The sequence below is a fragment of the Hevea brasiliensis genome, chromosome 14 (assembly GCF_030052815.1).
Source record: "Hevea brasiliensis isolate MT/VB/25A 57/8 chromosome 14, ASM3005281v1, whole genome shotgun sequence".
In the NCBI taxonomy this organism is placed as follows: Eukaryota; Viridiplantae; Streptophyta; class Magnoliopsida; order Malpighiales; family Euphorbiaceae; genus Hevea; species Hevea brasiliensis.
Window position 1 is genome coordinate 6,157,129 of NC_079506.1, and position 134,197 is coordinate 6,291,325.

At 31.3% G+C, this 134,197-nt stretch overlaps 7 protein-coding genes, 1 long non-coding RNA gene, 2 other non-coding genes and 1 pseudogene across 21 annotated transcripts; 10 read left to right on the forward strand and 1 right to left on the reverse strand.

The window, feature by feature from the left end:
- The first annotated feature begins 27,157 nt into the window (after positions 1-27,157).
- On the forward strand, positions 27,158-27,264 carry LOC131173543 (small nucleolar RNA R71). The gene has a single exon (XR_009143859.1). It is a non-coding gene; the product is annotated as a small nucleolar RNA R71 (small nucleolar RNA).
- Positions 27,265-49,190: 21,926 nt separating this feature from the next.
- On the forward strand, positions 49,191-50,606 carry LOC131172541 (uncharacterized). The gene has a single exon (XM_058133524.1). The coding sequence runs from the start codon at positions 49,191-49,193 to the stop codon at positions 50,604-50,606; it is 1,416 nt and encodes a 471-aa protein (XP_057989507.1).
- Positions 50,607-64,808: 14,202 nt separating this feature from the next.
- On the forward strand, positions 64,809-69,799 carry LOC131172543 (putative disease resistance protein RGA3; annotated as a pseudogene).
- Positions 69,800-71,023: 1,224 nt separating this feature from the next.
- Positions 71,024-73,137, forward strand: LOC110672385 (uncharacterized). Of its 2 annotated transcripts, XR_009143429.1 has the most exons (4): positions 71,024-71,915; positions 72,112-72,247; positions 72,360-72,459; positions 72,569-73,137. It is a non-coding gene; the product is annotated as an uncharacterized LOC110672385 (long non-coding RNA). The 2 variants fall into 2 exon arrangements; XR_009143428.1 differs by lacking the exon at positions 71,024-71,915 and having other exon boundaries at positions 71,990-72,247.
- A 9,677-nt stretch (positions 73,138-82,814) lies between these two features.
- On the forward strand, positions 82,815-90,680 carry LOC131173106 (putative disease resistance protein RGA4). 8 transcript variants are annotated; one of them, XM_058134770.1, is made up of 9 exons: positions 82,815-86,311; positions 86,389-86,477; positions 86,653-86,806; positions 86,991-87,146; positions 87,928-88,032; positions 89,023-89,160; positions 89,259-89,397; positions 89,489-89,727; positions 89,822-89,930. In XM_058134770.1, the coding sequence occupies exons 1-2, from the start codon at positions 83,291-83,293 to the stop codon at positions 86,398-86,400; spliced, it is 3,033 nt and encodes a 1,010-aa protein (XP_057990753.1). In that variant the 5' UTR covers positions 82,815-83,290; the 3' UTR covers positions 86,401-86,477; positions 86,653-86,806; positions 86,991-87,146; positions 87,928-88,032; positions 89,023-89,160; positions 89,259-89,397; positions 89,489-89,727; positions 89,822-89,930. The 8 variants fall into 8 exon arrangements, 6 of the variants coding, with proteins under 6 accessions (XP_057990753.1, XP_057990757.1, XP_057990752.1 ...); XM_058134769.1 differs by having other exon boundaries at positions 82,816-86,311; positions 86,600-86,806; XM_058134771.1 differs by having other exon boundaries at positions 82,816-86,311; positions 86,600-86,806; positions 89,494-89,727.
- Positions 90,681-92,623: 1,943 nt separating this feature from the next.
- On the forward strand, positions 92,624-94,551 carry LOC110672406 (uncharacterized). Its single transcript, XR_009143395.1, has 3 exons — positions 92,624-93,395; positions 93,567-93,975; positions 94,344-94,551. It is a non-coding gene; the product is annotated as an uncharacterized LOC110672406 (transcript).
- A 2,163-nt stretch (positions 94,552-96,714) lies between these two features.
- On the forward strand, positions 96,715-101,770 carry LOC131173294 (disease resistance protein RGA2-like). Its single transcript, XM_058135410.1, has 2 exons — positions 96,715-97,099; positions 101,169-101,770. The coding sequence occupies exons 1-2, from the start codon at positions 96,846-96,848 to the stop codon at positions 101,332-101,334; spliced, it is 420 nt and encodes a 139-aa protein (XP_057991393.1). The 5' UTR covers positions 96,715-96,845; the 3' UTR covers positions 101,335-101,770.
- LOC110660022 (putative disease resistance protein RGA3) lies at positions 101,367-102,487 on the forward strand. The gene is made up of 3 exons (XM_058133527.1): positions 101,367-101,652; positions 101,717-101,788; positions 101,868-102,487. Exons 1-3 carry the CDS (start codon positions 101,367-101,369, stop codon positions 102,485-102,487), a joined length of 978 nt encoding a protein of 325 aa, XP_057989510.1.
- A 3,272-nt stretch (positions 102,488-105,759) lies between these two features.
- Positions 105,760-107,678, forward strand: LOC110672407 (protein DUF642 L-GALACTONO-1,4-LACTONE-RESPONSIVE GENE 2). The gene is made up of 3 exons (XM_021835192.2): positions 105,760-106,037; positions 106,227-106,724; positions 106,937-107,678. Exons 1-3 carry the CDS (start codon positions 105,959-105,961, stop codon positions 107,455-107,457), a joined length of 1,098 nt encoding a protein of 365 aa, XP_021690884.2. The 5' UTR covers positions 105,760-105,958; the 3' UTR covers positions 107,458-107,678.
- A 575-nt stretch (positions 107,679-108,253) lies between these two features.
- On the reverse strand, positions 108,254-111,791 carry LOC110672410 (cytochrome b5 domain-containing protein RLF). 4 transcript variants are annotated; one of them, XM_021835196.2, is made up of 6 exons: positions 111,621-111,791; positions 111,040-111,156; positions 110,479-110,866; positions 109,360-109,494; positions 108,996-109,046; positions 108,254-108,514 (listed from the first exon to the last, which is right to left on the reverse strand). In XM_021835196.2, exons 2-6 carry the CDS (start codon positions 111,070-111,072, stop codon positions 108,438-108,440), a joined length of 684 nt encoding a protein of 227 aa, XP_021690888.2. In that variant the 5' UTR covers positions 111,073-111,156; positions 111,621-111,791; the 3' UTR covers positions 108,254-108,437. The 4 variants fall into 4 exon arrangements, with proteins under 4 accessions (XP_021690888.2, XP_021690887.2, XP_021690889.2 ...); XM_021835195.2 differs by having other exon boundaries at positions 111,625-111,790; XM_021835197.2 differs by lacking the exon at positions 111,621-111,791 and adding an exon at positions 111,480-111,567.
- A 1,819-nt stretch (positions 111,792-113,610) lies between these two features.
- LOC110659984 (cycloartenol-C-24-methyltransferase) lies at positions 113,611-119,233 on the forward strand. The gene is made up of 14 exons (XM_021818114.2): positions 113,611-113,757; positions 113,919-114,025; positions 115,283-115,349; positions 116,117-116,190; positions 116,297-116,381; positions 116,486-116,541; positions 116,966-117,020; positions 117,129-117,176; positions 117,373-117,456; positions 117,543-117,659; positions 117,737-117,820; positions 118,001-118,126; positions 118,282-118,379; positions 118,850-119,233. The coding sequence occupies exons 2-14, from the start codon at positions 113,943-113,945 to the stop codon at positions 118,911-118,913; spliced, it is 1,041 nt and encodes a 346-aa protein (XP_021673806.2). The 5' UTR covers positions 113,611-113,757; positions 113,919-113,942; the 3' UTR covers positions 118,914-119,233.
- The last annotated feature ends 14,964 nt before the right edge of the window (positions 119,234-134,197 follow it).

Consider the following 134,197-nt stretch of genomic DNA (forward strand, 5'->3'; position numbering starts at 1 on the left):
TAGCCAAAAAGCCACCCAACTAGTCCTTTGGAGATTGGAATGCTTAGAGGGAGTTATTGGATATAAGGTAGTCAAATGATGTCTCACCAATCCTAGAACAAATTTTCTAAACCTTTCAAGGCGAAATACCAGCTTGTACTTGAAAAGAGAGATGATTAGGCATTCTTTGATTTAAACCTTCTTATTTTAAACCTTTGGCCCTTTTTCCTAATTAAAATTGACCTTTGAAAACCCCTTTGAGCCTTTTTATCCCTAGTTTTTCTTGAAATCCTTATTGTTACCTAGCCAATGAACCAAACACTCCAACCCTTTTCATGAGAATAATATTGAATATTAGGTACACTTTCTAAAAAAATAAAAATAAAAATAAAAAAAAGAAAAAAATATACAATAAAAGGGAGAAGAAGTGCTTGTCATCTTGTAAAAGTGCTAGTATATGTGCTTTTCACTATTGCCATTCAAATTGAAAGAAATCCACCCAAAGTATTAAAAGAAATGAGTTTGGGGGTGGCATTTTTAGGGACAATCATCAAAAGAAAATGCAAAATACAAGTTTAAAGTATCAAAATGTCCCTCCATTTTTATGTGTTTTGTAAACTATGCTAGCATTTGACAATTCTCATTGTGTACTTCTCTCTTCCATATATACAAAAAAAAAAAATTATAATAAAATAAGAAGTGTACCTTATGTTGTTAAGATTGGAAATATTCTCATGCTTTGAATCCTTTTTACCCATTCTTCTTCTTAGCCTCATTTTGAACCCCATGGCCCCATTACATCCCTAAAAAGACCTTTGATCTCTTGATAGTACTTGCTACATTAGTGGAGATAGGAGTAGGGAATTTGCCTATGGGATTGGAAAACTATTCATTCATTCATTCAATTCCATCATTCCATATAGAGACACTTCGACTATTGATTGTTCTAGAATTCCTTTTGAGCATGACCCTCTCTTTTGATTGGTTGGTTTGGGGATTTTGAATGATAATTGACTTGATGGCTAAGCGGTGAAAGCTTGGATAAGCATTAAATTCTTTGCATTTTGAAGGATGGGTATATGGATTGCTGGTATGGCTAAAGGGGTGTTAAGTTACTTTAATAGGTGATTTTCATAGCTCTTTGGATAAGGCACCCCTAAAAATTTTGCATTACATTTTAAAGTTTGCTTGAGGACAAGCAAAAGCTTGAGTTTGGGGGTATTTGATGCATACATTTTGCATAATCATTTAGGTTTAATTTCATAGCCATTTTATTTGATTATTAGTCACTTTTAGCTAATTTCATTAGTTATTTAGTTAGTTTTTCATAATTGTCAATTTTGGATTAATTTGTAATTTTTACTTTGTTTTGTAGGAAAAATGGTGTTTTTGAAGGACTGAAGAGAAATTTTGCCATTGAGGAGTGACTTCTACAGCCAAAGATGTCAAAAACAAGTTTTCAAGCTGAAATATGCATTGATCAAATTGTGCATAACTTGCCGCATAAGCTATGCAGATCTGCATAAGGAGAAAAATCACTGTTCCAGAACCAACCGAAATGTGCATAAGGAGACTGCATAGCTTATGCACATTCTCGCCTCCCTTATGCACCTTCACGGAACTTTGCATAGCCTATGCACCAAGTCATGCAGTTTCGCATAAGTGAACCAGAATCGTTAAAGCGCATAAGGGACTGCATAACTTATGCAGTCCACTTATGCAGTCCCATAAAGAGTTCATTAATGAGCTGGCAGAAGATTCCCTCAGAAAATCCCTCCTCAAACACACCATTTTAGGGCTCCATGTCAGAAAATGCTATAAATAGTCTCATTTCCCATTTTAGAATAGGAAAAAAAGAAGGAGACAAGGAGCAGAAAAGGAAAGGAAGAGGAGAGGCAGAATTTGAAGAGTCACTTTCACCTTCTACACCATTTTCAACCAAGATTTGCAGATTTCTTTCTTCCCTTATATTTTTCTACATTTCTAGTGTTTAATTTCTTATTCCTTAGCTTAGATTAAAGCTTTATTTCCATTTAAACTCAATATATCTTGTAAGCATTATGGATAGTGAGTAGTTTAATTTTGATTCTGGAGTAAGGGATGTAATATTTGAGATATTTTGTGGATTTTGATTGGGTAATCCATATTTTGTGGTCTTAATGAGTTTTATTCATTTCTTGTGTGCTAAATGACATGCTTAGTGTAGGATCCCATTAAGTGATGCTCTTAATCCATGGTTGAAGTACCGAAAGGAGAAGGCCTTGTGATAGATAATCAAGAAATTGGACTTAATTAACTTAGACCTAGAAATAGGCTAAGGATTAAGAGGATTCACAGATTAATTAAAGAACTTAATGGGTCTTAATTAACTCTAAGTCCACGAAAGTAGGATTAGATTGATTAAGGCACTCTTTGTCTCACTCGAAAGGGAATTCAAAGGATTTAAGAATTAATCTCCTTAAAACCCATGAGTTTCATAAAATTGGATAACCAATTTAAAATCCCAAAATAGCTCGAATATGAAATCCCGAACTCCGGAATCACCTTTTTATCATTGTTAATTTCTAATCAAATTTAATTGCTTGCCATTTTGAATATTGCCATATTTGAACTTGCTTATTTCAAATTGATGCAATTTTAGTTAAATCATTACATAGTTGAATAGATTATCAATTTTGCACATATAAATTTCATACTCCAATACCCACTCAATCTATTGTTTTAATTTCAAAATTACTTCAATTTAGTCAACTTTTTTATATCAAAAATTCAATCATTAACACAACTCCTCGTGGGAACGATATCTTTTATATATTACTTGTACGACCCGTGCACTTGCGGTTGGGCCACATCATTTACTGAATAATTATTTCTAATTTTGTGATATTTTCGATGGACACGGAAGAAAATAGCGATTCATTAATGGACCCTCTATTTAGAGGGGACTTTTTTCGGTACCAAGTCGAGCAGGGCACAAAATGCCAGAAAAGGGTCGGAGAAAAAACTATTTATGGATGGGGGGTCATTCTGGAGTCATTCCCTCAGTCATAGTGGCGAAATATAAAAATTCCGTCACTTAAAAATGCGAAAAACACTTTGGTCCTTACTAGCACGCCGTGCCATCTGTTTCCGCTACGACTGCAAGATATCAGCAATTTACAGATTGATTTTATAAACCGACTGATTCGGTTTGTAAAATACAAACTGTTTACTAACCTCTAAGTTAAATTAGTTTGTAAATTATATTTATGCTATCATATTTGCTAACTGATTTGTTTCCGTTTGTAATTTACTAACGAAAACACATTTCCGTAAGTAATTTTTTATCCCAACATTGAATTCCAATATATACACTAGCTAAAATTAAATCGGTTTCAAATTCGATTTGTGAAAATACTGATGTATTTAGCTTTCCGTTAGTAAAATTGTTATCTTAATATAACAATAAAATTTTTTTCACAGAAAATTTATAATTTCATTCCTAGTTTTGATCAATATTACACTTTAATCTCTTAATTTTTAAAAATTAACACTTTAGTTTCTCATTTTGATCAATATTATATTTTAATCTTTATATTTTCAAAAATTAACACTTTAATCCACTCATTTTTAATATATATAATAATTTAGTCATTCTAATATTAAAATTATAACACTTTAGTCTCTTGACGAAATGATTAAATTGTTTTGATTGTTAAAAACTCATAGACTAAATTGTTCTGGTTATTAAAAATTCAGGGACTAAATTATTTATATTTTTAAAAAGACTTCCATTTCTCACGTTTTCACAAAATTCAAGGACTAATATGTTACTTTTTAAAAATACAGAAATTAAATTGTAATATTAATCAAAATTGAGGGACTAGTGTAAATTTCCCATTTTTCATTATAATACAAACGGATTAATAATCCGTTAGTGAAATTTAGCTCCTTCAAATTGTAATTTCGTCTCCCCTAAACCGCGCGAGCGCGACCCCTTTCACAGTTTCACGTTATTTCCACACCCCCCTTTCCCGCCCTCTGTCCCTCCACTCTCTCTTTCTCGCTCTTCCTCTCTATCTATCTTCCTCGCTCTCTCGTCTCTCTTTGCATGTTCTCCGCTCATTCCACAAGCCGATGATGACGACATTGCTAGAGTGAAATAGCACCGTGGGCTAACTGACGAGTTCGTCTACTTTCCTCCATCTACGATTTCTTCAGTCTTTAGCTACACATTATAGGTAAATATGATTTTATTTGATTTCAAACTAAATTTTCCCCTTTCTTATGTGTGATGCCTCCCTTGGCATACATTAGGGTGATTTGTGATTTTTAAACATGATGCTATGAATTTTCTTAGTTATATGTCAATTTGGGTAAACTCTCAAATACACTTCCCACTGCAGCAATTAGGTTTTCCATCAAGAATAAATTATCACCATTAGGGTGTTGTTGTTCTCTGTTTTCATTTCTATTTTCTTTAATGGTTTTGGGTTAAGTTGCTATGCCTTTTGTGCGGTGTTATGTTCTTGTTTATTTGATAAAATTGGTCTACTGTTCTTGCCTTCTAGGTGCTTGATTTTTTTATCTTAATGAGATGGCTATCAGATTTATGTTAATGGCTTAAGACAGGTTATGGTTTCGCTTCATTTTTAATTTCTGGTTTTTAAGTGTTTCTTTGTGGTTTCAATTAGACTGTTACGCCAGAAAAGCTTGGCCCCTGGTTTGAGAGTTGGAAGTTTTGTACCTGTTTGTTCATTGTCTTTTAATTGTTTGTTTATTGGCCTGTCTGGTTTATTGGTTTTGCTCCCTACTGTTGTGGAGCTGGGTAGTTAGGCTTGGTGATTTATTTTGTTGGACTACATCTTTGATTAATCTTTCTTATAATAATGCTACTTCAATTTCTCTCTCTCCTTCATTCCAATTTCACGCCCTGCCTTTCTATATCTCAGCAGGTCTTTTACGTAACATCCCAGGAATTCAACTCCTTTTGCTTTGTTTTTTCACTCATTGGTAACTTATTAGCCCAATAACTCAACTCAACTAAGTCTTTATTCCAAAAATTTGGGTCGGCTACATGGATTCACTTTCTCCACATGTTGTACTACTCTCCTCCAAGTTAATTTAGATCTACTCCTTTTTTTTCTTTCTATCCTCTAACAAACATAATATGCTCAACTTGTCTAATTGGAGCCTTCGTATGTCTACGCTTCACATGATCAAACCACCTCAATCTCCCTTCTCTCAACTTATTCTCAATTGGCACCACTTCTACTTTTTCTGTAATACTCTCATTACGGACTTTATCTAGTCTAGTATGGCCACTCATCCACCTTAACATTCTCATCTCTGCTACTCTTATCTTAGATGCATACGACTCCTTCAGTGCCTAACACTCACTACCATATAACATAGCCGGTCGTATGGCTGTACGGTAAAATTTTCCTTTCAACTTAATGGAAATCTTGCGATCACATAAAACGGCACGTCTCCACTTCAATCATCCGGCTTTAATCCTATGACTAACATCCTCCTCACATCCTCCATATACTTGAAGGACTGAGCCTAGATATTTAAAGTGATTACTTTGGGACAGTACCACTCCATCCAGACTAACTCCTTCCTTATCACCAGTTTGACCTTCACTGAAGTTGCAATGCATGTATTCTGTCTTCGTTCTATTTAACTTAAAGCCCTTTGACTCTAAAGTACTTCTCCAAAGCTCTAGCTTTCTATTGACTCCTTCTCGCGTCTAATCTATCAGAACAATATCATCCGCAAACATCATGCACCAAAGAATACTCTCTTGTATATGTTTCGTCAATTCATTTAAAACTAATGTAAAAAGATAAGGGCTTATAGCTGATACTTGGTGTAATCCAATTGAGATCGGAAAATCTCTTGTGTCCCCTCTCACTGTGCGCACAATAGTAGTTACTCCTTCATACATATCTTTCAACACTTGTACATACTTAATAGATACCCTCTTTTGTTCTAACATATTCCATAAGACATCTCTTGAAATACTATTATAAGTCTTCTCCAAATCAATAAAAACGATGTGTAGATCTTTCTTCACATCTCTATATTTTTCCATCAAACTTCTAATTAGAAAGATCGCTTCCATAGTTGAACGACCGGGCATAAAGTCAAATTGATTGAGAGAGATAGAAGTATCATGATGTAGTCGATGCTCCACAACTCTCTCCCACAACTTCATAGTATGGCTCATGAGTTTAATTCCCGTATAGTTTGAGTAACTCTATATGTCTCCCTTATTTTTAAAAATAGGTACATTAGTCCAATAAGTATTAAATTATTTATTTAAGGTTGTATTTCTGGAAGTTTGTTGGACTAAGCATCACTGAGCATTGTAGTGATTCTCTTTATAAAGTCAATTAATTGATTCTTTAGTTTTCAATTGCTCAGACAGGTTGAGCTTTAGAAGCTTCCAGTGGGGAATTTCTATGGTGTTGCTACCCATGTGGTAAGTATATATGCACTTGAAAGACAATTGTTTGTAAGTTTGAGTCTTGCCCTTGTTCCTTTGCTAATTTTGATTATTTCATTTTCGATGATGTTGCTTTTCCATGAATTTCTTTTTCTTTACATAAATCTGTGTCTATGTAGTTTTTAAAATGCCTCATTTACTAGCTTTTCAAAATTTCATAAACACGTAGATAAGTTGAAACATGAAGAGTTAGTTGAGAATATGGAAAAATAGGAGCCTATGAATACTAAAATGTCAATTTGTGCGACACTTTCTTTGTATCATAGCTTTACTTAGGTTTTGTAAAAAAATAGTGAACCTAAGTAGTATTGGTGTCGAGTGTCATTTGTCATTCCACTCATAAGAGAGGGTTCATCTAATATTTCAATTTTTATTTTATTTTAGAAATGTATGTTTGTCAGGAAGGAATTATTGAACTCTCTTGTTACGTGCGGTAGCTAGCACATAGCTACTATAATGAACAAAATTAAGGCTACATTTTTTTCTTTTGGCTTATTACTTACTCTTGAGTTATGAGATGATTAATTTAGTTACATGATTAGGTTTCTGGAATTGATTAAAAAAACTATATTGATCTTTCCATTTAATATTATATATATATATACACTCCCAAGTAGAATATAATGTATAATATCTAATTATACAAACAAGTTCAAGACTTCTTTGTCTTTATCCTTTCTTTGATAAATTTTAGAATTTTCCATTTATTTTCTTTTCTTCTTTAAATTATGTTCAGCCATAATTTTATTATTAGTTTTTCCTTATATTCATTTCATGACTTTATCATATTTCAAATGAATTTTTTTACTATTCTTTTCTTCTTCAAAATGAATGGAAATCTAAGCTAGTATTGAGTCTTTTCTACGCTATAAGATTCAAGAAAATAAATTGTTAATATAGATATAATTAATCTATTCTACGTTGTCTTAAGGTTTGTATTTGGTAGGTACCCTGCATTTAAGGGAATATAAAGCTTTTTTTTTTCTACCAAATAATATCCTTGTGGGCATTTAAAATCTTGTCTAGTATATGTGTTTGTGTGTGTGTGTATATATATATATATATATATATATATATTTATTTATTTATTTAGTCATTAGGTAGGTGAGATTGACCGACTTAAACCTCTACCCTGGTAGGTCAAGTGATATGTCTTTGCTGGCTGGATAAAGTCAAGATAAACAATGAATAAGTTGTTACATCTAAGAATTACTTTTATTTTTTTTAACATATGTATTATAGGTTAAACTCCGCCTAAGTAGTTTGCGCTTAGCCGGTCCCAAGCTCGGATAAAGGAGGAGGGTTGCGGTAGGTGACAACCAGCGTAAAAATTTCGTCACACCCTATGATATGGATTCAAATGATATAAACGTTGGGGCGTCCTCTACTAACGACGCGCTACATCGGAGCCCGGGTGTAGTGATAAATATGCAAGGGTGTAGGGCGTTCACCGAAAGTGACGCGCCATGCCGGCGCCCGGGTGTGGTGTTAAGTGAGCAAGGGTTCCCACATCATGGACGGGTGTGGGTAAAGAAGTTAGTCCATAAGACAGATAATAGAACAAATAGTGGAACAGAACACAAGATAGACATAGAAAATAATAGAAGATATCATAGAAGGAGACCAATTAGGAAGGAGCAGGATAGGAGGAGGATCAGGGTTGGTACTTGGAATGTTGGATCACTTACAGGAAAATTAATGGAGCTTGTGGATACCTTGGAAAGGAGAAGGGTGAATATTGCTTGCATTCAGGAGACTAAATGGGTAGGAGAGAAAAGCAAGGAAGTGGGTAATTCAGGGTACAAGCTGTGGTTTGCCAGAAAGGAGAGTAACAAGAACGGAGTGGGCATAATCATAGACAAGACATTGAAAGACGTTATAATAGCTAAGAAAAGAGTAGAAGATAGAATTATACTAGTAAAGCTAGTACTATAATGAGAAACAATAAATGTAGTTAGTGCTTATGCCCCACAAATAGGACTAGATAGTGAGAGTAAACAAAGGTTTTGGGAAGATATGGATGATTTAATGCAAAGCATACCGAATGAAGAGAATGTTTTCATTGGTGGAGATTTGAATGGACATGTAGGAAGTGATAGGCAAGGTTATGAGAATGTTCATGGAGGTTTTGGTTTTGGCAGTCGAAATGAGGAGGGAAAAAACATCCTGGATTTTGCTATGGCATACGACCTAATACTAGCAAATACCTACTTTATAAAAAGAGAGTCACATTTAGTGACTTTCAAAAGTGGGCAACATAGAAGCCAAATCGACTTCCTCTTAACCAGAAAGACAAATAAAGCTCTATGCAAGGTCATTCCAAGAGAGGCTTTAACAAGTCAACATCGATTGGTGGTCTTGGATGTCAAGTTTAGGAACAATTCAAGTAAGGTCAGAAGAAATAGTGTAGCTCGAACAAAGTGGTGGGAGTTCAAAGGAGTAAAGCAAGTGAAGTTCAAAAATGAGCTTCTTGAGTCCGAAGTATGGAAGCTAGATATGGAGGCCAATGATATGTGGATACAGATGGCATCAAAGATTAGAGAAGTAGCTAGAAAAGTACTTGGGGAGTCTAAAGGACATGGACCACCCTCAAAAGAGAGATGGTGGTGGAATGAGGAAGTACAAAAGGCAGTGAAGAGAAAAAGGGAATGGTATAAGAAATTACCTAAATGTGATAATAATGAGGCATATGAACAGTACAAGATAGCAAAGAAAGAGGCAAAAAAGGCAGTTAGCCAAGCAAGAGCACAGGCCTTTAAAAAGTTATATGAGAAACTTGGAACTAAAGAAGGGGAGAAAGATATTTATAGATTAGCAAGGAGTAGAGAAAGGAAATGTCAAGATCTCAATCAAGTTAGGTGCATTAAGGATAAAAAGGAAAAGTGTTGGTGAAAGATGAGGACATTAAAGAAAGATGGAGAAATTATTTTAATGATCTCTTTAATAATAGTCAAAATGAAAATAGCGTGAATATAGATTATAGAACAATAGAAAAGAATGTAAATTATACTAGAAGGATTAGATCTTTAGAAGTAAAGGAAGCACTTAAGAGAATGAAAGTAGGTAAAGCACATGGACAGATGAAATACCAATTGAAGTGTGGAAGTATTTGGGAGATGGGAGTGGCATGGTTAACTAAATTATTTAATAAGATTCTAAACTCAAAGAAAATGCCTGATGAATGGAGGAAGAGTATTTTAGTACCTATTTTTAAAAATAAGGGAGACATACAGAGTTGCTCAAACTATAGGGGAATTAAACTCATGAGCCATACTATGAAGTTGTGGGAGAGAGTTGTGGAGCATCGACTACGTCATGATACTTCTATCTCTCTCAATCAATTTGGTTTCATGCCTGGTCGTTCAACTATGGAAGCGATCTTTCTCATTAGAAGCTTGATGGAGAAATATAGAGATGGGAAGAAAGATCTACACATGGTTTTTATTGATTTGGAGAAGGCTTATGATAGTGTTCCAAGAGAGGTCTTATGGAATGCGTTAGAACAAAAGAGGGTATCTATTAGGTATATACAAGTATTGAAAGATATGTATGAAGGAGCAACTACTATTGTGCGCACAATGGGAGGGGACACAAGAGATTTTCCGATCTCAATTGGATTACACCAAGGATCACCATAAGCCCTTACCTTTTACATTAGTTTTAGATGAACTGACTAAACATATACAAGAGAGTATTCCTTGGTGCATGATGTTTATGGATGATATTGTTACGATAGATGAGACACGAGAAGGAGTCAATAGGAAGCTAGAACTTTGGAGAAGTACTCTAGAGTCAAAGGGTTTTAAGTTAAGTAGAACGAAGATGTAATACATGCATTGCAAGTTCGGTGAAGGCCAAGCGGTGATAGGGAAGGAGTTAGTTTGAATGGAGTGGCACTTGTCCCAAAGTAATCACTTTAAATATCTAGGCTCGATCCTTCAAGTAGATGGGGATGTGAGGAGGATGTTAGTCATAGGATTAAAGCCGGATGGTTGAAGTGGACGTGCCACGGAGTTTTATGTGATCGTAAGATTCCCAATAAATTAAAAGGAAAATTTTACCGTCTGACCATACGACCGGCTATGCTATATGGTAGTGAGTGTTGGGCACTGAAAGAGTCGTATGCATCTAAGATAAGAGTTGCAGAGATGAGAATGTTAAGGTGGATGAGTGGCCATACTAGACTAGATAAAGTCCGTAATGAAAGTATTAGAGAAAAGGTAGGAGTGGTGCCAATTGAAGATAAGTTGAGAGAAGGGAGATTGAGGTGGTTTGGTCATGTGAAGCGTAGACATACGGAGTCTCCAGTTAGACAAGTAGAGCACATTAGGCTAGAGGATAGAAAGAAAAAAAGGGGTAGACCTAAATTGACTTGGAGGAGAGTAGTACAGCATGACTTAGAAGCATTACACATTTCTGAGGATTTAACCCAAAATCGTTCAGAGTGGAAAAAGCGAATCCATATAGCCGACCCCAAATTTTTGGGATAAAGGCTTAGTTGAGTTGAGTTGAGTTGAGTATGTATTATAGGTTAATGTATGTGAAATCTCTCAATTCACTTTATGACCAGTACTCCAGTAGTGGCCCAGTAGCACAAGTATTACTGCTGATATACCTTTTGTTTTCTGCTTAGCTTTAGTTAATGATATTGCTATATCTGCCCATAGTTCAAGGGCATCCATTGGATATAAGCATGTATGATTAAAATGCCAAAAAGTGTTTGCTTCCAAGAGCATAGTGGATGGTCACCTAAAACTTTTCCAACAAGTCTTGCATGTAAAGATTAGCTGTCCACATTCAAGTTTGTAAAAAATTGCTAAACTATGGGAGTTGTGTATATTGAGTAATTATTTTAATTAGAATTAGTTATGTAATAGCAGTAGCATGTCTTGTAGGTGCATGTTGTCTTAACTCGTCAATATTGCCAATTTGTCCCTTAATAAATTTGGCATTTTTTTTAATAAGAATAATAAGATAAGTATAATATAATATTTTTATAAAAGAAAAAATATAAATATAAATAATTAAAATATTCTATTATATATGATCTAGATAGAGTAGAATAGCTTTTCGAATAATAACAAGTCCTTTTTGATTTTGAATAAACAAAGAAAACACCAACCGTCAATAGGAGGAACAAGCTGCATTACCCGTACCTGAGTCTCAAACCAAAAGAAATCAATGATTCATGTTATATTTTGAATTGCTAAATAACTCATTCAAATGTTGAAAAAAAAAAAAAAAACAAATCTCACTGAGAGGAGAAAAATAAAACCATAATAATGAGGAGAAATAGGATCATAATATTGGGGAGAACTTCAAATCTATTCCTAAAAGACAAATCTAAAGAGAAAAATTCAGATCTACTTTAAATAGATACATATTTGATCCAAACGATATAGATTTGAGTGACTGTTAAAAAAAAATACTAACAATAAACAATAAAAGAAAAAGGAAATTGATATAGAGGTAGCCACGGGTGAAAAATTCACTGGTAGCTGTCAAAAAAAGGGATATGGAAGAGAAAAGAAAAAAAAAAAAAAAAAGAAAAGAGAGGAGTTGATTTTAGCCTTTTTGCTGATTACTTCTTTACGCATGGTATTTACACTCAATAATATTAATATTAAAAAATTATAATTTAATCTTACAAAATAAAATGAATTTCTTAAAATGCCGCTTAAGATCCTTTTCGCAAGACTCCTAAATTGTTTTGTTATCTCATCAGTTTCTTTTTGAGTAGTTCCCTTAATTACAAGCGTTATAGTCTTTTAAAAGATCATATTTAAAATTGATTAACAGTAATCCTAAATAAATAGATAAATTTTTGTAGAAATATAAAGACAACTCCCACAAAGAGAAAGATGGCAATTACATAGGGAAATCAACAATATCAGTACCCACAAAGCAAGATGAATAAAATTGTAAAATTGAGTACTGACCTAGAGTTACATACGACAATTCTTTTTTCATTTTCAAAGTTTTCATATTTTGTTTCGACCTAAAATCAGATAAAAACAGAGAATTAAAAATTTAATGTTTAATTAAGATAGAATCAATGTACTCTTTATATAATATTTAATAAATATTAAATTTATATTATATAAGTAATAATATTTTATGTATTAATATTAGAATATTAAATTTCTTTTACTAATATTAATATATTACTTTAATACAATATTTATATACTATTGAATAAATACTAAATTTATATTCTATAAATTTAATGCATGTCGAGGGGTGAGTCAACGTGCTTGTGTTGTGTATGGATTCAGTGACAAGTGAGCTAATCTTTTGAGATTCCATATCAATTATAAATGTGTGTGTGGATAGAGATGGTAACGAATTGAATATTTGCCGGTGTTCAACCCAACCAAGTTTTAATAGGACGAATTTGGATAGTATATAATCGGGTTTGTGATGAATTTGGATTTGAGAAATAATACTCATGTCAGAGTTGAGTTTTGTATGTTGTATATCTGTTATCAGAAGCTATTTTTTATATAAATAAATAATAATTTTTATAATAATATTTATAAATTTTAATATATTATATTTTAAATAAATAGAGTTTAATGATTTATAGAATTATTAATTTTTTAAAATATAACTTATTAATAAAAAATATTTTTTATATAGATTAATAATTAAAATATGTAAAATTAAATGGTTTGAATTTTTTGAATAATAATAATCAGGTTTGAGACAGGTTCAGGTATTGAAATTATTAATTGGATTCAAGTTCAAGTAGGGTAATATTTATTTGTAGTATACTATTCATTGTCATCTCTATGTGTGAAGGGCTTATATAATGTAGTGCATCTTGATAATGTTGTCATAGTTTTAATATGGAACGGTTTTTATCTCTAAGCCTGTTTGTGTAATTATCTCACAATTAAAAAATTATATTATGTAATCAATAATTTTTTGTAAGTTAATTAATATCAGTATATTATATTAATAAATATAATTTTTATAAATTAAATTTAGTATATTAGCTTGCAAAGTGAAATGTTTCATATAAGTATTAAGGTTTTAAGAAACGTTGACATTTTTTGGAAGGAAATATTAATGCTATATAAGATAACAATTCATTCTACAATATGCTTTTTTTAGTTATTTTCTAAACCTTCCCTCACACATATTTATAGTTAAAATTATTTTCGGATCAATTTTTCTCATTAAGATTAAGTTTTTTTTTCTCATATTAACATCAGTTTATATGGTTCATTCGAAAATATTATTTGTGTTCTCTAGTGAGTTGAGTTTATTTAATAAACAAGAAAAGTTTTTATTTTTATTAATTAGATTAATTTTATTAATTTTTTTATATTTATCATTAAATATTAAAAATTTACATAAAAATTATAAGTTATATTTGTCGATGATAATCAATTAATGTCAATTGCCACTTTAATACTATTATAAAATGCTATTATAAATAATTAGCTGCTCAATAATTTTTCCACTCTATTTCTTCTGAAACAGGTAGCACATTACATTGAGTAAGTATCTTTTTGTCATATTCTTTTCAATCAACCAATCAACCATGCAGAGTGCCCATTTTCATCTTTTTTCTTTTTTAATAATTGAGAATTTATTTGCTTAAGATAAAATTTTGTTGGAAATTTCTGTGGGGCTTGTGTTCTTGACGAATGACATAATAATGGATGTGAATTCTGAATGATTTTGACTGGTCTTTCACTTTCTTCATTTATACAATGGCTCATCAAGAATGAAGAATCACAGGGTTACAGTGTTTACATCCCTGAAATTCTGATAAATTGGGAAGTGGTGAACAAATGCAAAGGTTGTCAAATCCACTGGCAGGTCATTCTTTTGTCTATCTCTCTCTCTCTCTTCTTTTTTTTTTTTTTATTTTGTATAATGGATAATTTTTTTTTTCTTTTGTATAAAAATGTTAAATTTTTATTTTCTTCTATATATTATCTTGCAATTTAAAAATCTAAAATTTAATAAAATTAAATATTTACAATGTTAAAAATATTTTAATATCATTAAATTAAAATTAATTAATTAATTAATTTTATTATTTTTATACATTAACGCGTGAAAGGAGACGAAGACTTTTGAACTCGGCTCACATAACCTTGTCAATTAATTATTTCATACTAAGAAGACCAAAACTCAATTTATTTGTCATATAGGAACAAAACAATAAATTTTATCTTAGTTGCATTGAAATCATCGTCGAGATTGTAATTAATAAGAAAATAATATTAAGAAATGTGAATTGAAACTGCCAAATTTTATATTTCTTTAAAAATGTTTAATGAAGATGGTAAGGGAAACCTGGCCTATCAAGAAAATTAACATCTTGTGTTAACTAATAACTCTAAAGTTTACTTTGATTTTTCTTTGCCATTGAAAACCTATGTTAATAACTACCAAATAAATGTTTCGAGTGTAGTAACACTTAATTTTTCAAGCAAAATTCATATGTCTTATGTATTTAAATTTAAGGAAAAAAGAGATTCAGTTGATTATAAAAATCAATATCTCTATGCAATAATTTCAAGTCTATAATGAGTACTCTAAAATCATTATATCTTGTCAAAGTTTCTATCATACCATTTAATTTTATAACTTTCTCCCTCGAGTAATTCAGAATGTATTGAATGTTTTTCCATGAATCCAAACACGTGGTACCCTACAAATGTATGGGGTCATAAATTTATTATTTTTATACTTTCACATGTGGACAGGAGACCAACGTGATGTGGCCCAACCGCAAGTGCACGGGTCGTATAAGTAATATAGAAAAGATTCCCACGAGGAGTTGTGTTAATGATTGAATTTTTGATATAAAAGTTGACTAAATTGAGCTATTTTAAAATTAAAGTAATGAATTGATGGGTAATGGAGTATGAAATCTATGTGTGCAAAATTAATAATCTATTCAACAATGTATTAATTAAACTAAAGTTGCATCGAATTGAAATAAGCAAGTTCAAGTATGGCAAAATTTAAAATGGCAAGCAATTAAATTTGATTGAAAATTAACAATGATAAAAAGGCGATTCCGGAGTTTGGGATTTCATATTCGAGCCATTTTGGGATTTTAAATTGGTTATCCAATCTTGTGGAACTTACGGTTTTAAGGAGATTAATTCTTAAATCCTTTGAATACCCTTTCGAGTGAGACAAAGAGTGCCTTAATTAATCTAATCCTACTTTCGTGGACTTAGAGTTAATTAAGACCCATTAAGTTCTTTAATTAATCTGTGAATCCTCTTAATCCTTAGTCTATTTCTAGATCTAAGTTAATTAAGTCCAATTTCTTGATTATCTATCACAAGGCCTTCTCCTTTCGGTGCCTCGACCATGGATTAAGAACATTACTTAATGGGATCCTACACTAAGCATGTCATTAAGCACACAAGAAATGAATAAAACTCATTAAGACCACAAAATATGGATTACCCAATCAAAATTCACAAAATATCTCAAATATTACAACCCTTACTCCAGAATCAAAATAAAACTACTCACTATCCATAATGCTTATAAGATATATTGAGTTTAAATGGAAATAAAGCTTTAATCTAAGCTAAGGAACAAGAAACTAAACACTAGAAATGTAGGAAAAATGTAAGGAAAGAAAGAAATCTGCAAATCTTGGTTGAAAATGGTGTGGAAGGTGAAAGTGACTCTTCAGCTGCTGCCTACACCTCTTCCTTGTCTTCCTCTCCTTTTCTTCCTCTTGTCTCCCCTTCTAAAATGGGAAATGGGACTATTTATAGCATTTTCTGACATAGAGCCCTAAAATGGTGTGTTTGAGGAGGGATTTTCTGAGGGAATCTTCTGCCAGCTCATTAATGAACTCTTTATGGGACTGCATAAGTCATGCAGTCCCTTATGCAGTTTTCGGCTGGTTTCTGGTTCACTTATGCGAAACTGCATGACTTGGTGCATAGGTTATGCACAATTCCGTGAAAGTGCATAAGGGAGGCGTGAATGTGCATAAGCTGTGCAGTCCCCTTATGCACATTTCGGCAGGTATTGGAACAGTGATTTTTCTCCTTATGCAGATCCGCATAGCTTATGCGGCAAGTTATGCACAATTTGGTCAATGCATATTTCAGCTTGAAAACTTGTTTTTGACATCTTTGGCTGTAGAAGTCACTCCTCAATGGCAAAATTTCTTTTCAGTCCTTCACAAACACCATTTTTCCTACAAAACAAAGTAAAAATTACAAATTAATCCAAAATTGACAATTATGAAAAACTAACTAAATAACTAATGAAATTAGCTAAAAATAACTAATAATAAAATAAAATGGCTATGAAATTAGACCTAAATGACTATGCAAAATGTATGCATCAAATACCCCCAAACTCAAGCTTTTGCTTGTCCTCAAGCAAACTTTAAAATGTGATGCAAAGTTTTTAGGGGTGCCTTATCCAAAGAGCTATGAAAATCACCTATTAAAGTAACTTAACACCCCTTTAGCCATACCAGCAATCCATATACCCATCCTTCAAAATGCAAAGAATTTAATGCTTATCCAAGCTTTCACCGCTTAGCCATCAAGTCAATTATCATTCAAAATCCCCAAACCAACCAATCTAAAGAGAGAGTCAAGTTCAAAAGAAATTCTAGGACAATCAATAGGCAAAGTGTCTCTATATAGAATGATGGAATTAATGAATGAATAGGTAATTTTTCCAATCCCATAGGAAAATCCCTACTCCTATCTCCACTAATGTAGCAAGTACTATCAAGAGATCAAAGGTCTTTTTAGGGATGTAATGGGGCCATGGGGTTCAAAATGAGGCTAAGAAGAAAGATGGGAAAAAAGGATTCAAAGCATGAGAATATTTTCAATTTTTGAAACATAAGGTACACTTCTTATTTTATTATATATATATATATATATATATATATATATATTTATATATATATATATATATATATATATATATTTATATATATATATATGGGGGAGAGAAATACACAATGAGGATTGTCAAGTGCTAGCATAGTTTACAAAACACATAAAAATGGAGGGACATTTTGATTCATTTTCTTTTGATGATTGTCCCTAAAATTTGCCACCCCCAAACTCATTTCTTTTAATACTTTGGGTGGATTTCTTTCATTTTGAATGACAATGGTGAAAAGCACATATACTAGCATTTTTACAAGATGACAAGCATTTCTTCTCCCTTTATTATATTTTTTTTTATTTTTTTTTATTTTATATATATATATATATGTACCTAATGTTGTAAATAATTATTCTCATAAAAAGGGTTGGAGTGTTTGGTTCATTGGCTAGGTAGTAATAAGGGTTTTAAGAAAAATTAGGGACAAAAAGCTCAAAGGGGTTTTCAAGGGTCAATTTAATTATGAAAAGGGCCAAAGGCTTAAAATGAGAAGGTTTAAATCAAAGAATGCCTAATCATCTCTCTTTTAAAGTACAAGCTGGTATTTCGCCTTGAAAGGTTTAGAAAATTTGTTCTAGGATTGGTGAGACATCATTTGACTACCTTATATCCAATAATTCCCTCTAAACATTTCCATCTCCAAATGACTAGTTGGGTGGCTTTTTGGCTAAGAAGATATAGGCAAGGGATAGACACTTCAAAACCTTGCACCTCTTAGGAAACTTTCAATCCACAAACCCAACTAAAGGGTGAGTCAAATCACTCTCATAGGCAACTTTTCAATATTCAAGGGATTTGGCAAAAGATTTTAATGCATGATGCATGATTCCTAAAAATGAGTAATGCATTAACTAAATGTAGGAAATCTATTTGTCTATTTGTCTGCAATGTGTACAATTTCTAAGTGATGTATAATGTGTGTGTAAATGTGTTATGTATATGTATGTGTGGATGTATATGTAAAATATTTACAATATATGTAAATGAAATGGGATGAGATGTTCTTATACTCAAAATGTGAAAAATGAAACAAAAATCAAAATGTGCACCCCCAAACTCAAAATTGGACATTGTCCTCAATGTCTCAAGCAATGCATTATCAAAACTCAAAGCAAATAGTAATTACCAGGAATTGTGAAATGTTAAGAGCAAAAAGAAAAGGTTACCTGGTATAGAGCAGATGAGAAGTCAAGAGATAATGGGAATGCATAAGAAGCTGCGCAGGTTATGCAGAATAAAGTGCTGTCCAGAACAGGTGCATAAGTAGGGTGTATAAGCCGTGCGGTTTTGCATGAGTGGCAATAAGGGCTGCACAGGCTATGCAGGACATTTGCATAAGGGGATTACAGCCTGTGCAGTTCTGCATAAGTGGCATAAAGGGCTGCACAGGCTATGCAAAATAATTGCATAAGGGAATTCACAGCCTGTGCAGTATATCCAAAAGCTGCTGCATGATGATTAGCAAGGAAAAATGTGCAACCACCAGTAGAAGCATGCAAAAATATACAATATATGGACAATTATGCACAAAAGGGCAGTAAAGGCAGTGAAAATCAATGGAAAACTAATGTAATGGCCATCCAATAGAACTTTAAGAAAAACAGAATTCAAAACAAACTAATTCAAAACAAACTAACAGAATTCAAAACAAACTATAATTGTTTGAACATATGTACAAAGAAAAAGTCCTACAAGTTTGAACAAAAGTAAAACAAAAACTAATCTAGTTCTATTGTTTTGCCCTTGTCCATAGATGTTGCTAAGAAATTTGGTTGCATCATTCTGTCGAAATGATGGTGCTGGAGGAGGTGATGGAGGTGGAGGTGGCATTCCCAGAAAAATCATGAGTTTCTTCATCATCTCCTTCAATTCTTTCTGCTTGTCCCTGGTTTCCATGACAAGGTCAAATAGGTGATCATGACGATCCTTGAGTGTATCAAGACCAGTGTCAAGCTTCCTATCCACAAAGTATATATCATCACTAAGCCTTTCAAGATAGGTGAATAAGGCTTTAGTGTTGAATGCAGGAGGGGCTGTGGATGTGGAGGGTTTGTAGGAGGTGTGGGTGGCGAGAAAGGCTGGGGTCTCTGTGCAGATTGAGGGGTGGGGTAGGTTGATGAAGTCTTGTGGGGTGATTGGACAGGTTGGGCTTACAGTTTGTGCGGTGGGTTCGATTCACTGCTGGTTGTGCAATGTCGAATGTGGCAAACTGAACCCTGTTTTGGATAGGTGTGCAGCATCAAAATATAAGGTGTCCACAAGTGCTGGTATTGGGTGCTCTTCAGGATTAAAACCAAAATGCTTGGCTATAACTGTTATGAGCCCACCCAAGACAATGTCACCTATGGATTTGGTGGCAATATGCAACACATGCTCACAAAAGAAATAACCAGGAGAAACCTTGACCTTGTGAAAAGCACACCATAACATGAATAATTCAGATTTCTCCACAGCACCAGAACTAGTCCCTCTGCCCAAAATAGTGCTAGCAATCAGTCTATGAATAAACCTAAGTGCAGGGTCAAGTATTTGAGAGGTTTTTGATCTGCCAGCAGAAAAAGTCTGAGGTTAGTTTGTGATAATTCTCCAAAATTGAGCAGCATTCCAAATACCCTTGTTCGCTACCTCTACCCCTGTATATGGCACTCTAAATAGCCCATCAATTGCAAAACCAAGAATGCTATGAAATTGATCCAATGATAACTCTCTATTTTGCCCCAAACATCTAAATTTCATAGTTGGCTTAAAATCTACATCATGCAATTTCAGGGTGGCAAAGAATGAGGAAATAAATTCCAAAACTAAAGCTGGGTAAACAATTTCTTGCTTGTGCACAAATTCCATCCAATCCATACCATCAAGATAGGCAACCACATTGTCAGATAAACCAAGTGACTGGAGAGAGTCCACAGAAATATACCTAGTGGGTTGCACCTTCCTTTCCTTAAGTCATTTAAATGTTGCTTTGTGAGTGGCATCAGGAAGGGACCAAGGTAGTTTGGAGACCTGTGAGGTTGCTGACAATTGCTTTTTGCTGGAAGAGGGTGTGGAGGTTGAAGTTTTTGGCTTTTTGGGTGGAGGCTCTGACCTTGGGGTGGTGGGTGGTTCTTTGCGCTTTGAGAGAGGAGGTGCAGAGGCCATGGGTCGGGTGGATTTCGACCTGATTTTTCGTTTATACGTGGCTGTGGAGGGTGGTGGAGGTGTTTCTTGTTGAGGGGAATCGGGGTTGGGGGGCCGCATTGATAATGGCGAAACCTGGAGAGGGGAAGTTTGAGGAGAATGAGGAGGCGACTCCATGGTTCCCGATGGTGAAGATGGAGGAGATGAGGGCGGAAATAAAAAATGTAGGGAGAAATTAGGGTTTATGCGGTGGAAATGTGAGTGGAGAAGAATAAGAGGGAAAATGCCGGGAGAAATGGAGGTGGAAGGACGGTCGTGAATAGAAGAGTCGGGAAGTGGAGGTGGGAAAATTGGTTGCCGAAAAGAAATTTGATTTGAACAGGGTTTGTGTAAAAACTGCATAAGTGAAAAGTGAGTTGTGCATAACTTATGCACTCTCTTATGCATGTTTAGGTGGGTGATAAAAAGGTGTGAAAAACTGATTATGCAGGAGTGCATAGCTTATGCACTAACTTATGCAAGTTTCGGCTTGTTTTGGACTTCAGAGAAATAGCTCATGCAAAAGTGCATAAGTCATGCACTGTCCTTATGCACTGTTCGACAAGTTTTGACTTTCAGGGAGAGTGGTCATGCAGTTGTGCATAAGCTATGCACTCTGCTTATGCACTTTTCAGTGGGTTTTGGAATTTTGGGTTGGTGGTCATGCAGAAGTGCATAAGTCATGCACCCTCCTTTTGCAGGTCTCGACAGATTTTGGATTTCAGAGTTTCTGGTTATGCGGAAGTGCATAAGTCATACACCCTCCTTTTGCAGACTTCGGCAGAGAGAGAAAATGCAGGATTTGAAGTCATGCAAATGTACATAAGTCATGCACACACTTATGCAAGTCTCGGTAGGTATGAAATTTGACAAAATTGTGGCTATGCAGAGTTGCATAAGCTATGCACTACCTTATGCAGTTTACAACAGAGATGAAAATGGCAAGAATTGTGGTTATGCAGGATTGCATAAGCTATGCAGTTGCTTATGCACAGTTCAACAAGATTGAGATTGCAATGGAAAATGATTTGCAAGTGTGAAAAATACCCTAGAATGAAGAAATATAATTCTATTAAGCATAAATCATGAAAAATTATCACCAAAATCATATCAATATATACAAAATCCATCAAAATTACATCACACATGCTTGTAAAAGTGAATGCTGCATAAAAGGCATTTGTGACCCATGCCATTTTGACTCAAATTCTGCAAATCAACATTTAGCACATTAAAACTCAATAAAATCTACATAAAGTTGCATCTATTCACAAATGATGAACTCCCCAAGTCATGCCAAGAAAATGCAGCATGTCCATCTTAAATCTCACACCCCAAATAAACTCATAACTGCAAAAATGGCTCACTTACCACCATATTAACATTAAAAGCACATATACTTAAAAGTTACGCACCCAACCTCACCAAGAACATAAGCCATCTGCTGCAGACACCCTCTTTGCTGCAGAATTTCTTCTTCCTCTCTGCATAAACTAGGTAGCAGACCTGCACAGGTTATGCAGCAAAAATCAATCAATTTTGGGAGTGTTGAAGAGTAAAATATCAGTTAAGGGTTATTCCCCAGCAGTTCACCAGCCTTTCTTCATTGAAATACATCTACAAGGGACAAAATTCAACAATGTCAAAAAATTGAATTTGGGGAGATTCAAGATAAAAACAAAAGTAATGAAAGTAAAAGTAAATCAGCAAAAGCAAAATAAAAGGACTTGGGATGCCTCCCAAGAGGGCTAATTTATAGTCCTTAGCTGGACTTTTCATGAATTTTACTGAAAAGAGGTGAGGGATCGAAGAGCTTGTAACAGCTTGCTCCCTTTATTGGGTCTCCAGTTATGTAATGTTTCAATCTATGCCCATTGACCTTAAAATTCCCAGATTTTTCACTCCAAATTTCAATTGCTCCATAAGGGAAAACCTTAGAAACTCTATATGGACCAGTCCACCTTGATTTAAGTTTTCCAGGGAACAATTTCAATCTTGAGTTGAATAATAAAACTAAATCACCCTCTTTGAATTCCTTTTTTCTAAGATGCTTATCATGCCAAACTTTAGTTCTTTCTTTGTAAATACGGGCACTTTCATAAGCATCCATCCTCAATTCTTCAAGCTCATTAAGTTGCAATAGTCTCTTTTCACCAGCTTACTTAAGATCAAAATTCAAGGTCTGAATGGCCCAATATGCTCTATGTTCTAGCTCCATAGGTAAATGACAAGACTTACCATATACCAACCTAAAGGGAGTAGTTCCAATAGGGGTTTTGTAGGCAATCCTATATGCCCATAAAGCATCATCTAGTTTGATAGACCAATCTTTTCGAGAATTGTTCACTGTTTTCTCCAAGATATGTTTGAGCTCTCTGTTAGAAATTTCAACTTGTCCTGAAGTTTGAGGGTGGTATGGGGTAGCTATCTTGTGCACTACACCATACTTCCTCATTAAGCTCTCAAATTGCTTATTGCAAAAATGTGAACCACCATCACTATTTATAGCCCTAGGAGCTCCAAATCTACTCAAGACAGATTTCTTCAAGAATTTCACTACCACTCTAGCATCATTAGTTGGAGTTGCAATAGTTTCCACCCACTTTGACACATAGTCAACTCCAACTAGGATGTATCTATTACCAAATGAAGGAGGAAATGGCCCCATAAAATCTATTCCCCAAACATCGAATAATTCCACTTCAAGAATATCATTTAGGGGCATTTGATCTCTTTTTAACAAATTTCCACTCCTTTGGCATTTATCACATTCCAACACAAATTTCCTCACATCCTTAAAAAGATTTGGCCAAAAGAAACCAGCTTGCAAAATTTTACTAGCTGTTTTAAAGATTCCAAAATGTCCTCCATAATCAAAAGCATGGCAATGATGCATAATACTCTGTGTCTCCTCATCAGGAATACATCTTCTTATTAAACCATCACAGCATCTCCTAAAGAGTAAAGGATCATCCCATCTATAAAACTTCACCTCATGCAAAAACTTTTTCTTTTGTTGCCATGTCATACCTAGAGGTAAAACTCCACAAGATAGATAATTCACAAAGTCTGCATACCAAGGTAGTTTAGCAACAAGAGAGAAAAGTTGTTCATCCAAGAAAAACTCATCAATAGGGATTTCATCCAATTCTTCATCATCCAATTTCAACCTACTAAGATTATCAGCAACTACATTTTCAGCTCCCTTCTTATCTCTAATCTCCAAGTCAAACTCTTGTAGCATCAGAATCCACCTAATGAGCCTAGGTTTAGCCTCCTTTTTATGGAGCAAATACCTGATGGCTGCATGATCTGAAAATATAACCACCTTTGAGTCAATAATGTAAGGTCTGAACTTTTCCAATGCAAAGACAATTGCTAAAAATTCCTTTTCAGTTGTTGCATAATTTGTTTGAGCCTCATCCAGTGTTCTACTAGCATAATGAATAGCATAAGCCTTTTTGTCCTTTCTTTGACCAAGAACAGCTCCAATTGCATAGTTGCTAGCATCACACATAATTTCAAAAGGTAGGCTCCAATCAGGTGGTTGCATGATTAGTGCAGTGATAAGAGCTTGCTTCAACCTGCAAAAGGCATCCAAACACTCTTGGTCAAATACAAATGGTATGTCATGACTTAACAAATTAGACAAAGGTTTAGCTATTTTAGAAAAATCCTTGATAAAGCGTCAGAGAACCCAAAGATATCCTAGAAAACTTCGAATTCCTTTGACATTGGTAGGAGGAGCCATCTTCTCTATCACTTCAACTTTGGCTTTATCAACCTCTATTCCTCTGTTAGACACCAAATGTCCAAGCACTATCCCTTCCTGAACCATGAAATGACACTTTTCCCAGTTTAACACAAGGTCGATTCGCACATCGCTGCAAAACTTTAGAAAGGTTAGCCAAGCATATGTCAAATGAAGATCCATAAACAGAAAAATCGTCCATAAAAAACTCCATTATGTCTTCAATGAAATCTGAGAAGATTGCCATCATGCACCTTTGAAAAGTGGCTGGTGCATTACACAACCCAAATGGCATCCTCCTATAAGCAAAGGTTCCATATGGACAACTAAAAGTCGTTTTCTCTTGATCATTTGGATGGATAGGGATTTGAAAAAAACCTGAATATCCATCTAAATAGCAAGAATAAGAATGCCTAGCCAGTCTTTCTAACATCTGATCAATGAAGGGAAGTGGAAAATGATCTTTTCTAGTGGCAACATTTAATTTTCTGTAATCTATGCACATTCGCCAACTAGTCACTGTTCTGGTGGGAATTAATTCATTATTTTCATTTTTTACCACTGTCATTCCACCCTTTTTTGAGACAACATGTACTGGGCTCACCCAAGTACTGTCTGAGATGGGATATATGATCCCTGCATCAAGCAGCTTCAAAATTTCTTTTTGAACAACTTCTTTCATATTTGGGTTCAACCTCCTCTGATGTTCAATAGATGGCTTACAATTTTCTTCCAAAATGATTCTGTGCATGCAAAAGTGTGGGCTTATTCCCTTAATGTCATCTATGGTGTATCCTAAAACTTTCCTAAATTGCCTCAACACTCTTAACAACTTATCAGCCTCTAAGGTACTCAAGTTTGCATTTACAATTACTGGATAAGTGTTATTGGTGCCAAGAAATTCATACCTGAGCTGAGAAGGAAGTTGCTTAAGTTCTACCTTAGGTGCATCTTCTTCCTTGAATGATGGTTGCTTAGATTCTGCTTTTTCCTTTTGTGTGAGTTGAAAAACTGGAGCAGAAATGAATGGTGGACTACCCTCTAAATGTTGAGCATATGCAGCCACATGAGGGTTATCATAGTCTATGCCTCCTCCATGAATCAAACAATTTTCAAGTGGATCTTCTGGATATTTCTTTCTGAAGTGTTCTTCAACCAGCTCATCAATAATATCAACTCTCAAGCAAGTATCAGCTTCAGAATGATGCTTCTTCATAGTGTTATTAATATTGAAAACCAATTGCTCTTCACCAACTCTAAGAGTCAATTTTTCTCCCTTAACATCAATCAATGCTCCTGCTGTAGCTAGAAAGGGTCTTCCCAAGATAATTGGAATATTAGAATCCTCTTCCATGTCCAAGATGACAAAGTCAACAGGTATATAGAACTTTTCAACCTTCAGAGGCACATTCTCCAAAATCCCTTCAGGATACTTAATTGATCTGTCAGCTAACTGGAGAGAAATGTGGGTTGGCTTTAGATCTCCCATATTGAGCTTCTCATAAATGGAGAGGGGCATGAGGCTAACACTAGCCCCTAAATCACATAAAGCTTTTGTAGAACATGATTCCCCAATGTGGCATGGAATTGAAAAACTCCCTGGATCCTTGAGCTTTGGAGGAAGTTTTCTTTGAAGGATAGCACTACATTCTTCTGTCAAAGCTACTGTTTCATGATCTTCAAGTTTCCTCTTGTTTGAGAGAATTTCTTTCAAGAATTTTGCATAAGAGGGCATTTGTGAAAGAGCATCAATAAAAGGCACATTTATGTAAAGCTTCTTCAAGACCTCTAAAAACTTCCCAAATTGCCTATCAAGCTTGGCTTTTTGAAATCTTTGTGGGAAGGGAAGTTGTGGCTTGTAGGGCTCAGGAGGTATATACTTCTCTTCCTTCTCTTCAATTTCCTCTTTACATTTTTCTGCACTCTCTTGTTTTTCACTCTCTTGTTTTTCACTCTCATCAGTTTCTTTTTCATTTTCTCTCTTCTCACTATTTTCACTCTTCTCATCATTTACAACTTTCCCACTTCTTAAAGTAATAGCTTGACACTGCTCTCTTGGGTTTTCTGGTTGACTTGGAAGTTTTCCAAAAGACTTGGTACCTGAGGAAGATGCTTGTTGTGCAATCTGATTTTCCAAAGATTCATTATGTGTTTGCATCTGTTCTAGCCTTGCTTTCATCTCTCTCATCTCCTCATCATGCTTATTTTGGTTAGCAAGAATCTGTTGCAATAAAGCTTCTATGGTGGAACTTTGTTCTTGCTGTTTTGGTGGAGGATTCATATTTTTCTGCTGAAAATTAGGCAATGGTTGCCTATTTTGCTGATATGGAATTCCTTGTTGCTGTTGTGGTTGAAAATTCTGATTTGGAACTTGACCTTGCTGATTTCCCCATGAAAAGTTAGGATGATTCCTCCAAGTTGGATTATAAGTTTGAGAGTAAGGATTCCCCATTTGCTTGTTTCCATAATTACCAACATATGCTGCTTGTTCTCCATAGTCTACTCCACAGCTAGTAGTTCCCTCTGCATAAGCAACTTGTTGTGAACTTCCAGATGATGATGATGAACTAACCAACATACTTAAGTCTTCCATCTTCTTAGCCAAAACATTTGTAAGTGCATCAAATTTTGCATTAATTATGTTGAATGGATCAAGGTCATACATTCCAGCAGCTTGCCTCTTTTGAGTTGGAGCTGGTCCTCTTGGACTACTCCAAAGATGAGTATTCTTTGCAATTTTCTCCAATAGCTCATAAGCTTCATCTTCATGCTTCATAATAAATTCTCCTCCTGTTTGAGCATCAATAATCCCTCTGATTGCAGGAGTGACATTGGTGTAAAAATTCTGGTTTATCATCCATTTTGGAATGGCATGATGTGGGCATTGTCTTTCTAATTCTTTCCATCTCATCCATGATTCATAAAGAGTTTCATCTTCTCTTGGTCTGAAAGCTGTCATTTGATTCCTCAATTCTTGAGTTTTTCCAGGTGGAAAATATTGTGCAAGAAATGCATCAGTGAGTTGCTCCCAATTTGTAATGGAGTTGTGAGGTAAAGAGTCAAGCCAATCCAATGCTCTATCTTTCAAAGAGAATGGGAATAGCTTCAATCTTGCTGCATCATCAGACACTCCAGGTTGTTTTTGCATATCACAAATCATAGCAAACTTCTTCAGATGTGTGTGTGGATTTTCAGAAGGATGTCCTCGAAATTGAGAATTCTGAATCATTTGAAAAACTCCAAAATCCATCTTGTAGCTATTTGCATCAATTCTTGGTCTTGCTATGCTCTCTCTCAAGTCATCAAAACGAGGAAAAGCATGATCCATCATACTTCCCCTAGGCACATTAGCATTTATAATCTCTTCACCTTGGGCTGCATTTTCATTGTTTCGATCAATTCTAGCATTACCACCAATTCTCATTCTTTCATTAGCCATGTCTGCTTCTAATTCAGTTTCTCTCAAAGCTACTTTTCTTTTTCTGGTTTCTTTCTTGTTGGCTTTACAAAATTTCTCTATTTCAGGATTAAACAATAAGGATGTGTCACTTGTGCTTCTAGCTCTTCTCATAAAAGATTAAAAGTACCTGAAAAAGAACAAACAAACACAAAATGAAAAGATAACAAAGATAAAACTATAAAAAACTAAAATAATCAAGAATTCAATCTTAAACAAACAACTCCCAGGCAATGGCGCCAAAAACTTGATGTGGCCCAACCGCAAGTGCACGGGTCGTACAAGTAATATAGAAAAGATATCGTTCCCACGAGGAGTTGTGTTAATGATTGAATTTTTGATATAAAAGTTGACTAAATTGAGCTATTTTAAAATTAAAGTAATGAATTGATGGGTAATGGAGTATGAAATCTATGTGTGCAAAATTAATAATCTATTCAACAATGTATTAATTAAACTAAAGTTGCATCGAATTGAAATAAGCAAGTTCAAGTATGGCAAAATTTAAAATGGCAAGCAATTAAATTTGATTGAAAATTAACAATGATAAAAAGGCGATTCCGGAGTTCGGGATTTCATATTCGAGCCATTTTGGGATTTTAAATTGGATATCCAATCTTGTAGAACTTACGGGTTTTAAGGAGATTAATTCTTAAATCCTTTGAATACCCTTTCGAGTGAGACAAAGAGTGCCTTAATCAATCTAATCCTACTTTCGTGGACTTAGAGTTAATTAAGACCCATTAAGTTCTTTAATTAATCTGTGAATCCTCTTAATCCTTAGTCTATTTCTAGATCTAAGTTAATTAAGTCCAATTTCTTGATTATCTATCACAAGGCCTTCTCCTTTCGGTGCCTCGACCATGGATTAAGAACATTACTTAATGGGATCCTACACTAAGCATGTCATTAAGCACACAAGAAATGAATAAAACTCATTAAGACCACAAAATATGGATTACCCAATCAAAATCCACAAAATATCTCAAATATTACAACCCTTACTCCAGAATCAAAATAAAACTACTCACTATCCATAATGCTTACAAGATATATTGAGTTTAAATGGAAATAAAGCTTTAATTTAAGCTAAGGAACAAGAAACTAAACACTAGAAATGTAGGAAAAATGTAAGGAAAGAAAGAAATCTGCAAATCTTGGTTGAAAATGGTGTGGAAGGTGAAAGTGACTCTTCAGCTGCTCCCTACACCTCTTCCTTGTCTTCCTCTCCTTTTCTTCCTCTTGTCTCCCCTTCTAAAATGGGAAATGGGACTATTTATAGCATTTTCTGACATAGAGCCCTAAAATGGTGTGTTTGATGAGGGATTTTCTGAGGGAATCTTCTGCCAGCTCATTAATGAACTCTTTATGGGACTGCATAAGTGGACTGCATAAGTCATGCGCCCTTATGCGATTTTCGGTTTCTGGTTCACTTATGCGAAACTGCATGACTTGGTGAATAGGTTATGCACAATTCCGTGAAAGTGCATAAGGGAGGCGTGAATGTGCATAAGCTATGCAGTCTCCTTATGCACATTTCGGCAGGTATTGGAACAGTGATTTTTCTCCTTATGCAGATCCGCATAGCTTATGCGGCAAGTTATGCACAATTTGGTCAATGCATATTTCAGCTTGAAAACTTGTTTTTGACATCTTTGGCTGTAGAAGTCACTCCTCAATGGCAAAATTTCTTTTCAGTCCTTCACAAACACCATTTTTCCTACAAAACAAAGTAAAAATTACAAATTAATCCAAAATTCACAATTATGAAAAACTAACTAAATAACTAATGAAATTAGCTAAAAATAACTAATAATAAAATAAAATGGCTATGAAATTAGACCTAAATGACTATGCAAAATGTATGCATCACAACGCTCAAAAACTGCAGACTTAAAATTAAAAAAAATAAATAAAATAACTCGATAGTTGACGGGGGAAGATTGTTTTAGGTTGGTGGTTCGCCGGCTAGGAAGATTTTTTTAATTTGCCACTGAATTGTTTTGATGTCTCAATCTGTTGTTTTTTGGTGGAGCTCTTAATTATACTCACTATAATTGTCTGAGAGATTTCATTTATTTAATAAAATTAATTAATAATAATTATAAATTAATTGATATATTTTCAATAAAATATAAAATAATATTAATAAAAAGAAAGATAAACTGTATAATAAAATCAACTCTATAAAAGAAAAAAAAAACTCCTCGAAAAGGGAAAACTAAAAGAACGAAAAGCAAATATATTTCTGAAAAAAAAGAACTAAATTTGTTAAAAGTAAATAATAATTATTTCTTTATTTTTTGTCTTTTCATAAAAAAATATCCACATGCCAGCTTACATATATCAAGAAAAACTCTAATTACTTTCTCTACTACAATTATTTGCCTGTCATATTGGACTTATATGCAAGTAAACAGAAAACTTAACTCAACTCGATTAAGCTTTTATCTCAAAGATTTGGGGTCGGTTATATGGATTCGTTTTCTCCACTCTAAACATTCCAAGTACCAACCCTGATCCTCCTCCTATCGTGGTCCTTCCTAATTGGTCTCCTTTTATGATATCTTCTATTGTTTTCTATGTCTATCTTGTGTTCTATTCCACCATCTGTTTTACTATTTGTCCTATGGACTAATTTCTTTACCCACACCCGTCCATGATGTGGGAACCCTTGCTCACTTAACACCACACCCGGGTGTCGGCATGGCGCGTCATTTTCGGTGAACGCCCTACACCCTTGCATATTTCTCACTACACCCGGGCTCCGATGTAGCGCGTCGTGAGTAGAGGACGCTCTAACGTTTATATCATTTGAATCCATATCATAAGGTGTGACGAAATTTTTACGCAGGTTGTCACCTACCGCAACCCTCCTCCTTTATCCGGGCTTGGGACCGGCTAAGTGCAAGCTACTTAGGCGGAGTTATGCAAGTAAACAGAAAATTTTAATTTAATTATGTTGTAGTCATCTCTAAAATGGCATATAATAAAATCTATATTGTATATAAATGTATGAAAAAGGAACATTAATTTTGCTAAAAATATCGATCTTTCATTTTTTAAATTATTTGTAATTATATTTTTATTATTTAAATTAATTTTAATGTTTGTATAAATTTAAAATTTTTAATTTTAGAGTTCATATAGATTTAATATAAAATTTTATAAGAAGAAATTAATTAAAATAAAAAATTAATAAGTAAAAAAATAAAAATATAATTAATCTATAATCTATCAATGGGAAAGGAGAGACATTAATTTTGTCAATGATATCCTTCATTATTTATATTATTTAAAATTATATTTTTTATTATTTAAATTAATTTTATAGTTTATGTAAATTTAAAATTCTTGTCACGACCCAACCTATGGGCCGGACCGGCACTAGGACCTGGGCCAGCCTAAAACCCCCGAGGTCCGTAGCAAGCCTAACTATTCCTTAACCCAACTCTAAGGCTCATTTGGGCCCAATTTCAAGAATTCAACCGGATAGAGTCCGGCTATAAAATGGACCTTTCAACGGGGAGTTTTTGACTCACCCGACCTGTAAACACAATATATAATCAATTGGGGAGCTCAGCTCACCCTCCACATACTCAAATGTCATAAAAATAAATGGGAGCTCAGCTCCCTCATCCAGTCCATCAAACATACATAAAATAATAAGTTTACAGGTCCAGAAAGACAATTTATATTACAGACCCAATTCAAATAAATATTTCTAACACATGCGGAAATTCTAAGATTTAACAGGTTTATACAAACATTAATAATCGACCTGTGAGGGAGAAAAGCAAGTTAACCACAATAAAATCCTCCTGTAGCCTGAAAAATAATAAACAGGAGTGAGCGTTCGACTCAGAGAGTAAAATATCAATTTTAACCATAATCTCTATAACTATCTAAAGCTAATGCACCCTGTAGAGTGAAATGTAACATCAGCAATATTTTCACATCATAACAGCAAAAAGGTAATTTGGAGCACTCACACACCCGATAATGTCAAACAATACATGTATGGCTCTCTTCATCCAACCTGTGTCAACGAAGAACTCAGCTCAGACTTCCACTTAAATAACCAAATCGGGGTCCCAGCGAAGAACTCAAGCCGTGTCTACCCCGAAGGACCAGGTCCCAGCGAAGATCTCAAGCCGTGTCTACCCGTCCTATCCATAGTCAACACCACATCACACACACGCCAACGCACGCACACTGCTCCAAATTACCACAACAACATCCATGGCACTTTAACAGTTGTGAATGCAACATAAAACATGCCTAGAGTTTAACTACATAGATACATACATATAAGTGATGCATGGGCATGCTTAAACATATAATAATATTGAAATTATAATTAAAATTAATATTTTACTCACAGACTTGACAGCAATCACTGTGGCGGCTGGGCGGAGGAAGAAGACTGTCCCGGCTTACCTGACAATTTTATTACAATCATTTAATAAATTTGACTCAATATAAACTAAAAAAAGACCAAATACGTCCTAAGTCGTGCCGAAAATCCAGCAGAGTCTCCCCTATACCTAGGACCTACCCAACCTGCAAAAGGGCTCAAAACGCACTTTTACATCCACAAATCATACACGCACAACTCAATCACATCACACAGCCCCTCCTGGGCCCATCCAAATAGTCATCAATCACAATATGTAAATTTACAGTTTAGTCCTTATAATTGATCCTTTTTGCAAAAAATGCCCAAATAAGCTCTAAAAATTCTAAAACTTTGCCCCGCGGTCCTTAGAAATATTACTAGGCTAATGCAAAAAGAATCATAATTTTTTGAGCTAACACGAATATTTTATGGATTTTTAATCCCATTTAAGCACTGGAAAATTACGAAAAAGTAAGGTTCGGGCTTACCTTTGTCGATTCCGACTCCGAGGACGCGCTCGGGACATCTGAAAATGGTAGGATAGCCAAAATCTCGATCCAATTTGGAGACTTTTTCAGTAGCTAGTCTGTCTGACCGGAAATTCACAGACCCGGACAATTGTCGAATTTCCGCGAATTGAAGATACCTACACGAAGCCCACAACACAGAGGTTAGTACATAAATTTTTACGGAATTTTCTAAACTCATTTAATGCTTAAAAAAACACTACGAAGTTCCGTGGGACCTACCAAAAAACATTGTCAAAAAATTTTGAAATTTATATTACCGCGAAGCTCTCGACGAGTGGAGCGCTCTGGTACTCTCGGTTTTCTCGTGGGGTTCACGGTTTGCGAGAAATCTAGCCCAAAATTCAAAATGGGCTAAAACTTCCCGGACAAAAATTGGACAAACCGCTCGATGAATTTTGGTGTTCTTGGTATCTATGGAAAGCTCTCGAGGTGTAGATGAGTTTAGACACAAGACCCGGCCAAATTGGTGGCCGGATTGGCCGAGAAGACAAAGCGGCCCGCTGCACGTCGCGTCTCTTCGCATGACGTTTCCCGGCGTTCAGAGGCGGCATGAAATGGTGGGGAGAGCGCCGGCCGTGGGGTGGCTGGGAAGGTGGCTGGCCGTAGAGGGAAGGTGAGAGAAGAGAGAAAACGGGAGAGGGAGAGGAGGAGAACGGACGCGGGAAGAGGAGAAGGAGCAGGCTCGATTCGGCCGGTCCGATTCGGTCCGGTTCGAGTCGATGGGTTCGATTCAGGATACAAAATTTTAAATTTTTTACTCTACTTTGGGACCGAAAACGAAGTCCAAAAATTCCGAAAAAAATTTTAGAAAACTCAGAAAAATTTGTAGACCCCAAATATATTTTTAGTTTTGTCACGTGGTCTTTAAATTAATTTTTAAAAATCATCAGAGTTTTTATTTTCTAAAAATCGAACCCAATTTCTAAAATCCGAAAAATCTCAAATAATTTCCTACAATTTAAATAAAACAAAATATTAATATTTATCCATAAAATGATAAAATTTAAAAATTAGGGGTGTTACAATTCTTACTTCTACTTATTTTGCATTGTAACAATGAATGACTTAGTTATTAAAAATTTATATATTTTAAATAAAATAAGAAAATTCTAAAATTAAAATAAAAAATAACAGATTCAAATTTTAGTGACTTTCTTTTCGAATCTGTCTCTGCCCTCTTCAGGAAAGTTGTAGCCCTATTTCTTAGCTTTCCAACGGGTACTCATTCGCCCAAATCTGAGGTCTACAGCCCAAGTTATGGCCTCAAAACCGAGACTGGTTTAGATAGACAGTCCAGCCCATTGTGACGACTTCATTACCATTTTTAACAATTAAAATGGCCTTATCTTGCTTCCAACCCTCCATAGAAGTTGTAGAGGTGGCTCTTAAGGTTCTATTGGGCTTGGGCTTGCTTTATTTGGACATCTAAAACTCCAGATACAAAATAAATACTGAAATTGATCGTGACACATCAAGTCTGAGCTTTTGCAATAGATCCATAGCTCATTTTGTCAATCTTGGAGACTGATTTGGGCTTTAGTCCCTCTTTATCATTTGTAGTGCTCTATCTTAGCTTTTCAATGGATTAAACAGCACTCAATTTGGAGACCCACAACTTTAGAAATACCTGAAAAATACAGCAAATGTCAAATGCTGAAAATTTCTCCATTTAACACAATTATTCCAACAACTATATAAAAATATGCCTAAATGATAAATATACTTTAATCAACTGAATTATGCATAAAAACACACTAGAAACACTAAATGTGATGGGAGTAAAATTAATAAATTATGCACTTATCAATATAAATCTTACATATTTATGTATTAAATTCATGACAAACTGAGTTTAAATAAAATTTCCTCATTGGATCAAATCTTTTTCTTTTTCTCTTCTCTTAAATTAAAAATTCATTGATTGCGCTGATAATATCAGTGCCTCACAAAGCAAAATTAATAACCTTTTATGTATATGTGCGTATATAAGATATTTGGATTTGAAACCTATAGCTTTAAATCTCTAATATTACCCTGAATTATCTGATTAAAAAAAAAATCTAGTTGTAAAACCTTCCTTCTTTTATTCTCATTTTCAAGGTTTTCCATAGTCTAATCTAGTCTAGTCCAATAGTCTAATCTAGTTTAGTCCAATAGCTAAAACCTAACAAATGTCTGGTTTAAGTTTTCACACCCTCAATCCCTCTATAAAAAAGGTGTCTAAAGTATTCTCAAAATATAATCACTTGTTTAAAAATTACAAAGCTTATATTTGACTATTGATTTTTCTTGTCTAAACTTGATCTATCATAAATTAAAACACATAATTTATGATTAGTCCACCTATTAAATATATGCATGGATCCCAATAATATAAGAACAATTATGCTAATATTGGGTTGGATGAGTAACAAGAAAAATAAAGAAAAAAAAGTGCAAGATATAAAAAGTATGATTAAATAAAGAAAATTTTAAATTCAAGACCTTAAATAAAATAAACAAATACGATTATATTAATTTATAAAATTATTTTAAAAATTGAAAAAAAAAACTATATGTATCGTACAAGCACTTGTTTTTTCACAATTAATTTATTAGATTACCTCTTTATTTAATTTCTTTTCAAGTTACCTCACTTGATCTTAATAATTTAATTGGTAAAGCATTTGTATTATTTATTTGTCATGTAGGAACTATGTAAATTTTGGATTAAAAAGTCAGTCTCTCTTCCTTCAGTCCTTTGAAACTATGTCATATGAACTGTCTCTATTAACTGATCACTAACGGTACACATGCTAGATGTGAGATTCAATACCACAAAAGCATAAGTAAACAATAAATTTTATTTTAATTGCATTGGAATCATTTTCAAGATTGTAATTAATAGAAAATTAATAACAAAATAATATTTAGAAATATGAATTGAAACTGCCAAATTTTATATTTCATTAAAAATGTTTAATGATGATGGTAAGGGAAACCTGGCCTATCAAGAAAATTAACACCTTGTGTTAATTAATAACTCTGAAGTTTACTTCGATTTTTCTTTGCCATTGAAAACTTATGTTAATAACTCTTAAAGTTATTTGTAATTGATGGCCAAATAAATGTTTGAAGTTTGGTAAAATTTAATTTTTCAAGGAAAGTTGATAGATTTTATCCATTCAAATTCAAAGAGAAAGGATTTTAGTCAATTATAGTATTTTCATACAATAATTCTAAGTTTAGGATAAGTAATTTAAAGTCATTAGGTCCTATCACGTGTCTATCATACCATTTAGATTTGTTTCTGTCTCCCTCAAATAATTCAGTATGCATTGAATTTTTCTTCACCCGTAATGCCTCATAAATACATGGGGCCATATGTTTTGTCCTTTCCTTCTCTTAATTTGAAAATTCATTAATTGCACCAAAAAAATCAGTGCCTCACAAAGCAAAATCAATTTATCATTAAATTAAAATTAATTAATTTTTATTATTTTATTTATACGTTCACATGTGCCAAGAATTCATTAATTGCACCAAAAACATCAGTGCCAAGAAATAGAAACAACAGATTGATCAGTAAACGTTGTACACAAAAATAATAATAAGATTATTATTATTTTGGTGACTTATCTACAACCACTCAAATTTTAGTGACTTATCTATTATAAATTTTCAAAAAATTATAATTGCTACTGATTGCTTTTTTTTTATATATATATATAGTTTTAGAGGCTACGTACTCTTATTTATTGACTCAAAGGGGCTAGTGGTGTTGATTTGGAAGAAAGAGAGGGCATGAGAAACATAACAATAGTGCTGCAGACAAACAAAAATAGAATAGATAGAGAAAGAGAGCGGAATTTGCCAAGAAATAGAAACAACAGATTGATCAGTAAACGTTGTACACAAAAATAATAATAAGATTATTATTATTTTGGTGACTTATCTACAACCACTCAAATTTTAGTGACTTATCTATTATAAATTTTCTGAAAAATTATGATTGCTACTTATTGCTTTTTTTTTTAAGAGGAGAAAATTTAACATTTTATTAATAAAAATAATAAGATAAATACAGTATAATATTTTCATAAAAAAATATAAATATAAATTATTAAAATATTCTGTTTACATATGATCTAGAATAGCTTTCCGAATAGTAATTAATCCTAAACTACCAACCGTCAATGGCGGAATATGCTACACTACTAGGCTCTACTGATAGAAGAGTATTATCTATACCTGAGTCTCCAACTAAAAGAAATCAATAATCTATATTGCATTTTGAATTGCTTAATAACCCATTTAAATATTGAAAAAAAAAATCTCACCGGAAGGAGAAAAATAAAATCACAATAATAAGAAGAAACAAGATCCAATATTAGAGAAAAAATCTCATATTTGTTCTTAAAGAGCACAAATCTAAAGAGACGGGTAAGGGGCGTCACACAAGGTATCCACAAGCTCCATTAATTTTCCTGTAAGTGATTCAACATTCCAAGTACCAACCCTAATTCTCCTCCTATCCTGTTCTTTCCTAATTGATATCCTTCTATGATATCTTCTATTGTTCTTTATGTCTATCTTGTGTTCTCTTTCACTATTTGTTCAACTATCTGTCTTATGGACTAACTTCTTTACCCATAATCATCCATGATGTGGGAACCCTTGCTCATTTAACACCACACCTGGGCGCCATATTATAAGGTGTGACGAAATTTTTACGCTGGTTGTCACCTACCGTAACCCTCCTCCTTTATTCGGGCTTGGGACCGGCTAAGCGCAAACTACTTAGGCAGAGTTGTTAAACAAATAATAAAATGAATTTAAATAGAACAATTCTTATTGAGTCTTTGCAAAATTTAATTTCAAGACCTTAAATAAAATAAACAAATAATTATTTTATGTTTACAATTATATTAATTTATAAAATTATTTTAAAATTAAAAAAAAAAACTATTTATGCATCATACAAGCACTTTTTTTTTGACAATTAATTTATTAAATTATCTCTTTATTTAATTTCTTTTCAAGTTACCTCACTTAATCCTAATAATTTAATTGGTAAAGCATTCGTATTATTTATTTTTCATGCAGGAACTATACATATAAGTAAACAATAAATTTTATTTTACTTGTATTGAAATCATCTTAAATTAATAGAAAATTAATAAGAAAATAATATTAAGAAATGTGAATTGAAACTGCCAAATTCTATATTTCATAAAAATGTTTAATGAAGATGGTAAGGGAAACCTGGCCTATCAAGAAAATTAACATCTTGTTTTATTTAATAACTCTAAAGTTTACTTTGATTTTCTTTTCCATTGAAAACCTATGTTAATAACTCTAAAGTTGTTTGCAATTAATGGCCTAAATAAATATTTGGAGTGTGGTAAAACTTAATTTTTAAAGCAAAGTTCATAGATTTTATGTATTTAAACATAAGGAGAAGACGATTTGAGTTGGTTGCAAAAACAGTAACTCCATACAATAATTTTAAGTCTAGAACATGAGTGCTCTAATCTTGTCAAGTGTTTATCATACCATTTAGATTTGTTTCTTTCTCCCTCAAATAATTCAGTGTGTATTGAATTTTTCTTCACGCATAGTACCTTACAAATATATAGGGTCATATGTTTTGTCATTTCCTTTTCTTAAATTGAAAATTCATTGATTGCATTAAAAATATCAGTACCTCACAATGCAAAATCAATTTATCATTAAATTAAAATTAATTAATTTTTATTATTTTTATTTATACATTCACATGTGGAAAGGAGACGAAGACTTTTCAAATCATCTCACCTGACCTTATCAATCTATTCTTTCATACTAAGGACTAAGGAGGTCAAGACTCAAAAATTGCCGATCTATTTTTATAGATAATTGAAGGGATGATATTTACCAAAGTTTCATTTTACGACCCCTTAGAGACTACGTACCCCCATTTATTGACCCAAAGGGGCTAGTGGTGTTGATTTGGAAGACAGAGAGGGCATGAGAAACAGAACAATAGTGCTACAGACAAATAAAAATAGAATAGATGGAGAAAGAGAGAGGAATTTGCTAAGAAATAGAAACAACAGATTGATCAGTATACGTTGTACACAAAAATAATACTATTCACCTTGACTTACCTGCAACCACTCAAATTTTTGTGACTTAACTAATACAAATTTTTGTAAAAATTATTAGTACAACTGATTGCTTCTTTACCCACTGACTACAAGCGTTATAATCTTTTGATATCTCATCAGTTTTTTTTTTAGTAGTTCTCTCAATTACAAGCGTTATAGTCTTTTAAAAATTGCTGACCTATTTTTATAGATAATTGAAAGGATGATAAATTGATAACTATTTTTATATTTCTCATTAAATATAAAAAAAATATATATATATATATATATATATATATATATATATATATATATATATATATATATATTTATATTTTCCCCTTACCAAGTAATTAAATTGTAAAACAAAGAATAAATTAAAATGAATTCAAATAGAAAAATTCTCAAGTAAACTTAGTTTGGTTAGGATATGTCATAGTGTTTTTATTTTATTATTTTTTTTAATTGAGCCTTTAGTAGAGTTTCATTTTAGGACTTTATAGCTTTAGAGACTTTTTTTTTTTTTTCGGTCAAGGAATAGGAGGAAAGGGGGAGGGGGAACCTCAAATCCTGATCTGACCAGATTCGAAAAGTGTCTTATGCCATTAAGTTACGCGGGACTATACACAGAGCTTTAGAGACTACGTACCCCTATTTATTGACTCAAAGGAGCTAGTAGTGTTAATTTGGAAGAGAGAGAGGGCATGAGAAACAAAACAACAGTGCTGCAGACAAACAAAAATAGAATAGATGGAGAAAGAGAGAGGAATTTGCCGAGAAATAGAAACAACAGATTGATCAGTAAAGGTTGTACACAAAAATAATAATATTGACCTTGACTTATTTACAGCCACTCAAATTTTGGTGACTTATCTATTACAAATTTTTGGAAAAATTATGATTGCTGCCAATTACTTCTTTACCTATGGTATCTACACTCAATAATATTAATATTAAAAAAAATTATGATTTAATCTTACAAAATAAAATAAATTTCTTAAAATGCCACATACGATCCCTTTTCGCAAGACTCCTAAATTGTTTTGATATCTCATCAGTTTTTTTTATGTAGTTTTGTCAATTACAAGCGTTATAGTCTTTTAGAAGATCGTATTTAAAATTGATTAATAGTAATCCTAAATAAATAGATAAATTTTTGTAGAAAATATAAAAACAACACCCACAAAGAGAAAGATAACAACTACATAGGGAAATCAAGCAAGGTAATTTTTGTATTACACTATCCATTGTTATCTCTATGTGTAGAGAACTTACATAAGTTAACGCGTCTTGATAAAATTGACATAATTTTAATATGAAATGTATCTTGTCTCTAACTCTATGTGTTTATCTCACAATTAAAAAAAATATATATTATAATTAATAAATTTGTATAAGTTAAATAATATTAGTATATTATATTAATAAACATAATTTTTATAAATCAAATTTAGTATATTAGCTTGTATACCAAAAATATATTCTTTTAATATTTAATCAATTTATCCAATTTACCAGTGAGTTTTGTTAACATTTTTTTTTAATTTGTAGTGGACAATTTTTGAATACCAATAAAAAATTTGCACATCTAAAACATAGGTTTATATTTATCTTTTGGAGAAACTGATATTGGCATTATGTCCATCACTTTCAAGAAACGTAAAATGGAGTCATCTTGTATTTTTTTACCTTGAGTTTATTAAAAGCAAATGATAATAATTATTTTTTATTTTTATTTTTTCTTTTCATGAAGAATATCCATAGATCAGCTTACCTATTAAATTATTCAAATATTTACCAGTTAAATCAATTTTTTTTTCCTTTACAAAAAAGGAGTTTTCAATGCTATCAATTCGATTAATTCAGTAGAGGACTTCCAGTGGAGGTGATTCATTCACATGAAAGGAAACTGAGAGAGAGAGAGAGAGAGAGAGAGAGAGAGAGAAAAGAATATCCATAGATCAGCTTACCTATTAAATTATTTAAATATTTACCAGTTAGATCAATTTTTTTTTTCTTTACAAAAAAGAGAGTTTTCAATGCTATCAATTCGATTAATTCAGTAGAGGACTTCTAGTGGAGCTGATTCATTCACATGAAAGGAAACTGAGAGAGAGAGAAAGAGAGAGAGTTTCTCCATGCAATAATTCTAAGTTTAGGGCATGAGTGCTCCAAAGTCATTAGTTCTTGTCAAGTGTCTGTCATATCATTTAATTTTTTTTTTCTCCCTCCAATAATTCAATATGTATTGAACTTTTCTTCATGCGCAGTACCTTATAAATGTATGGGGCCATATATTTTGTCCTTTCTCTCTTTTAAATTGAAAATTCTTTAAAATTCATTGGTTACACTGGAATATCAGTAACTCACAATGCAACATCAAATTATCATTAAATTAAAATTAGTTCATTTTTATTATTTTTATACATTTACATTCACATGTGGAAAGGAGACCAAGACTTTTCAAGTCATCTCATCTAACCTTATAAATTTATTATCAAGGAGGCCAACGCTCAAAAATTGCCCACCTAAAATTAAATAAATTAAATAAAACAAATAAAATAACTTGATAGTTGTCGGGGGGAAGATTTTTATAATTTGCTACTGAATTGTTTTGATGTTTCAAACTTTTTTTTTTTTTATGGAACACTTAATCTTAATCGCTATTGTGGTTTGAGAGATTACATTTATTAATTAATAATAATTTGAAATTAATTGATATATTTTCAAAAAAAAATAAAATAATATTAATAAAAAGAAAGATAAACTGTGTAAAAAATAAATTCTATTAAAAAAAACTCCACGAAAATGGAAAAAATGGAGTTTTCAATGTTATTAATTGGATTAGTCCGGTTGAGGCACTTCACATGGAAAGAAACTCTGAGAGAGAGTTTCTATTCTAAATCAAGTTTATTATTTACACCTAACCTATTAGAAATTCAGAATACATAATATATAGTAGAATATACTTATTAAATATATATGATGATTGTCGAATCCACCAGAAATTAAATTAACTGAAATCACCAATTATGAAATATTTTCTGCAGTAAGTGGTAAATCCAGGTCGAACCATAGAGACTGAATTATTAAATTTCATACACTTGTGTACTGGAAAAAAGAAACAAAGGTTGGGGGGGGGGGGGGTAATTCGCAATCCAAAGAAGAAATCAAAAATCCAAAATTAAGATCTAAAATTAAATAAGAAACTCTCAAATTAAACAAATTTCAGTCCAAGGTAATTTGCATTCCAATACATTGATTCGATCATAGACAAAAGAAATACAATTATCTTTTATTGAATACTTAACGTAGATTTACCAAACAGCGAGGTAAAATCCCTAACTTCCCTATACTGATCAATTCGAGCCTAACACTCTTATTGACTCTAATTATTAACTGAATTGGTATTAAGCAATCCTCATCAAATTAATAACTGCTTTAAGAATAGGAAGTAGTTAAGCTGAACAACAATTTATAAAGCATAAATTATTTAATTCACCCTATTGTTTCCTTAGGTTATTATCGAAAACTAGGATCATAATCAATAAAACCTAATTACTACTCATGTTCAATCTTACACAACAATTACGGATTATGAAGATGAACTAGCAATTGATCTCAATTAACTAATAGGCCTTTTTAGCAAATCATTCAATAGATCAAAGACAAAGAAATCAGAAAACAATAGATATTCAAAAAGACATAAATTAAATTAAGAACCTGATCTCACAAATCATGCAAAAGAACTTGAATCCCTTGAACTGAATTAAAAACTTAGCCACTCATGTTCATGGCTTATAGAAAAATAAAGAAAGATAAAGAATAAATCTAAAAAGAGAATGGAGAACGAAGGTCTTCTATGGAGAACGAAGGTTTAAATTGGATGTGTTTTAGTTGCTGCCCAAAGACGCATTTATAATAAAAAACCTAATCCCAAAGATAGGAACCAAACTAGGAAAAATTTTGAAATTCAAAAGACAGATTTTCAGCCTGCATTCACGTCTCTAAAATTAAGGCCGATTTTTAGTGACTTCCTTTTCGAATCTGTCTCTGCCCTCTTCAGGAAAGTTGCAGCCCTATTTCTTAGCTTTCCAATGGGTACTCATTCGCCCAAATCTGAGGTCTACAACCCAAGTTATGGCCCAAAAATCAGGACTGGTTCAGATAAACGGTCCAGGCCATAGTGACGACTTCATTGCCATTTTTGACAATTAAAATGGCCTTATCTTGCTTCTAGCCCTTCATAGAAGTTGTAGAGGTAGCTCTTAAGGTTCAATTGGGCTTGGGCTTGGGCTTGCTTCATTTGGACGTCTAAAACTCCAGATACAAAATAAATACTGAAACTGATCATGACATATCAAGTCTGTGCTTTTGTAATAGATCCATAGCTTATTTTGTCAACCTTGGAGACTGATTTGGGCTTTGGTCTCTCTTTATCATTTGTAGTGCTCTATCTTAGCTTTTCAATGGATTAAACAGCACTCAATTTGGAGACTCACAACTTTAGAAACACCTAAAAAATACAGCAAATGTCAAATGCTGAAAATATCTCCATTTAACACAATTATTACAACAACTATCTAAAAATATGCCTAAATGATAAATATACTTTAATCAACTGAATTATTCATAAAAACACACTAGAAACACTAAATGTAATGGGAGTAAAATTAATAAATTATGCACTTATCAATATAAATCTTACATATTTATGTATTAAATTCATGATAAACTGAGTTTAAATAAAATTTCCTCATTGGATCAAATACTTTTTCTTTTTCTCTTCTCTTAAATTGAAAATTCATTGATTGCGCTGATAATATCAGTGCCTCACAAAGCAAAATTAATAACCTTTTATGTATATGTGCGTATATAAGATATTTGGATTTGAAACCTATAGCTTTAAATCTCTACTATTACCCTGAATTATGTGATTAAAAAAAATCTAGTTGTAAAACCTTCCTTCTTTTATTCTCATTTTCAAGGTTTTCCATAGTCTAATCTAGTCTAGTCCAATAGTCTAATCTAGTTTAGTCCAATAGCTAAAACCTAACAAATGTCTGGTTTAAGTTTTCACACCCTCAATCCCTCTATAAAAAAGGTGTCTAAAGTATTCTCAATATATAATCACTTGTTTAAAAATTACAAAGCTTATATTTGACTATTGATTTTTCTTGTCTATACTTGATCTATCATAAATTAAAACACATAATTTATGATTAGTCCACTTATTAAATATATGCATGGATCCCAATAATATAAGAACAATTATGCTAATATTGGGTTGGATGAGTAACAGGAAAAATAAAGAAAAAAAAGTGCAAGATAAAAAAAGTATGATTAAATAAAGAAAAATTTAAATTCAAGACCTTAAATAAAATAAACAAATACGATTATATTAATTTATAAAATTATTTTAAAAATTAAAAAAAAAACTATATGTATCGTACAAGCAGTTGTTTTTTCATAATTAATTTATTAGATTATATAAAAAAGGTGTCTATAGTATTCTCAAAATATAATCACTTGTTTAAAAATTACAAAGCTTATATTTGACTATTGATTTTTCTTGTCTAAACTTGATCTATCATAAATTAAAACACATAATTTATGATTAGTCCACCTATTAAATATATGCATGGATCCCAATAATATAAGAACAATTATGCTAATATTGGGTTGGATGAGTAACAAGAAAAATAAAGAAAAAAAAGTGCAAGATATAAAAAGTATGATTAAATAAAGAAAATTTTAAATTCAAGACCTTAAATAAAATAAACAAATACGATTATATTAATTTATAAAATTATTTTAAAAATTGAAAAAAAAAACTATATGTATCGTACAAGCACTTGTTTTTTCACAATTAATTCATTAGATTACCTCTTTATTTAATTTCTTTTCAAGTTACCTCACTTGATCTTAATAATTTAATTGGTAAAGCATTTGTATTATTTATTTGTCATGTAGGAACTATGTAAATTTTGGATTAAAAAGTCAGTCTCTCTTCCTTCAGTCCTTTGAAACTATGTCATATGAACTGTCTCTATTAACTGATCACTAACGGTACACATGCTAGATGTGAGATTCAATACCACAAAAGCATAAGTAAACAATAAATTTTATTTTAATTGCATTGGAATCATTTTCAAGATTGTAATTAATAGAAAATTAATAACAAAATAATATTTAGAAATATGAATTGAAACTGCCAAATTTTATATTTCATTAAAAATGTTTAATGATGATGGTAAGGGAAACCTGGCCTATCAAGAAAATTAACACCTTGTGTTAATTAATAACTCTGAAGTTTACTTCGATTTTTCTTTGCCATTGAAAACTTATGTTAATAACTCTTAAAGTTATTTGTAATTGATGGCCAAATAAATGTTTGAAGTTTGGTAAAATTTAAATTTTCAAGGAAAGTTGATTGATTTTATCTTATTCAAATTTAAAGAGAAAGGATTTTAGTCAATTATAGTATTTTCATACAATAATTCTAAGTTTAGGATAAGTAATTTAAAGTCATTAGGTCCTATCACGTGTCTATCATACCATTTAGATTTGTTTCTGTCTCCCTCAAATAATTCAGTATGTATTGAATTTTTCTTCACCCGTAATGCCTCATAAATACATGGGGCCATATGTTTTGTCCTTTCCTTCTCTTAATTTGAAAATTCATTAATTGCACCAAAAACATCAGTGCCTCACAAAGCAAAATCAATTTATCATTAAATTAAAATTAATTAATTTTTATTATTTTATTTATACATTCACATGTGCCAATAATTCATTAATTGCACCAAAAACATCAGTGCCAAGAAATAGAAACAACAGATTGATCAGCAAACGTTGTACACAAAAATAATAATAAGATTATTATTATTTTGGTGACTTATCTACAAACACTCAAATTTTAGTGACTTATCTATTATAAATTTTTAAAAAATTATAATTGCTACTGATTGCTTTTTTTTTATATATAGTTTTAGAGGCTACGTACTCTTATTTATTGACTCAAAGGGGCTAGTGATGTTGATTTGGAAGAAAGAGAGGGCATGAGAAAATAACAATAGTGCTGCAGACAAACAAAAATAGAATAGATAGAGAAAGAGAGCGGAATTTGTCAAGAAATAGAAACAACAGATTTATCAGTAAACGTTGTACACAAAAATAATAGTAAGATTATTATTATTTTGGAAACTTATCTACAACCACTCAAATTTTAGTGACTTATCTATTATAAATTTTCTGAAAAATTATGATTGCTACTTATTGCTTTTTTTTTTAAGAGGAGAAAATTTAACATTTTATTAATAAAAATAATAAGATAAATACAGTATAATATTTTCATAAAAAAATATAAATATTAAAGGAAACTGAGAGTTTTCAATGCTATCAATTCGATTAATTCAGTAGAGGACTTCCAGTGGAGGTAATTCATTCACATTAAAGGAAACAGAGAGAGAGAGAGAGAGAGAGAGAGAGAGAGAGAGAGAGAGAGAGAAGAATATCCATAGATCAGCTTACCTATTAAATTATTTAAATATTTACCAGTTAAATCAATTTTTTTTTCTTTACAAAAAAGGAGTTTTCAATGCTATCAATTCGATTAATTCAGTAGAGGACTTCCAGTGGAGGTGATTCATTCACATGAAAGGAAACTGAGAGAGAGAGAGAGAGAGAGAGAGAGAGAGAGAGAGAGAGAGAGAGAGAGAGAGAGAGAGAGAGAGAGAGAGAGAGAGAGAGAGAGAGTTTCTCCATGCAATAATTTATAATAACAATAATGTCGTGCCTGATAGACATATACTGGACAGACATATGGCTGTCTAACCAGTATACACCCGTGCATCCAGCTTTTATAATTTGTTATAGGTTTCTTGGGCATTGATAAAAATTAATTAAGACTTAAAATACAATAAATAATCATAAAAGATCCCGATAATATTAATTGCTTTCAAAGAGCAATAAAAATGTAAAAGACCCGGAAATTATGATTTGCAGATATTATTTCAATTGTTAAATTATTATTATTATAAATTATGCACCAGTAAGCGTTATGCTTAGCGCGCCTTTTTTTTTTTAAGAGGAGAAAATTTAACATTTTATTAATAAAAATAATAAAATAAATACAGTATAATATTTTCATAAAAAATATAAATATAAATTATTAAAATATTCTGTTTATATATGATCTAGATAGAGTAGAATAGCTTTCCGAATAGTAATTAATCCTAAACCGCCAACAGTCAATGGAGGAATAGGCCACACTATCATACTCTATTCATAGAAGAGCTTTACCCATACATGAGTCTCCAACTAAAAGAAATCAATAATCTATACTGCATTTCGAATTGTCAAATAATCCATTTGAATATTGAAAAAAATAAATAAATAAATCTCACCGAAAGAAGAAAAATAAAATCACAATAATAAGGAGAAACAAAATCCAATATTAGAGAGAAAATCTCATATTTGTTTTTAAAGAACACAAATCTAAAGAGAAAAATTCAAATCTAGTCCAAACGGATATAAATTTATAAGATTATTAAAAAAAAAAAGATAAAAGAAAAAGAAATTGATAAAGGTAGCTATTTCAAAAAAAGAGATAAAAGAGAGAGAGAGAAAAAAGAGGACAAGAGAAGGGTTGATTTTAGCTTTTTTTTCTCTGATTACTTCTTTACCCATGGTATCTACACTCGATAATATTAATATTAAAAAAATTATGATTTAATCTTACAAAATAAAATAAATTTCTTAAAATGCCACATAAGAACCCTTTTCGCAATACTCCTAAATTGTTTTGATATCTCATCAGTTTCTTTTTTAGTAATTCTCTCAATTACAAGCGTTATAGTCTTTTAAAAGATCATATTTAAAATTGATTAACAATAATCCTGAATAAATAGATAAATTTTTGTAGAAAATATAAAAACAATACCCACAAAGAGAAAGTTGACAACTACATAGGGAAATCAACAATATCAGTACCTACAAAGCAAGATGCAAAAACTTGTAAAATTGAATACTGACCTAGAATTGCATACAACTGCACAATTCTTTTTTTATTTTCAAGGTTTTCATATTTTGTTTCGATCTAAAACTAGATAAAGACAGAGAATTAAAAATTAATGTTTAAATAAGATTGAAGTTTATTTTATAATATAATTCTATTGTAATTTGAAAGTAATATAAATATATTCTAAAACATGAAATTAAACAAAAGGCTAAAAGTTTTGATAAACAGATAAATATTTTTTTTCTTGAAATAGAAAATTTTATTATTTTTTTTTATGAATAATGAAATATTTACAAATTTTTATTTGAATAGAAGTCTAAGTCTAAAATAAAATTTCCTAAAAAAAGTGAAATAAATTAAAAAAAAAAGAGTTAGAAAATAAAATGAAAATAGAATTTTTTTTTTTTTTTAACTTTCCTACCTTACTGAGGAAATTTTTTGAACTTATATTCATCTAAAAAAAAATTACTTAAAATAAGTATTCAAAATTTTATTTTGAAAAGCTGTTTACCGTATTATTCAACAAAAATAACTTAAATTTTGTTGTTAAAATGATTTTTATTAATTTTTTTTATCATCATAGTTAATATAAAAAGGGAAAAAAAATTATTCCTACAAGTCTACATTCTCATCTTAATATTTAAAAATAATTATAAAAAAAATTGTCTTTTTTAGTAAAAGATTGTCTACTATATTATACTATTATTATTTAATATTAAAAATAAATTCTTGTTATGTAATAATAATATTATTAAAAATTAATAAAGAATTTAACTTAATAGATTGAAAATTAATATATCTTAAATAAAATAAAAATATCATAAAATTAAAAAAAAAAACTCTATATATGGTATTTGGAGTTTAATAAAATTCTCATATAGTGGTGTTTAAAAGGGATTATAAGTGTTTGATATTGGGTTTGTATAAAATTGTGGCCAATAGAATTACACAAATATAATGAAGATAAACATTATCTGATGGATTAAAAAATAAATTATCTAATGGTTAATTATAAAGAAAAAAGTGTAATCTTGATAAATGTTACTAAAACTCAAAATTAGATATGTAAATAGAGTCAGGTATTTTATTTTATTATTATTATTATTAATGACAATGTTTTATTTGTTTTATTATAAATAAAACAAAAAGGTTTTTTTTTTTTTTTTTTTTTTTTTTTTATTGCGTTCTAAAACGAGTTTCCTGTTTGTTTTCTGAACTCCATTGCAACCTTATCCCAAAACCATTTCCTATTCCAGCCACTATAAATGAATCAATAAGCATTGCAGTACTTAATAGGGAAGCATACATACTTCTTTCTCATCAAAGAACCTTTAATATTAACAAAGGTGTTTTCCTTTTTTGAAAGCGAACAGTGACAATTCAATATGGCACTTGAGCTTCCACAGTTCGCGGTGATTACTACAAAATCTCTTAAAGGACGCTACGCACATTACATGACTGAAAACGAGGAGCCGCGTGGTTATGTGAACTGTAGGGAAGAGGATATCTTTAGCCCATTCGTCAAGATTGAGCTTGAGAGAAAAAACATCGACAGAAAGTATGTGCACTTACGATTTTGTTGCGGCAATAAATACTGGGCGCGGCGTGGGCAAGGATCAAGCACAAATGATATGCGGATTTTTGCCAGCTCCAACCAACCGGAGGCAGATACATCCAAATGGTCATGTACGTTGTTTGAGCCAATTTCGCATAGTGATGGCTACTTCCACTTGATTCACGTTCACAGCGGAAAGCGGCTGCGAATAAGTGCATCGACTCCTGCACGCCTTTATGTAGATGATAATGATAGAGGTACCTCAGATGCTTTCTATGATTTCAGTTTTATCAATTGGGATACATTAGTGATATTGCCCAAGCATGTAGCATTTAAAGGCGACAATGGCAAGTATCTCAAAGCTATCAGGTTCGGGAGCCATGAGTACCTGCAATTCTCATCCGATGATGGCAATGAGGAGGCAACGGCCTACGAGGTCACCAATAATCCGGACGGACATATTCGCATCTCGTCTAAAGTTTATGGCAAGTTTTGGAGACTAAGTCCTAGTTGGATATGGGTAGATTCTACTGACACTAGTGGCTCAAACGTTGACACTTTGTTTTGGCCGCTCAAAGTTAACGATAATACCATCGCTCTTCGCAATGCAGGTAATGAGAGATTATGTAAACGTCTTACAACCGAGGGAAAGACAGATTGTCTTAATGCTGCGGTTTCCACCATTACCACAGAAGCAAGATTGCAAGTGCAAGAACTTGTTCTTGAAAGACACCTCTATGATGTTGTATACCGCATGGAGGATGCTCGGATATTTGATGAGAGACCTATCGTAGCAGGCACTGGCACTGCTAGTAATAATACAAAACAAGCATCAGAGTATACTATCACGGTTTTGTATGAAGATACTAGCTCTTACACTTTTAGCAACAGTCTCTCCATAATGACAGGCGTCAGAACCACCATCCAAACTGGTCTTCCATGCATATTTGAAGGAAAGATTGGAGTCACTGCTGAGGTAACCAACTCGTTGGAGTGGAATAGAACGACCAAGGAAACAAAAAAAGCAGAGGCTGCATATAAAGTTGTTGTGCCATCAATGAGCAGTGTTAGAGTTGATTATGTGGCAACACGGGGCACATGTAATGTTCCTTTCTCCTACACTCAGCGAGACAGGCGTTCTACTGATGGGAGTTTTGATATTAGGCAACATGTTGATGGTGTTTATTCTGGCGTCAATTGTTACAGCTTCCACTTCGAGCAAACTAATCCTACACGTCTGGCTTGAAGTAACGCATGATAAGTGTTCAATAAATATGTATGTACTAAACTTTTTCCTTGCTTATTGGGTAGTTCTGTCTTGGTTTGTTTTAGGTTGTATCTTTAGCTTATCTTAGTTTGCAAGTTCTCTTTTGAGGGGTTTTTTCATCACCTCTTGTAGTTACCTTTACTTGGTGCTGCAATTGGTGGTTTTTCCCCTCCTTATTTTAATAAAATTCAGTTGCTCGTCAATATATATATATATATATATATATATATATATATATATATACTAAATGGGGATATCAATTTTTCTTTTTGGGGTGTTTTGGGTATTGTGATTGCTTTTGACTGTTAGATAAGGAAGAGTGACTATGTTGCCTCTAGGGAGCTGTTATTGTCATGTTTGTTTTCTTGAGTTGGGTGGGTTTCGTACCTCTTTCTTTGTTGTTGTGTTCGTGTTTCTAATTCATGTTTTTCCGTCAGGTACAATGTTAATAAAATTAATTAGTTATTATTGAAAAAAGAAGTATCTTATATACTTTGTGGTAGATGGAAATTAGTGTTAAATCGAGCAGGGCACCAAATGCCAGAAAAGGGTCGGAGAAAAAACTATTTATGGATGGGGGGTCATTCTGGAGTCATTCCCTCAGTCACAGTGGCGAAATATAAAAATTCCGTCACTTAAAAATGCGAAAAACACTTTGGTCCTTACCAGCACGCCGTGCCATCTGTTTCCGCCACGACTACAAGATATCAGCAATTTACAGACTGATTTTATAAACCGACTGATTCGGTTTGTAAAATACTAACTGATTTGTTTCCGTTCGTAATTTACTAACGAAAACACATTTCCGTAAGTAATTTTTTATCCCAACATTGAATTCCAATATATACACTAGCTAAAATTAAATCGGTTTGAAATTCGATTTGTGAAAATACTGATGTATTTAGCTTTCCGTTAGTAAAATTGTTATCTTAATATAACAATACAATTTTTTTCACAGAAAATTTATAATGTCATTCCTAGTTTTGGTCAATATTACACTTTAATCTCTCAATTTTTAAAAATTAACACTTTAGTTCCTCAGTTTTGACTAATATTATATTTTAGTCTTCATATTTTCAAAAATTAACACTTTAATCCACTCATTTTTAATATATATAATAATTTAGTCATTGTAATATTAAAATTATAACACTTTAGTCTCTTGACGGAAGGATTAAATTGTTTTGATTGTTAAAAACTCAGGGACTAAATTATTCTGATTATTAAAAATTCAGGGACTAAATTATTTATATTTTTAAAAGGACTTCCATTTCTCACGTTTTTACAAAACTCAAGGACTAATATGTTAATTTTTAAAAATACAGAGATTAAAGTGTAATATTAATCAAAATTGAGGGACTAGTGTAAATTTCCCATTTTTCATTATAATACAAACGGATTAATAATCCGTTAGAGAAATTTAGCTCCTTCAAATTGTAATTTCGTCTCCCCTAAACAGCGCGAGCGCCACCCCTTTCACAGTTTCACGTTATTTCCCTCTCTCCACCACCCCCCCCTTTTCCCGCCCTCTGTCCCTCCACTCTCTCTTTCTCGCTCTTCCTCTCTATCTATCTTCCTCGCTCTCTCGTTTCTCTTTGCATGTTCTCCGCTCATTCCACAAGCCGATGATGACGACATTGCTAGAGTGAAATAGCACCGTGGGCTAACTGACGAGTTCGTCTACTTTCATCCATCTACGATTTCTTCAGTCTTTAGCTACACATTATAGGTAAATATGATTTTATTTGATTTCAAATTACATTTTCCCCTTTCTTGTGTGTGATGCCTCCCTTGGCATACATTAGGGTGATTTGTGATTTTTAAACATGATGCTATGAATTTTCTTAGTTATATGTCAATTTGGGTAAACTCTCAAATACACTTCCTACTGCAGCAATTAGGTTTTCTATCAAGAATAAATTATCACCATTAGGGTGTTGTTGTTCTCTGTTTTCATTTCTATTTTCTTTAATGGTTTTGGGTTAAGTTGCTATGCCTTTTGTGTGGTTTTATGTTCTTGTTTATTTGATAAAATTGGTCTACTGTTCTTGCCTTCTAGGTGCTTGATTTTTTATCTTAATGAGATGGCTATCAGATCTATGTTAATGGCTTAAGACAGGTTATGGTTTTGCTTCATTTTTAATTTCTGGTTTTTAAGTGTTTCTTTGTGGTTTCAATTAGACTGTTACGCCAGAAAATCTTGGCCCCTGGTTTGAGAGTTGGAAGTTTTGTACCTGTTTGTTCATTGTCTTTTAATTGTTTGTTTATTGGCCTGTCTGGTTTATTGGTTTTGCTCCCTACTGTTGTGGAGCTGGGTAGTTAGGCTTGGTGATTTATTTTGTTGGACTACATCTTTGATTAATCTTTCTTATAATAATGCTACTTCAATTTCTCTCTCTTCTTCATTCCAATTTCACGCCCTGCCTTTCTATATCTCAGCAGGTCTTTCACGCAACATCCCAGGAATTCAACTCCTTGTGCTTTGTTTTTTCACTCATTGGTAACTTATTAGCCCAATAACTCAACTCAACTCAACTAAGTATTTATCAAAAAATTTGAAGTGGGCTACATGGATTCACTTTCTCCACTCTAAACGATTTTAGGTTAAAGTCTCAGAAACGTGAAATGCTTCTAGGTCATATTGTACTACTCTCCTCCAAGTTAATTTAGATCTAGTCCTTTTTCTTCTTTCTATCCTCTAACAAACATAATGGGCTCAATTTGTCTAATTAGAGTCTTCGTATGTCTACGCTTTACATGATCAAACCACCTCAATCTCACTTCTCTCAACTTATTCTCAATTGGTACCACTTTTACCTTTTCAACCTTTTCTGTAATACTCTCATTATGGACTTTATCTAGTCTAGTATGGCCACTCATCCACTTTAACATTCTCATCTTTGCTACTCTTATCTTAGACGCATACGACTTCTTCAGTGCCTAACACTCACTACCATATAATATAGCCGGTCGTATGGCTGTACGGTAAAATTTTCCTTTCAACTTAATGGAAATCTTGCGATCACATAAAACTCCCATGGCACGTCTCCACTTCAACCATCCGGCTTTAATCCTATGACTAACATCCTCCTCACATCCCCATATACTTGAAGGACTGAGCCGAGATATTTAAAGTGATTACTTTGGGACAGTACCACTCCATCCAGACTAACTCCTTCCCTATCACTAGTTTGGCCTTCACTGAATTTGCAATGCATGTATTCTGTCTTCGTTCTACTTAACTTAAAGCCCTTTAACTCTAGAGTATTTCTCCAAAGCTCTAGCTTTCTATTGACTCCTTCTCGCGTCTAATTTATCAGAACAATATCATTTGCAAACATCATGCACCAATGAATACTCTCTTGTATATGTTTCGTCAATTCATCTAAAACTAATATAAAAAGGTAAGGGCTTATAGCTGATCATTGGTGTAATCCTATTGAGATCGGAAAATCTCGTGTCCCCTCCCACTGTGCGCACAATAGTAGTTGCTCCTTCATATATATCTTTCAACACTTGTATGTACCTAATAGATACCATTTTTTGTTCAAACACATTCCATAAGACATCTCTTGGAACACTATCATAAGCCTTCTCCAAATCAATAAAAACGATGTGTAGATCTTTCTTCACATCTCTATATTTCTCTATCAAACTTCTAATGATAAAGATCGCTTCCATAGTTGAATGACCAGGCATAAAGCCAAATTGATTGAGAGAGATAGAAGTATCATGACGTAGTCGATGCTCCACAATTCTCTCCCACAACTTCATAGTATGGCTCATGAGTTTAATTCCCGTATAGTTTGAGCAACTCTGTATGTCTCTCTTATTTTTAAAAATAGGTATATTAGCCCAATAAGTATTAAATTATTTATTGAAGGTTGTATTTCTGGAAGTTTGTTGGACTAAGCATTACTGAGCATTGTAGTGATTCTCTTTATAAAGTCAATTAATTGATTCTTTAGTTTTCAATTGCTCAGACAGGTTGAGCTTTAGAAGCTTCCAGTGGGGAATTTCTATAGTGTTGCTACCCATGTGGTAAGTATACATGCACTTGAAAGACAATTGTTTGTAAGTTTGAGTCTTGCCCTTGTTGCTTTGCTAATTTTGATTATTTCATTTTCGATGATGTTGCTTTTCCATGAATTTCTTTTTCTTTACATAAAATGTAGTTTTTAAAATGCCTCATTTACTAGCTTTTCAAAATTTTCATAAACACGTAGATAAGTTGAAACATGAAGAGTTAGTTGAGAATATGGAAAAATAGGAGCCTATGAATACTAAAATGTCAATTTGTGCGACACTTTCTTTGTATCATAGCTTTACTTAGGTTTTGTAAAAAAATAGTCAACCTAAGTAGTATTGGTGTAGAGTGTCATTTGTCATTCCACTCATAAGAGAGGGGTCATCTAATAGTTCAATTTTATTTTATTTTAGAAATGTATGTTTGTCAGGAAGGAATTATTGAACTCTCTTGTTACATGCGGTAGCTAGCACATAGCTACTATAATGAACAAAATTAAGGCTACATTTTTTTTCTTTTGGCTTATTACTTACTCTTGAGTTATGAGATGATTAATTTAGTTACATGATTAGGTTTCTGGAATTAATAAAAAAACTCTATTGATCTGTCCATTTAATATTATATATATATATATATACACTCCCCAATAGAATATAATGTATAATATCAAATTATACAAATAAGTTCAAGACTTCTTTGTCTTTATCCTTTCTTTGATAAATTTTAGAATTTTCCATTTATTTTCTTTTCTTCTTTAAATTATGCTCAGCCATAATTTTATTATTAGTTTTTCCTTATATTCATTTCATGACTTTATCATATTTCAAATGAATTTTTTTACTATTCTTTTCTTCTTCAAAATGAATGGAAAATCTAAGCTAGTATTGAGTCTTTTCTACGCTATAAGATTCAAGAAAATAAATTGTTAATATAGATATAATTAATCTATTCTACGTTGTCTTAAGGTTTGTAATAGGTAGGTACGAGAGGTCCTGCATTTAAGGGAATATAAAGCTTTTTTTTTTCTACCAAATAATATCCTTGTGGGCATTTAAAATCTTGTCTAGTATATGTGTTTGTGTGTGTGTGTATATATATATATATTTATATTTATATATTTATTTATTTATTTAAAGTCATTAGGTAGGTGAGACTGACCGACTTAAACCTCTACCCTGGTAGGTCAAGTGATATGTCTTTGCTGGCTGGATAAAATCAAGATAAACAATGAATAAGTTGTTACATCTAAGAATTACTTTTATTTTTTTTAACATATGTATTATAGGTTAATGTATGTGAAATCTCTCAATTCACTTTATGACCAGTACTCCAGTAGTGGCCCAGTAGTACAAGTATTACTGCTGATATACCTTTTGTTTTCTGCTTAGCTTTAGTTTCCTTGGAAACTGTTACAGATATAAGGAATAATTGTACACAGTCATATAATGATATTGCTATATCTGCCCATAGTTCAAGGGCATCCATTGGATATAAGCATGTATGATTAAAATGCCAAAAAGTGTTTGCTTCCAAGAGCATAGTGGATGGTCACCTAAAACTTTTCCAACAAGTCTTGCATGTAAAGATTAGCTGTCCACATTCAAGTTTGTAAAAAATTGCTAAACTATGGGAGTTGTGTATATTGAGTAATTATTTTAATTAGAATTAGTTATGTAATAGCAGTAGCATGTCTTGTAGGTGCATGTTGTCTTAACTCGTCAATATTGCCAATTTGTCCCTTAATAAATTTGGCATTTTTTTAATAAGAATAATAAGATAAGTATAATATAATATTTTTATAAAAGAAAAAATATAAATATAAATAATTAAAATATTCTATTTATATATGATCTGGATAGAGTAGAATAACTTTCCAGATAGTAACAAGTCCTTTTTGATTTTGAATGAACAAAGAAAACACCAACCGTCAATAGAGGAACAAGCTGCATTACTCATACCTGAGTCTCAAATCAAAAGAAATCAATGATTCATGCTGTATTTTGAATTGCTAAATAACTCATTCAAATGTTGAAAAAAATAAATAAATAAACAAATCTCACTGAGAGGAGAAAAATAAAATCATAATAATGAGGAGAAATAGGATCATAATAATGAGGAGAACTTCAAATCTATTTTTAAAAGACAAATCTGAAGAGAAAAATTCAGATCTACTTTAAATAGATACATATTTGATCCAAAACGATATAGATTTGAGCGATTGTTAAAAAAAAAATACTAACATAAAATAATAAAAGAAAAAGGAAATTGATATAGAGGTAGCCATAGCTGTCAAAAAGAAGAGATATGAAAGAGAAAAGAAAAAGGAAAAAGAAAAAGAGAGGAGAGGAGTTGATTTTAGTTTTTTTTGCTGATTACTTTTTTACGCATGGTATGTACACTCAATAATATTAACATTAAAAAAATTATAATTTAATCTTACAAAATAAAATAAATTTCTTAAAATCTCACATAAGATCCCTTTTCACAAGACTCCTAAATTGTTTTGTTATCTCATCAGTTTCTTTTTGAGTAGTTCCCTCAATTACAAGCGTTATAGTCTTTTAAAAGATCACATTAAAAATTGATTAACAGTAATCCTAAATAAATAGATAAATTTTTGTAGAAATATAAAGACAACACCCACAAAGAGAAAGATGGCAATTACATAGGGAAATCAACAATATCAGTAGCCACAAAGCAAGATGAATAAAATTGTAAAATTGAGTACTGACCTAGAGTTACATACGACACAATTCTTTTTTCATTTTCAAGGTTTTCGTATTTTGTTTCGATCTAAAATCAGATAAAAACAGAGAATTAAAAATTTAACGTGTAAATAAGATCGAATCAATGTACTGTTTATGTGATATTTAATAAATATTAAATTTATATTATATAAGTAATAATATTTTATGTATTAATATTAGAATATTAAATTTCTTTTACTAATATTAATATATTACGTTAATACAATATTTATATACTATTGAATAAATACTAAATTTATATTCTATAAATTTAATGCATGACGAGGGGTGAGTCAATGTGCTTGAGTTGTGTACGGATTCAGTGACAAGTGAGCTAATCCTTTGAGATTTCATATCAATTATAAATGTGTGTGTGGATAGGGATGGTAACGAATTGAATATTTGCCGGTGTTCAACCCAACCAAGTTTTAATAGGACGAATTTGGATAATATGTAATCGGGTTTGTGATGGGTTTAGATTTGAGAAATAATACCCATGTCAGAGTTGAGTTTTGTATGTTGTATATCTGTTATCCGAAGCTATTTATTATATAAATAAATAATAATTTTTATAATAATATTTATAAATTTTAATATATTATATTTTAAATAAATAGAGTTTAATGATTTATAGAATTATTAATTTTTTAAAATATAACTTATTAATAAAAAATATTTTTTATATAGATTAATAAATAAAATATGTAAAATTAAATGGTTCGAATTTTTTGAATAATAATAATCAAGTTTGAGACAGGTTCAGGTATTGAAATTATTAATTGGATTCAAGTTCAAGTAGGGTGATATTCATTCGTAGTATACTATTCATTGTCATCTCTATGTGTGAAGGACTTATATAATTTAGTGCATCTTGATAATGTTGTCATAGTTTTAATATGGAACGTGTCTTATCTCTAAGCCTGTTTGTGTAATTATCTCACAATTAAAAAAATATATTATGTAATCAATAATTTTTTGTAAGTTAATTAATATCAGTATATTATATTAATAAATATAATTTTTATAAATTAAATTTAGTATATTAGCTTGCAAAGTGAAATGTTTCATATAAGTATTAAGGCTGTAAGAAACGTTGACATTTTTTGGAAGGAGATATTAATGCTATATAAGATAACAATTCATTCTACTATATGCTTTTTTTAATTATTTTCTAAACCTTCCCTCACACATATATATAGTTAAAATTATTTTCGGATCAATTTTTCTCATTAAGATTAAGTTTTTTTTCTCATATTAACATCAGTTTATATGGTTCATTCGAAAGTATTATTTGTGTTCTCTAGTGAGTTGAGTTTATTAAATAAACAAGAAAAGTTTTTATTTTTATTAATTAGATTAATTTTATTAATTTTTTTATATTTATCACTAATATTAAAAATTTACATAAAAATTAAAAGTTATATTTGTCGATGATAATCAATCAACCAATCAACCATGCAGAGTGCCCATTTTCATCTTTTTTCTTTTTTAATAATTGAGAAATTATTTGCTTAAGATAAAATTTTGTTGGAAATTTCTGTGGGGCTTGTGTTCTTGACGAATGACATGATAATGGATGTGAATTCTGAATGATTTTGACTGGTCTTTCACTTTCTTCATTTATACAATGGCTCATCAAGAATGAAGAATCACTGGGTAACAGTGTTTACATCCCTGAAATTCTGATAAATTGGGAAGTGGTGAACAAATGCAAAGGTTGTCAAATCCACTGGCAGGTCATTCTTTTGTCTATCTCTCTCTCTCTCTTCTTTTTTTTTTTTATTTTGTATAATGGATATTTTTTTTTCTTTTGTATAAAAATGTTAAAATTTTATTTTCTTCTATATATTATCTTGCAATTTAAAAATCTAAAATTTAATAAAATTAAATATTTACAATGTTAAAAATATTTTAATATCATTAAATTAAAATTAATTAATTAATTCATTTTATTATTTTTATACATTAACGCGTGAAAGGAGACGAAGACTTTTGAACTCGGCTCACATAACCTTATCAATTAATTATTTCATGCTAAGAAGACCAAAACTCAATTTATTTGTCATATAGGAACAAAACAATAAATTTTATCTTAGTTGCATTGAAATCATCGTCGAGATTGTAATTAATAAGAAAATAATATTAAGAAATGTGAATTGAAACTGCCAAATTTTATATTTCTTTAAAAATGTTTAATGAAGATGGTAAGGGAAGCCTGGCCTATCAAGAAAATTAACATCTTGTGTTAACTAATAACTCTAAAGATTACTTTGATTTTTCTTTGCCATTGAAAACCTATGTTAATAACTACCAAATAAATGTTTCGAGTGTAGTAACACTTAATTTTTCAAGCAAAATTCATATGTCTTATGTATTTAAATTTAAGGAAAAAGAGATTCAGTTGATTATAAAAATCAATATCTCTATGCAATAATTTCAAGTCTGTAATGAGTACTCTAAAATCAATTATATCTTGTCAAGGTGTCTATCATACATTTAATTTTATAACTTTCTCCCTCGAGTAATTCAGAACGTATTGAATGTTTTTCCATGAATCCAAACACGTGGTACCCTACAAATGTATGGGGTCATAAATTTATTATTTTTATACTTTCACATGTGGACAGGAGACCAACGCTCAAAAACTGCAGACTTAAAATTAAAAAAAATAAATAAAATAACTCGATAGTTGACGGGGGAAGATTGTTTTAGGTTGGTGGTTCGCCGGCCAGGAAGATTTTTTTAATTTGCCACTGAATTGTTTTGATGTCTCAATCTGTTGTTTTTTGGTGGAGCTCTTAATTATACACAATATAATTGTCTGAGAGATTTCATTTATTTAATAAAATTAATTAATAATAATTATAAATTAATTGATATATTTTCAATAAAATATAAAATAATATTGATAAAAAGAAAGATAAACTGTATAATAAAATCAACTCTATAAAAGAAAAAAAAACTCCTCGAAAAGGAAAAACTAAAAGAACGAAAAGCAAATATATTTCTGAAAAAAAGAACTAAATTTGTTAAAAGTAAATAATAATTATTTCTTTATTTTTTGTCTTTTCATAAAAAAATATCCACATGCCAGCTTACATATATCAAGAAAAACCTCTACTACAATTATTTGCCTGTCATATTGGACTTATATGCAAGTAAACAGAAAACTTAACCCAACTCGATTAAGCTTTTATCTCAAAGATTTGGGGTCGATTATATGGATTCGTTTTCTCCACTCTAAACATTTCAAGTACCAATCCTGATCCTCTTCCTATCGTGGTCCTTCCTAATTGATCTCCTTTTATGATATCTTCTATTGTTTTCTATGTCTATCTTGTGTTTTGTTCCACCATCTGTTTTACTATTTGTCCTATGGACTAATTTCTTTACTCACACCCGTCCATGATGTGGGAACCCTTGCTCACTTAACACCACACCCGGGCGTCGGCATGGCGCGTCATTTTCGGTGAACGCCCAACACCCTTGCATATTTCTCACTACACCCGGGCTCCGATATAGCGCGTCGTGAGTAGAGGACGCTCTAACGTTTATATCATTTGAATCCATATCATAAGGTGTGACGAAATTTTTACGCAGGTTGTCACCTACCGCAACCCTCCTCCTTTATCCGGGCTTGGGACCGGCTAAGTGCAAGCTACTTAGGCGGAGTTATGCAAGTAAACAGAACATTTTAATTTAATTATGTTGTAGTCATCTCTAAAATGGCATATAATAAAATCTATATTGTATATAAATGTATGAAAAAGGAACATTAATTTTGCTAAAAATATCTTTCATTTTTTAAATTATTTGTAATTATATTTTTATTATTTAAATTAATTTTAATGTTTGTATAAATTTAAAATTTTTAATTTTAGAGTTCATATAGATTTAATATAAAATTTTATAAGAAGTAATTAATTAAAATAAAAAATTAATAAGTAAAAAAATAAAAATATAATTAATCTATAATCTATCAATGGGAAAAGAGAGACATTAATTTTGTCAATGATATCCTTCATTATTTATATTATTTAAAATTATATTTTTTATTATTTAAATTAATTTTATAGTTTATGTAAATTTAAAATTCTTGTCACGACCCAACCTATGGGCCGGACCGGCACTAGGACCTGGGCCAGCCTAAAGCCCCCGAGGTCCGTAGCAAGCCTAACTATTCCTTAACCCAACTCTAAGGCTCATTTGGCCCCAATTTCAAGAATTCAACCGGACAGAGTCCGGCCATAAAATGGACTTTTCAACGGGGAGTTTTTGACTCACCCGACCTGTAAACACAATATATAATCAATTGGGGAGCTTAGCTCACCCTCCACATACTCAAATGTCATAAAAATAATTGGAAGCTCAACTCCCTCATCCAGTCCATCAAACATACATAAAATAATAAGTTTACAGGTCCAGAATGACAATTTATATTATAGACCTAATTCAAATAAATATTTCTAGCACATACGGAAATTCTAAGATTTAACAGGTTTATACAAACATTAATAATCGACCTGTGAGGGAGAAAAGCAAGTTAACCACAATAAAATCCACCTGTAGCCTGAAAAATAATGAACAGGAGTGAGCGTTCGACTCAGAGAGTAAAATATCAATTTTAACCATAATCTCTATAACTATCTAAAGCTAATGCACCCTGTAGAGTGAAATGTAACATCAGTAATATTTTCATATCATAACAGCAAAAAGGTAATTTGGAGCACTCACACACCCGATAATGTCAAACAATACATGTATGGCTCTCTTAATCCAACCTGTGCCAACGAAGAACTCAGCTCGGACTTCCACTTAAATAACCAAATCGGGGTCCCAGCGAAGAACTCAAGCCGTGTCTACCCCGAAGGACCGGGTCCTAGCGAAGATCTCAAGCCGTGTCTACCCGTCCTATCCATAGTCAACACCACATCACACGCACGCCAACGCACGCACACTGCTCCAAATTACCACAACAACATCCATGGCACTTTAACAGTTGTGAATGCAACATAAAACATGCCTAGAGTTTAACTACATAGATACATACATATAAGTAATGCATGGGCATGCTTAAACATATAATAATATTGAAATTACAATTAAAATTAATATTTTACTCACAGACTTGACAGCAATCACTGTGGCGACTGGGCGGAGGAAGAAGGCTGTCCCGGCTTACCTGACAATTTTATTACAATCATTTAATAAATTTGACTCAATATAAACTAAAAAAAGACCAAATACGTCCTAAGTCGTGCCAAAAATCTGGCAGAGTCTCCCCTATACCTAGGACCTACCCAACCTGCAAAAGGGCTCAAAACGCACTTTATATCCACAAATCATACACGCACAACTCAATCACATCACACAGCCCCCCCTGGGCCCATCCAAATAGTCATCAATCACAATATGTAAATTTACAGTTTAGTCCTTATAATTGATCCTTTTTGCAAAAACTACCCAAATAAGCTCTAAAAATTCTAAAACTTTGCCTCGCGGTCCTTAGCAATATTACTAGGCTAATGCAAAAAGAATCATAATTTTCTGAGCTAACACGAATATTTTATGGATTTTTAATCCCATTTAAGCACTAGAAAATTACGAAAAAGCAAGGTTTGGGCTTACCTTTGCCGATTCCGACTTCGGGGACGCGCTCGGGACGTCTGACAATAGTAGGATAGCCAAAATCTCGATCCAATTCGGAGACTTTTTTGGTAGCTAGTCTGTCTGGCCGGAAATTCACAGACCCGGACAATTGTCGAATTTCCGTGAATTGAAGATACCTACACGAAGCCCACAACACGGGGGTTAGTACATAAATTTTTACAAAATTTTCTAAGCTCATTTAATGCTTGGAAAAATACTACGAAGTTCCGTGGGACCCACCAAAAAATGGTGTCGAAAAATTTTGAAATTTATATTACCGCGAAGCTCTAGACGAGTGGAGCGCTCTGGTACTCTCGGTTTTCTCGTGGGGTTCACGGTTTGCGAGAAATCTAGCCCAAAATTCAAAATGGGCTAAAACTTTCCGGACAAAAATTGGACAAACCGCTCGATGAATTTTGGTGTTCTTGGTGTCTATGGAAAGCTCTCGAGGTGTAGATGGGTTTAGACACAAGACCCGGCCCAATTGGTGGCTGAATCGGCCAGGAAGATGAAGCGGCGCGCTGCACGTCGCATCCTTCGCATGACGTTTCCGGCGCAGGTGAGGTCGCCCGCGAAATGGGGTGGTCAGAGCGCCGGCCGGGTCGTGGCTGGGAAGGAGAGGGAAGGTGAGAGAAGAGAGAAAACGGGAGAGAGAGAGAAGGAGGAGAACGCGCGCGGGAAGAGGAGAAGGAGCAGGCCCGATTCAGCCGGCCCGATTCGGTCTGGTTCGAGTCGGTGGGTTCGATTCAGGATACAAAATTTTAAATTTTTTACTCTACTTTGGGACCGAAAACGAAGTCTAAAAATTCCGAAAAAAATTTTAGAAAACTCAGAAAAATTTGTAGACCCCAAATATATTTTTAGTTTTGCCATGTGGTCTTTAAATTAATTTTTAAAAATCATCAGAGTTTTTATTTTCGGAAAATCGAACCCAATTTCTAAAATCCGAAAAATCTCAAATAATTTCCTACAATTTAAATAAAACAAAATATTAATATTTATCCATAAAATGATAAAATTTAAAAATTAGGGGTGTTACAATTCTTACTTCTACTTATTTTGCATTGTAACAATGAATGACTTAGTTATTAAAAATTTATATATTTTAAATAAAATAAGAAAATTCTAAAATTAAAATAAAAAATAACAGATTCAAATTTTATAACATAATTCTATTATAATTTGAAAGTAATATAAATATATTCTAAAATATTAAATTAAAGAAAAGGCTAAAAGTTTTGATAAACAGATAATTTTTTTTTCTTGAAATAGAAAAAAAAATTATTGTTTTTTATAAATATTAAATATTTAAAAATTTCTATTTGAATGGAAGTCTACGTCTAAAATAAATTTCCTAAAAAAGTCTACAATAAATTAGAAAAAAGAGTTAGAAAACAATATGAAATATTAACCATTTTTTCATTTATCTTTTTTTTAACAAAATATTAAGCATTTTAAAGAATAGTTTAGGATACATTTTAATGAAAATTAATTTTTTATCTTTTAAATGATAAAATATTAAATCATATGATATAAAATTAATTTTTTGTATTTATTAAAAAATTATTGTTCCATTAAAATATTAATTATATAATTTGTAAATATAATTATAATAATTATTCCCACTTAACGTAATAATGGGCTAGTTAATATTGTTGGTCCTAATGACAAGTAGCCCCACTGCGAGTCCGTTTTATAAAATATTGAGCATTGCTTGCCATCATCTTCACAACAACATTCCATACTTTTGCACTCAAAACCACCGAACCAAAAAACCAAAAATGGCAGATGGAATTCTCTTTGATATTGCTGGGGAGATCATTAATAAGATGGGTTCTCGAGCCCTTGACGAGATTGGATTCTGGTGGGGTGTCAAAGATGAGCTTAGGAAACTTGAGGCCACAGTTTCTAGTATCCATGATGTGCTTCTGGATGCTGAGGAGCAGCAAAAACAAAACCATCAAGTGAAAGGCTGGCTTGAGAAGCTACAAGAAGTTGTTTATGATGCTGATGACTTGCTAGATGACTTCGCCACTGAAGCTCTCTGGCGCCAAGTGATGACTGGAAATAGAATGGCAAAGGAGGTAAGCCTTTTCTTTTCGTCTTTGAATCGGCTTGTTTATGGTTTTAACACGTGTCATAAAATTAAGGTAATTAGGAAGAGATTGCATGAGATAGTTGCTGATAAACAATCATTCAAATTAAAGGTTCACAAGAAGGAGAGGGCTTATACAACTAAGGTTAGGGATGTTACACTCATTTCATATAGGCATTTTAGGATAGTTTTGTATCAATTTTGCCCTTATATTTTAGTATATTTTATGTTTTTAGCTTTATTTTAACTTATTTGTTAACTTTAGATACTTTATATTTGATTTTTGTAATTTTGTTATTTTTTATAGGATTTTGTGGCAAATCGAAGATCAATGAGTGCATTAGGAAGTGATTTGAAGAAATTTGGAATTCTTTAAGCATGAAGGAAAGTTGAAGAAATCAAGCTTTAAAAGAGCAAGTTAGCCGAAATTTGCTTAAGACTTTGCTTATTATGTTGCTTAGAGTATGTCATATAAGCTTAACCTTAAGCCTGTTCAAGCTGAAATTCAAGCACGGCTTAAATCTTACATATTCAAGCTTTTGCTCCACAACCTGCCGATAATTGCTTAAGATCCTGCTTAGGGTAAAGCGACAGTGCTTAAAATGCAGCACAAGTCAAGCTGGAAGTCAAGTATGAGCAGAAAAGTCCATTTTACTCCAAACCTGCCGAGATTTGCTGAAGGTCTGCTTAACTTTAAGCAGACAATGCAACTAGAGGCTGAAATTTACTGAAGAAGTCGCTAGGTTAAGCCGCACCCTGCTGCATCGCCGTAACGTGAATAATGCTGCTGACTTGGATAATTTTATACCTCATTTCCTATCCACTCCTTGGCTCCTATTTACTTTTAGGACAACTTTTTGGGACCATATAAATTTATCATTTCCTAGTTTTTGCCACAAGAGAAAAGGGGAGAAACAAACAAAGGAAAGAAAATATACGTAGAGAGAGGAGACGCCATTTTCTGTGGAGGAGCTGCTGCAACCATCTTTTGGAGATCCAAAAACCAGAGTTTTGGGTTCTTCTACCTGGGTTTTTCTATTTTAGTCCTCTTATCATGTTTTTTTTTTACTTTTCCATCAATCTTTCTTGTAAATACTATTATGAGTGAGTAAACTTTTTGGATTTCAGAGTTGGAAAATATGTTTTAGATTAATTTGTGGATTTGGACTGGGTATTTCCTTATTTTACATAAATACGAGTTTGGATTCCTTTCTTGTGTGCTTGATTTACTTACCTAATGTTGGTACCCATTGGGTATTGTGTTAATCTTTGATTGAAGGACCGAACGGTGAAAGTCATTGATAGATAATCAAGGATTGGAACTTAAAATCACCTAGATTTAAAAATAAACTAGGATTTTAAGAGGAATTAATTATTGGTTATAAAACTTAATGGGTTTTAAAGTAATCAAATAACATACGAAAGTAGGTTCGGTTATTTTAGAACATACTTTGGTTTACTTGAAAAAGATATCAAAGGAATTTAGAATCAATTTCCTTCAAACTCTATTTTTCTCTTAAAATTGGAATGCCAAAGACAAATCCCAATTAATTTATGCATAAACCCCCAACTCTGGAATCACTTCTAACATAATTAGACTTTTATTTAAATTACCCATTATTAATTTAGTTTAATTGCAAACTAGATTTAGAATTTATTTGTTTGCTCTTTACCCATTCCTATTAGATTAATCAATTTACCTTGCTTATTTATATTTACCATTTATTCATCAATCATTAGCCCAAATAATCGATTCATTCATAGTTTGGTACTCAAACCGCAAATTCTCGTGAGAATGATACTTGACTCATCACTTATTACTTGAGACGACCCATATACTTGCAGATTCGTCCCATCAAGGGATCAAACTGAGTCCTCTGTGCCTGAAGTAGTTGTGGGGAGAGAAGGTGACAAAAGGGCAATCACAGAACTTCTATTAGCATCCAACAATGAAGAGAATGTTTCAATTCTCTTAATTGTTGGAATTGGGGGATTAGGGAAGACCACAATTGCTCAACTCATCTTCAATGATGAGCAGATTAAGAATTATTTTGAGTTAACAATATGGGTGTGTATTTCAGATCCTTTTGATGTGAAAATGATTGTTAGAAAAATCTTGGAGTCTACAACACGTACAAAGTCAGAAGATCTTGATCTAGAGCCATTGAAATCTCAATTAGGAAATATTGTGAATGGGAAAAGGTATCTATTAGTGCTGGATGATGTGTGGAATGAGCATCGTGAAAAATGGGATAATCTAAAGAAATTATTAGTGGGTGGTTTTTGTGGAAGTAAGATATTAGTAACTACTCGCTCTGAAAGAGTAGCACAGATATCTAGCTCATTAGAACCATATGTTTTGGGAGGCTTATCTCTAAATGAATCTTTGTCTTTGTTCCTTCGAGTAGCACTTGAGGGACAAGAACCAAACGATTCGAGGACAAAAAAAATTGCTGAGGAGGTTGTGAAGAAATGTGTTGGAGTTCCCCTTGCAATAAAGACAATTGCAAGTCTTTTATACTTCAGAGATCCAGAAAGAGATTGGCTGCCTTTTCTAAAAAATGATATTTCGAAAATAGCTCAAAATGAAAATCATATTTTAAATACACTTAAATTGAGCTATAATTATTTCCCATCACATTTGAAACACTGTTTTGTACACTGTGCATTGTTTCCCAAAGATCATAAAATTGATGTGAAAACATTGATTCTTCTTTGGGTTGCCCAATGGTTAATTAAGTCATCAAGTTCGACAGATTCTCTTGAAGATATTGGGCTTAAATACTTCAAGGAATTATGTTGGAGGTCATTTTTTCAAGAAGTGAAAATGGATGGTTTTGGGAACATCAAAAGTTGCAAAATGCATGATTTGATGCATGACCTTGCAACTTCAATTGCTCGAATAGGCATTGGCATATTAAATCCCGTTGCATTGGGTAATGCAAAGAAACTGAGGACATTTATTTTGCCACGTAAAAGATTTTTTTCGGAAACATCACATGAGATGTCAATTCATGAAGTTAATTTTTTAAACTTTAAGAAGTTAATTTTTTCAGATTCTAGAATTGAAAAAGTGCCTAATTCCATAAAAAGCTTAAAACATCTAGGATATCTTGATGTTTCTGGCAATAATGGAATTAGGACACTTCCAAATTCTATTACCGACTTGCAGAATTTGCAAGCGCTAAACGAGTCATGTTGTAAGAATCTGAAGGAACTGCCTAAAGATATTAAAAAACTGATCAATCTTAGGCATCTTGATGTTTCTCATAATGATGAAATTAGGACACTTCCAAATTCTGTTGCGGACCTGCAGAATTTGCAAGAGCTAAATGTCTCAAGGTGTGAGAATCTGAAGGAACTGCCTAAAGATATTAGAAAACTGATTAATCTTAGGCATTTGCATTGTGATGATTGTTGGTCTTTGACCCATATGCCACGTGGGCTGGGGCAATTGACTTCACTTCGAACGTTGACATGGTTTGTAGTGGCAAAAGATAATTCAGTCGCAATGAATGTTGGAGGATTAAATGAATTGAAGAGCCTCAACAATTTGGGAGGAAGTCTTGTGATTAGAAATTTGGGATATGTGGAAAATGGGATAATAAATCCTAATTTGAAAAACAAGTCGCTTCTTCAATCATTGATTTTATATTCGAATCGGTATCTAGATGATGATGCAAATGTTGATAAGGAAGAAACGGCATTCCAAAATCTCCAACCCCATCCTAATCTCAAAGAGTTAGTAGTGGAAGAGTACAGAGGAAAGAGGTTTCCAAGTTGGATTTCTTCCCTCACAAATCTTGTCAATAATGAGTTGTTGGGTTGCAGTTGTCAGCATCTCCCACCACTGCATCAAATCCGTTCTCTTCAAAAATTAGAGATTTTGCCATTTTATGATTTAGAATACATAGAAATTGAGGGACAAGAAACTAAATTCTTTCCATTCTAAAATATCTCAATCTCTATTTATGTCGTAAGCTGAAAGGATAGCGGAAGCCATGATGATGATAATAGTGACAAGTCAACAATCATATTAGAGCTACTCCAATTTCCTTGTCTTTCTAAATTCAATTGTAGTTTTTGCCCTAATTTGAGTTGGATCCCTCAGTTTCCATCTATGGATGAAAGTTTACAATTGGAGAATGTAAGCTTGCAACTTGTGCAGCAAATAATCACAACATCAGCTTCTTCTTCTTCTTCTTCTTCCTCAATCGTTCCTCCTCTCCCTGAATTGAAGCGGCTCGTTATATTGGACATTGAGGATCTTAAATTTCTACCTCGAGATGGAATGCAAAATCTCACTTCTCTTCAACAATTAGAGATTCTGGAGTGCCTAAGATTAACATCTCTGCCTCAAGAGATGCGTTCCCTCACCTCTTTACGACAATTGATAATTAGAAAATGTCCCCTGCTGAGCGAAAGATGTGCAAATAAAAGAGGGTGAGGATTGGCCTTCTATTTCTCACATCCCAAATATTGAAGTTGATTACAAGAGAATTCAATGGGAGGGCTGCTATCTACTATAGGACGAAGAAGAATCTTCTACCACATCTGTAAGTTGTGCTTTTATCTTCAATTGGCAACTTCTTTTTAATTTTTTATCTGAAATTTGACACTCTGATTCTTTACGCAATACGCACAGGAAAATTGAAATGATAAGGAAGATTAATTGCTGCCAGATGATTCATGCAAAGGTATTTCTCCTTGAAAAACGTGCATGAAGTTCTGGAGAGGAACTTCTAACTCACTGATTCTGTGTCTGTCTGCTGTGGACGGTAGTAAAAACACAAGCAATACAATTAAGTTGTAGGTACCAATTTCACTTGTTGACATTTCTGAAAATTCTAATTGATAAATTGATATCTGGCACTAATGCTAAGGGCACTTGGAAGATAGTTTCTTGATTCGATCATCTGATTTTTTTTTTCTTTTCAATATTTATTCTCTCTATTTTCTTCATGTAGAAGGAATGCTGGTTATAGAACAAGACAAGATATGGGAAGCTTTAGAGCTGCAATTACATCTTCGCTGCTATTCCAAATATGTTAGAAGTAGAAAATATTCAATGGTATGGCATATTTCTTTGTATTCTGTTTCTTGTCCTTTCCAACATTTTCCAGTACATGAATAAGTCGAACAATAAACTGATTTTCATACCATTTCATTATTATTTGAATTTTAGAATCTCGGTAGGAGTGTTTTGATGCATGACCTTGCAACTTTGGTTTCTGGGATACGCATTGGCAGGAGGTTCCCTGGTTAACTTTCTTCCCTCGCAAATCTTCAACAGTTAACCATTTTGGGAATAGAGTCTCTGCCTTGACAGATCTGTTCTCTCACCTCTTTACGAGAAATTTGAAATTAATGATTGTCCCCTGTTGAAGGAAAGACGTGGAATAAAAAGGGTGAGGGTTGGCCTCTCATTTCTCACATCCCAATTATTAAAGTTGATAGGAAAAGAATTCAATGAGAGAGCCCCTATCTAAAATAAGGCGAAGAAAAATCTTCTACTGCTTCTGAAAGTTGGTGCGTTTCTCTTCAATCGGAAAATCTTATTTAATTTCTTTTTGTCTGAAATTTTACACTCTTATTTTCTACGCACAGGAAATGATATTACAAGTTATGAAGATTAAATGCCTAATAATTTAGCCACCACATTCCTTAGCAAATCAGCAAAACTAAAATTTACTCTGTAAGATTTTATTTATTTATTTATTTGTTCATTATTTGACTTCAATCAACCAATCAACTATGCAGAGTACTCATTTTCGTTTTTATTTTTAATAATTGAGACTTTATTTGCTTTATGATGAAATTTTCAGGAAATTTTTGTGTTCTTGTGTTCTTGATAATTGACATGATAATGGATGAGAAACCAACACAAGATGTCCTGGAAGGAATTTTTGTGATTGGCTTGACATAATATGCATTGGAAGATCATATTCCACAGAAGAATTTTCACACATCCAATTACAACTTTGGCGTTTGCTGCCAGATGATCCAGGCCAAGATAATTTTGCTTCTTAAAAAACGAGTTTAAGTTCTGGTGAAGAACTTCTGAGTCATTGATTCTGCGTGCGGTGGACAGCTGTAAAAACATATTGTATGGACTCTACTTCAATTCCGTCTTCAAAACAAGTAATACAGTGAGTTGTAAATACCCATCTCACTTGTTGACAATTATTGGTATCTGGCACTAGTGCTAAGGACACTTGGAAGGTAGTTTCTTGATTTGTATCATCTCTTTTTTTTTTAATATTTATTCTCTCCATTTTCTTTCATGTAGAAGGACGTTGGTTATACAACAAAACAGGATATGAGGAGCTCCCGAGCTGCAACTGCAACCTCTCTGCTAGTCTAAATATGTTAGAAGTAGCAGTATTTAGTGTTTATGCCATATTTCTTGTGTTCTGTTTTTGTCCTTTTCAGCATTTTCCTATACATGAATAAGTTGAACAATAGACTGATCTTCATACCCTTTCATTATTATTTGAATTTTAGGATTTGATGGTATAGAATCTCCGCTGAGGCCAGGATATGAACTCTCTCTAGGAGTGTTTTACTGTTTTTATTATGAATAAGGTGGTGATCCTTCTCTTAAATTTTGTAAATTATTAATTTTTATCTCTACTTAGATGAGAAAATTTTAAAAATTTTCAGTAGCTAATTCTATGTGGGCAGGGCATGGAATGATGAGAGATAAAGTTTTAGCTGCTCAACAATTTTTCCACTCTATTTCTTCTGAAATGGGTAGTACATTACATTGAGTAAGTATCTTTTTGTCATATTCTTTTCAATCAACCAATCAACTATGCAGAGTACCTATCTTCATTTTTTTTTTTAATAATTGAGAATTTATTTGCTTAAGGAAAAATTTTGTTGGAAATTTCTGCGTGCCTTGTGTTCTTGACAAATGACATGATAATGGATATGAATTCTGAATGATTTTGACTGGTCTTTCAGTTTCTTCATTTATACAATGGCTCATCAAGAATAAAGAGTCACAGGGTTACGGTGTTTACATCCCTGAAATTCTGATAAGTTGGAAAGTGGTGAACAAATGCAAAGGGTGTCAAATCCATTGGCAGCTCATTATTTTGTCTATCTCTCTCTCTCTCTATCTCTCTCTCTCTCTCTTTTGTGGGTTATGTAATTTCTACGTTTATGTTCTTTTCATGGATATAAATGATTAATTTTGATTCCATCTGCAGAAGTTATTAGGGACTATCAGAAACCAAAACAAGATGTTGTGGCAGCAATTACTTGCAACCCTACTTCTTTTGATGTGCAAAAAGCTGTAACAAATTGGTGGTATGTCATGTTCTTAAATTTATGTTTCTTTGGTTTTCCTTCATGTGTGATCTTTTCATACACATAAGCTACTTAAATTTCTCATACAAACCCAGTTTATTTGATTCAGGAAATCAAGAAGTAAGCATGGGTCCCAAAGAAGTGACCATTTAATGTACTCCTGGATTTTTATTTCTATGTTTGGCTCGTAATATCTAATCTAGACTCTAGATACAATGCAACATCTTACCTCCCTTGAAAATTGAGAAGGTGGCGGTTTTGTGTCGAGTTATGCTATTGAATGATGAAGAAGGCTAGACTATGGAGATATGCAGCGATATGTTACTTTCCAACATGATTGAATGCTTTTGGCCCATTGCGAGATAAATGAACTTCACTTATCAGAAAAAAGTTAGGCATCTTATGATCCTCCCTTCATATTCAACAGAGTTTAGATGGTAGATTTTTGAAGTTATGTATAATCTGTATGTTTGTAATTGTAAAGTTTTTTAGTTTTGAAGTTTGTAATCGAGAGAAGCTACTACGGTGGCCCATTCTCTTACTAGGTAGCCATTGGGATGGAGCCCCCGGGCTCCTTGTAGTCTGTTCTTTTGGATGTTCACTTCCAAGCTTTTTTTACTTTAACATTTTAGATTCTGAGTTGGGTATGAAGGATAGATCTATTGGCCTTGAGTTTAGCTGGATCTAATTTGTTAAAATTTTCTAATTATATTAATAAAATTAAAATTAAAAAAGTTCATAATTGAGAGAAATGCGTCTCCAATTCATTTGGTTTTATTTTGATATTGTCGTTTCTGTATGTACTTTTAATTAATGGCTTTCAACTTAGGCGACTTAACTCATTATTATGCTTTTTAATTTATCATATTCTTTGCTTAATTATGATTATAAGCCTTGAACTTTTAGGTTTTTAAGGGTATATTATAAGCATATTAGCAATTATGATTTGTTATTTTAATGGGCTGAAATATTTATTTAATTATGAGATTGAACAATGAAATGAACCAAAATAAGTTTATGAAGAACAATTGAATTTATATATTAAAAAAGAGAAAATTTAGACTAGGATAAGAGCAACATTAATCCAGTTAGGGAGGCAGCATTAGTACACATAAATATAATTATAATATAGTCTTAGGAATTTTTTTTTTTTTTAGCTTCGGGGCAAGTGTTCCTGTTAGTGCTCTTGATTCTGCCATTGTTTGGAGCATGAAACACTTATGGAAGACCTAATATTAATTGAGGAGATTCTAATATCTTTTAAAGAAAATAAATCAGGCCTAACTCACCCACAAAAATTAATTCAAAAAGAAAGGACTGCTCAAAGTTTTATAGAATACATATTATTTTTATTCCAAATCAATATGGCATATTAACGATTTAAATTTGTGGCTTCACAATTCTAAAAATAATTTTTAGTCTTCATTATTATAAACGTTATTGGAAGAAAGTAACATTATTAACATTTTTCATTTGGAGATGATGAATTTTAGAGAAAACATAACTGCATGTATATTTTTTATGTGAGCACAAGTTGTAATTAATTTGTTGTGCAGTTAGCTAGTCATAAAATTACTAATAAATTTTACTATTTATATTATCACAATACGTCATTATAAATAAAAACCTAAATGATTAAAAAACAAGTGTAAAATTTTTACTCGCGCAATTATATTTTTTTATCAAAATTTTTATTTATTTTTTATGAAATTTAACAATTTATTAATAAAAATTAAGTATAAAATATTCTTTTCACTAAAGCAAAAAAAAATATATATATAGACAATTAAAATTATTTTGAATGATTAAAGAAACCTTTATGACCTACAAGAGCAACGGAGGGATAAGTCGTGTTATCATATTCTATTGATAAAAAATTATTATTCATGCTAGAATATTTAAAGTTTCCTACAATAAAGAGAAAGGGCAGAGAAAAAGAGGATTCTATTTATTTTTATCAAGTTAATTCTCAAATTCTAATGCTCGTTTCAAATATAATATATAAATTTAAACATTATATAAATCTATAAATGCTTGTATATAAAATCCAAAAATCTTTGATGATATATGTAAATTGAAATTACATAATTACATAATCTTCTAATTTTTGTGACTTTAATTTCTGATTTAAATTTAAATTTAATTGTAAATTTATCAAAATTTGTTAAAAAAGAAATAAAATACAATTTTCTTTTTTTATTCAGTTGGCAATAAAATATTATTTTCTGTGGTCATATAATTAAGGAAAGAAAGCTAATTAGATGGGTTATCTCAAGCATACAGATATATCAACCAGACAATATTTTTTAATATTATTATTGCTTTATAAGAAAATCAGGATTTATTAAATTCCTTTTAAAAAGTATGTAAAATTTAATAATAAAAAATTAAATTCAAATGGTACATTAAGTTGAGTATAAATTTCCGAGTTTAGTAGGAATCAACTTTTTTTTTTTTTTTCTGTTATATGAAGTTTTTATTTGTATTAAAATTTCAAGTTCAACCTCACCAATTAAGTGGTGTTGAGATTATCATTAAACTTTAGTATCGATTTTTTTAAATTAGTACTCGTGGTTTAATTTTTTTATATATAATTTTTTATTAATTTTTTAAACATATGATTATCATAATATGATGAAAGTTATATTTAATTATTTAAATTAAAATTTCATTTTATTATTATTTTAATTAATAATATAATTAATAATATAGATAAAAAAATTATTAATGTAAAATTATTATATTTTTATTAATTTGTGTTATATATAATAATAACATAATTATAAACTTAAATGTAATTTAACAAAATATATATAATAATAAGTTTTTTTTTTGAAATATAAATAGGTAAAGATGTTTAAAAATTAAAATCAATTAATAAAAAATATAAGTCAACTTATTGAATTAAATTTGTTCAAATTTTGTTATTTTATTTTTTCACAAAACAAAAGATATAATAATAAGTTAGTTCATTGATTTTCCCACGTTTTATTTTTTTTTTAATTTAAAATAATATTAATTTGAATAATTATTGATTTGCCCATGTTTTATTTTTTTTTAATTTAAAATAATATTAATTTACATAATTAAATTAATATGAAAGAAAATTATTTATGAAATTAAAAAATATGATAATTTTTACAATATATTTTGTAGTTTAGTGCAATATCATTATAAAATTTTCATTTTTATTTTGTTAGTATATTAATGTAACACCCCTAATTTTTAAATTTATTATTTTTGGGCAAATATTGATGTTTTAATTTTATTTAAATTTTAGGAAATTATTTGAGATTTTTTGGATTTTTGAAATCGGGTTTGATTTCCCGAAAATATAAAACTTTGATGATTTTTAAAAATTAATTTAAAGACCACGTGGCAAAACTAAAAATATATTTGGAGTCTACAAATTTTTCTGAGTTTTCTAGAATTTTTTTCGGAATTTTTGGGCCTCGTTTTCGGTCCCAAGGCAGAGTAAAAATTTAAAATTTTGTATTCTGAATCGAACCGGCTGAATAGAGCCGAACCGGATAGGACCGGCCTTTCTTCTTCCTTTTTCTTCTCCCCGCGCGCGTCCTGACCTTCCTCTCTCTCTCTCTCTCTCTCTCTCATTTTCTCTCTCATCCCACCCCAGCCCGCCAGCCAACTGGCTCTCCCACTCCCCACCGGGCGCACCTCCCGCCCACCCCACCACGGCCGCCACTGAGCGCCAGCAAGTGTCGCACGAAGCGACGCGACGCGATGCGCAAGCACGCCGCTTCGTCTTCCCGGTCGAAATCTGGCCGATCCGACCACCAATCGGGCCGGGTCTTGTGTCTAAACCAATCGACACTTCGAGAGCTTTCATAGACACCAAGAACACCAAAATCCATCTAGCGGTTTGTCCAATTTTTGTCTGGGAAGTTTTAGCCCATTTTGACTTTTAGGCTAGATTTCTCACAAACCGTAAACCCCACAAGAAAACTGAGAGTACCAGAGTGCTCCACTCGTCGAGAGCTTCGCAGGAATATAAATTTCAAAATTTTCCAACACCATTTTTCGATGGGTCCCACGGAACTTCGTAGTGTTTTTCCGAGCATTAAAGAAGCTTAGAAAATTTCGTAAAATTTATATACTAACCCCCGTGTTGTGGGCTTCATGTAGGTATCTTCAATTCGCGGAAATTCGACAGTTGTCCGGGTCTGTGAATTTCTGGCCAGACAGACTGATCACAGAAAATGTCTCCGAATTGGATCTAGATTTTGGCTACCCCACCATTGTCAGACATCCCGAGCGCATCCCCGGAGTCGGAATCGGCAAAGGTAAATCCGAACCTTGCTTTTTCATAATTTTCTAGTGCTTAAATGGGATTAAAAATCCATAAAATATTCGTGGTAACTCAGAAAATTATGATTCTTTTTGCATTAGCCTAGTAATATTGCTAAGGACCGCGGGGCAAAGTTTTAGAATTTTTAGAGCTTGTTTGGGTAGTTTTTGCAAAAATGATCAATTATAAGGACTAAACTGTAAATTTACATATTGTGATTGAGGACTGTTTGGATGGGCCCAGGAGGGGCTGTGTGATGTGATTGAATTGTGAGTGTATGAATTGTGAATATAGAAGTGCGTTTTGAGCCCTTTTGCAGGTTGGGTAGGTCCTAGGTATAGTGGAGACTCTGCCGGATTTTCGGCACGACTTAGGACGTATTTGGTCTTTTCTTAGTTTGTATTAAGTCAAATTTATTAAATGATTGTAATAAAATTGTCAGGTGAGCTTCCTCCGCCCAGCCGCCTCAATGACCACTGTCAAGTATGTGAGTAAAATATTAATTTTAATTGTAATTTCGATATCATTATATGTTCAAGCATGCCCATGCATCACTTATATGTATATATCTATGTAGTTAAACTCTAGACACGTTTTATGTTGCATTCACAACTGTGAAAGTGCCATGTATGTTGTTGTGGTAATTTGGAGCAGTGTGCGTGCGTTGGTGTGCGTTTGATGTGGTGTTGGCTATGGATAGGACGGGTAGACACGGCTTGAGATCTTCGCTGGGACCCGGTCCTTCGGGGTAGACACGGCTTGAGTTCTTCGCTGGGACCCGGATTTGGTTATTAAGTGGAAGTCCGAGCTGAGTTCTTCACTGGCACAGGTTGGATTAAGAGAGCTGTATAAGGGATCGGCTCCCATATATATATATTGTTTGACATTATCGGGTGTGTGAGTGCTCCAAATTACCTTTTTGCTGTTATGATGTGAAAATATTGCTGATGTTGCATTTCACTCTACAGGGTGCATTAGTTTTAGATAGTTATAGAGATTATGGTTAAAATTGATATTTTACTCTCTAAGTCGAACGCTCACTCCTGTTAAATATTTTCTAGGCCACAGGAGGATATTTTTGAAATTAACCTGCTTTTCTCCCTCGCAGGTCGATTATTAATGTTTATATAAACCTGTTAAATCTTAGAATTTCCGCATGTGCTAGAAATATTTATTGATTTGGGTCTGTAATATAAATTGTTATTTTGGACCTGTAAACTTAATATTTTATGCATGTTTGATGGACTGGATGAGGGAGCTGAGCTCCCATTTATTTTTATGAAATTTGAGTATGTGGAGGATGAGCTGAGCTCCCCAATTGATTATTTATTGTGTTTACAGGTCGGGTGAGTCAAAAACTCCCCGTTGAAAGGTCCATTTTATGGCCGGACTCTGTCCGGTTGATTTCTTGAAATTTGGCCCAAATGGGCCTTAGAGTTGAGTTAATGAATAGTTAGGCTTACTACGGGCCTCGGAGGCTTTAGGCTGGCCTAGGTCCTAGTGCCTGTTCGGCCCATAGGTTGGGTCATGGCAATTAAAATTTTATATTGTCATATTATTTGATATAAATAATTTTAAAATCTATTTAATATATTTAATAAGTATTTTTTTTATTATAGATTATATTAAGCATGTTATAAATACATTCTAGATTAAAATATAAATATAAATATAAATTTAATCATTTATTTTTAATTAATTCATATTAATTGCACAATTAATACTCTTAAATAGTCAATCTTTTTTTTTCTTGTTTTCCTTTTTATATCTTCCTCTCGTTTTTATTATTTTAAAAGTCTAAACATAATAGTTTAAAATTAATATTCAAGGAGTATAGTCTTTCACATAAATATATGTAAAAATTTGATTATACTTTTTATTACCTTATGGTTAAAAACAATAAACTAACTAAATTGACTAATAAATTAAAAAAAAATATATATATATATATATATATATATATATATGTTCATGCGCATATATATTAACAAATTATAATTAATATATATTTATACTAAATAGGTACATGTAAAATATATTTTTTTATGTAAAAATGATATTAATCATCTAATATAGTATGCAGCAATATTAAATATAAAAAAAGAAAAATCAATTTATATATAAATATCATTAAATTTATAAGAATATCTGCTTCATTTAATATTGTCAATAATAACAAAATTTTAGTTATCACATTCACATACAACTATCCTCGTAAGAATAATATATAAAAATTTAAAAAATTTAAAAACTTGCAAATATATTTTGCCCGTAAAAGAAGAAAAGACAAAGAATGTAGCGAAGAAAAGGAAAAAAAAAATTATATTATAAGTCAAAGTCAATCAATCTTGATTCTCGTTGCACCAAAATAGATATGTAAATGTAAAAACTATCGGTTACTAATATTTAAAAAAAAGTTATAAATTTACAATAAATAAAAAGTTTACCAATGAATAGAATTGGAATTTTGTATTTAGCGATATAAATATAAATTTTTTATTTAATTAAATAGTTAATTTTTAATAATTATAATAAAATATATAAATTTTAATGAATTTGTAATACTTATAGAATTAAGATTATAGAATTATAAGATTTTTAATATATTATAGTAATATTAAATATTAAAATTATTTAGTGATGATTAAGTCGTCACCTAAAATTATTAGTGAAAAATTTATATTGTTTAGTTTCTTATTGTTTAAAGTATTAACTATGTATAACTTTGTCATTGAAAATGATTAGCAACGAAATTGAATAGAATATTTTTCCATTGCTTAATGTATTAACAACGAATATACTGTTGTTAAAAATAATTTGCAATGAATTTTCATCACTATTTATATTATTAACGATAAATATACACGGTTATCATTATAAATATATATTTTTATTATTTATAAATAATATAAATTATGAAGGATTATTCACAATGGATAACAACTTTTTTCTACATGTGTTGGTCCAACTAAATAATTAAAACTCAAATTTCATGTCAAAAAACGTAACGAAAAATGAAATTTTGCAGGAAACAGGCAAACTTTAATGCCACCTCTTAACACAGACTAGACCCGATCATATATATTGTGAAGACCCGATTAAATAATTTGAAGCTTAGCATGAAATAGGCAAATATATGATAAACAAAGGGACAATATGAATGTGCATAATAGAGAGGTCTAAAATTAATTCTGATTCCATATTAAAAAGTCAAACACTACATAATTTCAAAATTTAGATATGAAGATTAGAAGGTCTAAAATGTTATTGAGTTTTAATCTCTATAATTTATATTGAGAAATTCTTGTTAAAATTCTATAAACTATAGATTTAAAAAATGAAAATATGAGATTTATATATTTAATAAGTGAATCTATCATATAACTTATGTCTTTTATTATTATATGTCTTATATTATGATAAATTAGATTTAAATAAAAAAAAATCGAATATTTAATCTCTAACTGGTTTGGAGAAAAGAAAAATTTAATGCGAACATGTTGATTTGTTAGTGCTGGGCATTCACATATGCCAGGCCCATGCTCTTTTTTTTCTTTTCTTATTTTTTTTTTTTTTTTTTTTTTCCTTTCAATGGTTAATTCCTTGTAAAGCAAAGAAAGTACGTTTCTTTAACAATGTAAGAGGCCTATTTCACTGCCAAAGCCTAAACATTCCTATTCAAGGATTATTGCATCTTTATTTCTTTATATTGCTTTCAATAATGAACAAAGACAAAAGTGTAAAATACTTGCATCCTGGCAAAGGAAAAGGTGTCCATTATTTTGTAGGTTTTTTCTGCTTTAATCTTCTTCTTTATATTTCCTTAAATGATAAACAAAGTATAAAGCGTAAAAGATTGTTTCTTGCCATAATAAATACTTTACATCCTGCCAAAGGGAAAGGAATCAGCAAGTGTATATCATTTGATGACTTAGTTTTACGCAAGGCATAGATTTCAAATGTGATGCTCAAGCATTTCTTATCCAAATGATAAACAAAGGATAAAGCGTAAAAGATTGGTTCTTGCAATAATAAATACTTTACATCCTGCCAAAGGGAAAGGAATCAGCAAGTGTATATCATTTGATGACTTAGTTTTACGCAAGGCATAGATTTCAAATGTGATGCTCAAGCATTTCTTATCCAAATGATAAACAAAGGATAAAGCGTAAAAGATTGGTTCTTGCAATAATAAATACTTTACATCCTGCCAAAGGGAAAGGAATCAGCAAGTGTATATCATTTGATGACTTAGTTTTACGCAAGGCATAGATTTCTAATGTAATTCACAAGCATTAATATCCAAAGCTCTTATAAATATTTTGCCATTCCTCCCCATGTCTTCACGGCATTTGCCTCTTCTGTAATCCTAGTCCAGATTGAATTTTTTTTTTCAGAATATATCAATTTTTAGTTTCGAATTAAATCAAATTTATATACCAAAGCCCATGCCTAATTCTTTATTAAGCAAAGAATGTCAATTTCACTGCTAAAGCCCAAACATTCATATTAAAGGATTTGCACATTTAATTACTTATATTTGTTTAAGAAAGTAGTGTTCGAGGGGAAAGAGCCAGAGAGTCCAAAAGTGAAAGAAATCGGAGAGCAGATTATAAAGAAATGTGTTGGAGTTCCCCTTGCAATAAAGACAATTGCAGGTCTTTTATACTTTAGAGATCTAGAAAGAGAATGGTTGCCTTTTTTAGAAAATGATCTTTCAAAAATAGCTCAAATTGAAAATGTCATTTTAAACACACTTAAATTGAGCTATGATCATCTCTCATCACATTTGAAGCATTGTTTTGCATATTGTACATTATTTCCCAAAGATTATGTGATTGATGAGAAAAAATTGATTCATCTGTGGGTTGTCCAAGGGTTCATTGAGTCATCAAATTCAAGTCTATGTGTTGAAGACACAGGGCTCCAGTACTTTATGGAGTTGTGGTGGAGGTCATTTTTCCAAGAAGTGAAGAGGGATGAATTAGGCAATGTAGAAAATTGCAAAATGCATGATTTGATGCACTACCTCGCAACTTCAGTTGCTGGGAAGGGCATTTGCATAATAAATTCTAAAGAAAAAAGTGTGGATGAAAGTGTCCGTCACGTGTCATTTGACTTCCGGTTATATTCATCCTAATAAATTCCTGCTGGATTAAGCAATGCACTAAAATTGAGAACGTTTCTTTTGCCATGTCAAGAATTTTTTATTAGTGATGATGTAAGTTGTCAATCTCTGAAGTTATTGTTCCAAACTTTAGAGAGTTACGGGTGTCTGATATGAATTGGGTAATTATTGAAAAAGTGTCCAATTCCATAAATAGACTAAAACATCTGAGATATCTTGATGTTTCTCGTAATGTGAATATCAATATCTTCTTCTTCTTCTTCCTCAATCAGTCCTCCTCTCTCTAAATTAATTAAAAAGAATTAATTTAATCTAAATTAAAAAAAATTAAATTCTTTCATTTTAAACATGAGAATTGATGAAAAAAATTAATTGAATTGAATTCTTACTATTAAAGTTTGAATCTTTGACTTTCTATACCATGACTGCTAAACTATTTGCACAATAACTTTGTCATAATTAACACCCTATTTGGAAACTATAATTTTTATAAAAATTTAATTCAATTGATTTCTTTTTTTTTTTTGACAATTCTCATATTTAGAAACCTAATAGGTGAAAGAATTCAATTCATTTCAACTTTAAAAAAAAAAATCATTTTGAAAGAAATTAAAATCATATCAAAAATAATTTGATTATGTGAGAATTTAATTAAAGTTTCTTTTTCATGTAAGTGATTTTTTCTAAACAAAGCCATATCTATGATTTGTATATATATTTAAAGACAGCGTGAAACTAAATAGAATAATATTTTTTAAATTGTGATGGGATACACACTGGTCAGTTTTCTCATATTGTACTAATGAATTTTTTATCATAAAATTAGCACTTCCCTTTAATTATTGATTAAGTTTAAAATATTTTCATTGATCAATAATAATAATAAATATGTTAAATAAAATAATACCAGTTCATTTGAATTTGATATGTACAAAATCTTTTACTTTGTTAGTAATTCAAAAATTTGTTAAATACAAGTACAAAAAAAAGGTACATTCTCCACGCTGAGACTGTGGGATATGAACCCTAAGATTGTAGATGATTAACATATATTAATTAATTAGTGGCAACAGATAAATTTATTACAAGCCAAATATTTGCTTGAAGATGTTCATGACTTGGTAGAGTAGATTTTTAATGTTTTAGCTATCTTTATGGGCATGGAAAGCAAGGAATTTCAGGGTAGAGTGCATGACAATTAAGGAATTTTGAGCTCCAAAGTACACGCTGGTCCCCCTAATTACTTTCTGTGCTCATGGCATATTCGCATAGACTTCACCTCCAAGGCAATAACATTCCGTGAGTGTCTTATAAATATTAGCATTGCTTTGCCATCATCTTCACAGCAACATTTCATCCCTTCACAACCTCAAAAACACCTAACGAAAATACCCAGAATGGCCGAAGGAGTACTCTTTGATATTGCTGGGGAGATCATTAGGAAGCTGAGTCCTCAAGCCCTGCAAGAGATTGAAGTGTGTTGGGGTGTCAAAGATGAGCTTCAGAAACTCAAAGGCACAGTCTCCAGAATTCGGGCTGTACTTCTTGATGCTGAGAAGAAGTCGGCCCTAAACGAACAAGTCAAAGATTGGCTTGGAAAGCTTCAAGAAATTGTTTATGATGCTGATGACTTAATAGATGACTTTGCCACTGAAGCTTTGCAGCGCCGAGTGATGACTGGAAATAGAATGACAAAGGAGGTAAGCCTTTTCTTTTCTTCTTCGAATCGGCTTGTTTATGGTTTTAAGATGGGTCATAAAATCAAGGCAATTAGGAAGAGATTACTTGAGATAGATGCTGATAGAGAATCATTCAACTTAGAGGTTCAGAATGAGGAGAGGGGTTATACAACTAAGGTCAGGGATCAAACTGAATCCTCTGTGCCTGAAGTTGTTATTGGGAGAGAGGGTGACAAAAAGGCAATTATAGATTTTCTGTTGGCTTCCAACAGTGAAGAGAATGTTTCAGTTCTCTCAATTGTTGGAATTGGGGGATTAGGGAAGACTACACTTGCTCAATTCATATTCAATGATGAGCAAGTTAGTAAACGTTTTGAAGTAAAGTTGTGGGTTTGTGTATCAGATCCTTTTGATGTGAAAATGATTGTTAAAAAAATCTTAGAGTCTGCAAGGGGTACAAAGTCAGAAGAACTTGAGCTAGAAGCATTGAAATCTCACCTTGGAGAAATTATTAATGGAAAAAAATATATGCTAGTGTTGGATGATGTATGGAATGAAAATCGTGAAAGATGGGATAGTTTGAAGAAATTATTAGTGGGTGGTTCTGGGGGGAGTAAAATATTAGTAACCACTCGCTCTACAAGAGTGGCAAATATAGCTAGCACAGTGGAACCCTACGTTTTGAAAGGCTTATCTCCAACTGAATCTTGGTCTTTGTTCCTTCGAGTAGCTCTCAAAGGACAAGAACCAAAAGATTCAAGTGTTAAAAAAACAGGGGAGGAGATTGTTAGTAAATGTGTTGGAGTTCCCCTTGCAATAAAGACAATTGCAAGTATTTTATGCTTTAAAAATCCAGAAACTGAATGGCCAGTTTTCTTACAAGAGGAACTCTCTAAGATAGCTCAGAATGAGAATGACATTTTGCCAACCCTTCAATTGAGTTATGATCATCTGCCATCACATTTGAAACATTGTTTTGCATTTTGTGCATTATTTCCCAAAGATTATGTGATTCGTGTGAAAAAATTGATTCATCTTTGGGCTGCCCAAGGGTTCATTGAGTCATCAAGTTCAAGTTTATGTGATGAAGACATTGAGTTACAGTATTTTACAGAGTTGTGGTGGAGGTCATTTTTTCAGGAAGTAGAGAGGGATGAATTAGGCAATGTAGAAAGTTGCAAAATGCATGATTTGATGCATTACCTTGCAACTTCAGTTGCTGCTGGGAAGGGCATTTGCAGAATAAATTCTGAAGAAAAAAGTGTGGATGAAAGTGTCCGTCATGTGTCATTTGACTTCTCGTTATATTCATCCCAACAAATTACTACTGGATTAAGCAATCCACTAAAATTGAGAACGTTTTTTTTGCCATGCGCAATGATTGAAAAAGTGTCCAATTCCATAAATAGACTAAAACATCTGAGATATCTTAATGTTTCTCGTAATGATGAAATCGTAGCACTTCCAAATTCTATTACGAATCTACAAAATTTACAAGTGCTAAATGTCTCCGATTGTAGTAGTCTGAAGGAACTGCCTAAAGATATTAAAAAACTGATTAATCTTAGGCATTTGTATTGTGGTGGCTGTTCGAATTTGACCCATATGCCACGTGGGCTTGGGCAATTGACTTCACTTCGAACGTTGACATGGTTTGTAGTGGCAAAAGATAATTCAGTGGCAAAGAATGTTGGAGGATTAAATGAATTGAATAGCCTCAACAATTTGAGAGGAAGTCTTGCAATTAGAAAATTGGGATATGTGAAAAATGGGATAATAAATCCTATTTTGAAAGACAAGTCGCTTCTTCAATCATTGTCTTTATCTTCGGATCGAGATGATGATGCAAATGTTCAAAGTGAAGAAATGGCATTCCAAAATCTCCAATCGCATCCTAATCTTAAAGAGTTAATGTTGCGTTCGTACAGAGGCACCAGGTTTCCAAGTTGGGTTTCTTCCCTCACAAATCTTGTCAATATTCAGTTACGGTTTTGCAGATGTCAGCATCTCCCACCACTGTATCAAATCCCTTCTCTTCAAAAGTTAGAGATTGACGGATTAAATGATTTAGAATACATAGAAATTGAGGGACAAGGAACATCATTCTTCCCATCCCTCAAGTTTCTTATGTTAAGGTATTGTCGTAAGCTGATAGAATGGCGGAAGAAGAGGTATGAAGATGATAGTGATGATTCAACCGTCGTACCATCACCAGACCTACTCCAATTTCCTTGTCTTTCTCGGTTCATTTGCGAAGGTTGCCCTAACTTGAGTTGGATCCCTCAGTTTCCATCTCTTGATGAAGATTTAGAATTGAGGAAAGTGAGCGTGCAACTTGTGCAGCAAATATTCACAACATCAATATCTTCTTCTTCTTCTTCTTCTTCTTCTTCCTCAATCAGTCCTCCTCTCTCTAAATTGAAGAATCTTCAGATTAAGGAGATTGAGGAACTCGAATCTCTACCGTCAGATGGATTGCAGAATCTCACTTCTCTTCACACTTTAAAGATTACTAGTTGCCCAAGATTAACTTCTCTGCCTCGAGAGATATATTCCCTAACATCTTTACGAGAATTGGAAATTGATGATTGTCCACTATTGAACGAAAGATGCGCAAATAAAAAAGGTGCAGATTGGCCTTTCATTTCTCACATCCCAAATATTGAAGTTGGTTACAAGAGAATTCAATGGGAGAGCCGCTATCTACTAGAGGACGAAGAAAAAACATCTACAGCTTCTGTAAGTTGACGCTTTTCTCTTTAATCGTTCTTTTTTTTTTTTTTTTTTTCTGAACTTATAGGAGAAATTTTACACAGGAAATGGAATGATGCAAGTTATGAAGATTAGATGCCTAATTATTTAGCTACACTATACCATTGGAAATCAGCAGTACCAACTTCGAGTTGTAAGTATCTTTATGTCATTATTTGTTTTCAATCAACCATCAAATATGCTGAGTATTCATTTTCCCTTTTTTTCTTCTTTTAATAATCGGGAATTTATTTTCCTTTACAATAAAATTTGCAGGAAATTTCTTGTGCTTTGTGTTCTTGACAAGTGACATGATAACGGATATGTAGGATTAATTTTGCACTGGACTTTCACTTTAATTCCCACATATACTGGCTTATCAAGCATGAGGAATCACATCAACAAATACTAAGATGCTGAATCCATTCGAAAACATTTTTTCATTTCAAGCATTTTTTGAAGAATACAATATAAAATATCAAGGTAATATAGTCTTTGGATTCTTTTTAAAAGATTTTAAAGCAAACAACTTTCTTTATGTCCATTGCTTAGTTTCTTCAAAATTGCAAGCAAGAGAAATTTACTGTTTTTCAAAATTTTCTTTAAATCCTAACCTCATGAACCATTAACAAGCTTCAAATAATGCTCCCTACAATTATGTATGCAGGAAGAAACGAATTTGCTTCGCATTCTTGAAGCAGGTATAAGGTCATAGGCTGCAGCTGTGACCCCACCATTGTTCCCATCTTCCTCTTCTGCAGAATTCTAACTCTGTATATGGTGACATGCACGAATAGGAAATTTTGGTGACAACTTGCAACCGGTATGAAATCCCTTCTAAGCTTAAGCATAGTAATGATGATGAAATCTTTGATTCTTATTAGTGTTTTATTGCTCCACCATTCAAGCATTACATCAAATATAAATCCAAGGGTATCCATGTCTCTGTTGGGTTACTTTTATTTTTAATGATTGTTAGTGTTTTAATTAACACGTGAACTCTTGCCTTCTAGTAATTGGCTTAGTAATAAACCATTCTTTATTTATTTGCTTATGATAATTTTTAGACAAATTATTAAAAAAGCAATTTCATTGAAAGAGATTGATAGCAATGGTGATGTAGAACAAGAACAAAGAACAAACAAGGTACAATCCTTGTAAAGAGAACTAATTCTCAAAGTTGTATTAATCTCAAGTAATTGTCATAGCAAAACTGAAAGTAACTATGCCTATATGTAATGTTTGTGTAACCCTAAATATCTAATTATGAATTAAGGATCCCAATCTAATCCAATTAGGAGTACACAATCACAACTCTATTTATATTTACCATATTTCTTCCTAAAAAATGTGTACTCCTAAAATCCTTTGGAGTATGTTCTGCATCAAATGGCCATCCTTAAAGGCCTTCACGGAGATGGGCTTTGCAAGGAGCAGCAAAAATGTCAGGATGCTTGTGTTCGAAATGCATGCTGCAGGATGTCTTCTGACTTTGGTCTTTGGATGAAATCTTGCATATGACCTTTGCTTTGCTTCCTGATTCCCCTGCTGTCGTTGTTGGAGACATTCATCACCAACTCCATGACCTCCTTTTCCTCTTGCAGGATGCTGGATTCCCTTCTGATAATTGCTTCTCAGTCTTCAAAGGTGATTATGTCGACAGAGGTGCTTGAGGTCTCAAGACCTTCTTGCTCTTGTTAGCTTGGAAGGTAACTCTTTACACTGCTTCTCTCTGTATAATTCAAGATGCCATTTTTCTGTACCTATCTACACTTGTCAAGGATTCAGATGCTTCTCACATCAATTATTAAATTACCTATCTCATTTATCCACAAATGCTCTCTGTATTCTCTGCTGCCTTTATCCTTCTCCTGAATTCCTTTTCTTGGACAATTATAAGTGTATGAATTCAATACCTGTATCATATTTAATTGAAGAAAACTATGGCATAGTCTCTGAATTAGAAGTAAGCTGATGTTACATATCAGACCTGCACAATTGCTGAAACAGAGAAATAGGGAGAGAAAGAGATAGAAAGGGACTGGGTGAGGAGAGAATTAGAATGGGAGAGAAGAGAAATAGAAAGGGATGAGATTAGAATTAGAGAAGAAGAGAGAAAGAGGTATTCTGCATTTGTTAGTGATTCTAGGAATGCCCAATTACAGCCATTCTTCCCCTATTTATGCTAACCGCTACAAAATAACAGAATATTGCCCACCTAAGTCAACTTATCCAGCCCAGCCAACTCATCTAGCTCATCCCATCCCTTAGTCGTAACAGCTGAACAATGTTAATGATGTTTTTTTGTTTCCTTCCATTGCAGTTATCTAAAGATCATTAGTTAGATATTCTTCACTTTCTGCACTCATTTTATTTTTCTCTTCCGGAATTGGCCTATGCTTTTTGACTTATTAATTCAAAAGTCAACTTCTCTTGAGAATATGGAGGTTCTCAAATAGGGAGATTCCTGGATGAAAATAGAAAGGTTTATATTCATTCAAGATCTCAGTATTAGTCACTGCAAAATGTTCAAAAGCTATTGGAGGGTATTGGAGGGTGTCTAACTGTTAGGAGCACTTATGTAGAAGGCAAAGATTTCTTCTGGTTGCAGATGTGTGATAACTTGTCAAAAATGCATAGCCAAACAAACCTCACCACCTATCCTGGTCAGTCATTTAAACTTTATTTTGTTGTGATAGTTTTCTGCAGATTCCACGCACTTCCATGAACAATTGGCAATTGTTTGCGTGAGTTCTCTCTAACAAATTGAAGCAGAGAAGATATCAAGACAATGACTACAATCTGATGATTTAACAGGTTGCTCTAACACAAGCCATGTATGTAACCTGCTGAAATCACACGTCTTTAGTAACTAATCATTTCCCTGTGCATTTACCTATTCAATTGGACTGATGACATGAGTCATTTTTCAAAGGTGAAAAGAAGAAGACTGCTACAGTTGTTAATCATTGGTTGTCCCCAGTTGCAAGAAAGATGTGGAAATTGGCATTTCATTTCTCACATCCCAAATGTTCAACTTGATTGGGAAAGAAATAAATGCACAGGAAAATGAAGTATATTCTTCTCTTCAATTCGCAAATTTGACTTATTTTTTTTTCTGAACTTATAGGAGAAAATTTTCACTCTCTGATTCTATTTGTACAGAATAGTGTGAAGGATAAGTATTCCATGCACCACAAATTTAGCAACTCTATTCCTTGGGAAAAGAGCAATAAACTGGCAGAACGAGGAGTCCCACTATTACTGGTTTTTTACATCCCTGAAATTCTAATAAATTGGGAAGTGTTGAACAAATGCAAATGGTGCTGAGTGCGTTAGCAGGTCATGCTTCTATCCATAGTATTCTTTGGAATAGAGTCTACTTCAAGAAGATTCATACACAGGTACTTGTCCTTCGATCTTGAACTTCTAACTCACTGAGGAACCTTATTTATCTTTCTCATTTCACTAATTTCTCAACTTTGGTTTCTTTTCCAGGGAATTTTGGTGCATATTCAAGTCAATTTGATCATCAGTGATATAGTTTTGCTGGATTTTAAGAATTTTACATGGAATTTCACATTGTCCACATCTCTGAAAATTCCAAGTAATAAATTGAAATCTGGAACTAGTGCAAAGGAAACTTAGAAGATAGTTTCTTGATTCAATCATCTAATTATTTATTTTTATGTTTATTCTCTCATGTAGAAAGAATGGTGGTTACAGAACAAAACAAGAAATGAGGAGCTCCAGTGCTACAATTACAACCTTGCTATGCTTTTCCAAATATATTAGATATGTCATATTCTTGGAGTTTTGTTTCTTTTCTTTTTCTTCTTCATCGATCATTCCTCCTCTCTCTGATTTGAAGAAGCTCTGATTTGCCACATAGAAGAAACCGAATCTCTACTGCTAGATGGACTGCAGAATCTCACTTATCTACAATAATTAGAGATTTGGGGATGTCCAAGATCGGCGTCTTTGCCTTGAGCGATGTGTTACCTCACCTCTGTTGGCTATTGGTGGGTGTAGAGACAAGAATTGATTGAGAGGAACATGAGGAGAGGAAAATTATGAGCTTTGGGCTATATGAGCAGAGCAGACTCGATCAACTTGACAATCGGAAAGTCAATTGTGGTCCGATTCAGGCTGATTTGTGGACAGCAGATAGAGAACACTTGGATCTACATTCTGTATGGTGAAATCATGCATTTTTCTACATTTTCTCTTATGTTTAATCTCTCGTTGTTGTTTAGATTAATTTGTGTAGCTGCTATGAGAATTTGGATGAGACATTTGTAATCTTATTTTTATCATAGTGGAGATCTTTGGTGGACGTAAAAGTCCCGTGGTTTTTCCTCTTCAAAGAGGTTTTCCACGTAAAAAATCTTTGCGTTCTCAGTATGATTTTGTTGTGATTAGCATATTTTTTCGTTTGATAACTTTTCATAGTCTATTTATACCTAAAATTTTATATTATTTATTCCTACATACCTTTTATATATATATGTATATATATATGTTACTCAAAAAAAAATTTTATATTAAATTTAACCTATAAAAATATTATTAAATCAAGTATGAAAGCATTAAATCAACGTGAACAAAGCAATATTAAATTTTGAAAAACTAAATTTTTATAAAATATTAAATTTTTAAAAGCTCAATTATTTATTTATTTATTTTTCAGACTACATTCAAATTAATGAAATTTTTTTATTTTGCATTGGTTATATATATATCATGAAAAAAAGTAGAATTTTCATTAAAGGCATAAGAAAAGTAGCATCAAGATTGCATAGCTTAAGGCTATTTTTCTTCTCATTGAAGAAAAAAAATCATTTTTTTTTTAAAATCACATTATAAATATCTCTATTTATGGATTAGAATTTTTGTTATTATTTTTATTTTTTTTCCTTATTAATTAAAATTTTCTCCATCTTTAAAGAAAATGGTTGATTTTTATTTTTTGTCGTTTATCAATTTTCTTCATCTTTTGTAATTAATATTTTTTAAATAAATATATCACTAAACCAAAGTGAAAGATGCTAAGTATTCTACATATGAAATTGTTTAATATCCCTTATCCTAATTGGACAAACAATTGATTTAATTTAATTTTAAAATAAATAGGACTCTTTTTGTAAAATTAAAAAAATTATATGAAAAACGTATTAAGTGAACAAGTATTACGATTTTACTAAATGAAAAATAAAATTACAAATCCATACATTAGCAGAATCAAAATCAACGGAAAATTGAATGCCAACAAAAATAATATTAATAATTTATCATTACAAATTAATAAGAGAGATTCCAATTACATTTATAAAAATATACAATTAATATCTCATACTTATAAAATATATAATTAATTTTATATATTTAGTAAAAGACTTAAAACCATAAAATTAAACTTAATTATAAAAATTTAATAAAATTTAAAAATAAAAATTGGATATCCTTTTAAAAGCAGAAAATTATTTATTCGCATATATTTATTCTTTTTTAAAGTGAAGTATTTAATTATTAAAATATTATATTTTTTGTATGATTCTATTTAAAGATCAATGGAAGAAATTTTTTATTACTTTTTTTGCTACTCCTATATATAATTGATCCACGTATATGAAATAAATAAAATTTAACTTAAATTAATAATTTTATACCTAAAATATATAATATAAATCAATTATTAGGAGAATATTATAAACTTAAAAAATAAAGTGTTTACAACATTATAAAAATTGTTTATAACATTTTTTTTGTCTTTTTTCGTGTGTCTATATATATATATAATTTAAAATTTTTAATAATTATTTTTTTCCATTATTTCATATAATTATCTATTTGTAAATTATATAGAATCACTTGTATTGCACGTAAAAATAAAATATTTAAATTAAAAAAAATTATATTTTCAATTAAAATTATTATTTGAAAATTTTCCATTAAAATGATAAAAATGAGTGTATGAATAAAACGGTTATAACATTTTAATTTTTTTTTATATGTATACACGTAAAAAAATTTATAATAGTTAAAACTATTAAAATTTAAAGTTTTTAACAATTTTTTTTATTATTCATATAATTATTTATTTATAAATTATATAGAATACTTTTATTGTACATAAAAATAAAATATTTAAATTAAAATAGTTATATTTTCAATTAAAGTTACAATTTGAAAAATTTTTATAAAAAATGATAAAAATGATAAAAATAATTGTATTAAAAATAATAAAATATACGCGCAATTCATATATGCATATATATTTCTTGTGACTATATAGGGATGCAATCTCCATTCCTTTGCATCCAAGTTATAAAAAAAAAAATAAAAAGAGAGAGAGAGAAGAAGAAGAAGAAGAAGAAGGTGGTGAGTTCTCATGGCTGCGAAAGATGATCATCAAAAACCTTCTTCTGATACTGAAGTGCAAACAACACAATCGCTTCAGCAAAAATCATTTAGAGAATATTTAAAGAGAGAGCAAATAGCGTTTATGCTTGTACCGCTTTTCGTAATAGCCCTTTCGCTATTCATGATAGTGATTTCACTACAAAAACTACGATCTCACGGCGATCCACCAGCTGCAGGAAACATCCAACCACCAAAATGGCTTGTTGAGTGGCTGAATTCACAAGAGGTAAACAAGGAAGGATCCCAGAAGTTGAATCTACAGTGCAAGAAAGTGCCAGCAGGAGGAAATGGCCAAGCATGGAGTCTAAGGTGCGAGCACGTGCAAGAAGTGGATCAACAAGATACAAAAATAACTCAAGAACCGCAAAGTTTTTACCTTCAATTGGACAAATCTCAAGGGGAAAGCAACCTGCAGTCACCCCAATGGCAGAATTCACTGTGCTGTCGTCCTTGTAGCTATAAACCTCCACCTTCACCAGCTATGAACATAATTCCAGATTCAGAACCTCAAGTTCCAGTTCCAGTACCTTCACTTCCAGTTTTCATTATCACAACAATAATCAAATGGGTTAAAGTGGTGACATATGCGGGAATACATATGATAAGAACCTTGATTACTTGGGTGCCAACTCCATTCATACCTATTAAGGTACATTCTTTTCCATATATTTAAATACGTTTTCTATAGGGGAATGGGAATCGACACTAGCACTTATCAGTTATTCAGTTAGAAAAACTTAATCTAATTAATTATAAAGCAAGTTTATGGTATGATTTATCATCTATCTATATCTAATTCTATACCTTGGTGGACTTGTAGTGCCAATATCATTCGGAAACTCTCAGTGTGGAGTTTGAGATGGAGCTGAAAAAGATGTTACAAGCTGAACTTCGGAGACAACTACAAGTAGAAGCATCACAGCAACAGTTCAAACCATGTCTAGATAAGTTTCCAAAAGTGTTGCGTACTCGGTTTGAGACTAAGTTCAAGGACATACTTACAGCTGCACTTGAGCAAATATCTCAGGAGGGGACTGCATATTCCCATGCGACTACAGCAAGATGGGTGCAAGAATCAACAGAAGTTACTGAACATAAGCAAATATCAGTGGAAGAATCAACACGAGTTACTGAGCAAATATTTGTGGGAGAATCAGTACAAGAAACTGAACATAAACAAATCTTGGAAAAATCAACAGTTTCCAAAAATCCTACACATCCAACTTAAGGTAATTTTTATATTAAAACACTCAAGAAAATGAGTTAATGATATTTTTCTTAAAAAAAATAATTTTTTTCTTTTCAGAAGCGAAATTCATTTTGACAATATTATTCAAATGGGAAAGTATTTATACATATATAATATAAATATGTACTATTAATTTAACGTTGCAACTAAAAAATAAAAAATATTTTCATGAAAAATATTTTCTTAAAATATAATTTTTACAGAAAATATTTTTTATACGCAAGTTATTTTTCAAGAAACAAAAAAAGACCTAATGTGCAATTTAAAATTCCTCATATCAATTTTTATTTTCAATTCATATTTTTACTGATTTATAGATTTTTTTTTTAATTTCAATTTTCTATATAGGGGTTACATCGTGGGGCTGCTGTTGGAGTTCCTTGTGATCATTATAAAGGCACATACTGAGCTTGTTGGGCATATGCATCTGCTATGTATCTATCCATTTTGATTTGGTCATGACATATATAGTTCATTTAGAGGATAAGAATGAAGTTTTAGCTTCTTTGGGGCTACTGTATTTTTTCTGGCCGCTAAGTATTTTTAGCTATGGATTTATGGATTCGTTACTAATTTTATTGTTAATAATATAATTTAATCACGAATTACTATGTATTTTTTTTAGTGATATCAATTTGCTACGTTATTATGAGCTAGCATTTTGGTTAAAATCATTTATGGAATATATTAATTTTAATTTAATTGATGCTTTTACGATATATATATATATATATTTATAAACGCATAATATTTATAAGCTAATTTAAGTTTGAACTTATAAATATTTAAAATTTTAAATAATTATATATTTAGTTAAAATATTTATAAGTGATTGAGAAACAATCAGTACATTTGATGAAAAAAAAAATTTATAAATATATTTATTATTAAAATAATTGAAAAGATTATTAAATTATTTTTTCAAACAATAAATTATTTTAACTCAATATTTTATTATAATATTATTAAAATATACTTCAATCATATTACAATATAATTGATTTTAAAATAAATATTTTAAAGAAATATTTTATTAAAATTAACAAAAAATAAATTTTAATTTATTAAAATTAATGTAAATAATTAAATTATTGTAGAAAAATTAATTTTTTAACATGAAAATAAAAATAAATACAGTAAAGTTCTACAGTAAAATTATAAAATTAAATAAAAATAATATAATAAAAAACTTAATTAAACTAATATATAAACACTCAACTTGTACGCATCGATGAAAATAATTCAATTAAATTTAATGGATTGTTTCTCATATTTTAAGGCACTTCACCTAATCTTAATTATTTAAAGTTTTTTTTATTTCATTATATTAAAAATTTAATAAATAAAATAAATAACACGATATATACTTTTATTAGTTATTTTATTTACTAATAACAATAATTATGCATAATATTATTAAAAGCCTAAATATATTAGTTACATTTAACTATTAACTATTAATTATCAACAAATCTAAAAATGTAAACACTGTTAATTGGCTACAATGATTTTATATACATATAAAAGAAAAAAAAGAAAAAGCTAATCTTCATCTGTTTTATGAAAAATATAATCTTATTTTCATAATTTTTTAGCATTTAAAACGCTTAGAAATAAATCATAAAAAATATTTTTCTAATTAAAGAAAACATTAAATCATTTTTAAGAAAATTAAGAGGAAATTATTTTTAAAAATTTAATAATTTTATTAAAATATAAAAATACTTATACATTAATAATATAAACATAAATTATTATTTGAAATTTTTTCATGTATAAGTTATTTTTTTATAAAAAAAAGAGACCCTAAAAAACAAGTTTTCTTTTTTTTTTTTAAAAAAATATTATTTAAAATTTTTTTTTTTTAAATTGATAAAGTTAAAGTTCTTATAATTAAAATTAATACATTTAAAAAATTTATTTTTTCTCAACCATTAACAGGATTGCTAAACATACTTGCATTTTTATTGTGTACCACAAATTCAATGAGAAAAAAAAAAAAGGAAAATCGCAACAAAAAGTGATAAATCCAATTTTAACATCAAAAACCAAGATAATAAGCACACAGAACGTAGAATTATAATATTATTACATTGATTCTAATGACTCAGACTATTATAATAATAATTTAAATCTCTGATAATTTTTTTTTTAACTCTAATAGTATTAAAAGATGCTCAAAAAATTTAAAATTAAGTTAGGGCACATGCTTCACTTATTATATATGAATATACAGAAGTCACATGCTTCTCCATTGTTATTCAAAAATGTGATTATCGCATAGGCAAATATAAAATATACTTATATATCTGGTGGAGGATAGTATAAATATAACATAGATTGTAAACTTTTGAGAGAGAAAGAGAAAAAATTTAGAAAATCATGAGAATAAAAGAAAAATCTAAAGCTTTTATTACATTCTACCCCCTTGACGAAATAACCATCCTCCTTTTATAGAAGGACAAAAGAAAAAAAAAAAAAAAGATAAAAATTAAATAGTATTACACAAGATGACATCTGTTACGTTTTACACAATGTTAAGAATATGATCAGCCGACTATTAGAAGACCGTTTCATATTATTATTGCAATTATTATTAAAAAATATTTTTTTAAATGCATTAATTAAATAATATTAAAAAATAATTTAAAATTAAATTTAATAAATTTTAATTATAAAAATAATAAAATAATTTTTTTAAATTTTATTTTAAAAACAGTTTCAAACCATCCAAACGCAGTGCCAAAAACTTTTCTTCATCTGCCTCTGCTAATCAAGCGGGCGATCATCTGCTTACTGTCGACAGACAGCCTGGTCGCTTTTTTACTTCTTTAGCAACCACACTAAGAAATGGCAGAATGGGTCCTCTTCACTGTTGCCGATGGAATCCTTAGTAAATTGGTTTCCCTTGCTTTCCGGGAGATTGGACTCTGGTGGGGTCTTCTAGATGAACTTGACAAGCTCAAGAACACAATTTCCAGGATCCGTGCTGTTCTTCTTGATGTAGAAAAGAAGCAGACAATGAACGAGCAAGTCAAAGATTGGCTTGGGAAGCTCAAAGAAGTTGTTTATGATGTGGATGACTTGCTGGATGAGATCACCACCTATGAAGCACGGAAACGGCACTGAGTCACGTTTCCCAGTGTCGGAAACGTTTCTGACAAGGAAACGACCTGACACAGCTGGGAAACGTTTCCGGGCCATTTCCGAAAATATTGAAAATCGAAAACGCGTTTCCGTTGCCGGAAATGCGTTTCTTTAAAGAAAATTAAAAAAAAAAAAGAAAGAAAAATTGGTAGGTTAAAATCGATCACTTCACAACATTCACCAACAGAAAAGGAAGAAGAAGAAAAAGAAAAAGAAATGGAGTACCTTCAACGGCAGTTGGCAGCATCGCATTTCGCACTTTGCAGCGCAGGTAAGGATCGCAACACCTTTCTCTTCTTTTCTCTCTGATCTGCCATATTCTCTCTTTGATATGCCCTCTTCATCCTTATCAACAGAAAAAGAAGAAGAAGAAGAAGAAGAAGAAGAAAAAGAAGAAGAAAAAGAAGAAGAAGAAGCAGCAGCAGCAGCCGAAGGGAGGAACGACAGTCGACAGGTAAGTAACGATGCCCTTTCCTATTTTCTTCCCGATTGTGAATGTGAAGTATTAGGTTTATATTAGGATTTTATTAATTTATTATTATTTAATTTATTATTTTCCTTATTATTAATTTATTATTTTCCTTTTCTAATTTCTTTATGAAACAATTTTATTAAGCAACTTTTATTAATTAATTACAATTTTATTCCATTAATTAATCATAAATTTATCATATTTAATATCAATTTTTTTTCTCTAAATGTATATTCCATAATTAGATTTTTCTCAAACCAAATTTGAGGAGTTATCATAAATATTTTTTTTTTTAAAAAAAAGAAAGATAAAAAAAAAAAAATTTCCCAAATTCACTAAAAATTTTCAAGATTTGCCATATTTTTACAATCAACATTTTGAAGGAAATTAAGGACAAATATAAATATATTTTTAAAGTTATTTTTAAAATTATAAAATTTCAAATTTAAATTCTAATTAATGATAAATAAAAAAAATTCCAACATTCAAAATTTGTATTTTATATTAATATATTTTATATTTTTGTAATAATTTATATATAGTGTGTTTAATATAATTTGCTTTAATGTATCGTTATATTATATATTAAAATTTTTCATAATAATTTTTATAGTCAATTTATTCAATTCTATTATTTAATTCTTTAATCTTTTAATATATAATTTGCATTGTGCTTTAATCCTTATTATATAATTTGTTTAAATAATTTGTAAATTGTATAAAATTGCATTTTCTTTTTATCATTTTGATAGGACAATATTTGAATGGATTCTTCGAACTCAAATTCTACCCAAGCAAATAGCACCAGTGCCACTTTTTCAAAAACTAGGGAGGAAGAATTTAATCCTTTGTGGAGATATGTAACTAAACTTGAGAAAACTGGAGAATGAGGGGGTAATTGTAAATGGATATGCAATTTTTGTGGATAAGAAAAGCAAGGGACTTATACTAGAGTGAGGGCTCATTTATTGAAAATCACTGAAAAAGGGATTGGTGTGTGTAAAAAAGTGATGAATGATAGTATTTCTGAAATGAGGAAACAGGAGGATGAGGCAACAAACAAAATTACCAATTCACAATCTAGGCGAGTTTCTTTGCTTATTAGTATAACTTCTGTTCCTTCATTGAATATAACTGAACCAAGTGTTTCAGCAGCTTTGAAGAAAAGAAGAGTTAATAATTCTCCTCTTGGTAGAGCTTTTGACTTGCAAACTAGAGCTCAATTAGATGCAGAGATTGTTAGAATGTTCTACACCTGGGGTCTACCTTTTAATTTTGCTAGAAATCCTTATTATGTGAGTTCTTATTCTTTTGCTGCTAATCATGTTTTGGGTGGTTATGTGCTGCCTGGTTATAACAAATTGAGAACCACATTACTTCAGCAAGAAAAAGCAAATGTAGAGAGGTTGCTTGAACCAATTAAAAGCACTTAGTTAGAAAAGGGTGTTAGTATTGTGAGTGATGGATGGAGTGATCCCCAGAGGAGGCCTTTGATTAATTTTATGGTTGTTTCTGAGTCTGGCCCCATGTTTATCAAATCTGTAGATTGTTCTGGTGAAGTGAAAGATAAGCAATTTATTGCTAATTTGCTAAAAGAAGTAATTGATGAGGTGGGTCATCAAAAAGTGGTACAAGTCATTACTGATAATGCTTCAAATTGTAAAGGTGCTGGAGAAATCATTGAGGGAATGTTTCGACATATTTATTGGACTCCTTGTGTTGTGCACACTCTTAATCTTGCTTTGAAGAATATATGTGCAGCAAAAAATTTGAAAACTAATCAAGAAACTTATGATGTGTGTCACTGGATCACTAAAATCCATGGGGATGCTTTGCAAATCAAGAATTTTATAATGAATCATTCCATGAGGCTTGCATTTTATAATCGGTTTAGCCCTTTGAAATTGCTTTCAGTTGCTGACACTCGTTTTGCTTCTATTGTTGTGATGCTTAAAAGATTTAAACTTATTAGGCATGCTTTAGAAGCAATGGTTATGAGTGATCAATGGGCACAATACCGAGAAGACGACCAAGGCAAAGCTAGATTTGTTATTGATAAAGTGGTAGATGAGGATTGGTGGGAAAATGTTGATTACATCATTGCTTTTACTAGGCCCATTTATAACATGATCAGAGTTTGTAACACAGACAAACTATGCCTTCATCTGGTTTATGAGTTGTGGGATTCTATAATTGAAAAGATGAAGCAAGTTATTTTTGATCATGAAGGAAAGCAAACAGATGGGTTTTCTCCTTTTTATTATGTGGTTCATCGAATTCTTGTTGATCGTTGGGCAAAGAACAACACTCCCCTTCATTGTTTAGCCCATTCATTAAATCCAAGGTAAATTTCTAACTTACATACTCATCTTCTTGTTATAATTTTTTTTTTTTTCTGAATTTATTTTCTTATTTTTGAAGATTTTATAGTGAAAAATGGGCTTCAAGAGGGAGAAGGTAGAGTGCCTCCTCATATGGATGGAGAAGTATCAACTGAAAGAATTAAATGCTTTAGGAGGATTTTTTCTAATGAAGATGAGCGAATTATAGCAAATGATGAATTTGCAAATTTTTCTTTGAAAAGTGGACCTTTTGCTGATTCTGATTCTATTGGAAGTATGTATGTTACAGATCCTAGGAAATGGTGGGCATGTTTTGGTTCTAATGCACCTTTACTTCAAAGGTTGGCTTTTAAAGTGCTTGGACAACCTACTTCCTCCTCTTGTTGTGAAAGAAATTGGAGTATTTATTCCTTCATTCATTCATGTAGAAGGAATAAATTAACTCCAAAACGTGCAGAGGACTTGTTTTTTATCCATAATAATCTTCGTCTTCTGTCGAGAAACTCCTCCCAATATTATGATGAGAAGACAAAATTGTGGGATGTTGGTGGTGATCAATTTGGGAGTATGGAAGATGTGGGAGTTCTTGAATTTGCCAACCTTTCATTGGATGAACCAGAGTTAGAGTATGTTTTGTTAGATGAAAATGCAACTATAAGCAGGAGAAGAAGAAGGAGAAAGACAGTGAAGTTGAGGAAATGTCATAAATTTCATTATCTTTTCTTTTTTAACATTTGAATGTGTTGTAGTTAATATTTATTTCTTATAAGTATGAAACTTCTAAATATGTATTTTTATGGTTGAATTTAAATGTTGATTTGGACTTTATTTATTATTGAATATCTTTCATGATATATATATATATATATATATATATATATATATATATATATATATATATATATATATATATTTATTTATTTATTTATTTATTTATTTATTTATTTATAAATATACCCCTATATTTTTTATATTTACAAGTTTCCCCCACGTTTCCGTTTCCTATATTTTTTAAAATGCCGTTTCCCCGTGTCCATTTCCGCGTTTATATATATATATATATTTATTTATAAATATACCCCTATATTTTTTATATTTACAAGTTTCCCCAACGTTTCCGTTTCCTATATTTTTTAAAATGCCGTTTCCCCGTGTCCATTTCCGCGTTTCCCCGTGTCCACGTTTCCGTTTCCGTGCTACATAGATCACCACTGAAGCCTTGCGACGACGAGTTATGGATGGGAATAAACCCACAAAGAAGGTACATGTTTTCTTTTCACGTTCCAATCAGCTTGCTTATGATTTTAAGATGGGTAGGAAAATTAAGGCAACTAGGAAAAATTGGCTGAGATTGAAGCTGATTGACAATTTGAGTTAGAGGTTTGTATAGAGGAGCAAAGTGAGGTGATGATGAGGGAGACTGATTCCTCTTCACCTGATATTGTTGCTGGGAGGGAAGGTGACAAAAGCCCAATCCTAGAGCGTTTATTGGCTTCCAGGGAGGAATATGTTTCAATCATCTCAATAGTTGGAATGGGTGGATTGGGGAAAACCACACTTGCTCAGCTCATATTCAATGATGAGAAAGTTAAATCACATTTTGAATTAAAGATGTGGGTTTGTGTTACAGATACTTTTGAGCTCAAAACAATTGTTAAAAAGATCTTAGAATCTGCAACTAAAAGAAAGCCGGAAAGTCTTGAGCTAGATACATGATCTTGAAAGGAATGTAAATGGGAAAAATTTTCTACTTGTTTTAGATGATTTGTGGACTGAAAATCGTGAAAATTCGGATAATCTAAAGATATTGTTAATGAGAGGTGCAATGGGAAGTAAGATCATGATAACCACACGTTCTCAAAAAGTTTCTAAGATCATTGTTTAATGACCAAGAGCCGAAAAATCCTGCAGTGATAAAAATTGGAAAGGAGATTTTAGAGAAATTTGTTGTGGTTCCTCTGGCAATAAAGTCGATAGGAAGCCTATTATACTTTAAAGATCCAGAAACTGAGTGGTTGCATTTTATGGAGAATGAACTTTCAACATTAGTGCCTCAACATGAAAACTATATTTTACAAGCACTAAAATTGAGCTATGATCATCTGCCATTGCATTTGAAGCAGTGTTTTGCATATTTTAGCTTATTTCCAAAAGATTATAATATTAAAGTAGAAACACTGATTCAAATGTGGATAGCACAAGGATTTGTGAGCTCACCTTCTTCTAGCCAATGTCTTGAAGATATCAGCTGTGGGTATTTTAAAGAATTCTTTTGGAGCTCCTTTTTTCGAGATGTGGAAAAGGGTGGAAGGGGAAATGTAGAGAGCTGCAAAATGCATGACTTGATGCATGATCTAGCAAAATTAATGGCAGGGATGGAGACTACAATATTATCAAAATGGAAAGGTGAACCAATTGGTGAAAAAACTCGGCATGTATCATTTCATCTTGATACACATAGACCTCTCATGGCAAGTTCCAACATCCTTGCTCAAAGTAAGAAAAGTCCGCACATTTCTAGTCCAAACTGAATCAATAATGCATAACAAACTTGAGGCAGCGCAATGTGATGCAATTTGTTGTAGTTTGAAGCACTTATTGGTGTTGGACTTGAATGGCTTAGGGATCGAGAGAATTCCAAAGTCCATTGGTGAGTTGAAATATTTGACGTATCTTAATCTTTCCAACAGCACTAAACTCAAGATACTTCCTGATTCTATCACCAACCTGCATAATTTGGAATTTCTCAACCTCTCCCACTGTTCAAAGCTTAAGGAACTACCTACACATATTCACAAGATGGTGAACCTGAAGCATCTGGATTGTTCTGAGTGTTTAGATTTGACCCATATGCCTCTTGGGGTTGGGCAATTGACTTCCCTTGAGAAGTTGACGCGCTTTGTGGTGGCGAAAGACAGTTTAGTCTGTAAGCAAATGGGTGGCTTGAATGAATTAAACAGGTTAAACAACTTGAGAGAGCTAAAGATCATGGATCTACAATGCGTGAAAAATGGCATTTCATATGTTGAGGCTGCTAATTTGAAAGAGAAGCACCATCTTTACTCTCTGGTTTTAGACTGGAATCGAAGCAATGAGGGGAACTGGAAAGATACTGGTTATGATCTGCAGTGTTTGCAAAGTCTGCAGCCTCATCCAAATCTCAAAGATTTTACGATATTTGACTATGGAGTTGTGGAGTTGGCCTTCTGGTTTTCTTCCCTCACAAGTCTAGTCCAAATTCACATTGAAAATTGCAGTAGATGTAAGCGCCTCCCACATTTAGATCAAATCCATTCTCTTAAATATTTACGCCTTGGATATTTATGTCGCTTAGAATATATAGATAGTTGTGAGGGTGGAAGAGGGAGAGGATCAACATTCTTCCCATCCTTGAAAGAGCTTCGTCTTTACAATTGTATTGATCTGGAGGCGTGGTGGAAGAAGGTGGATACTGATGAAACTCCAGCAGACGCTCCCCGATTTCCCTGTCTTTCTCTCCTGGAAATTTATAATTGTCCTAAGCTAACTTGGATGCTACTGTTTCCATTTCTTGATGGTACGCTATATCTGAAAAGTGCCAGCCTAGAGCCATTAGTGCAAACTATAATGGCAAACATGATGACTCCACCCCTTTCCAAATTGAATTGGAAGAACTCCAATCTTTGCCAGAAGAGTGGCTGCAGAACTTCACTTCTGTTCAAGAAAAAATCATTTGGCGTTGCCCAAGATTTGCATCACTGACTAAAGGGATGCATCACCTCTCCTCTTTACAACACTTGGAAATTGAAGGATGTCGTCCCCAGCTAAAGTTTATTGGGGTGACATAACTCACGTTCCTAGAATCAGAATTAATGGGCAAAGCAGTCCACCAGAGAATATCTGATCATTTGTGGCTCCTCAAATATTCATGGGAAGGTAATTCTGCTTCTCCTCCCTCTTTGACAAACGTTTATGTGTCTGTTTTATTTTAAATATGTTTATAGACATCTGAGACCAGAGCAAAAGGAAGAAAAGAAGAGAGCCCGGGGGAAAGCCATATTGGTCGCAGCCAAGGCCAAGATTGACACTGGATCCTCCTCCTCCTCAAGCTCTTCATCTGAGTCAAGTGACGGTGATTGTAGAGTGGTAATGGACATTATCAGATTCAGAAGCAATGCTCTGAAGCAATTTATAGACCACGAGACAGAACAGGAACAGGAACAGGAACAGGAACAGGAACAGGAACAGGAGAATGATAAAGAACAATCGACATCAGCTGAGACTAGTTCATTGAATCAAGAAGAAAACAAGAGTTTCCGTCTTCAAAATATCAGAAAAGACTGCTGGAATGAGCATGGCAGTTCAAACAACTTGAATGATCACGCAAGTAGCGGCATTGTGTCAAGAACATCATCCATCAAATGTAATCAAGAACCTCATCGATATTAGTTCATGGAAGACAATGTTCATGTTAGAAATCTACTGGGCAAAGACAGGAACAATAATTGTCTAATGTGATCATAAGTCCTGATCAAGAACCTTGCTTTCAATGATATAAATGTGGTTGAAAGGAGAAATGGGAGTGCATCAGTAGGTACTTCATAGATTATTAGAGCATTGATTTGCAAGTCCAATGACTGTATAGTTCAATTCTATGATGAAGAATTTTAGAAGACCTGAAGGTTTGGCATCGAGAGGCCATTTTGGTAAATGAAGGTCTCAGACATGTGTAGCCTCAATGCAAACTTTTGTAATTTAAGAGAGAGATTAAGAGAAAAGACATGGATAGCTGGGAACATCGGACTTGGGCATTAAGTCAAAGTTGCCTCATGGTTTGTGGGCCCATTATTTTCACCCATTCATCAGCCACATCCTAACCACCTATAAGAGTTGTCAACTTGTAGGCCCATTGTCACATGTATCATTTCTCCCATTACATATATTATCTGAATATCAATCTCAGTCAAACGTAATTAATTTTCATCATAATTAATTTTAAATTGAAAAATTATAATTCACATATATTTTCATTAAATCAGTTCTTATTTGATTAATAACAAAGTTGCGGTTATTTCGAATGAAAAACAATTCTAGAATTTCCTTTATAAATTTTAGATTGTTCTTACTAAATAAAACATTTTCGAGATGTGGAATTGAGCTGGTTTTCAGCTATAAACCACAACACAAAATTTGAGTTAAAGGGTCTTGTTCCAATAATTTCAAGTTGATTATTATTGCTAATCTTGACTGTAGAGTCACTAAGTACAAAAGAAGAAGGAAGGGAAGGGTAGATCACATGGGCTTGTCACTAATTACAATTATCAAATCTTAATAGACAGAATCCAAGATTTGAGATTTCAATTATAGCAAGAAAATAAAATTTCAATAAATCATGTTGCATTTGTGGGACTATATGTATAGGATCCTTCATTCCCTCTTAGCAGAAGGTGCATGTGGGTTCATTATAGTACTTGGCCCTTAGGTCCACTAATGAGCACATGCACGTATAGAAAAAGTAACTCCTTAATTATGATGAGCCCACACGGATGAATTGTGGGGTTAACATAAATTATATCAGAAAACAGAATCTGACATATCTAGGTTAAATTAATTAATTTAATTAATTTAACCATATTAATTTCAACAATATCTAAAGCAAGAGATAAGAATGAGATGCAATGCAACAGCCCAATCATAATTTGGACTTATTTGGGAAGTGGAAGAGGGATGAAATTACATAATTGCCACTGCCATGGATTGTGGACATTGGAGAAAGGTGTCGGTTTGAAAAAACAGAGGCGAGGAAGAGAGAGACAACTGGGTCAGACCAGTAGAACGTGATTCCTGCTAACCTTTTTTGTTTTCTCTCCAATCTCTAAAGAACAGCCCATTATCACTTATTTCACTCTCTTTGTCCTTTTTCTCACTATAAATCTAAAGCTTTCTTGCTTCTCTCCCTCTCCCCATACGAAAACATTTCCCATTTCTCCTCCTTCTGTCTTGTGCTCATTCCCTTCTGAGAAATGGCAATGGGTGTTTCCCTGTTGCTTGCTTTCTTCTTGCTCTTCAATGGATCTGTTTTGGCTGCTAAATACATGGAAGGTAATGTTCACATCTTTCAAGTTAAATTAAACCTCATTTGCTTCTAGATAACCAGTGTTTAGCTTAAAAATCTGTTCTTTTGAGTTGGGTTTTTGTTCTTTTGTTTTCTTCTTCTCTTTTTGTAATGCAACAGCTGATCTGGTTTTTTGTAGTCCTTTTTGCTTATTTTCTGATCTTCAATTCCTTCAGGATTCCTCAAAAATGGCAACTTTGAGCAGAAACCAAAACCCAGTGACCTCAACAAGACAGTACTCAAAGGAAAATACGCATTACCTGGCTGGGTCACCAATGGTTTAGTGGAATACATCTCTGCTGGTCCACAACCTGGTGGGATGTATTTTGCTGTGGCTCATGGTGTTCACGCTGTGAGACTAGGCAATGAGGCTTCGATCTCTCAAACAATACCAGTAAAACCAAGCTCTCTATATGCCCTCACATTTGGAGCTTCAAGAACTTGTGCCCAAGATGAGGTTTTGAGAGTCTCTGTGCCTCCTTTGTCCGGGGACCTGCCTTTGCAGACGCTTTATAGTAGTAATGGTGGTGACACTTATGCTTGGGGATTTAGGGCTAAATCTAATGTTGCTAATGTGATATTTCACAATCCTGGTGTCCAAGAGGACCCTGCTTGTGGACCACTCATTGATGCTGTCGCTATTAAGGAGCTCTTTCCTCCAAGGCCCACAAGAGGTAATGGAAGATTTGTATTAGTATTATGTTCATTTCTTAACAATTTATTCATTTTCTATATTTATTTATTCATTTCTGCTATTCACTTTTTTATATACCGTTTACACCAAAGCATTTTGGTTGAAGAAAATCTTTCCCATGCTTTATTTTGTTCTGGTTAAAGAGAGTTGATTCCCATGGTCTCATCTTTAGTCTTAAATGATCTCTTGCAGATAATTTGGTAAAAAATGCTGGCTTTGAAGAGGGTCCTCATCGCTTTCTCAACTCTTCCAATGGCGTTCTCCTTCCTCCAAAACAAGAAGATCTCACATCCCCACTTCCTGGTTGGATCATTGAATCACTTAAAGCTGTGAAGTTCATTGATTCAAAGCACTTCAATGTTCCTTTTGGACTTGCTGCAGTTGAGCTTCTTGCAGGGAGGGAAAGTGCCATTGCCCAGATCCTCAGAACAATTCCCAACAAAGTCTATAATCTCACATTCGCTGTAGGAGATGCAAAGAATGGTTGCCATGGATCAATGATGGTGGAGGCATTTGCTGGGAAGGACACCTATAAGGCTCCATTTGAGTCCCAAGGAAAGGGTAGGTTCAAGACTGTAAGCTTCAAGTTCAAAGCCATTTCAGCAAGAACAAGAATTACATTCTACAGTTCATTCTACCATAATAGAATTGATGATTTTGGATCCCTTTGTGGTCCTGTTCTTGATCAAGTTAGGGTTTTCCCTATTGCTTAGATACTGGATTATATCAAAATACAGTGGAATTGTACAATGGCCGTTGAGGCATTTGCTTTGCTTTTGTATTCATGTGGCAGGACCAGAGTTCTTTATGGGTAAGGAAATGTAAGACCTATGTGATCGTTTCTTGTATCCATGGGAATAGCTTTACGTTTACCGAAGTATGCATCCCTCCAAAGAGTTGAGATTTGAGAAATAAATAGGAATTTCAGAGATTATTCCTGGACTAACTTGTTTAACTGAAAAATAGTATTGAATCTCCACAGGCTTTTTCTTTTCTTTTTTTAAGTTCAATTATTAAATTCAATTTGAGTTTTCTAAAACTTTCAATTATTATAATTTGATTTAATTTTTATAATAAAAAGATCAAACATTTCGAATTAATCAAAATTACATATATATTTTATGTATTTTATATAATCTATATATTAAATTTATACATTTATTTAAAAATTGATGAATCCAACTGACTTAACCAAATTATTTTAATTTTTCATTCAATTTCATCGGTAAGATTCAACCATTAGTTCAATTTTATTTGGGTTTCTCTCCTAAGAATTTAATTTATTTGATTAAATTTCAAATTGAATAGACAATCGGTTAAATTTAAAGCGAATTGAATAGCATCTCACATTTCAACCCATTTGAAATCTAAAATTTTACAAGAATTTAATTTAATTAATTTTTTTAATCAATTTTCATGTTTAAAATAAAATATAAAAATCAAGCATGATTGTATGAAAATTTAATTAAATTATTTTTTCAAATAATTTATTCAAAATGAAGCCGATCATGTAACAACAGCATTCATAGATAAGTAATTATGAAGACACAGAAGCATTACCAGGTTCTCATTTCATACATCTATTTATTGAAAAACTTTTACATTATAAAAGGATGAATGACAGAGGCCGATTAGCTTAGTATGGAAAATGAGAACAATGAATCAATTACTAAATGTAATACAATAGTTGTCTTCACCGGCTCTCATCCACAGTACCCACCAGACACTTCTCCAGTAAAAATTCTGCATTCACCCAAGCATGATATTTGTCTGAAATGAAGCTAAGGATTGCAATTTATCCTATGAATTTCAATAATTTTAGAAGGGATGAAAAAGAAAACGATTTGTTTTCTTTTGTTCTTTCTCTCTTTCTCTCTCTGCCTTAAAGTTTTAAAAGCATAATCTCAGAGTGTGGAGATTCAGGCTAAATACTCAAGCAGGTGCTAATTCATTGACGGTAGTCCTACCAAGGGATCTGGTTTTCACCATGGCTAAGTTTGTTGATGGGACAAAAATATGACTACATCTTTTGGGGCCTCTCACCCAAAAATAGCCTCAAAAATAAAACTACCACCTATGTGAGCATATAATTTCATCTTTGATCATCATGCATTTTCGTTCTTCATATCACCATGACATGAGAAAGACCCATTGATGTGCATGTAACTTAATGTTAATTAATGGATCTAATAAACAGATTTAATTATGACCTCCAGAAACATATATCAAAGGCAAACCCAGAAAAGGATACTAAATAAAGATGTACAATCTTTTCCCACAGCCTTCATTAGCATATCAACACCTGTAAACAGATATTTCTCAAATCAAGCCATTAAACCTGGCAGCAAGTTTATAGCCTTAGCATGAAACAAATCTAATTGTACTAGCAGTAGCTCTTGGAATAAATGATGCTCACAGGACTGAAGTATCTTTTCGAGTTCAGTTGTGGCATGAAACACATACTTAGTTGCCCATGCACCACTAATCAACTTATCACGGACCATACACAAAAGCATACAGAAATGACCATTAAATTGATACAAAATTTATTAAACTGCACAAATTTTGCTCTACCAGATATCTGAAAATGCATCAGCAAAATATTACATTCATACCTCCAGGATGAAACTTCATGTATGGAGACAAATTGTACACACGGCCTTTTAGAACAGTCCACATGGAACCTTCATTTTGGTGTTGTTTAACTTCATTCATTGATATAAGCCTCTTATTTGACTGTCCCTTCAGTCCTGAAACACAAGTTAGAGTCACGGAGCAAAAGTAGAATAATACCACTTGCCGATTGAATGACATTGCAATCAATTATTAATCTACTTGTTTGCAATGTCCAGTACTGAAATCAATACAGTTCACACAATGAGGAATTAGGAAAGCAGCCCTGTGCTCATAAAAATTAGAAAGCACAATGAAACTTTAGAAACTAGTCAAACAAGCGAACAAAAAAAACAAATGAAATTTTCAAGTGCATGCATTATTAAAAACTCTATAACCCATTCACACTATAGGATGTCATTATAAGCACACAAAGGGACCCTCAAAACTGTATACTTGGCAAATTTTATAGTTACTCACTACAGTACAAACATTAACTCAACTCAACTAAGCCTTTATCCCAAAAATTTGGGGTCGGCTACTACAGTACAAACTTTGATCTGTTAAATTTTTTTTCTTAGTAGTTGAGATAAAATGGGATGTGTACCATCACCGTGTATGCATTGCCATGCATAGAAAATGGAAGCAAATAGGCAAAAGCAAGCACACATGTTGACAACATAAATTCAAAGCCTGAATATAAAACAAATAGTCATATTTTCACGTCCCAACAAAAATATGAACTAGATTTTTCACACTTCCACTAAACAAGTTATCATAATATCATCTATCAGCATTCTGTAAGGACTCTGTTCATTAATATCCAAGGCAATTTAATAGAGGCTGAGGAGAGTCTCTAAGTGTGAGCATGCTTTTCACAATATTTTTCACACCATTTGCAATAGCCAAAAGAATTTTACTAGATTTCAACCCATCAAGCTAAAGATCAAAGTTCAAGACTTTCCTTAGAACAGAAACAAAATGTTGATGCTTCAGTAATAGAAAAAGAAAAGGTTATAAAAGGAAAAAATAATAAGAGTTGCAAAATATATGTGAATCAAAGCAACAATAAGTTAAACATTCAATAATGAAAGATCATCAACAAAACTGTAACTAAGTACCTGCAAGATCAGGATGGGTTTGAGTAAGCTTAAGCCAGTCCATTTGGCTATAGCCCTTCTCAAAGGGAACCTTTGCTCGAGCTGCAGGCTTCCTAGCAGCAGGTTTTTGTTTTTGCGAATTTGTAACAGAAGTTCCAACATCTGTAGATGCTACTCGTCTGGGCAAATCACTAGATTTTTTTAGAGATACTGTATCAATAACATTAAAGGACAAAGATCGTACAGTTTCCTCCTTGGAAGAAGCATTATTTGGCAATCTATCTTTCCAAAGGCTACCACTATTTTTGCTTCCACTGGTGCCATTTGAGGACTCATCCTTTATAGCCATACCATCGATATTCGAAGCAAGCTTCTTTGCCTCGATACCATCTTGGGCAGTAACACCCACCTAATAAAGATAAATCCTGAATCTTAGCACATATGATAATATGCCATTAAAAAAAAAATCCACATTTGACACTATCTCACGAAAACGAAGTTTATAATCGAAAAAAGGCAGTAAACAAGAGAAGGTTAGGGGATCGCGGGTTCATTTTAAGGAATGTGAAAAATTCAACTTGCCTGGCAAAAGGTGAAATCATTTTCATCGTCCATTCCACAGTAAATACAACTCAAATTAGCTCAAGCAAACTTCCCTCTCTATTCAAACAATAATCCTTTACTCTTCTGTTCCACCAGCTGCAACCAATGAACAACATCTAAATTCAATAACTACCAGCAGAGCACTCACTCAGCATGCCAGAAAATAATCCACCATAAGAATTAAAACCTAACAAGAATGCATAAATACCACAAAAGATAAATGCATTTTCTGAAATAAGCTATAGACTGATTCTATTCCTATGTTCCTATCGCTACTCTCGCATATCCATAGCATTGTCACCTCATTTATGACTGCTATAGAAACTACTAAAACATTAAAAATGCAAAGTTTAATCTTTCTTTCCTTTTCCCCTCAAATTTTACCATCAACCAAACAAATTGCCGATAAAATCACCAACCTAATTCCCCAATACTATCATCCACAAGGTTTAATTCAGCACTTCAAAGTTGCAGACCAAAATAATCGAAACCGGGGGGGGGAAGGGGAATTAAAGAAAATAGAATGAATTATTGCAGGTTTATTGGGGCCAACGCCGTACTTACTGGTTTTGATCGTTGCAGGCGAGATGAGAGAATCAAAAGATTGAATCGGGAGAACGATAATGGCGGAATGGGACTGAAAGTGGGTTGATTTGTGAAAAGAATTGGGCCTTAGCCGTCGTTTTGGACTGCTTTTTGGGTTGTTTTGAGAAGGCATATTCTCTTCTTCCGTGCAGCTTGGCTTGTTGAATTCTGGGCAGTTGAATAATTAATAAATTATTATTATTATGATTGAAATATTAATTTAAATTTTTCATAATTATAAAAAGATAACAGGATTATGATTTTAATTTCATAACATTATTTAACTTTATGATGTCCATTTTATTAAAAATTTATATTTTTAGAGTCTAATTAAATATCTTTTTAAAATACAATCAATTAAATTTTAATATCAGAATAGTTAAAATTAATTTTATATATACATAAATATTTTTCATCATTTAATTGATTAAACATTAAATTTACATTAATATCTAAAATTTATAAATTTTTTAATATTATTTTTTTTCTGTATCACCTTATATCTTGTTCTTTTTATTGCCACTTCTTTTATATTGACTTACCTCACTTTTGTATTTCATATTGAAATATTTAATACTCTATAATAAACCTACTAAATATTTCTTAAAATAATTTTAATATAAATATTAATTTTAATATTTTTATTTATATATAATTAAAATTTAAATTCAAAATTTTATAAATTTAAATATAGCTTAAATACTATTAAACTAAAAGTCATCAATTTTAGCCCCTATTTTTAAAAATTTTAACTATTTTAGTCATCAATTTATAAATTTAAATATTTCTATTTTAGATATATTATAAAAAAAAAATTTTCTCTTTTAAATATTTTTTTATATTTTTATTATGGCCTTACAATTTTATATAAAATTTATTCATTTTCATATCATTCAATTTTGGTTTCTTGATATTTTATATTTCTATTTTAACTTTTACATTTTAATAAAATTTTATTTTTTCTTTTAATCCTTTAAAAAAAGGAATTTTTATATTTACCTCTTATATATAATTTTATTTGAAGTTAATTCTATATCTTATGATGATAAAATATGTTTCTTACCGTAAAATAAAATTTTATTCAAAAAATATAACATAATTTACAATCAAGGCAAATTCACATTGGATAAAAAAAAATTCAAACAGGATAAAAAGAAAAAAAATTATAAAATAATCATGTTTTTCATATTTTGAATCATGAGAGATTAAAATTTAATTTTTATTAATTTAATATTTAATATTTTTTAAAATGTAATTTAAATCATCAATTATTTAAATGATGTTGACATAATAAATATATGATTTTATGTAATAAACACGTATGATGAAATATTGCTACTATGTTAATGTTTCATATTTAAATAATAATTAATAATTTAGATAAGTAAGAGAATATAATGTATTAAATTAATAAAAATTAAAAAAATGCGAAATCAACTTTCCTAAAAAAAAAACGTAGAAAATAATCAAAACGTAAAAAAGGAAAAGAAAAAAAAAAGCCCGAATAGCGGGCCAAATCTGAACACATGCCATGTGAGAAGCGCACGTGACTTTGTACCCAACAATGCTGAAAATCTTTTTGTCGTCAAAGAAAAGGGCGCGCTGCTCGCTCTCTGCTGTCTGTCCTTTTGTTTCTTTGTGCCATTTTTCCTGCTTGCCTTGTACGATACAACTTTCACTTTATATTCTTATATTTTATTATTTATTATTTTTTAAATTTCAATACCACATATTTGTAATTTCATTAATACATATAAATAATTTGTATAAATCCGACTAATAATCTTTAATTATGTAATATCGAAATGATTTTTAAAATTATAAAGTCTTAAAATTAAAATTTAATATAAATAAAAAATATTAAATTATGATACCAATTTCTGTACGAATCAAAATTAAATGAAAGATCAGAATCAGTTTGGTGATTTTGATTCGGTTCGATTAAGTAATTAGATATTTTCAATAACATTTTGGACCCGAACCGGATCTTGGCGGGACAATCATGGCCCACTGGGACAACTCACGCTTCTATTCTTTAGCAACCAGGGTAGGGGACCTTTCCATTTCCTTCTCTCTTAGCTGAGCTCTACTCAGCATTCTTCCTTTTGCAATGTAAGTAATCATTTCTACTCAGGAAATGAAAATAAACATTCGCATTTCCCTTCTAAACATTCTTTTTGTCAATCTGTCTTTGTTAAAATTATCAACTAGAATTTTGTTGTTCTACGATTCTGATTTTTCTGTAATTTTTTTTTAATTTTTTATGTTTTTAGATCCCGGTGAATCTGTTTCTCAATATGTCGAAAGCCGGCGCATTCGATCTCGCCTCCGGTCTCGGCGGAAAGATAGATAAAAGTGAAGTTCTCTCAGCCGTCGAAAAGTACTATCTCTTTTGCTTTTGAATCACTTTTGAGTGTTTCTCTCTCTAGAATGATGCTGAATTTTCTCATTTTTCTTTCTATAGAATGCTGTATATGTGAATTTATCTGTTTCTCTCTCTAGAATTCTTAGTTCCATTTCCAGCTTATAAAGTGTTGCTTTGCTTGTTGATCGTTGATATATAGCTGCTTGCTTTGATAGTGACTGGTGATGTAGTTTAATTCACGGCGCATTTCCCTAGTCTATATATTCAATAGTATCAATGAGTTGTAACTTTGTAAGGCCTTAAGGTGACACTAACATAGATTTGACATTTCAACCTAATCTTTTATAGCGCCAAAGAATTGGAAGTTGGTAACCATAAATTACAAAAAAACAATAAGAAAATCTTTCAGTATGGAAAGATATGTTGGTTGCATTGTTTCATTTTTATTTCTTTTTGATTTCCTGGAGAAATAGATAGTAGACTCTGTTTCAGTGGAATAAGAAATAATGACAATTTTGTGTCATATAGTTAAAGGGCATTGAATGGTATAGTTTTTTTTTTATTCAGAATAATTTTACAATGCCTCTGATTTTTCACAAACAAACTGTGGTAAAAATTGCTATTTGTTGCTTGTACTAAAAAAAAAGAAATCCATATGTTGTAAGAGCAAATGAGATAATGGAAATTAAAAAGAAAAAAAAAACCATTGATTCTAGCTTTGTTATGCTATTTAAAGAAAAGCAAGAAGTTAATAATACAATTATTAATTGAAACCATGAATTTTTATTCCTAGAAAGATTTAGATGCCCACACCTGTTTTTTGATTACATGCATTATGCTTTTGTCTTATGAACATCATTTCAATGTGAGCTTGGTGGAGATTTTGTATTTTCTTTACATCAACGCAGCCTTTGATTTGTTGATGGAAAATGAAGAGCAAAAGACAAGAAAAGTACATTTTATTTTCTGTTAAAGACTTGATGTAATTTGAGTTTGATGCTGGTGTATTATAATAATGTTGAGATGTTCTGATGCAATATTTTGAGTGAAATGAAGTTTTACATATTATGAATTGGGGAGATACATCATGCATGCATAGGCAGCTAAGCACATGGCACAAATGATGTCATTATCTGCCTGAATGATCATTATCTGAATTTTATAGTAAAACTGCTTCATATCTTGTGTGGCCTATGTGATGATTTGAGCTTCATTCCTTGAACTTCCTTAAATTTTATTGAATGTGATAAAAATCTTTGCTTCATGATTCAGATATGAGAAGTATCATGTCTTTTATGGAGGTGCTGAGGAAGAGAGAAAAGCCAACTACACTGACATGGTAGGAAAAGATCTAGTTTCTTTCCAAAACTGATCCATATGTGTAAACTAATTGCCAATGAGCTGCATGTTTCAATTTTCTGGAAGATATATTTGGTTTGGAAATTTTATTTTTTGCTTTTGTCTTTTGTCTCTATATTATCAATGGGATCATGTGTTCTGGATATTTGCTTTTTGCACTAGATTGTAGCATGTTAAGCAGTTAGTCAAACCTTGTATTTACTTCCCTTTTGATCTCTTGATAAGATAATGCAACTTTCCTAATATACATTGATGCCATACTGCAAATAGAAGCTATTCATAGCATGTACTCACCTACAGAAAAAAAAAAATTCCTTACTGTGCCTGGGTGCTCAAAGAAACTTTTATTTTTTTTAATTTGGATCAGAGCGGACTTTGATCTATGAAAATTTTCTGGGAAATTATTTCACAATCATCAATGTTTTCCTTGCACAATTGAATGTCCAGGTTCAAACCTTGTCAAACTACAACATCAGTTAGGCAAATTAAAAAGGAAAATAGAAGGCCATCCATGTGTTATCACTGAAAATGATTCATCTAGCTATTTTATTGATTGTGAAGGTTGATTCTCCTAACTGAAACCAATAACTAGGTATGCCACCTGTTTGTTGAAATGAACAGCCTTTTTTATCAGTTCTATATAACTGAAAATGGAAATAACCTGTTGATTTTCTTTTGGATGCTACCAGCATTTGCTGTCCAAAAAATAATATCTAAAATTTAAATGTCGCCTCATGTGGATTTCAGGTTAATAAATACTATGATCTTGTGACTAGCTTTTATGAGTTTGGTTGGGGGGAGTCTTTCCATTTTGCACACAGGTATCCTTTAATCTTGCTCTTCACTTCATGTTCGAAGTGATGAAGCTAGTTATTCAGTGAATGCTGCTTGTAAATCTAATTAAGAGTGTGATATTTATTCTTTCAGATTTACAGGGGAGTCTCTTCGGGAAAGCATCAAGCGACATGAGCACTTTCTTGCTTTACAGCTTGGCCTGAAAGCTGGACATAAGGTTTGTATACTTTTGTAGAAGATGAAGGAACTGGCAATAAAGAGAACCTTATCTATGTAATTGGTTTGATTTGTCGACTTGACCTTATCTTTTTTTTATTATAGGTACTGGATGTAGGATGTGGAATTGGTGGACCACTGAGAGAAATTGCTCGATTCAGGTCAGTGGACTGGACAAACATTTTCCTTCCTCTATTATTAACAGTTAAGACTAGGATGCAATTGACATAATGCCAACTAAGAAGGCAACTTTATTCACAATAGGCTATGGGCATTGTATTAGTATTTTACTAAGTGACTCCTGTTGAATACCCAATTTATAATTGGGTTCCCATGAATAAAAAAAGTATTGTATTTTTTGGTTACTCATTTTAAAGGAAAAGTAGATACTTGCTGACGCCGTCATATTTTTGTAAATATATTATGCAAATGATCTGCATTGCATTAGAGCTGCAAGCTATTACTAGCTGTATCAGCGCCCTACTGTGATTCATGCATATAAGAAATAAATCTGTAGAGTTTCAAGATACTTGCATTCAAATGAGGGCTCTTAACATCATTAATTTCAATGGTCATTTGTTGCAGCTTGACGTCAGTTACAGGGCTCAACAACAATGAATATCAGATAGCAAGAGGAAAGGTGGATGCATATCCTTTTCATCTCAATTCTATGTAAAAGAATGTTGGACATTTTAGTTGGTGCATTTTTGTGGTGCCTTTGAATCTTATCAGTTATGTTGCTTTGCAGCAACTGAACCGCATTGCAGGAGTGGACAAGACCTGTGATTTTGTGAAGGTTGGTTATATTCTTCGTCAAGTTCTTCTCAATCACAAATATTTGAAACATCTATTTTCCCATTTCCTCTCTTTTCTGTGTTGTTAATATCTTGTACTTCCATTAAAATTTTGACAGGTAGATGGAATGAAATATTTTCAGACATATGATATCATTTAACTGTGAATCCTTATTGATGTTCTTTCTCATTATGCAGGCCGACTTCATGAAAATGCCATTTCCTGACTGTAGTTTTGATGCAGTATATGCAATTGAAGCTACTTGCCATGCGCCAGATGCAGTATGTCTATGGAAAACATTGCACACACATATATACTGTCTCCCATTTTGGGTTCTCTTTCTTAATTTTGTTTATGTTGTAAACAGTATGGATGCTACAGTGAGATTTACAGAGTATTGAAGCCCGGACAATTTTTTGCTGCTTATGAATGGTGCATGACTGATTCTTTTGATCCCAATAACCAAGAACATCAGAAAATTAAGGTCAGATATCTTATAAATATTAAAGATGCCCCCTGTTATTGCTGTCCTTATTAATTCGAATGATTATGAGCGTGCAGGCAGAAATTGAGATTGGAGATGGCCTTCCAGACATTAGATTAACTGGGCAATGCATTGAAGCTCTCAAAAAGGCTGGTTTCGAGGTGAGTTACTAGTGTCTCTTCTCTCACTGTTTTATCAAAATTTATTTGATACTTTTGGTGGCTTATAAATCTGACCTTCGCTGGAGCCTGTAGTGTAGGAAGAGTCACACTGGGACACCCTTTATGTAAGATGTTAAATATTTATTCAGAACTAATGACGGTTTTTATTTTTCTGTGAAGGTCATATGGTCAAAAGATCTTGCAGCAAGCTCACCTGTCCCATGGTACTTGCCCTTGGATAAAAATCACTTCTCTCTGAGTAGCTTCCGACTAACAGCCATTGGCAGATTTTTCACAAGAAACATGGTAAGACATAAAAATTTACCTGATTCTGTATCACTTTCAAGTTTCAACCACAGTTCTTTGAAATTGACAAATCTTATGGTTCCTGCATGTTTCTTAAATCTCAGTAATTGTGATCTTGTGTGTAGTTAACTGGTATTTTTTTCCACCACTTGCAGGTCAAGACCCTAGAATTTGTGGGACTTGCTCCAAAAGGAAGTCAAAGGGTTCAAGATTTTCTGGAGAAGGCTGCAGAGGGATTAGTTGAAGGCGGAAGGTGAATTTTCCTTTCATTATATTTTTTATCTCTTTGATCCTTCAATCCTCCTGGTACTTTGTATGCATGTTAGTCGATGGGGGCTAGCAAATTGATCTCCTCCTATTCAGTCATAGGATAATATTTTTGAGTCTCCCACCAGAAGTGTTGCTCTTATCTTCTCAATTAGTTTTAGGTGGCATATAGCCAGCTGCACATGGTGCAGGTACCAACAGCAGGATCAATCCACCCTGACCTTTTGTGGTCTTGCCCAACATTGTAAACAAATTCTTCCTTGTTTTATACTCTAAGGTTGCATGTTGGGTCACTCGCAGTCACAGGTGGCACATGAACAAAAGAATGTCAGGTTACTAGATGAAATATGGGCTTCTGAAATTCTCCTTAATAAATTATGTCTCCTCTTTATTTCACCAAGTTTATTAAACTTCTTGCCCAGACCAATAACAGAAATATGTTACTGTTTGTTTCAGGAGGGAGATTTTCACCCCAATGTTTTTCTTCTTGGCTCAGAAACCACATTCAGAGAGTCAGTAAGCTGTAATGCAAACTAATTAGCCTGCTACTTTACTTTTAAATCTTCCTAGGCATCCTTGCAGGGTAGATCTGTGTCTAATTTCCATGATAATGATAGGCAGCTTCTATGTTATGCATTACCCATTCCAGAATAGGTTCGTTGTACCTCGTGTTATCTGCTTGAAAATTTTTGTCAGATTTCTGTTCAAATGTGGTTTCTTAACTAATCTAAAATACTAAAATTTTGCTTCGCTGTAGTCAGCATTGTTGTCTGTATGTTCTTCCCAATCCCGTGATGTTTAATACATTTATACTCTTATCTTCTGAGGGCTATTATGCTACCATGTGGCTGGTTGGATTTTTTTTTTTTTTTTCTAATATGTTGGTGAGCTCTGATTACTATCTGCCAGTTGAAGAACGAAAATTTTGTTCTTTTGTTCAACTCTGGTTTTTTTTAACATTCTGCTTGGTCTTTGCCATTGTCACACACTAATCCGTTCGACTATCTATTTCTTCTACAAGATATTTTTGGAATATTATATCTTTTTTTCCCCCGAAGAATATGAATGGAAAGATGAATTCTTTTTTATTTTACTCTTTTTAAGGTATAATTGTGTCCTATTGGAATCCAAACTCAAAATCTCACAATTTTGAAGACTCTGGTATCACTAAACTAAAGTTTATTTGATCTTTATTTCACTCCTGACGCGGGTACTGATCCTAGAAGGCAGTGACCCTTTGGAGTTTGAAGTGTTCTCTGGAGTTGAATGAATAAAAAATATATATATTTAAATACTGATGGCTTTTTTTCCTATTTCGAGGAAAAAAATTATTGGTTAAAATCTGTTGCAGAGACTTGAAAAGTGCGGCAACTCAGCCGCCCTCTAGAAACCAATCGTTGAAAATTCGGAATATGAGCAAAAGAATTGATGGAAAATCTTGAAAAAGGGAAAAAAATTGCTATAAATTAAGGCCGTGTATTACATTTTGGTCAACAAAATTTAAGGAAAAAAATGAGGCGATGGGAGCCATCAAATTTGCTGTAGTTGGTACTTGGTGGATCTAAAACAGTATTGTTGCTGCGTCACTGAATCTTTGCCAAAATTTGGGATGATGTGGAAATTCCACATCAACTCTTTTTCTTCTTTTTAAGTTTCAATTTCTATAATAATTTTTTAAAGAAAATTTTTAATATATTTTTTGACCTAATTTCTAGAGATGACTCTTAACATTCCAATCATTTATATTTATAGGAAAATTTCCAATAACATTTGTGCGAAATTTTTTAAATATGAAGGAAATAAGATTAAAATAAGCATAATATGTATTTTTTCATAATTAAAAAAAATATATTTCCTTGAATTAATTTAATTTTGTTCAATAATTCAGAAAAGGTTAGATCTAGAGGTAAACAAACAAATTATTTTTAGTTTGTGAGAGGAGAAAAGAATCAAACTTTTATTTATTTTGAGGCGAAGTGAATAATCAACTTTGGAATTATTTACAACAGATAATTGTAAAAAGGTTTAAATTAAAGCCAAATAATCAAGTAACAAGAATCATAAAAGATGTATTATCACTTTATAAAGTAATTTTTTTTTTAAATTTGATTTATTATAAATTAAATAAATACGATGAATCTATTTATTAAATATATGAATTTTATATATTTATATTTTAAATTCATAATAAATTAAATCTAAATAAAAATTTTCTAAACAGTAGAATCAAATTCAACTATGATTTACTTAATTTCCACATCCATCTTTGTAAAAATTTATTGTATATATAAAAAAAAAAAATCTGAAATCTACCTTTTCTCAATCATTTAAAAAAGAATAGAAGAGACAAATCAGAAGCCATCCCTTCATGTGATAACAGTAGCAACATATTGAGTAATAATTCATATTTGAGAAAAATAAATTCCTTCATATAAAAAAATTAAATAAATTTCTCAACAAATACACTTGATTTTTTTTTAAAATTTTTTATTAAACAGAAAAAAGAATGAACTCTTTTGGGTCCATTCTCATAGCTGCCTTTGGAGAGCAAAAACCTGCCCTGTTATCACTGCTAATTACGGTGCCATGATGGTGGTGGTCGTGGCGGCGGTGGTTGTGGTGGTCGTCGGAATTAGCCGGAGGGTGGTAGTACAGGCGAGCAGTCTGCGGGCAATGAGAATGGAATCTTGCAGCTATTCTCACCCCAACATCCAACATCTCCATATATCTCCCCATATCTCTGTTTTTCTATATCTCTCTCCCTACTCTAATCTCTACAACACAGACTTCTCCCTTTCCTTGAATCCCTCTCTACTGTTTCTTGGAGAGACTCTTTGTTTTCCAAGAAACAGAAAGAAAAGGAGAAAGGAAAAGGACCAGGACCAGGGAGTGAGAGAGAGAGGGAGAAAAGAAAGATTTGCTAGAAGACGTTAGTGCCCATGAAAATGTGGGGGAATCGTTCTTTATATGTGTGCTTGAGGAGAACAAAAGCCATATGTATAAATGGGTGCTTCGCTGTTTCTTTCCTTTCACATTTTCCATACTTATTTTGTTAGGTAAAACTATTTGCATTATGTGCCTTATTTTTAGGTATTTCTTAATTTTGCATCTTGTTTTTTTTTTTTTAATTATTTACACCTGATTCATTATAAAATAAATACGTAAAATTTATATATTTAATAGGTGAGTCTTAAATACGTGGAATTTAGAAGATATTTGACTTGACTACTTACTTCTATAAGTTAATTGAAAAATTGGTAATTAATTGTTTGATAAAACTATTTTAAAATTAATTTTTGAAGAGTTTAAGTATTTGATTTAAAAAAGAAAAGACCGAAAAAAGATAAATAATTGAGTGATGTAATTGTTAAAATAATAATAGTGTTGATAATTTTAAAAATTATTAGGATAATATAATTTTTTATTTGATCTTAAAATAAATAGATATGTTATAAGTAAAAATATCTTATTTATAACTTCTGATTTATTTTATGTAATTTTTTTAATTTATAAGTTAAATCAAACGTTACTTATAATTTTCGATTTATAAGTATATTTAAACAATTTATAAATCAAATTAAACACTTTTTTATATATTTAATAATTGTGTCTCATTATATATCTAGTGTCTTAAATTATGATAAGATACAAATATATAAAATCTTTATATTTAATAAGTAAATTTTATTATATATTTATTGTCTTTGAAACTAATGATAAATTGAGTTTAAATAAAAATATAATTTTTCATTTATTTTTCCAACTCATTTTGATTTGGAGAGAAGTTAATGACTTTTTTCTTGTTAAAAGTATCATAATAATAATAATAATTAAAATAATTAAATAAATAACTAAAGATTTCCAAAATAATAACACAATGTTAATGTGGAAACTAATGTTTTTGACATATTGACAAACATAGTGATTTGCCTAATTTGTTCAACATGATTTATTAAAAAGATGAAAGTAATATTGTACATGAATTTTGCATGTAATATAATTTAATTGTAATAAAAAAATTAATTTCAATAAATAGTTATCCAAAAGGTTTTTTTAAGACTTCTTAATTAAATGTTCAATAAAATAAGAAAAATGAGAAAAAAAAATAGCAATTAAAAATATTGTTTTAACTTATTTTTCTTAGCATAAATCAAAATAATTTGATTTTTTAAATAAAATAAAATATAATATTAATGGCTTGGAATCGTCCTCACGTAAACCATAAATATCAAGCGATACGTTCACTAGTTGTAGTTGGCTTCTCCACCCAATTAATCAACCTATTTTTTTAAGCACAAGTTGCAGTGGTCTCCCACTTTAATAGAATCATTTCATTTTTCATGGGATTTTTTTTTTTTTATTTATTACGAGAAATTGTCAAACACAAGCAATGAAAGGTGACCTTTTATGAGTATCATACTACATCCCGTGTAAAATAATGAAAATAATAACTTAATTTACTGATTGAAGATATATTATTTATCTAATAAGTATTAAGTTCGAGTTTTCGTTTAAATTATATTAATTTAAATTGAATTAAAATCAAATCATAATAATTTTTAACTTAAGGTTATAAGACTAATACACACGGTGTTTCCCTTTTTACAGATAGATATGACAATAAATCGAATATTTACAAGTACTGAATTCAATCGAATCCTATTTAAATAAGTTTTGATATTATACAATCAAATTTATTATAAGTTTGAATTTAGAAAATAATACCCATATCGAGTTCATGTTAAGTTTGAGTTTTATGTATTAGATATCTATTACTCAAATCTATTTATTTAAATAATTAATTAAATATAAAATATTTATTTTTATAATAATATTTGTAAAATTTTATATATTATATTTTAAATAAATAGACTTTAAATATTCTATAAAATTATTAAAATTTAAAATAAAAAATAATAAAAAAATTATTAATATATAAATTATTAATTAAAATACATAAAATTAAATGATTTAAATATTATTCAAATAATAACAATAAAAAAATTTAAATTTAAATAAAATTTATATTTTTTCTAGAATCTCCCAAAATGGGATCATAAGATGATATGCATGGTCTGTTTCAAGGTTCAATGGATGACTTATTGAACAAAATTTAGGTATAAAAAAAAAAATAAATATTCAAAATCAAAGGATTTAAGCATAGTATCTCAATAGTTAGGTATACCATAATATAACATCTCATAATTAAATGCATAAAACATAGATATTTTTTTCTTTAATTTGAAGCATATATTATAAGTTTCACTTTATATAAAAATAATATAGACATTAAAATTTAAAAGTTTAATTATAATGCTTAATTTGATTTTATTTAATAATTATATATAAATAGTAAGTTCGAGTCTCTACTCCTCCAATAAAGCTCAGACAATAGAAGGATTAAAAGGTAATTATTGATTGGTTTAATCTGGTAACACATTGGCCCATACAGAGTCAGTTTCAAGAAATCCTGGATTCTTACAATCTGACTATTTAGATGGGCTTTAAGATAAGCTAGCATTTACTTATTTGATTTTTCTATTATAATAATCTTTATACTATTGGGCTCATTAGTTAAAGGTTGTCAAGGGTCCACATTTCACCCTGAACCTGGGCCAGCAATCCAAAATGAACCAGTGCCTTTAACCTCGTTAGGATTCAGTTTGCAGTTTTGGACTTCTGAATTTGATGAAAGGAACTTGGATTTGAAATCTTGGGGGTTAGAATTGCCACAATTTGAATGTGGTTTGTGAATTACAGATTTCTGTATGTTCTATCAAAGCCATGGACGAATTTCAGCCTTTTGATTTTGTCTAAGTTGTGATTTTCAATTTATTCGAGACCTCATAAATTTAAAGACGACTTTGATATTAATAAATTAAAATTATTTTTTTAACTTTAAATATTAGAGATATAAATGATTATTAGTTCTTCTGAACTGAATTAAAAAAAAATAAAAATAAAAAAGACTAACATTATTGAACTGAATCACTAAAATAGGCCCACCTGGCTTTGGTCCAGTGGTAAGGGCATAATAAACCTGGGACCACGTTCTCTGTTCGATCCCTTTCTCCTGATAAAAAAAAAAAAAAAATCACTGAAATAGTAATATAATTTTATTAAAATAAATTTATAAGTTACAAAGATTAATTTTATTCACCAACTCAAATTCCTTAATTCTTGAATTTTTTTTTTAACTAGACAAGAATATGGAAATTTTTGTTTTTCTAAAATTATTAAAAATTAAGTATAATTTGACTTGATAATGATTAAAAACATATAACTCACATGATAGATTCAATTTCGAATTTTTATTTCTCAATTATCTACTAAAAAATTGTTATTAAAAATTAAATGTAAATTCTATGATTGCTCTTCCAATGAGTTTGATAAGAACAAATCATGAATTGCAACACAAAAATCAAAATGCATGCATTCTCACATTAAGATGAGTTTCACATGGCTTCACTAATTTCACAACCGCCCCAACTAACGCACTCATTCCCATTATTTCACATGAACTTTTGTACAATTCAAAGAAAAAATAATTATTCTGCTTACACTTAGATTTCAAAATTATGAAAAAGAAAATTCACAAATTCAATGGCATAATAAGTGAAATCTCATAAATATTATTTACAAAAATATTAATGTATTCCTCCACTAATCAGCAATAATTTAATTGATTTTTCTTTATCTTTAAGAAGTATAAAAAAAATTAAAAATTGTAAGTTTGAATCTCTTTAATTCATCGATCAATTAATAAATTTCTCGCTTTTTTAGTGACGGTTATCAAAAGAAGAGGGTTGTATTATTCTATCTACTTATTAGACATTCAAGCCCAATTTTAGAATAAGTCTACGAGAAACGACTTAAATAAAATGGATTAGACTCTGATATTATGTTAAAAATATAAGTGTAATTTTAAAAATTTTTAAAAATATCAATGTAAACTACTTGAAGGGGAAGACTACTTTTCAGTTTTCACATGTTAGAACAGGGTAAACGTGTATGGACCTAAATTTCATTGGAAAAAAATGTAATTATACATTTTATTAAAAGAAAAAAAAAAAAAAGAAAAGGTGTGTGAAAGGAATGAGAGAAAAACAATGGACAGAAAAAAAAATTTAAAAATTCAAAAAAAAAATGATGGGTCAACAAAGGACAAGAGTATAACAAGACCCTTTTTCCAAGTCAAGATTTCCAATTTTCTGTGAAATGAACAATTGGATTTGGATATTGATGAAGTTGACATGACCACTATTTACTCTAAATTAGAGAAGCTTCTATAGAGCAATCAAGATGATGACTGCAATCAAGATGATGACTATGTATATATAAATTGCAATTCTATTAATATTCTAATCATTCAATCAATATTTTCAAAGACAACCCATTAAGAACATGATTACATGTATGACAATACAAAGCCTTTCAACTTGACCAATGCCTCCTCCAACCCCAATTGCTTAGGGAAAAGGGGTCATATCCAAGGACTTGTTTGGTAAAATTGCATGATTTACACACAATATATTGGACTTGAATATGAAAGCACCTTGTTCTCATTTTCATTCTTGCGGCTAATAGTAGAGCCAACTTTGGGAGCCATTCAAAACTATCATTAGTGATCATTGAAAAGCATGTATATATATATATATATATATATATATATATATATATATATATATATATATATATGTTTGTATGTGTGTGACTGACATGAGGATATTGTCATGTGATTTAGACATATGTGTCAAGTCATGTTGATGATATATATCTATGAATATAACTATAGGAAGAAATACATTTTAAAAATTAAGGATATTTTGATTTAGTTGATAAATGAAAAACTTAATTTTAATATTATAATTATGAGTTTGAATAGTTGATCATAAACACTGAAAAATTAATGCAGAAGTTAGTGTTTATCAAATATCCTAAGTCAGTAATCAAAGATAAAAAGTTAAAAAATTGATTCCCAATTACTCAATCAACCAAACATTAAATTCTTAAATGGTTTAATGTCAAATTTCAACCCTATATTTATTGTCATTAGATATTCAATTTATTTTATTTTTAATTTTTTATTTAAATTAATTTAAAATTTTTAATTTAAACTCAATTTAAATAAAAAAATCAAGAAAATCAAAAAATTAAACTTATTATTTTTTGGGTTAAATCAAGAAATAAAAAATTTATCATTAAAATTAAGAAATTAAACTTCATAATTTTTTATCTAAATTAAGAAAATAAAAAATTTAGCCTATAAATTATATAAAACTTCTAAATTAATTTAGATAAAAAATTAAAAATAACTAAATTAAACATCCCAACAAATACAAGAGTTATTTCTTAAAAATCTAATTAAGCCAATAACTCAATAGCTTGTTATGTCAATTCCTAGAATATGCAATCAATTTCTTAATGCACTTTTAAGTAACAAACTCAATGTTTGATGTTTAAATAAAAAGAAAAATTATAGAGAGATTGGGGAGTGAAGGCTCGAACCTACATCTATTGGATGAGTAATATATCTTTAATTACTGAACCAAATTATGATAGGTGAAAAAAAAAAAAAAAACTTAATTAAAGTTCCTGCTTATCCTTATCCAATATCAGCATGAAAATAATGTTCTATAGTTGGAAATTAATGTCTAATTAAAGCTAAGCTTCATATTGATTCCTTAATCTTTATCAAGTTTCCTGGTTGCAGTGATCATGGACACAATACTCTTTGTTCCCAAGTGGCAAAAAACTTGCAAGAACTAAATGCAATTATTTTATTCCTCTCATTTTCATCTTCTGCCATAATTGCTGCAATTGAATCCAACTTTGTGGCATATGCTATCTGTCAATATTGCATCTGTCATTTTCTATAATCCACCTCCATAGCAACTTGGACACTACTTCTAGTTCTCTTTCTCTCTCTCTAATAACTTTTTTTCTTTTTCAAGCCACCACAATAATAGCCTCTTTGAATCCATTATTTGGTATTTGTTGATGGGTTTAGAATCAAAGGACTGGCTAAAGGTGAAAGCGAAGTTTGAATAGATGGGAATGTTTTGATTCCATTTCTTCAGTTTTATACCACATATATTCATAAGATTACCCAATTGAAGTTATGTGCCAACTCTGCAAGTCTTTTTCAAGAATAACAAGACCTTTGATGTAATCTAAAGTTCATCAGTTCAAATCATAGAAACCGTCTCTTTCTGTTGAAGTAGAGATAACACTGCATATATCAACTCTTCTCAGAGCCCACAAGTATGGAATGTTTCGTGCATTAATAGTGAAACAACTTGCCAATTATCTAGTACAATCTTGAAGATATAGTTGGAGCTGATTTCAACCAAAAAACAACTTTGTCTTAGCCAGGAATAATTCCATAATTAATCACTTTCATAAGTGACCTTCTCTTAATTATGTGAAGTGAGATTATAGATTTAAGTTGTTAGTCTTCTTCTTAATTATCTGTTCCTTTACTCCAAAGATTGTACTTTGTGGCAAATTATCATTGAATCAAATGCATACCAAAGTCAATAAAGGGAGAAAGAAATGGATTAATTATAAGTTAATTCAAGTATTTTTCATCTCCTAGATAAGGAAGATTAAACTTGTTCTTCCTAATCAATGTACAATGATTGAGCTCCAGAAAACAAAATATAATGGCATATTTTCCGACCCATTTTGGCAATTGGATGAAATGAACGTCAATCTCTTGTGAACAATGCTCCAACTCCAAGTTAAAGGTAGCCAACCCACTTCAAGATTTCAACAAAATAAAAAATCAACAAGTTGCTTTATGTTGAATCAATTGTATTTAGCCTGATTGACCACTTATCTCCTTGTAAAAGCTTTTAAGCAAAGAGAAATCAAAAATAGAGGTGGAAAATGGGTTGGATATCATGCAATAATTTCACTCATTACCGACGGAAAATTCCATCGGTAAAGTGTTAATTTGCCTACTTTTCTAATTAACGGTTCTTATAGATTGCTTAGTCTTGTGATTTGAGTTTCATTGAAGCCAGCCGGCCAGCCAGCCAGCCATCTTCCTCTATCATATAAACTGAAAAATGGAAGTGGGTTGTGGATCACCATTTCTAGCTTAACCTTTAGCTTTTTAACTTTGTGATTTTTTTTTTAAACTTCAAATGCAAGAAATTTTTAATGGGAATAAGGAGTACAACACTTTGGAATAACAAGCATATAGTGGAAAATGACATGTACTCTTACTTGAGGGTATATTTTGTTGCTTAAATTTTAGACAATTTTCTTTTGACTCTTTCGCAATCACTTTCTAAAATTAGGGTTTATTCTTTTATCAAATTTGTATTCTATAGAAGGCGAATATATGTCTTTGTAAAAGACCAAATTATGTGCCTTCCTTCATCACCATACATTCTTAATTCTTTCTAGAAACAAATACTTACTTTCCTAACAGTTACTATCACTTTGAAGAATATTGCTTTTAACATAAGCAGCCTCTCGTTAATGGGTTAGATTTTATATAAATTTTAGGAATATTCAAGTGTTGGAATTCTATCATCGGAAAGATATGAAATGAGTGATAGAAATATAAATGGAAAAATTTTATATACCTATTACCTTAAAATTTTGAATGGATGTGATGTCGTACTCATTAGCATATTCTTTCTAAAGAAAGAGTTCTTTCTAAGTGTTTTGGGCTTCCCAAATCGCTAATGATATATATATATATATATATATATATATATATATATATATACACATACAGACATATATACACGCACGATCAGGAAAAATTATAAAATGAAACTGATATATGTACAGTAGTTTTATTGTAATCATTAATTGTGGTAGATCCTACGTAGGTTCCATCATAATTAATGATTATAATTAATTAGTTATATGTACAACAGTTAGACTAGATAAAAATTTTATGATTAGGGTATTTTCATATCAGTTTCTAATCCAAGTTTTATTGAAGGAATCATTTTTTTTTCCTAAACATAATTAATCAGTATATTTCTTGCATATTCCAAAACAAAAATTGGAACTTTACGGAAACAATGTCATAAAGAAGAAGAATATTGGAACTTTACAGAACTTGATTGGTCCATATTCCAAGATTTGATTCTCCATTGAAACAAATTGATCTCTAGTAGATCATGCCAAGGCCAATCTCTTCTGGCTCTCTTTTTCTTTAAACAAGTTGGTGAATTCTGATAAGCATTAACCCACAATCACAAGTCTCCTAGCTATTTTTGACTCCCCTTTCAACCTATTATTGATTTTGCTTTTTTTTTTTTTCATTTTTCTTATTTTTAAGATGATAATTAAACAAAGGCAACAAAAGACAAAAACCTTTGAGAGACAAAACCATCTCTTCCATTAATTCTCTCCTTCTATTGCTTCTTGTTTTGTCGGTGAGTGACACGATATGCTATTATGCATTGCATTTATTTTTCTTACGTGTCATAAGAAAATACCATATAATTTTTATTTTTAAGTTATTATATCTCGAGACTTTATAATTATAAGACAATTTTAGTATTAATAACTTTAAATTACGATATGTTCTTAATATTATTAAAATTTGAAATCCCATAACTATAAAACAATTTTAACATTAATGTATTAAAATTTATTAATAAATACTCGGTAATGAAAGAGTGATAATTTATCACTTAATTATATAATTGGATATTCTTAATTATAGCTCTTATTTGGTTTGAGTTTTAACTGAACTTATAAAAATCAGCTTATAAGTATTTAATATTTATAAGTTATTTTATACTTATAAATATTTAAATTTTAAATAGTCATATATTTGATTAAAATATTTATAAGTGACAATAAATAATTAATGTGTTTGATAAAAAATAATTTATAAGCATATTTATTATTAAAATGACTAAAAATGATATTAAATGTGATTTATATTAAAATTTTAAAAATTAAATAAAAATAATATAATAAAATATTTGATCAAATTAATTTATAAGCATCAAAATAAAAAATTTAATTTTAATTTTTTTTTAACTTATAAACTTAACTTATAAGGTTAAAAATTATTAGAAACAAACAGATTAATTTATATTTAAAATTTATAAATTAATATGATAAACCTATAAATTAAGATAAATACCTTCTCGCTTTAATTTTTTATTACATGACAAACAATAATTTATTTATTCTAATTCAATTAAATTACTTTTTAAAAGGGTAAAATTTTTAAAAGAAATATGCCATTTGAATCAAATAAGATCACAAAGTAAGACGTAACGATGATGGTAAATTTAAGGTTTGGTCTTATGAAAAAAGCATATAATGTCTAGAACAATGAATATGTGTGCAAAAGGACAAATGAAGCAAAACCTAATTGGGTGCTTTCATTGCATGTTGTAAGCAATTCTTACACGTCTTGTCCAAAAAGGACGGTTAAAAGTAAAAAAAGATTTAGTTAACGAAGTCAATTTTAGCTTTTCACGTGAATGACTATGTAAGGCAGTTTTAGGTATATTTTAGTAAATTAATTTAATCACATAATATTATTCATATTTTTATAATATAAAAGTAATTAAAAATTATATTATATTATTAATTTCGAATGACGTAATAGATTAAATATACTTAATTTATTTATTTTTCATTTTTTTTTCCTAATCTTGTAAAGGAAAAAAAAGTTAATGATGAACATATTCACTTTATTTCAACCTTTTTTTTTAACTAATAAAATAAATAATTACACAATAAAAGTAAATAAATGATTTAATGTTAATGAGATTAGAATCTTTGACATTTTAATTTTGTTTTATTTTATATATCAAATTAAAATTAAAAAAGAAAAATACAGGATTTGCACTTGACGTGGGTGCTTACGTGTCAACTGGTGAGTGATGTTGAGGCAGCTGCAGCCTCGGCGGCTCATACATGCAGAGCCAGCATGCACGTTTTCTTTATTAATCACGTGCCAGCCATCGATAACGTTTCCTTTAATTTTGTAGAAATTTTCTTAGCATTTAATTATTAGCCTATTAAACTAATAGTGTTTAGTCATTTTTTGACAGAGTATTTTTGAAATAAAAATAAAAATTGAAATTAAGATAAAACACCGGTTAACAACTTTCATCTTCACCAATTTTTGAATCTCATCATATCCATTGTACAACTTATTCCCCAACTTATTATGTCTAATAGATAGATTTATTTTAATTGACTATTTTCTCAATATATAACAAGATGATTTTCAATTTGTTTTTAATTTTCTTATCATTTGCATAGCTATATTTCTTGTTAATAAAATGTATAAGACTGAGCACTTATCATCTACCAAAAGTTTAAATTATTAATAGAGACGTAATTCTAATTCTTTATAACATAGCAGTCCAAGCATAGTAAGTTAAAAAAATTAGATAAAATATTAGCCTACTGAGCTATTCTCACTCAATGCTAATAAAATGAGTAAGACCTAATTTTACTTCAAAAAATACTCCGAAGATAATTATTCAAATCTTATATAAAGTATATCGGTCTTATACCCAGTTAGACGTAGGGTAACAAGGTAAATATGCTTCATATATTATTTGAGCAATTTTCTCTCTGTAAGGTACCATTTGGTATAAAATTAGACTCGATTCACTTTATTAAGATGGTATTAGAGTCGATCATTATTTCAATATTGAGTAACTACAGATATTCAATCTTAAAAACTCCACCCTTCAAATATTTAGTCTGAAGCGTAAAGAGTGTGATATTCCACATGAAGTAGGTAGAAAGCAAATATGCTTTATATAAGACTTGGACAATCATCATTTTATAAGGTGCATTTTGAAACAGAGTTAAATCCAATCTATTTTATTAACAATTATTTTTCACCATCAACTAGTTCATTATAATAAGATAGTGGTACAAGTCAATTTTCATACAATGTACTAATTTCAACCTTTCAATTAGACTAAAAGTCAAATAATTTACTTAACCTGATTTGATCTAATGATCAAAGTCATATTATTTATTTGACAGATATTAAATTCAAATCTTTCCTTTTAAAGAGATAAAAAAAAAGTTAATTCATTTATTAGCTTAGTTAATATGTCTTATTATGGATTTAAAAAGACTTTTTAGAATGAAAAATAGATAGTGATATCTAAGAATGGATAAAAGACATTTCACATCAAGCAAAAAAATCCTTTGCTTCTTGTCAGTTAGTTTGGTGATATCTATGGTGATTTTCCCCCCCCTTTAAATGTCGTATAGCATCAACAACGAGACAAGTCTTGTAATATCAAATCTTTATGACAACAATTTATAATTTCCTCAAAATGAAACCAACAAATTCCACTATAAATAAAGATACATGTTATCTATGCATATACGTTGTGATGGACTTTATTTTGTTTTATTATTCCAATTATTATCAATCATTATCCATCAATCCTAATAATCGTAATTAATTATTAATATTTCGCAATTTAATTTTGTTAGATAGTAAATTCATATCAATGTTTTTATAATTATAATTTACTTAATATTTAAAAATTTCAAATTTTAATAAGCAAAAGTAAAATTTTAAAAATAATAATAACTTTTTAATTCTTCTTCGTGTGCCCGCGAGGAATTTTACAATGATAACAGCCTGTTGCCAATCTGGGCCATCACCGACCAGTGAGTCACAGCCTTTGAAATTTGAGTAAACAAAATTAAGAAAAGTTTTGAGCTGTTGACCTTTGACTCAACTGCTCATTATAAAATTACTAATTAAAATATAAAAAAAAATTACTTATTTTTTTATGTGATTTTAAAAATTGAGTTAGTTCTTTTAAAAAAAATAAATAAATAAATAAATTAGTAAAATGAAAAGTTGAAAAGTGATTCCATGTGCATGTTACTCTTATACCAACTTTACATATTTATAATTACATTTAATTTATTTAATTTAAAATTTATATTAAAATTTCACAATTTTAAAACTATTATTATTACAATTATTATTTTCAATGGAATGATTATATTTTGTTTTGAATCTTTGAATGGAATGATTATATTCAAACACATACGCACCATGCATTCGTTTATTGTATGAAAATATTAATATATTTTATTAATTAGTTCTTAAAAGCAAATATAAATGCTTAAACTCTAATGAATGCTTTTTTTTTTTTAATTAGCTCCTTAATTTTTCAAAGAACGTTGGTTAGACAATGGGGTGAGATTGTTTTATTTATAATTGGTCAAAATGACAATTTTTTAAAAAATAAAAAAAAAAAGTTTATCTTCAAATGGTTAAATGTGTATAAGAAAGGAAAACAAAGGATAATAGGAATAAGTAAAGGAAGGTTGTAAGAATGTTTTACCTGGAAATATATATAATATAAATGGACCAATAATAAATAAACACTTGGTGCCTATATCAAGTGAGGCTATCTCATTCAATTAAATTTTTATATAAAAGTCAAAGCATGCCATATTAAAGGGAATAATAACTCTGACACATCTAAAATGGTAGCTATGGTTAGTTATAAATATGGGTATAATAGATTAGGTAGATGGTCTAGCTGACTTGTTATTAAGGAGTAGATAACTTAAAATATAAGTTGAACGAGTGAGTGAATAATCTCAAAGTATCACATATTATTCATTTATGTGCTATTAAGTTAGATATTTTATGACAACTAGTCAGAGAGAACGAATGGTTTAGGGATCATTTCGAGAGGTAGTAGTCGATTTTTAAGTTTGGATACTTCTGATACAACTAGTTTAGTCAAATGATCGCTTTAGAATTGCATTAGGGCTAACCTCTAAGTGATATAAGAACTTAACTTA

Bases quoted from the DNA above. Each gene is read 5' to 3' on its own strand.
- LOC131172541 (XM_058133524.1), top strand. From the start codon at position 49,191: ATGGCACTTGAGCTTCCACAGTTCGCGGTGATTACTACAAAATCTCTT.
- LOC131173106 (XM_058134770.1), top strand. From the start codon at position 83,291: ATGGCCGAAGGAGTACTCTTTGATATTGCTGGGGAGATCATTAGGAAG.
- LOC131173294 (XM_058135410.1), top strand. From the start codon at position 96,846: ATGGCAGAATGGGTCCTCTTCACTGTTGCCGATGGAATCCTTAGTAAA. The intron at 97,100-101,168 runs CTATGAAGCACG...ATAGATCACCAC, and splicing joins TTGCTGGATGAGATCACCAC to TGAAGCCTTGCGACGACGAG.
- LOC110660022 (XM_058133527.1), top strand. From the start codon at position 101,367: ATGAGGGAGACTGATTCCTCTTCACCTGATATTGTTGCTGGGAGGGAA. The intron at 101,653-101,716 runs GTCTTGAGCTAG...TACTTGTTTTAG, and splicing joins AACTAAAAGAAAGCCGGAAA to ATGATTTGTGGACTGAAAAT. The intron at 101,789-101,867 runs GTAAGATCATGA...AAAATCCTGCAG, and splicing joins AATGAGAGGTGCAATGGGAA to TGATAAAAATTGGAAAGGAG.
- LOC110672407 (XM_021835192.2), top strand. From the start codon at position 105,959: ATGGCAATGGGTGTTTCCCTGTTGCTTGCTTTCTTCTTGCTCTTCAAT. The intron at 106,038-106,226 runs GTAATGTTCACA...CAATTCCTTCAG, and splicing joins GGCTGCTAAATACATGGAAG to GATTCCTCAAAAATGGCAAC. The intron at 106,725-106,936 runs GTAATGGAAGAT...GATCTCTTGCAG, and splicing joins TCCTCCAAGGCCCACAAGAG to ATAATTTGGTAAAAAATGCT.
- LOC110672410 (XM_021835196.2), bottom strand. From the start codon at position 111,072: ATGGACGATGAAAATGATTTCACCTTTTGCCAG. The intron at 110,867-111,039 runs GCAAGTTGAATT...TATCTTTATTAG, and splicing joins ATGATTTCACCTTTTGCCAG to GTGGGTGTTACTGCCCAAGA. The intron at 109,495-110,478 runs GTACTTAGTTAC...CTTGTGTTTCAG, and splicing joins AACCCATCCTGATCTTGCAG to GACTGAAGGGACAGTCAAAT.
- LOC110659984 (XM_021818114.2), top strand. From the start codon at position 113,943: ATGTCGAAAGCCGGCGCATTCGATCTCGCCTCCGGTCTCGGCGGAAAG. The intron at 114,026-115,282 runs GTACTATCTCTT...TTCATGATTCAG, and splicing joins GTTCTCTCAGCCGTCGAAAA to ATATGAGAAGTATCATGTCT. The intron at 117,021-117,128 runs GTGGATGCATAT...GTTGCTTTGCAG, and splicing joins ATCAGATAGCAAGAGGAAAG to CAACTGAACCGCATTGCAGG.